This window comes from Capsicum annuum, chromosome 7 (genome assembly GCF_002878395.1).
Source record: "Capsicum annuum cultivar UCD-10X-F1 chromosome 7, UCD10Xv1.1, whole genome shotgun sequence".
Taxonomy (NCBI): domain Eukaryota; kingdom Viridiplantae; phylum Streptophyta; class Magnoliopsida; order Solanales; family Solanaceae; genus Capsicum; species Capsicum annuum.
Window position 1 is genome coordinate 204,486,580 of NC_061117.1, and position 117,947 is coordinate 204,604,526.

The 117,947-nt window shown below is 34.9% G+C and overlaps 5 protein-coding genes and 1 long non-coding RNA gene across 18 annotated transcripts; 2 read left to right on the forward strand and 4 right to left on the reverse strand.

Annotated features, from left to right (window-relative positions):
- Window positions 1-4,000: 4,000 nt before the first annotated feature.
- On the reverse strand, window positions 4,001-15,394 carry LOC107855032 (pentatricopeptide repeat-containing protein At2g20710, mitochondrial). 2 transcript variants are annotated; one of them, XM_016700015.2, is made up of 2 exons: window positions 14,960-15,394; window positions 4,001-5,474 (listed from the first exon to the last, which is right to left on the reverse strand). In XM_016700015.2, exons 1-2 carry the CDS (start codon window positions 15,293-15,295, stop codon window positions 4,287-4,289), a joined length of 1,524 nt encoding a protein of 507 aa, XP_016555501.1. In that variant the 5' UTR covers window positions 15,296-15,394; the 3' UTR covers window positions 4,001-4,286. The 2 variants fall into 2 exon arrangements, with proteins under 2 accessions (XP_016555501.1, XP_016555502.1); XM_016700016.2 differs by lacking the exon at window positions 14,960-15,394 and adding an exon at window positions 11,240-11,426 and having other exon boundaries at window positions 4,001-5,416.
- Window positions 15,395-18,065: 2,671 nt separating this feature from the next.
- LOC107855019 lies at window positions 18,066-22,951 on the reverse strand. Its single transcript, XR_001670153.2, has 3 exons — window positions 22,813-22,951; window positions 21,882-21,955; window positions 18,066-18,657 (listed from the first exon to the last, which is right to left on the reverse strand). It is a non-coding gene; the product is annotated as an uncharacterized LOC107855019 (long non-coding RNA).
- Window positions 22,952-25,492: 2,541 nt separating this feature from the next.
- LOC107855043 (receptor-like protein EIX1) lies at window positions 25,493-28,306 on the forward strand. Its single transcript, XM_016700033.2, has one exon. The coding sequence runs from the start codon at window positions 25,493-25,495 to the stop codon at window positions 28,304-28,306; it is 2,814 nt and encodes a 937-aa protein (XP_016555519.2).
- A 9,592-nt stretch (window positions 28,307-37,898) lies between these two features.
- On the forward strand, window positions 37,899-73,200 carry LOC124900091 (receptor-like protein EIX1). 12 transcript variants are annotated; one of them, XR_007057759.1, is made up of 5 exons: window positions 37,899-38,526; window positions 42,428-42,601; window positions 49,031-49,120; window positions 72,092-72,559; window positions 72,638-73,200. XR_007057759.1 is itself a non-coding variant. In XM_047415388.1 (3 exons), exons 1-3 carry the CDS (start codon window positions 38,091-38,093, stop codon window positions 49,063-49,065), a joined length of 645 nt encoding a protein of 214 aa, XP_047271344.1. In that variant the 5' UTR covers window positions 37,899-38,090; the 3' UTR covers window positions 49,066-49,121. The 12 variants fall into 12 exon arrangements, 4 of the variants coding, with proteins under 4 accessions (XP_047271344.1, XP_047271345.1, XP_047271342.1 ...); XR_007057756.1 differs by having other exon boundaries at window positions 37,909-38,526; window positions 42,428-42,666; XR_007057758.1 differs by lacking the exons at window positions 72,092-72,559; window positions 72,638-73,200 and adding an exon at window positions 51,730-51,911.
- LOC107854994 lies at window positions 52,904-54,271 on the reverse strand. Its single transcript, XM_016699975.2, has one exon. The coding sequence runs from the start codon at window positions 54,269-54,271 to the stop codon at window positions 52,904-52,906; it is 1,368 nt and encodes a 455-aa protein (XP_016555461.2).
- Window positions 71,752-72,890, reverse strand: LOC107855011 (syntaxin-31). Its single transcript, XM_016699987.2, has one exon. It carries the CDS (start codon window positions 72,888-72,890, stop codon window positions 71,895-71,897), a length of 996 nt encoding a protein of 331 aa, XP_016555473.2. The 3' UTR covers window positions 71,752-71,894.
- Window positions 73,201-117,947: the final 44,747 nt, after the last annotated feature.

Below are 117,947 nucleotides of genomic sequence, written 5' to 3' on the forward strand. Positions count from 1 at the left end.
CTTCCTATCAAGTCCTAATTGATCCAAAATTTTATTTTTCGACAATCAAAAGGGTTCAAGATTGATGAACAAGTTTTATTCTTGGCCAAGAATTTCATGTCATGCAATACCATCTATGACATTTCTGAATTTTGGGCTATTTATGCCATTTCTGTAGACATTTTTGAGTAACAAATTAAAAATTTTGGAGTTTTGGGATTATGGGTTTTGGTTAGTGTGAAAGAATTTGGATTTGAGATTTTGTGTATTAATGTGTTTTGTGATCATTGTTGAATTTTCTCAAGTTAATTTAAGTTAATTTTACATTTGATGAATAAAAAAATTCAGTGAAAAGCTTGCAACAATGGTGAAATAAAGAGAAAAAGGGGTGCTTTTATGTGAAAAAGAAGGAGGAGGAGGAAAGGGGAACCGGGGGGCTGCTGTATCGAAGAAGAAGGAATTGGGGTGGGGTGGGGTGGGGGGGATGGGGGTTGCTGTACTGAAGAAGAAGGAATTGGGGTGGCGTGGCGTGGGGTGAGGGGTGGGGGCTGTGAAGAAGAAGAAAGAAGGGGGTAGGGTCTATTTTATTTATATAAAATATATATTTTTATAAAAATAAATATATATAAAAAATATACTCTTTTAAAATTTAAAAATATATATATGAGTATATTATATATATATATATATATATATATATATATATATATATATTTTCTTTTTTTAAAAGAATATATAAAAAGTAAGTGTGTGGGATTTTTTTTTATGAAAAATTATAATTTATTACGTGACAATGACATGGCACTGATGTGGTAGTGATTTGGCAATGACGTGGCGCGTGTGTAGTGCACTCTTCGTGTGAGAGTGAGATTTTGATTTTGAGGGTGAATTTAATTCACTTGAAAGTTGTTAAGGGGGGTAAATAAACGAAAGTTAAGTTTAAGTGCTAAAGTGAGTTTGGAGGACAAGTTCAGGGGGGAAAAGATATCTTTTCTCCAAAATCTATTTGAAATTGGATATCACGCCTCACCAATGGGTCTTACGTGTAGAGACTCATGAAAAAAATAAGAGTGTTTTTGAGAGGCAATATCAATATGGTTCAGCTTTAAATTTTCTCAACTAATGAATAGGGTATTCATATGTATGAAAATCGTTGAAGCACGAAGGAAGCAACAACAACAACAACAACATACCCAGTGTATTCCCATCTAGTGGGGTCTGGGGAGGGTAGAGTGTACGCAGACCATACCACTACCTCAAGAGAAGTAGAGAGGTTGTTTCCGATAGACTCCCGGCTTAGGACCAATAACAGTATAAGACCAATAACAGTATAACCAATACAAAAAGTAAGCGCATATAAACTAGTATAGTGCACAAAACAAACTAACATTATAACAAACACAAAAGATAAGTGCATAATAAACTAGTACGGGATGCAAAAAAGCCAACACCACTAGCCCCAAAAACTACAGCCACAACACTACGAACCAGAAACTCCAGACCCAAAGGAGCACTCCCCTATTACCACCGTCGCGCTCCCACCCCCTACCCCTCTATCCTAATCTGTGTCCTACACACCTTCCTATCAAGGGTCATGTCCTCTGTAAGCTGTAATGGCTCCATATCATGCCTAATCACCTCCCTCCATTATTTCTTCGGTCTATCTCTAGCCCACCTAAAACTATCCATAGACAGAGTCTCATACCTCCGCACTGGAGCATCAGGGCCCCTCCTCATCATATGTCCGAACCAACGTAGCCTCACTTCTCGCAACTTATCCTCCACCGAGGCAACTCCCACCTTCTCCCGAATAATCTCATTCCTCACCCTATCTTTCTTGATATGTCCACACATCCATCGCAACATTTGCATCTCTGCCACCTTCACCTTTTAGACGTGGGAGTTCTTAACTGGCCAACACTCCGTTCCATACAACATAGCCGTTCGGACTACCACTCTGTAGAACTTACCTTTAAGCTTCGGGGGCACCTTCTTATCACAAAGGACTCCCGAAGTGAGCCTCCACTTCAACCACCCTTCCCTAATACGATGCGTGACATCCTCGTCAATCTCACCATTACCCTGAATTATGGACCCAAAATATTAAATGTGTCGACAAGTCTTGAAGTAGGAGACATTTGTGGGCGATGAAATTTTATTAAATTTAAATCTGGATGAAATTCGAATTATATTAAATTCAAAATATATTAGTTCTAAATAAATATTACGGATTAATATAATTGAATTAATTATTTAAGTCCAAACACATGGATTTAAATAAGGTCCAATATTTATTGGGCTAGTCCATTAATTTGGGTTACGAATGATGAGCCATTTTGCTAAGCCCAAAATGTTATCTTATTTTAGAGGTCCAAAATGAGTGCCACGTGTCTAATGACGTGGTATGCCAAGTCAAGTGAATGAACCAATAGGACCATGCCACATATCAAAATGATGCAACAGGCCTAGTGAAATCAAAAGCCCATAAAAGGCGTCACGTCACTTGAATATTATTGGTCAAAGAAAGTTCATTTTCATCATGAGTCATGACTCTTCCCTTTCCACAACTATAAATAGGGGTCTCATAATTCAAAAAATGAACCAAGAACTCCAACAAGAGGCAAGAGAAAGCTCGTGGATCAAACGCCGCAATTTCTCTACAAAGCTCAAGCATTCAAATCCAGTTCATCAAGATTAAAAATCAAGACGACAAGATTCAAGAACAAGCTCAAAAGCCCTTGAATTCAAGCACAAGTCAAGATCAAGACCGCTAGATTCAAGAACAAGCTCGAAATCCTTTGAATTCAAGCACAAGTCAAGATCACGTCCATCAAATCAACAAATCAAGTTCAAATTCAAGATCAAGCTTTAAGCCCTTAAATTTATATTTGAAAAGGCGAATCAGAAGATTCATAGAAATTGTAACACTCACATTGAAATCAATAAATTGATTGTTGCAGTATTTTTCTTGTTTTGATTATTTATTTTTTTGGTCTCGAGAATTTTACTGTCCAACAAATTTTTTGGAAAAAAGAAAACAATTTTCATGGTCAAACGACTACATAGTCACTATGTGAATATTGCTATTGTTAGGGCGTACTCACTCCATTAAATTTAGTTGTTTGCTTTAAGCTTTATATGTTTCTTAAGAAATATGATTGATATGAGAATTTATTTATCATGCCCATATTAATTAATATTTAGTATGCTTATTATGTCTTGAAGAATGACTTGAAAATAAGTAATTAATGTTAAGAATAAAATATGAAAAAGAGATATCTATTGATATATTAAAGTAAAAGTGAAAATTTAATTTTGACATAATGAATAAATAAAAATAAATGAAATGATTTTATTGCATCATGCTCCCTCCATCTACTTTTATTTGCTCTATATTAAAAATTGATGGCCAAATAGATAGCATTTCTCAATATTAAATGACTCATAATAATTAAGATTGATACTATAATAAGATTATCGTCCCATTTATTGCTTTTTAAGAAATAAGCACGATAAATAAACATGGAGAGAAGAAGTGTCATTTTTAATTTGGAGTCAAATCTACAAGCACAAGTCGAAGACAAATGTTATTCCCCGTAAAATGCAAAGTGCATTTTTGGTTTTAATATATCTAATATGCCTTGCAAAAATCATGCATCCCAAAGTCCCCACACATTTGCAGCCTTTTTTAGGGTTTCATTTATCGATACTGCCAATTCAAAAGGGAAAAAGGTAGTTTTTCCATCCAAGGGGTGAATGTAGTAGCGTGTTGATCGATCGATTCGATTAATTCAATAACAGATATCAACAAAATAGTAACATTCTTCTGATTAGATTTTTCAGTTAAGTCAATTTTTAGTAAAGTCCTATTATGTAGCATGAATCCACACCAAAAGAAAAATATTACATGTAAAAGCAACGAAGGGGACCTTTATAAGGTTGTTTGGGTCAAGATACACAGTGCCCAGGCCGTCAATTCGGGGTTAACTTAAAAGTTGTACTTAGCTGCAAGCCGGTAAAATTCGCAAATAGACCCCTTTCAGCCTATGTAATTGAAAAAAAAAACCATAGTCGTGGAGTTTCAAATTCTACAAGAGACTGAAAAATGGCTATTTTGAGACACAGGACCGAAAAATGACCACTAAACGCTATTTCTTACTACCACGTATGCCACTATATAAGAGAGTCAGAGATCACGATCCTCTTACTTAGCAAACCAAGAAAAGATGAAAACAAATGAAGACCCCAAAAAGGTTACGTCCATTTAGATTTAGCAATTGAAAACCCTGAACTTTAGTTTTTACCTACTATTGTGAGCTAGTCTCCTCAAGGTCTGTTTCATCAAGTGCCTTATACTTGTGATTTCCAACTTCAACATACTTATTCAAACTCCTCTCAACTCCTTCTGAGAAGAGACCTCGCACCCTAAGTAAATCTTTAAGCTCTTCTTCACCTTGAGTATCTCCTTTTGATTGCAAGTACTTCACACAGGAAGCCAAACAGTGGAAGTGTGGCTTCCACCCCGGCTTACTAGCCAAGATTGCTTTCTTCATCGTCTCCACTGCCTTCTTCATGTCATTTTGTACACAATAACCGAGTGCCAGACGACTCCATGTGCTCCCATTTGGATGCTTTCCACTCTCCACGAGTTTCTCTATGATTGATCTCGCCTTTTCCATATGACCCTTTTTGCAGTAAGCACTTATTAGCAAGTTCGGAATTCGAATATCAAAGCGTACCTTGCTTGCTTCCCAGTCAGCAAATATCTTCTCTGCACCGTCAAGATCATCCAACTTTTCTAGGCCCCTTATCATACAAAGATAACTTGAATTGTTATACTTAACTATTCTCTTATATTTTTCCCATATACGATAGAGATCATCTTTCTTTCCCATACTAGTATAGAGAGTAATAAGCATGTCAATAGCAAGTCTTGCTTTTCTCCCCTTGAGTAGATGTTCGCATTTCTTCAATGAGTCATGAGCCTTTTCTGTATCACCAGCTTTCAGGTAACCCTTGGCAGCAACTGTGTAAGGACTCCAACTAATCAGCAGAGGATCAGCTTCCATTTTCATTAGAACCTTCTCCATCTCCGTAACATCGGGAGCAGATGCATATGCATTTAAGAGGATATTGTAGGAAATCAAATTACCAGAAACTCCATTGTCTTCCATCTCTAGCAAAAGTGACTGCACCTTCTCAACATATCCCAATTTAGCATAAAGGGTCATCATAACATTGTAAGCCACTGTGCCAGCATAACCCAGCTCCTTCAGCTTTTGCATGGTATCTTCTGCTTTTTTTAAGATGTTTGCATCAGCATAGCAGTTCAAGAGAGCGCCATATACCTGGAAGGTTCTTAAATCATCTGGAATGCTACTGAAATATGACTCTGCGGCTTTCAGACCATGGGCTTTTGATACTAAATCCAGTTCGACTGCAAAATCTCTAGGCAATAAATCAAAATCCTTGGACTTCTTAATCCACTCATACATCTGTGATTTTATAAGAAGCAGAAATTGAAATTTTATAAGCCCACTCTTAATTTGCGCTTAAAGCCCCAATAGACCTTAAGACTTTCTTGCGCTTTTTGCTTTTGATAACACTCGGTAAAGGGAAAAAAAGAAAAGTCGTGTTGAATGGAGGGATAATAATTTGGTTCATGTATAGTTTCAAGATCCACTTCCAGACCTGGTTGACTAGCAAATTCACCCGTTACGCCAATATATGTAGGAAAATAGAGATATCACACTACAGGAAAAAAGAATCTGCTTATGCATAGAGAATAATATATATATTTCTGTTGACAGGTTTAAAACATAATAACCTTAAATTCCCAACTCTTTACTTCCCATAAAAGAAATATCAAGAGACAACTGTTAAGTTTTTTTGTAGTAACACACTTTACTAACAAACTTATATACACATATTTTACCCTTTAATTCTATGGCATGTCGACAATTTAAATGGGATAATCTTACCGAGGTTTCAATTAGGGATGGCAATGGGGCAGTGCAGGTTTTAGGCTATGTGGGGCGGCACGGGTTTTAGACTATGTGGGTGCGGGGTGGGTTTAAGTAAGGTTTTTTTTTAAAATGATACGATGCGGTGCGGGTTGCGAGTATATGCGGGTTTAAACTAAAACAAAGTTAAAAATTAGTATATTCTCGTGAATCTACCTAAAATTATATGTATTCTTCACATAAAATTTTATGATACTTAAAACAACATGTATAACACTACAAATAAACAATTTTATAACTTTTTAAATTTCTTTATTCATCTTAATGAAAATTTGATATTTGATCTGTAATTAATCTGAGATCGGTGCTTAACTCTGAAGCTATACACAGAGTATCCAGAAGTAGAAGAAGAAGAAGAACAGAAGAAGAAGAAGTTTAGGAAGAGTAAAATGTGAGAGTTTTCTGTGTATTCAACTTGTGATCATCAAGAGTACATTGTTAGTTATATATAGGAGAATCAGCTTAATCCTATTTCTAACTACTTCAACTAGCCGTTAACAATGAGTAACTAGCTGTTTCAAGAAAAACGTTATAACAGAATTCAACTTTCCCAGATGTAACAAACTCTTCTAGACTCTTCCTCAACTTGTGATTTTCCTTTGTACTCAACACTCCCCCTCAAGCTAGGAAGGTGAAAAGACGTCACACATTCCTAGCTTGTGATTTAGATGCACTTGTTGAGCCTTAGTGAGACCTTTGGTTAACATATCTGCAGGCTGATCTTATGTAGCAATGTAGTTTGTAGTGATCATCCCTTGGCTTATCTTTTCTCTTATGAAAAAACAATCAATGTCAATGTGTTTAGTTCCTTTATGATAAACTGATTTGGTAGCTATTTGAATAGCTGATTTGCTGTCACTGAACACCTCAACTGGCAGTTTTACTTCCATTCCAATCTCCTTTAGTAATCCTAATATCCAAACCAGCTCAACTGCTTGTTTCTTTGAATTCCAGCATACAACTGACTTCCCAATCTTTACAAAGTATCCAGCTATTGAGCTATTGATCTCCTAATTTGAGGACATGATGCCCAATCTGCATCACAATAAGCACTCACCTGATCACTTGGTTCACTAGATAGTAACACACCCTGACCAGGTTGATTTTTAACATATCTTACAACTCAGCATCCATATGAGACTTCTTTGGTTCTTGTAAAAACTGACTTGGTGTCTGTACACTAAATGCAATATCAAGTCTAGTCATGGTCAAGTTTTTTATATGCACCTTGATCTGCAGGAGGGTCATCAATAGGTTGTAACTGTTTGATATGATCATCAAATTGTTTTGAAGTCAGTTTGACATTATAGTCCATAAGAGTGACAATTGGTTTAGCTGCTTTTAGAGTGTACTTCCTCTGGTGCATTAGTATCCCTTTGCTTGACCTTGCAAATTCTATGCCAAGGAAGAACCTTAACTCACCTAGATTTTTCATTTTGAAGCTCTGTTGTAGAATAACCTTTGCATCTTCTATCAGTTTCAAGCCATCACCAATGATTAGCATGTCATCAACATACACAAGCACCAAAGTAATTCCTTCCGATGTCCTTCTTATACATAGAGATGGATCATATTGGCTTTGAACAAACTCGGACCTCAGAAGTTGTTGATAGCTTTGTGTTCCATTGTTTAGGTGATTGCTTTAGGCCATATAGGGATTTGGTTAGTCTGCATACTGAATTCTCCCCCCTGACTGGCAAATCCCTGAGGCAATTCCATGTATACTTCATCAGTGAGGTCACCATTTAGAAATAGATTATAGACATCTATTTGATGGATAAATAAGTTTTTCTTTGCAGCAGTAGCAAGAACAGTTCTTACTGTTTTCATCTTCACAACATGTGAGAATGTGTCTTTGTAATCAATCCCTTCTCTTTGTCCATAACTCTTTGCTACAAGTCTAGCTTTAAACCTCTCAATTTCACTTGAAGCCTCATATTTCACCTTATATATCCACCTGCAACCAATAGCGTTCTTTCCTTTAGGCAAGGGAACAATCTCCCAAGTGTGATTGGAATTCAAGGCGTCTATTTCATTCTTCATTGCTTCCACCTATCTAGAATCTTTGCACGCCTCAAAGTAGCTTGTAGGTTCAGTAATACATAAAGTTTTCAACACATAGCTCTTATAGGACTGAGACAATTTATCATATGACACATGCTTAGCAAGAGCAAGAGGTACCACCTTCTTTGTGTTTTTAGAAACAAAGTCATTCATCCATACTGGTGACTTTCCTTCTCTAGTTGACTTCCTTTGATCCTGAGATGCAGAAGGTTGAGTTACAGCTTGTGTAGTAGTAGGAACACAATGCAGTTGTTATTTTTGCTAAATAACCCCTTGACTTTTATCTGATCTTCTTTGATATACCTTGGTTATGGACTGTCTAGGAGTAGGCACACTAGCTTGTAGTTGCTCTTGCTGGTTATCTGAGTTAGGAACCTCTTGAGATGAGACATTTATAGGAACCTGCAGAGGTGTCATAGCATCACTTGCTACTGGATATTGTTCTTCTAATAGGAACACGTGATAGGGAGTCTAGTCATAAGTTGTTTCAAGCTTGAAAGGGAACACATTCTCCCTGAATGACACATCCCTACTAACAAAAAAAATATTAGTAGATATGTCATACAAGACATATCCCTTCTTAGAACTAGAATAGCCCATCAAAACAATTGCTCTTGACCTTGGCATGAGCTTGTCAGACTCATCTAATACCTTAGCATAACAAAGACACCCAATTACTCTCAAGTGCTCACAGGATGGCTTAGTACCATACAACTTCTCATAGGGAGTGTAATAGGCAATACTTGAGCTAGGCAACCTGTTTATGAGATAAACAACAGCTAGAACACAGTATCCCCAAAACTTAACAGGTATTGTTGCTTGAAACCTCAAGGCTTTTGTAACCTCCAAGATATGTCTGTGTTTTCTTTCAGCCACACCATTCTGTTGAGGTGAATAAGCACATGAGGTCTGATGTACAATACCTTTTTTTGCAAACAAACTACTGCATAATGAGTTCACAAATTCAGTTCCATTGCCAGTTCTAATCATTCTCACAATTTTGTCAAATTTAGTCTTAACATACTCAAGAAACTGTTGTATCTGAATGTACACATCTGATTGAAGTTTCAATAAGAACAACCAAGTGAATCTGGAACAATCATCAACCATTGTTAAGAAATATCTGTTACCATTCATAGTTGGAACCTTATAAGGACCCCATAAATCCATATGTATGAGATCAAAGCAACATGCAGACTGAGTATTACTGGTAGGAAAAGGAATTTTGGTTTGCTTGACACAAGGAAAGACAGTGCACTTCTTTACTCTATCTTCTACTACATGAGAATTATTAGGAAGTAATTTTTGAAGTATGTTAGAAGAAGCATGTCCAAATCTTCTATGCCACAAATCAACCTCAACTTGAACCTTATCCTCATCATATTAAGTAGAGACTTTTGTTGTTCCTGCAACCTTCTTTTCTTGAGAATTCAATAAGAGATACAGGCCTCCATCAAGCTTACCAATCCCCCTCACCTTTCCAGTACAGAGATTCTGGAAAACACAGAAATCAGGGAAGAAATTCACTGAGCATTTCCATTCCTTAGTCAGTTAAGACACTGAAAGCAAAACTATACAAATTGATGATGGTTTATCATCATCAGAACAAAGATCAGTCTAGGTCGAGATGAATGGAAAAACATTCATGTTTTTTCTCTTTCAAGAGATTCTATCTCGGAATCGTGCCTTGAGGGAGGATGCTGCCAATCCTACCGAGGACGCCCTAGATTCCTATTGAGATTATTTGTGCACTACGACCTAAGATTGAGCTCGACTGCACGTAAACTGAGGAATATAACACATTTGTAATGCCATTTTCAGCTGACAAACAACTAGATCCCGCATGTGTAACCTCAGTCATATCACCATTAGGTAAAAACACCTTCCTTGGTTTATCTAGTTGTGTTATTGACTCATCCATGACCATTAGTAAGTCTAACTTCCCAACCATGTGATTTGAGGCTCCAGTGTCAATTATCCAATTTTTTGACTCATATGAGGCTAGAATACAATATTACTTGCATTTGCAGCATTTGTTGTCACAGTAAAAGTGTTAGCAAAACTGTTTTTGTTGATCATCTTCAAGATTTAATCATATTGTTCCTTAGTAAAAGTTGTTGTCCCCATCTGGCCTAGTTGATCCAGTTGTAGCTCAGAATCTGCTTGATGATTTCCATCATTAAACCAGTTGCTTTGGACAGATCTTGAATGAGAGCCTTGCCTTGTAGTTACTTCTGCAGTGTCTTGAGAATCAGTAGTCACTTTGTATGTTGCATTAGCTCCTTCAGCCCTGAACTTCTTTTTGAAATTGTGATCTTGAGGACATCCAACTAATTTCCAACAGTTCTCTTTAGTGTGGCCTTTTAGCTTACAAAAATCACACTGCAGATTGTAGATTTTCTTGAACTTTTGTATCCCATTTCTTGTAAACATAGCTAAGTCAAGATTTCTACCAAGACTTGCAGGTCCAAACCCTAGCACACCTGCATACGTAGCTACAACTTTGTGACTTTCATCACTAATTATCATGGCATATGCTTGATTGACAGTAGGCAAGGGAGTCATAAGTAATATTTGGCTTCTAGCTTGTGTATATGTTTCATTAAGCCCCATAAAAAACTGAAAAAACTTCAGTTTTTGGAGATGCAAGACAAACTCTTTTTCACACTCCCACCCAGGAGCAGGCACAAGTGCCTCAAATTCCTCCCATAAGTCTTTCAATTTCAAGAAATAGCAGGACGCTTGAGAAAATGTTGCAATTTCCCTGTGCAGATTGAACGTTCTAGCACCATCCACTTTGCTGAACCTTTCAAACAACTCATTCAACACAACACTTGCAACTGATGCATACATGATTCCTAAGTTGCTCGGACTCTTCAAAAATGTCTAAGGGTGCATGTCGGATCCTCCAAAAATAGTGTATTTTTGAAGGATCCGACACGGGTGCGGCATCATTTTTGGAGAGTCCGAGCAACTTAGCATGATTCCACCTAATAACTCTTTAGATACAGAGTTCATAATCCATGATAACAAAACATCATTCACTCTTTCCCAGTGATCCAGTTCAGAAGAAAAATTTTCTTTAGTGCAAGAACCATCAACCAGTCCTAACTTATTCCTTCCAAACAGGGCTATATGCATAGATCAAAACTAGATAGAGAAATTTTCCACACCTGTCAACTGGAAAGAGATGATCTGTATACCGCTAACATTCGAGGGACTGCGGAAGAAGGGATGATTGTGATCCAGTGCAGTTACAGCTCCTGCACTTCTGGTTGATCCACCACCAATTTCTATACCACTAATATCATTTGTCATGACTTTGAACCTTCAAATCTTGACCCAAGAACTCCTTCAAGAATCTGAGAAATCCAGAATTGTGATTGAACATTGTTTTCAACTACAAAATCGATTTATGCAACTAGTTTAATCTAGCGTGCTATGACTCTGATACCATGTAATTAATCTGAGATCAGTGCTTAACTCTAAAGCTATGCACAGAGTATCCAGAAGTAGAAGAATAGAAGAAGAAGTTTAGAAAGAGTATCAGCTAATCCTATTTCTAACTACTTCAACTAGCCGTTAACAATGAGTAACTAATTGTTTCAAGAAAACAGTTACAATAGAATTTTAACTTTGCCAGATGTAACAAACTCTTCTAGACTCTTCCTCAGCTTGTGATTTTCCTTTGTACTCAACATGATTATTACTTGTACATGTGATAGTTTTCTAACAATTTCTTAGTGAAGAGTGATATAATAGAAATTGGTTGTTACTATTTCCTAGTATTGAAAATATTATGGTTTTCAATGGAGTTACAAGTTTTTTTAAAAAGAAAAAAAACAAAAATGTGGGGTGGTGCGGGTATACGCGGGTATGAGTATGGGATGGGTTTATGCGGGTTTAAAGGTGATGCGGGGCGGTTTTAAAATTCGCAGGTTTAGAAAAAACCCGCACCACACTGCACCATTGCCACCCCAAGTTTCAATGCAATATGCCTATAAGCCAAAAAATAGTATCTCAACACAAATATTCATTGAATTTACCAAAAGTATCGTACAATCTTTCATGTTTGGTAAGTTTTAATAAGTGTAGTAGTTGGGGCAAGGCATGCTCATGCATTCTCAAGTGGGCATCTTGGATAACACACATTTCTATGTTTGTTGCAACAAAACTTGTAACTATAATTGAAATAGGACCATGTTTTGAAGAATAACAACAACATACCCGATGTATTACCACAAAGTACGGTCAGGAGAGGTAGAGTGTATGCAGACATTATCTCTACCTCAAAGGTGAGGTAAAGAGGTCCTTTCCAATTGACCCTCGGCTCAATACAAAAATATTCTAGAGCAAGATGTAAATTAAATACAAGAGACAATAGATAATAAAAAACACTAGATAGTACCGGAACAGTACTATAACAAAATAATACTACAATCGAACCACATGAAACAATAGATATCACCAAATATCAAAGAACAAGAAACATAGAACTATGACTACTAGTAAGGGTAACAAGACAATGCACTCCTACCTTCTGCCTAATTCGCGTCCTCCACACCTTACTATCTAAGGTCATTGTCCTCAATAAACCGCAACTGCCCCATGTCCTGTCTAATCACCTCTCCGCATTACTTCTTCGATCTACTTCTACCGTTCCTAAATCCATCCATAAACAACCTCTCACAACTTCGCACTAGGGCATCCGTGCTCGTCACATGCCCAAATCATCTCAACCTCACTTCGCGCAACTTTTTTTCCACCAAAGTCACTCACACCTTGTCTCAAATATCCTTATTTTTAATCCTGTCTCTCCTAGTAAATCCACACATCTATTGCCACATCCTCATCTGTGCCACCTTGACCTTCTAATGTACAAGTTCTTGACTGGCCAACACCCAGCCTAAGCTGGTCAAACCACCACTATATCGAACTTGCCTTCAAGGTATCATATTTAGAAAGATATATGGGACGAAAATTTGCTCATTTTGATCCTCTTGTTGACCAAGCAAGGTCGCACTGAGACTGAGAACACCAATAATGTGGGCAGAAAATATGAAAATTCAGACGAAAACCCAATAACTGGTAATAAAGGGACAATTTTTGTTTTCATTTCACTTAACATAAGTCAACTCTCTTTAGTACTCTCAGCTCAGCACCATATATATATATATATATATATATATATATTTTTAGAATACCTCTGCTGGTTCCTACTCTTTAGGCCAATAACTATGAAGACCGAGCAAGTCATTCTTTTTAATATCAAGAATATATTAGTGCAGAATTGCTTATAATACAACAGAAGCGAATGATTATTATGTCGATATCAACTGTTGGAATTAAACCAGTTAACCATAGAAGGACAAGTCAGAAATCAAGATTATCTAATACACTAACAGATGCAATTTTTCAGCAACGAACTGAAATGAACTGGAGTAGAATGGATGAATCAAGGATCTACATAGCTGGTTGTCTGGTTGCAATTGATTTTGGAGTGACACATAATTTTTTGATTGATTGATTGATAGTTTTTCGGCTAAAGTGCTTCATAGAGATATGGAACACTCCACTCTTAGCTGTTAGTCTTAATATCATCACCACAACAAATTTATCATCAAATTATACATGAAAGCAACATTCTCTACCCAATCCCCCTACCCTATCCCATCCTAAATTTCTATCCTCAAAGAGAAGGATTAAAAGGGGTTTTACAACTCTAGTCATCCTCCTAAAGAAGGTAATAAAAGACAAGTCTCTACATCCCTATAACCATAGTTACAAACAATCACATCCGAAGTCCAAATAGTACTACATCAACAAATCAATGGTAATGCAAATTATTGCTGTACAATAAACTTCACCTAAGTAAGATTCACATTACAGCATCTTCCATCTTAAGCCTCGGATTAAGGAGAAAGTTCAATGAAGGTTGACAACCAACATGAAAATAGTCAAACTATAATGAGTTCTATGGATTCTTGGATATTTGGGATCGAAGCAAATTGATAGAAGGTAGTCCAACAACGAGGCGGGTTAACCAGAACATTACACTGCTAATGCTATATTGTGATTAACGATGGTTCAGTCCATATACAGTCCCCCCCAACCCCATTTACGATAATAGGACCATGAGATTGTTCTTAGCCTCTTTTGTGCTTAAGAGGCTAAACAAAAACCCAAAAGGGAAACCCTTTTTAATCTTTTAGGGATTCGAAGAGGTTGAAGCAATTCGGTTACCTTTCCTAAAAAGAAAAGAGATTTTCTGCATACCCCTATTAATATTATCTTTCAATGAAATTCTATCAGATGAGCCAGAACAACAGACCAAATTCAAAGCCGGCATTTGACCATATATTATGAAAATTTATCGTCAAATATCCGTTTGACCATGAAATTTGATCAGATTATCTTCAAATATTTTCAACTTCGCTAGGTTTTGGGAGAAATTTCACTTAGGAAAATTTTAGTAGCTCAGTTGGTTGGCTACCTAGACTTTCACCTCGATGGCGATAGTTCAATTCCTCACCTTATAATTCCCTCCCTCATTTCCCCTTCCCTTATCCCCAATTTTTTTTAAAAGGACGAAATTTCACTTGGACTTACAAAACTTCAAATTATTTTCCGAGTAAAATGCATTTCCAAACACAACTGCAAGTTCCAAAAATCACATCTTTAAAAGAAAATAAATCAAAGTTTGAAGTTTTAACTTCAAAAATCTATTGTCAAATTGAAACAAAAGACTCCCCCTTGCCCCCCACCCCCACCCCTCACCCACACACACACACACAAAGAAGCTCATATCAAGTACTACTATCATTTTTCACAAATTAATCATTAACATTATCTAAAATAAATAATCAAGATTTCACAAGTAAGAAAAAAAAGACCTGAAGAGCATGATTGTAGCGGCGGTAAGCTCTAAGTTGTTTCATTATAATCTGGAAGTCTTCATACTTAATGGGATTATCTTCGTTAACCCATTTATCCAATATTGGTATTATGGATTCCTTAGAGCGTGACAAATACAATAGCCTATTGTGCAAAGCAGCAGCAGCACCACCTTTTGCAGAAGAGGTTAAGGTGTTGGCAGCTTCACCATTTTTATTAGTCAAGAATAAGGAGTCTAGGGTTTGTTCAGATTTTGTACAATATGGAGAAATCCTAAGAAAACAATTGCTCAATTTCCACCATGATTTCACACTTTGTTCAACAAGTTTCACCATTCTCTACCAGAGATGTGAAGTAATGGCTCACTCCACTCCTTCACTCTTTTACTCTTCACTCTTCACTCTTCACTCTTAATAACCCTTTTGTACTGTTGCTTTTTCCCCTAAATAATTTTTTATTTTATTCGAAAAGTCAGTTTTATTTGAAAACAGTAGTATTTTAAAACTAGGCTCCAAGTGGTGGGATGTAAGTGGAACTTAATTTTTAATATTTTATAAATTAATAAAATTACATAAAATCATAAAAGTTCAAAAAAATAAGTGGAAATATACATAAAATTATTTCATCTAAATGTTAATCACATTCAATAATTGATCAAGAAAATTATCCAAATCGTTTATTTCAAAAGATTAGTTAGACTTTGTAAAAAAAAAAAAAATTGAATAGAAATTTATAACTTAACTTATAAAAAGAAATCGAAAGAAAGAACCTACAATTAGAGACATCGAATTTGAGCAAATGATGAAAAATAATGTATTTTTACTTTGTAGTCTATATAATCCCTCGTTGCATCCGGTGAAAGACAAAGAGAAAAAGAAAAATTAAAGCTAAGAATAAAAACATTTAGATTTTAAGCATTTTAACTTCTTAAAATTTAATAAAATATTAAATTTTATAGTTTTTTGCTATTCATTTAAATACTTATTTAGGAAAATTAATTGGGATAGTTTTTCTGGCTTACTCAAGAGAATTTAAAAAGTAGCAACATATTTTAAAAATAAATTTAATAATTTATTATGTGTATTAAAAATAAATATTCATGACGAGATAAGGTAGATAGTCTTGGGTTCTGCCAGACTTTTTAAGTGGTGCCCGGGAACCATAAAGGGTCGGTGTATAAGATTAATGCAAAATATAGTGTATTAATAATGTTTGTATTAATAATACTTGTATTAGTTATATTTGTATTACTTCTTATACATTGTTTGGTTTGATGTATAAGAAATAATACATCTTACATAATTTCTATAAAGGAAATATTTGTTTACAAAAATACCCTTCTTTGATTTTGTACATTTTTTTGCAATAAATTTTTTTTTGATATCTCAAATATAATTAGTATTGTTGAACTAGTATACAGAGTTTCGGATTAATTGCAAGACCTTCGTCTTTGCGCATGAAATATTCTGCCAACGGATTAACATAGTGAAAACAAAAATAAAATATAATTGTGAAATGTTTTGAAAAGATTCACTATTGTAAATTAAAATGACAGAAAAAAAAATGGGGAAATATTTTGAGAGAAAAATATAAGCCGTAAAGTTAAGAAATAGTCTTAATTTTTTTTATATCTTTTTAAAGACCCTTGAAGCAAAATAAAAATATGTTACAATTATTTAAATCAATTATTCATTGTTGTAGATTAAAATAGTGAAAAAAAATTGTGAAATGTTTTGAAAAGATTCACTATTGCAAATTAAAATGGCGGGGAAAAAAATGGTGAAATATTTTGAGAGAAAAATTGAGGGGTATTAAGGTCATTTAATAAGTTAATGCATGTATTAAAGATTTTGTATTACTAATACATAGAAAATGGGTGGTATTAGTAATACACACCTTAATACATACTAGAGTGTATAACTAATGCTTGCATTAGTTATACATTGACTAAGAATTATACCAAATAAGGTATTTATAATACACATTAATTAATACATGTATTATTTTTATCAATACACTCTACCAAACGACCCTGAGTGTTGATGGTCAATTATTGGTCATCCTCAAGGGCTATAATGGAAGATTATCGATATTTATTGAAAGTGATCATTGTTAGGGAGAATTTCAGAAATAGCAACTCTGTGGTCTTAATTATAACTTTTATAGCAACAGTTTCATAATTACGAAAAATAGCAAATTGTATTTGTATTTAAGTAAAATGTTGCTATATAAATACATATACAAATATATATGTATTACTCATAAATACATATGCACAACTGAAAAATACATATTCTTCTATTACTATGAAGTAGGTAAAATATTGCTATTTTTGCTATAATTTATAATTTTGAAAAAATATTGCTATCTATTGTAATTATAGTCTTAAGGATGCTAGTTTCAGTAATTTTTCCTTAAATTTATTCTCCTTGTTGACTTAAGTCATGTACTCCCTCCGTTTCAAAATAGTTGATCCTTTTTGACTTAATACTTCTCTTAAAAAAATATTTATTAGGTGTTTATTTTACCAAATTAGTCTTATTCATTATACTTTGAAAATATAAATTTGAGTAAATATACTTTGTTTAGTCATTTAATGTTGAGAATAGTATTGGAAGAACACAACAAATTACTCTTAATTTCATCAAAAGAGACAAGTTCGAACAAATATTTTTAGAAAGAGGATCAACTAAAACGAAACGGAGGGAGTAGCTTTTAAATGTTAATAAGAAATTTATTTAGTTCACCAATATACCAAAAACTAAAGAGCGCTAATTAATGATAAGAGGATTGTACAATAAGATAAGCATGATGGTCAATCTTTTTCAAATGGCTAAATACATATACAAGCCTCTCAACTATTCGACTTTTTTCGTATAGGTACCTCAATTAGAGCAGGTACCTATTGAACCCTTTACTCCTTCATAAAACATTTCAATTGAACACAATTACTGATGTGGCGTTGACATGGCGTGGCATGTGTAATACACTCTCCAGTAGGAGAGTGAGAGACGATAATTCATAAAAAAAAAAATTAAACATAAAAAATTCAACCAATTAAAAAAAGACATATTAAAGAATTAAAAGAAAAAAGAAAGCATCATCTTCTCCATAACTCTACCATTTTCCATTATTTTTACATCCAAAAAATAGCATCATCTTCTTCTCCATAACTCACTATTTTCCACTTTTTCTACAATTCTCAAAGCAAACATGTGAAAGATTCTTCCGTGATGTTTATCCGAAAATCCACTCTCAAAAATCTCCACTTGTAAATAGCTCCCTCACACCTCCATATTTTTTTTATTTTTTTTGGTGAACCACAATCTGACCGACTTCAACATTAATCAAGACAAATGTAATCCAAATCCATGGTCTTAGAGAAGCAACAATAGTTTGTTACCATCTATCAACATTCAATGTAAACTGAAATTGCAAATCAGGTTAACAGGAAATAACATACTCATTGGTAGCAAGAATTTTTGACTTGTAATTCGGAATCCTATAGAGGCCAAGAAAAAAAACAGGAAAAAAGCCTCACACCTCCATATCTTACATTCAATAAAGAAACCAACACATCAAAGAGCACCATGAAGAACAACACACCAAGGAAGCTAATACTAGCAACCTTCTTAGTTTTCACCTCACTCTTCTTTTTCTCCACTTTCTTGCTACTTTTTGGCACGGGCGCTGCTGCCTGAGATTTCCATTTCGAAATCAGAATCGATTCTTCCTCAACATTATTACAATTATCACTTAACAAAAAAGTAGTCGACTTTTGAATTTTACTTGTGTTATTCGAATCTTCACGACACTTTTTCCTCTTCAATATCGAGCTACATTTACTTATACCAGCATTAATACACCCAACTTTAAATTTGTGTTAAAAAACAACACCTTTCAACGAATTTTTATTTGAATTTGGAGAAGAATGTATCGATTTATTTGAATCAGATTGATAATTCAGCCCTTCTGAGAATTTGAATTGTTCAAAAAGAAATGTTGCCATATTTTTTTCTTGTCTGCTCAAAAATGAAGAAAGTAAGTTTGGAAGGGAAGAGGGAGGGGGGAGGAGAGAGGGAGGGAAGATCGGGGTAGGTTGAGTTTGTTTTGGGGGAGGGGTATTAATGATTTTGTTTAACAAAAATTTAGATTTAATTATATTAGAAATTTATTTTTATAATTATTTTAAATTAAAATGTCACGTGTAGTCATTTAATTCGTCACTTTACCACATCATCAGCGTGTGTATTACACGCATTTTACATTTTTTGTCACGTTAATAAATTGGGCTCAATTGAAAGCATTTGTGAAGGAGCAAATGATTCAATAGGTACCTAACTTAATTGAGGTGCCTATATGGGAAAAGTAAAATAGTTTAGGGGCATGCATATGTATTCCGTCTTTTCAAATATATAATATGAACTACTGAATTTGTCTACGCTTCACACAATAATAAAAGATGGTAAAATATCAATAATTTTGATGGTATAATCGATTTCATAACGGGAAATCATTTAGTCAGTAGTTAGCAGATTTTCAACAAAGTCATAAGTTACTATTTAAAATGAAAAAAAAATTATAAACTTAAACAATTAGAAATTCATATAAAACACAAAATAAAGAAACTTAATAAAGAGAACAAAAAATAAAATAATGCAACATCATTCTTATGACCTTAACCATTAGAAATAGAAAGAAAAAATATGAAATCAATGAACAATCTTCTCAGCTCTTGTCTCATTCACTCCCACAAGTTGATCACCATTCAATAATTTTCATCTTATTCTTTGAGTCAAAATAAAGCATGAATATAATAAGTATCGAAAGCATAACAACTTATAAGACTGATGATCATTTATACAGAGTCTTACAATGTCTCAATTTATAGGACTACAATGTGAATATCAATAATGTCATAAATAAAAATATAATTATTTTAGAGGTTATGATAATAAAAAATTGCGGCAGCAATGACAATAAAGACTATTATAATTTACATTAAAGAAATGTAAAGATATGACTTTTAGTTTGTCAAAGTTACATGTTTAATATAATGACCAATTTTTTTTTAACATAGCACATTAATGAAGAAAAAATTGAGAAAAACTTTAAAAGAAGAGAAAAGGATAATTGTATTTCCTGGCGGAAGAGAGTTGTGATGTAAAAGTTAGAGGAGATAATGTAATGTTTTTGACTAAATAATTTCCTTACTCTAGATAATTGTGTCGATCATTTATCAGTGTGGATGATCATTTAATGCAAATCGAGTACTTTCTCCGTCTCAAATTATTCGTTCCAAATTTTATTATTTGATGTTCCATTTTACTTGTCTTTTTTCATTAATCAAGACAAGACAATTTTTTTTTTCAAGTTTTACCCTTTGCATTAATTACTTTTTCTTCAAATTAAATTATAAGAATTATTTAATAGGGGTACTCTGATAAAATAGGCATGCTATTAATTATTTTTCTTAATTAATGTGTCATTTCAATTTGAGATGGATAATTTGAGACGGAGGAAGCATTTTAGATGTGGCTCCATTATAATCCGCATATTCATTGAGAGAAGGATAATTGTCTTTCCTGGGGAAAGAGAGTTGTGATATAAAAGTTAGAAGAGATAATGTAAGGCTTTTGACTAAATAATTTTCTTACTCTAGATAATTGTGTCAATTATTTATCGGTGTGAATGATCATTTAATGAAAATCAAGTATTTTAGATGTGGCTCCATTATAATTTGCATATTCATAAGTTATTTAAGGAATTCGCTTTTATAAAATTACAAATTAACTTGTATTCTAAATATGAACTCAAATTTTATTTTTACACACACACACAAAAAAAAATTAAAAGATACAACAAAAAGAAGAAGATAAATCAAAAATATGTGTTACCTCTTTTATTATTGCAAGAAAATTTTAGATTTAGATATTTCAAGTCGAACCGTGAGATTATCTTAACAAAATCAATTTTTTTCTCAAATCAAATAACTTTGTCGATTTATTGAACGCACAAACATACCAAAATAAAAGTCAAATGTGAAGAACTTGAAAGTTGATAGCGGCTTTTCAATTCTATATAAGTATTTCAGCTATTTCAAAATACTTGACCCCTTTGCACTTGGCACCCCTTAGATGTCAGTAATTGAAGGTGTATTCTTAGTATTTTACTCTTATACTCTAATAACTAAGTTATATTTATGAAGCAGAAATCAAGAAGTATTTAACTGATGGCATGAACTCTTTAATACATTAATAAATATGGCGGTTCATATTCACTTAAAATCCAATATAGAATTAACTATCTAGAGTAGTTCACTTCGTATTCCACTCCAATACATAATAGAATATCTCTATATTCACTTAATACTCCTACTACTCATTCTCATCGATTTAATTTTTTATCAAGATGCATATTTTAATAAAATTACCAAAAATTAGAAAGAGGGAGTATATTTTGGCGAGTCTTTAACTATAGATATGTCTTTGATATTTTTCTCCATCTATCAAATACTATGCACATATATTAGAATTTAGAGGGCGAGAAAAAAGACAGTAGTAAATACCCTATGTTTAATGACTCTGGTTGTGTGCTTACTTTCACTATTTTACATGGAGGTGTTATTATTATGAAAATCAAATAATTTCTTTTGTGAGTATAATTTTTTAAAAAATATTTTTGACCTGTATATATTTTCTTGTATCTTTCAAGTACAAAATTTTACTTAAAATATTTGAAAAATTATACCAGGACACACATATATATATAAAGAAAAAAGAATTGGTCGAATCCAATAGGAGCGGACATGTAGACACAAACATTCAAACTAACACATGAGTGCAAATAATATTTTCATTCTCACTATTTTTAATGTCTAAGAAACGGGAGTATCATGTCACCAAAAATTTAAACGTTTACCTGTATTTTGTTGAACGTTTCATCCTTCACTTCATGATGTTAATTTAGCTGAGCATTGTGGAAAAATTGTGTTCCTGAAATTCCAGAAAATAAATGTTGAAATAAGGGGTTAATTAAAAAAGAAAGAAGGAATGAAGTTTTTTTTTTTCTCTTCAAATCGGGTTAATTGGATTAGAGGAGTTGCAATATAAGCATTTAAATTTCAAGAGTTGTCATAATAATATGAAACGGTTAGTGATCCAACGTGCGGAGAATGAAAGATGACATTTTTCTTATTAAACCTTACGTTGATTATAGGAGAGGAAAATTGATTAACAAAAATAATTAGACAATAAAAAATTTTAAAAAATGGAGAAAAAGGAAAAATGCAAATAGAGGACATTGAGAAGTACCACATCAGCAGACTCTAATATTTCCTTTATTATTATATATAGATTTTGGCAATGTGGTTGGACTCTCATATCAATTCGAATCAATCATCCTTTCTACGGAGGTAAATCTTTACCGGCTAAACAAGAGGATAACAAGTTTCAAATTCTTGTTTTTGTAGGTTCTATACAGTCTATAATACAATTAAACTTTTAAATATCATGAAATTTAAGGCTAGAAAAAGTTTTAGTGAAGCATTTACGGAGTGCATTTTTTTTAAATTTTAGTAGGGGGACCGAGTTAGGTTAGTGATTTGTTAATTTTATGGAGAAAGTCATGAATCGTGACATACTATCTACAACTCAAATTAGTTCTACCTACACTTTTCTTTTTCGCTTTTTCTTTTAGTATCAAATCATTTTAAGGATTTCAAATATCAACAGCTGATTCTAAAGACCTTTATTATTTTTTCCCTTCTATAAATTAAGGAAATTAAATAATCTTAATCGACTAAGGAGGTCGATTATCGACAATAGACATTAGATTAAGTAGATTAATATACCTGCTGCTTAACTATTGTGGATTGTTTTTTCACGAAGGAGGTTGATTAGCGATCATGAATTGATAAATGAACAACAAGGTGGTTGATTATCAACCTACTTGAAGAAGGTTGATTTATCCACTATAGGTGATCGCGAAGGTAATTTATAATCGACCACAAAAAGGGTCGACTATTGACAATAAGCAGATAGATAATTGACTGGTAACGTGATTGATTGTCCGCCGAAAAAAATGGATGATTATTGACAATATGTTGATAATTGACCAAAATTGATTATCGACCATGAAAGATGTCAGTAAACAACCAATAAAGAAAGTCGGTTATAAATAGTAGGTTGATATTCATCAAGTTGATCAATCACCAATCGATTTTTAATCGAAACAATAGGAGAAGAAAATTAGACATCTTTTTAATTCTTTAACGTAATAACTGTATCATCCACTTAATCGAAAAACATATTCCCAATTGACAACTTATAAGGGGTATTTCAATCTACTCACCTTGTTTTCTTATTTCAGAGCCAGCAATTTCATATGAGGTTTTTGAGTTATTTTTTATCCTTTTTCACTCTTAGTCACTGCACTTTCTCACGATTTGGCTAGTTGGAACTAAAAAAAAAAAAAAGCTTGATGCACTAAAACTCCCGTTATATGAGGATTCAGGGAAAGGGATACTTAGAACTTGGAAATGAAATAAAAGTCCTAGAATTGGAGCTTCAACAGATGGCTGTTCAATTTTACCGTGTAACTTACATAAATCCCTGAATCTTTAAGTGATATTACAAAAAATCTCGACTATTTTGTTAATTACATTTTATCCCGATCTTTTGAAATGGTGATACATATAAAAAAGTGATATATTTGAAACTAACAAGATATTTATTTAAGAAAATTAATTGATTCTCTTTTATTCATTGTATTCTTTTATTTAAGGAAGGATATCTAATTTTTCTTTTTTTCTTTTTAGATTTAATTTAGGCGTTTTAATTATGTTTCTCTTTTTTCATTTTAATTATGAAAGATATGTTTTTCTGGGTCTTTTTTCTCCTTTTTCGTCTTGAGATTTAGTCTGTTTTTTTAAATTTAATTTTAATTATGTTTCAATTCTGCTTTAGTCTTTTTTTAAAAAATTATTATTAATTTTGTTTCCTACAATGCCTACAAAATTACATTTCATTAATAAAATATGAATTGCCCAATAATTGTATCTACCATATGAATCACCATATATATATATCACCCATTAATATATGAATCACCCAATAATTGAAATAAATAATTGTATCTACCATATGAATTACCATAATACCATATATATGAATTACCCAATAATTGAAATAAATAATTACATCTATCATATGAATCAACATAATACCATATATATGAATCACCAATAATTGAAATAAATAATTATATCTACCATATGAATCACCATAATACTATATATATCACCCATTAATATCATATGAATCACCTAATAATTGAAATAAATAATTATATCTACCATATGAATCACCATAATACAATATGTATCACCCGCTAAAATCATACAAAATGTATTTGTCGTATGAATCACCATAATACCCATATAATGATAATATATTTATCATTCATATGAATATCATTAAAAGAATAAACATGTATGAATAACTAAATGAATTTATATATGTATCAATATTTTTTTTTTTAAAAAAATGAGAGAGATTTTAGGAGAGGAAAAAAAAAGTTGCATGCATTAATGGAGGAGCAGAAACTAAGAAGAAAGATGATTTAAGCATTAATGGAAGAGAAAAAAATAAGGAAGGAAGATGATTTAATTATTGATAATTAGGGAGATATTTTAGGAAAGAAAATCTTAAATGAGTTAATGGTGGTGTAAAAATAGGACGTGGGGCTTCATGTATATATCAAGAGTAGAGTTGAAAAATGAGATTTTATGTAAATTTTAAAAAATAAGAAATATTAGGTAATATAATCTCTTATGTATAAGATTTGTATAATTTATCCTAAATTTTATTGTTGCAACGTTTTGACTACAACGAAACCAATATATTTAGATCTAGATTTGTTAACTAACAACAGGAACCTGAGAAAAATTGACAGCATAGGGTCCATCTCCTTAAAACCTCCCTAGTTTAATAATCTATCCATTTTTATTTGTTTGTCTTACTTTTATTTTTAATGGGTGTTTGAATTAACTTATTTTTAATTGCTTTTAGCTTTTAATCACTTTTTTAGTTTTACCGGTGTTTGACAAACTAGAAAAATGCTTTTAAGCACTTATTTTTAAGTCAAAATAAGTGGTATAAGCCACAAGCCAAAAATATTCTAGTTAAAACGAGACAAATAATTTCAAACACATGGAGTATATCTTGCTCTAGATTTGTTAGCTTACAAAAGGGACTTGAAGAAAATTGACAACAAAGAGGGTCCATCTCCTTAAAATATTAAAATGCCGTGCCAACTAAAAAGACTATTTGACTAATGCATGTCCCTAGAAGTCATCTGCTCATGTCCAAAAAAAGAAACAGTATTTTAGTCTCTGCTTGTTCTGTCTATATGAACGCGTTAGTTGTTAAAGATGATAAAATAATAAGTAGTTAATTAAAAGCAACAGATATCTAGTGGTTAGATTTTCAGATTTCATTTGATCTTGACGTATTTTTTTCAATATTCTGAAGATGAGTGTCGTTGAAAAATTCATTCAACAGCTTGTTGTCTTTGATATTTTTGTTATGCTGTCAGTCAACTGTGTTGTTGTGTTCAGTTCACGAGTTGGTGATGAGAATGTCAAGTGCCTCCATACAGAGAAAGAAGCTCTTCTTACATTCAAAAGGGAGCTGTTGGACGTGGATGGACGACTTTCTTCTTGGGGAAATGAAGGATTTAGTCAAGATTGTTGCTCATGGAGAGGTGTCAGTTGTGACAATCAAACTGGTAATGTCATTGGACTCGATCTTCGAGGCCCTTCCGGTCCCAATGCATCCGTTGCCATCGCGCCATTGACAGGTAAGATAAGTCCTGCCTTGCAAGAATTGAAGCAACTGAAGTATTTGGATATTAGTTACAACCGAATTTCAGGAGGCATACCCGACTTTTTTGCTTCTTTGAGTAAGTTGGAATACCTCAACTTATCTTGTGTTGGTGATGAATTTACAACAATTCCTATCAATCTTGGCAATCTTTCTAGCTTAAACACTCTTGATTTGAGCTATAATGGTTTCCTATCAGTGAATAACCTCGAGTGGATTTTGCATCTTCGTCAATTGAGATACCTTGCTATAGGTTATGTTAATAATCTGAATAATTCTGTGTATACCTGGCTGTTTAACTTGAGCAATCTGACTCACCTTGATCTCTCTGGTAATGCTTTATATGGTTCATTTCCTGATGCTTTTTGGAATATGAAATCCCTACAACACCTTGATCTGTCTCGGAATGCACTTGGAGGTGGCTTCCCTAGATGCCTTGGTAGCAGTAGTAATTTGAAGTTGTTCCGACTGTCAGCTAACAATCTAGACGGGCAGCTACCTGAGATAATGAGAAACTTGTCATGCGTGTCAGGTTCTCTGGAGTACCTGAACCTAGAAGAGAATCACATTGGTGGTTCACTAACTGATAATGTAGCAAACTTTGCATCTTTGAGAGAGCTGAGGCTCGGACGTAATAAGTTGAATGAATACTTCCCCGGAGTTGTTGGAAAACTTCCAAGTCTTGTTATATTGGATTTATCTTGGAACAGAATAGAGGGATCAGTCCCTGATCTTTCTCTATTATCGTCGTTGAGGGAACTATATCTTTCCCATAATCAGTTAACTGGCTTAACAGAGAGTTTTGGACGCCTTTCCAAACTTGAGAAGCTGTACCTTGACTTCAATCAGCTTGAAGGCACAATATCTGCAGCTCATCTGTTCAACCTCTCTCAATTACGTGAGTTGGACCTCTCGTATAATGCTCAACTACATATTCGTGTCAGTTCAGATTGGATCCCCCCTTTTCAACTGGATCTCATTCGTTTTGCCCACTGCAAGTTGGGTCCTGAATTCCCAAACTGGCTGCTGAATCAGAAAAATATTTCTGAGCTTGATTTTTCAGCCTCTGGAATTTTGGGCGACGTTCCTAGTTGGTTCTGGGATCAGTTGCCTCGAGTGAGCTTCTTAAACCTTTCTTACAATGATATTGCAGGAAATATACCAGATCTCTCGAACAAAATGAGTGATCTTCTTTGCATAGATTTGGCTACAAACAAATTCAGCGGTCCAGTACCGCAAATTCCTACTGGTGTTGTAACAATTGATCTCTCCAGTAATATGTTTTCTGGTACCATCTCCTTCATTTGTGACAATTTTGATTACTTGGGATATCTTGACCTCTCAGATAACAGGCTGTCTGGAGAGCTTCCTCAATGCTGGACGCTTAGAACTATAGTGCATCTTAATTTAGGGAACAATAACTTTTTCGGGAAGATTCCTAATTCAATAGGCTCATTGCAGACAATGGGAATGCTGCACCTTCAAAATAATCATTTGTCAGGAGAACTACCTCGGTCCCTGGCAAACTGCAAAAAGTTGAGGGTTATAGACGTTGGGTCTAACAATTTGTCTGGTAAAATTCCAGCATGGATTGGGAATAACATATCTGATATCATTATTATTATCTTAAGATCCAACAGGTTTAGTGGAAGCATACCTTCAAGCATATGCCAGTTAACGAAACTTCAAATCTTGGACTTATCTGACAATAAGATATCTGGGACCATACCAAAATGTATCAACAACCTGGCTGCAATGACTGAAGAAGAGAGCATAATGCAACAAATCAAGAGTTGGTATTTTCAGGTCAACGATGAAGGTGATGTCACAATAAATGCCTCATATGATGAGACGGCAGTTTTGACGTGGAAGGGAAGACAATTTGAATACAGCAGCATACTTGGTATGGTGAAGAGCATTGATCTTTCAAGCAACAACTTGGTTGGAGAAATCCCTATTGAAATTACATCTCTTGTTGGGTTGCATGGTTTGAACCTGTCGAGGAACAATTTAACCGGCAACATCCCTCTGAGGATTGGTCAAATGAGGGCACTAAATTTCCTAGACTTGAACAGAAATGATCTTACAGGAGAAATTCCTGCTGGCCTTTCACAGTTAAGTCACCTGGGAGTCTTGAACTTGTCATATAACAACTTGTCTGGCCGAATCCCTTTAGGCGAACAATTACTGACTTTCGATAACAGATCCTACATCGGGAATGATGGGCTTTGTGGCCGTCCACTAACAGAAGCTTGCTCTCTGGAGGAACTGCCTCAAGATCCATCGTTGATTGATGAGGACGAGTTTATAACTGAAGAATTTTACATCAGTATGGGAATCAGCTTTCTTTCTGCATTTTTGGTAGTCTCAGCTCTGATCTTAAATAAAAGGTGGACTTATGGACCACTCAGATACTTGGAAGTCAATAATGTAACATCACACAGCGCAATCTTGAGTTCCTGACACTTTGCACTTGCCTGGATTTTATTCCACGAGCATTGTACACCACAGGAATCAGAAAAAACTCAGATGTTTATACTGTACAAGCTGTTTTCTCTAACCTTTGTAGACTGTTTCAATTTTGTTTAACGCTAATAAATTGTAGGTGAGTCTTTTTATCCAATGAACTATTCATTTTAGGTAGCACCATAGATCATCTAAGTGCAAACAAGAGCAAATCTCATCCTCTGCCGCCCATTGTTAGTTGAGGGCATAGAGGAAATCTAGGATTTTGACCTAGTTGTACTTCATTTGCTTCGAATTCTCTGCTATTCTGTACCAATACAGTAAACTGAACTGCAGACACTGGGTTTTTTCGAGAAGCAAATTGATAATTCTGCTGTTACTAGGCTTCTCACTAAACATAGCCATAGTATATTCACAATATCCAAACTTCCCTATTTAGTAACCTCAAACTTAGTTTCAGTCACTTCCTCAATCACACTGAGCTTCAATAGTTTTGTATCTTCCTACAATGACCATGCGTCGATGAAGTTGTACATGTTGTTTTCCTTTTAAGAGTACTAGAATCTGTATTAATACAACAACAACTTCATAACAAGTTCATGTATGAACAAGAATAGTTTTGAAGTTCTTTAACACTTTCAACACAAGATTATTACTAATCTATCCAAGAAGTTAGATATCAGAAAATAGATGAAACAACAATTTTAGACGAAGTCCCCCGAGTTCACGGAGTGTCCTTAAGGAATAATTCCCCTCACTGTACCCAGGTTATGGAATTTTCCTCCCAGGATAAAATGACCTTCAATCCAATTATAGCTGTACCTCAAATAATTGGATTCCACGAACGCACTCAACGATTTGAATCATCACACAGAATATTTTTAAGAGAAGAGTTTCTTATTCTGAAATTTTTCGTATATATCAAACCTGTGGATCAAAGCAGGTTTATATAGTCATAACATGCCTCTTCTGAAAAGTGGCAATGGTTCACTTTAGAGGTGTACCTTTTTTTAAAAGTCATGTCTGTTCATCCAAAGACTGTGTCTTTCAGAACAGACATACCATTTCACCTGAAACAGTGTGTCATTTCGTTGAAGGGTTGCATCCCTTTCGAAACAACACTTCGTTTCTGCATGGTATTTCAAAACAATGCACCAGTTCAGAAAATAGTGCATCAGTTCACTGCATGCATGTATAAATGGAGTATCAAACACTGTTTTGGACTGAATTTCTTTAATTCTGTCAAATAAACTTTGTCCAAAAAGATAGATCTCATCGATCGATCCAAAGTCGAAGCCGAGCCAAAGCCGAAGCCGAGCGAGCGACGAGGACGGCGCGAGACATCTCTTATTTCTTGCCTCACTTAGCATGTGGAAATGTGTTTCACAATATAAATACTTTAAAGCTTCTTTCTCCCACCAATGTGAGAGAATTTTAGTAAGCTTTCCTATTTTGAGCACACTTTCCATTTGGTGTAAACTCAATTTTCTCTTCCACTTAATTCACTCCATTTTCCATTCAAAACACACACATAGAACCCAATAATCCCCACATGAATGGAGAATGACTATTTTTTCCAAAAAACTTTATGAACAAGTATGTGGTCATCAAGCAAAGACTGATTGCATCTGGATAAGTGGGTTTTCCTTTGAACTTTCCGTAGTGAACATGCATCGGATGCACTCGGTCAATTGGTAGATTTGATATCTTTGAACCGTCGAGCTTTACTGTACACCTAGACAACACATGTCACACAACCAGTCTTTTATCGTTTATGGTTCTCAAGGTTCTGTTCTTTTCAACCATGAACACGTCCCGATTTCATGAGAGCTTAGAGAATAGACCTTTACTAACATTCTCCTTGAAGCGGCTTCCACTTCGCCCTCACATAGGTGATTTCTAAATGTTCAATCCTATAGATTAAACTATTTGGTCAAATCTATCAAATTTAGATAATCATAAAAAGACTTTTCACCTTAAGTCTTATCCTAGTTTACGATACATTGTCTACATCATGAGAATGGATTGGGTAATTGATAATGTTGAACCTGTCAGACACAACTTTGTTTGATCTCCTTGAACCTAGCTCTTGGGATCTCCAGTCTGCTAGGTGGAGTTACCGCCATGCTGACTTGTCTTAGGCCTTAAACCCATTCCCTTAGATGTCCTTTCCACTCCTTCTCTAGATAGGCCTTTTGTAAGTGGATCCGACACATTATCTTTTGACTTTACATAGTCAACAGTGATAATTCCATTAGAGAAAAGTTTCCTAACGGTATTATGTCTCCGTCGTATGTGACGAGATTTACCATTGTACATTATGCTCCCTGCCCTACCTATTGCAGCTTGGCTATCACAGTGTATACATACTGGTGACACTGGCTTAGGCCAATAAGGAATATCTTTCAAGAAATTTCGAAGCCATTCTGCTTCTTCACCGGCTTTATCCAATGCGATAAATCTAAATTCCATTGTAGAGCGAGCAATACATATCTGTTTGGACGACTTTCAAGAGACTGCTCCTCCACCGATAGTAAATACATATCCACTTGTGGATTTTACTTCGTTCGATCTTGCGATCCAATTTGCATTACTATATCCTTCAAGTATCGTAGGATATTTATTATAATGCAAGGTATAGTCTTGAGTGTATTTAAGATACCCCAAAACTCTTTTCATTGCCATCCAATGAGTTTTGTTAGGATTACTCGTGTACCGACTCAATTTACTAATAGCGCATGCTATGTCTGATCGTGTACAATTCATTATATACATTAAACATCCCAATACTCTTGCGTACTCCAATTGTGAGTCACTTTTACCTTCATTCTTTCGAAGTGCAAAGCTCACATCTAATGGAGTATTGGCAATACCAAATTCCATAAAATTAAATTTGTCAAGTGCCTTTTCGATGTAATGAGACTGTGACAATGCCAACCCTTGTGGAGTTCTATGGATTCTTATCCCTAAGATCACATCCGCAACTCCAAGGTCTTTCATATCAAACTTGCTTTCGAGCATTCGTTTCATTGCATTTTTGTCTGAAATATCTCTACTGATGATTAACATATCATCCACATATAAACAAACAATGACTTGGTGATTCGGAGTGTCTTCAATATAAACACATTTATCACATTCATTTATCTTGAACCCATTTGCCAACATGATTTGGTAAAACTTCGCATGCCATTTTTTAGGTGCTAGCTTTAGTCTATACAATGACTTAATAAGTTTACACACCTTATTTTTCTTTCCCGGAACCACAAAACCCTCAGGCTGTTCCATGTATATTTCTTCCTTCAATTCTCCATTTGGGAAAACGGTTTTCACATTTATTTGATGGATTTCAAGGCCATATACCGGAGCCAAGGCAATTAACATTAGAATTGATGTTATCCTTGTTACTGGCGAGTATGTATCGAAGTAATCAATATGTATCGAAGTAATCAATGCCTTCTTTTTGTTTGAAGCCTTTTACTACAAGTCTTGCCTTTTATTTGTCAATAGTACCATCTGCTTTCATCGTCCTTTTGAAGATCCATTTAGAACCTAAATGTTTATTTCCAGGAGGAAGATCAACCAATTCCCATGTATGGTTGCTTAAGATTGAATCAATCTCACTATTGACTGCCTCTTTCCAAAAGGATGAGTCCGAAGATGCCATCGCTTCCTTAAATGTTTGAGGCTCATTTTCTAAGAGAAATGTTACAAAATTCAATCCAAATGAAGTAGACGTTCTTTGACGTGTACCACGTCTTGGATTTTCTTTATTATGTACATTCTCACTTGGTTCATCTCGAGGTCATTTAGACCCCCCACTAGACTGTTCATGTCTAGTTTTATACGGATAAATATTTTCAAAGAATTCAATATTGTCTGATTCAATTACTGTATTTTCATTAATATCCGGATGTTCGGATTTATGAATCAAAAATCAATATTCTTTACTACTTTTAGCATATCCTATGAATACGTAGTCTACCATTTTAGGTCCTATCTTAACACTTTTAGGCATAGGAATTTGGACCTTTGCTAGACACCCCCACACTTTAAAATATTTCAAGTTGGGTTTCCTTCCTTTTCATTTTTCATAAGGAATTGATTGTATCTTACTATGGGGAACTCTATTGAGTATACGATTGGCTGTAAGGATAGCCTTCTCCCATAAGTTTTGAGTAAACCGGAACTTATAAGCAAGGCATTCATCATTTCCTTCAAAGTTTGGTTTTTCCTTTCCGTAATTCCGTTAGATTGAGGTGAATACGGGGCCGTAGTTTGATGAACAATTCCATTCTCTACACATACTTCGGTGAAAAGGGATTTATATTCTCCACCCCTATTACTTCTTATCATTTTTATCTTTTTATCTAACTGATTTTCAACTTCAATTTTATATTGCCTAAACGCATCTATTGCTTCATCCTTACTATTTAGTAAATAGACATAACAATATCTAGAGCAATCATCAATAAAAGTTATGAAATACTTTTTTCACCATGTGATGGTGTTGACTTCATATAACAAATGTTAGTGTGTACTAAGTTTAAAGAATTGGAATTCCTTTCAACGGACTTATAAGGATGCTTTGCATACTTTGATTCCACACACGTTTGACACTTTGATTTATTGTACTCTAAGTTTGGCAAAACTTCTAAGTTAACCAGTTTTTGTAACATTTTGTAATTAACATGGCCTAAACGTTCATGCCTTAAATCATAAGACTCAAGAAAATAAGAAGAAATTGAACTTTTATTTATTTCAACATTACATTCATCTTATAATGGCCCTCGGTGAGATAGCCTTTTCCTACATACATTTCTCTTTTGCTAATTACAATTTTTCCAAAAATGGTTACACATTTGAATCCGTTCTTTTCTAGAAGTGAAACAGAAATTAAATTCCTACATAACTCCGGAACATACAAGATATTGTTAAGTGTCAAGACCTTTTCTGAAGTCATTTTTAAGCATATTTTTCCTGTTCCTTCTACCTTAGCAGTAGTGGAGTTAGCCATGTAGATCATTTCTTCTACTAGACCCAGAGCGAATGACGAAAATAACTCTTTGTTGGTACATACATGGCGGGTGGCACCATAATCCATCCACCACTCGCGAGGATTCCTCACCAAGTTGCATTCTGAGAACATAGCATACAGATCATCACATTATTTGTTGGATTCAATCATATTTGCTTGATCTTTTTTCTTGCCTTTCTTTGGGGCACGACAATTCGTGGACTTGTGGCCAATCTTGCCACAATTGAAGGATTTTCCCTTGAATTTCTTCTTGAGTTGATTGCTTCCTTGTTCAACTTTCTTCCTTTTCATAAAATTGTTTTGGTCATCTTCCACAATATGTGCTCCATTAATTACAGAATTCCCTTTTGACCTTCTCTCGACAACTTTATTGTCCTCTTTAATACGCAGTCAGACAATAAGATATTTGACAGTTATCTCGTTGCGTTTATGCTTCAAGTAGTTTTTGAAGTCTTTCCACATTGGTGGTAACTTCTCAATTATCGTTGCTACTTGGAAAGCATCATTCACAATCAAACCTACAAAACAGTTTATGTGAGTATTAAGAATCTTTTCAAGTTGTTCAACTAAGGTATTTTTCAAAGATATACCTTCCGTTAGGAGACCGTGGATGATTACTTGCAATTCCTGCACTTGAGAGACAACCGATTTGCTATCTATCATTTTAAAGTCCAGGAACCTTGCAACAAAGAATTTCTTAATTCTTGCATCCTCTGTCTTATATTTTCGTTCTAATGCCCCCCACAATTCCTTTGATGTCTTAGTTCCACTATAAACGTTATAGAGATCGTCTTGGAGGCTACTCAATATATAATTCCTGCAAAGGAAGTCTGAATGTTTCCAAGCCTCTACAATTTTGAAGCGCTCTTTGTCTGAGGTTCCCTCGGGTACCTCAGGAGCATCCTCACTAGTGAACTTTTGGAGACATAAAGTGGTGAGGTAAAAGAACATCTTTTGCTGCCATCTCTTAAAGTCGATGCCCGCAAACTTTTCAGGCTTCTCCGCATGTACCATATGTTGCGGAGCATTTGCGCGGCTTGTCGTAGCAATGCTAGTCGCCGCCACAGTCGTAGCATCATCATGCATTTGACTTTCAGTTGCCATATTTCTGTCACCACAAGACAGTAAATTTAATATATATAAATACTTATTAAAAAATTGCAGCAACTTTAAACACTTCTTGTTTCTAGTTAACAATGAAGTTTTTATTACTTCCAATTATCAACCGAGTGATCTTTAACTTATGATGAAGATTTTATGTCTTCAAATCACTAGTTAAGTTCAAACGAAGTAGAAAACTTATAGCTTTAATCTCCAAAAATAATTAATATAGATTCTGAAATAATAAAACTTATTCCTTAAGATTGTTATTTTCCTTCTACGAGTACTAGAATCTGTATTAATACAACAACAACTTCATAACAAGTTCATGTATTAACAAGAACAATTTTGAAGTTCTTTAACGCCTTCAATACAAGATTATTACTAATCTATCCAAGAAGTGTGTTAGATATCAAAAAATAGATGAAAATTTTTTTGAGACCAATTCCTCCGAGTTCATGGAGTGTCCTTAAGGAATAATTCCCCTTACTGTACCCGAGGTTATGAAATTTTTCTCCCAGGATAAAATGACCTTCAATCCAATTATAGCGGTACCTCAAATAATTGGATTTCACGAATGTACTCAATGATTTGAATAATCGTACAAAATATTTTTAAGAGAAGAAGAGTTTTTTATTCTGAAATTTTTCGTATATATCAAACCTGTAGATCAAAGCAGGTTTATATAGCCATAACATGCCTCTTCTGAAAAGTGGCAATGGTTCACTTTAGAGGTGTGCCTTTTTTGAAAATTCATGTCTGTTCATCCAAAGACTGTGTCTTTCAGAACAGATATACCATTTCACCTGAAATAGTATGTCATTTCATTGAAGGATTGCATCCCTTTCGAAACAGCACTTCGTTTCTGCATGGCATTTCAAAACAATGCACCAGTTCAGAAAATAGTGCATCGGTTCACTGCATGCATGTATAAATGGAGTATCAAACACTGTTTCGGACTGACTTTGTCCTACTTATAGTATCAGTCCTCCAACCTATACTTGTGTTTTTATTAACCAAGAACACATGAAGTTGTGCTAAATGAACGAGTTGTCCTAAAAGCCCTTTGTTAGCTGTCGCAGGAAGTGGTGAGGGCTCAGGAAGTAAAGCAAACTCGACCAAAGGACAAGTCTGTTACTGCTTCGTTTTCGATTTCTTTAATTCTGTCAAATAAACTTTGTCGAAAAAGATAGATCTCATCAATCTAAAGCCGAAGCCGAGCGAGCGACAACGACAACGCGAGGCATCTGTTATTTCTTGCCTCACTTAGCATGTGGAAATGTGTTTCACAATATAAACACTTTAAAGCTTCTTTCTCCCACCAATGTGGGAGAATTTTAGTAAGCTTTCCTATTTTGAGCATACTTTCCATTTTGGTGTAAACTCAATTTTCTCTTCCACTTATTTCCCTCCATTTTCCATTCAAAACACACACATAGAACCAACATTACACTTGTACTATGTTAGGATAAAATGTAAAGGAAGACATAAAATAACCTGAAAGATAGCAATGACTAGTCTGTAATTCTTGAGGATCTCAATTATAGTTCTAGCAATGCTCGAAATTTGACAATTAAACGCCTGCAATCTCCTGTAGAATTCTCTTTAACTGAGTGTCTGAGGATGAAGCTGCAACATGGAAAAAAACATTAAATACAATTCAATATACGCAGTCGAAAGACAATACAGGAAGATACAAGCGTTAGTAATTGACCAGGGGCGGACCCACATATATCGGTGGGGTGCACGTGCACCCGTTAACGTCGAAAAAAATTGTATAAATATGTGTATATACCTTGAAAAATTGGGATACATTTAATAGTGCACCCTTAAATGAATGGTGGTGCACATTGGTGCGCTGCGTGAAGCTATCCCTTCCATCCATGCAGCTAGGGATCGATCCCCGATTCATACAACACCTTAAGTTTTTATTTTCAATACTTCAAATTTAAGCTAGGGATCGATCCCTGATACATACAACACCTTTTTTTTATTTTCAATACTTCAAATTTAAAGGCTTATTACAAAATTACCGAGGCTTATTACAAAATTTATAACAACAAAATTGTTGGAATAGGGATTTGAACTTGCGACCAGTCCATAAGGAGAACCCTACCATTGAGCTACCACAACTAATTGTTTATAAATGTTAGAAGTAAACTTCATATTATATGAAAGTAAAGTTATTAGCTTAAAATTCTTATTTGTTCTATATATTTATTTTTTCAGTATTGTTCATGTCTTTAGTGACCAATTGAATATGATAATATTCCTAAATCGACACCGAATTTTTTTTTAATATCTTAAGATAATATTGGTGCCCTACAATATTATCAAAAACAATAAGCGTAAAAAAAACTTCAAGGTTTATTGTGTTTAAGCACAAAGTACAAATAAAGCGTGAGATTTAACGAAAAGAGGCATAAAGGTAGAAAAGATATAAATATATATCTAGTCCAATGCATGAATGACAAATATATGAACACAATTTTTTTTGTTTTTTTTGATAAAGTGAAATATCAATTGTTTAGTTTTCGTATCCTCAGAAAGTCTCACTGACAAGGGAAAATATGTATCAGAAATTAGAACCTAAGCTGCACATTAAGCGAGGCAAGCGCTCAACATATTTTGAGTCTTATTTCGAGGCTTATGTGCATTTCTGACAACACTGGTGCACCCACAGACTTCAAATCCTCGGTTTGCCTCTGAGTAATTCTTCTGTCAAATGGAAACATAGGCCGGCTATCTATTTAAAAATCAAATTATGTGATACAATAAGGTTTTAAGTTAAATAGGTTTACCAAAATATCAATTAATTAGTGAAAAAACCAAAGACAACTTATCGAGTTAAGAAGTTCATTATCTCTCATCAGTGTCTAATTAAGCTCAGTCTTAATTAGAATGACCAAATAACAAAACTTTCATCTAATGCTTGAAACCCTATTTTCACTTTCAAACAATCAAATACTATTCACAAAAACTATAACCAGACATAATTTCATCTTCAAAGAGAAAAAATATTTTGATTTCTACAGCGAAGCACAAACTTTATATAAGAGTGATTTATATTATAGTTAAAGTGAGGAGTAAATTTGAATATTTTTATTGAATAAATTGACAATTTTCACTAGTATAAGAGCAAATACGACAGAATTTTTTGAACTGGTTGATAGTCTCATCTAAAAATTTAAGTTGTTGAAAGAGCCCACTTTTATGTACTTATATTCTCAACACAACTCCCTCGTGTATATGCGGATTAACTATGATCAAGCGCGTGAAAATTCTTTTTAATTTTAGATGGCAGTGAAATTAGATTTAGGAACTCTGTTATAACCAATATGAGACTCCAACACAATTGACTTGAAATTAGTTAATGTCCCTTTCTAGAAATTAGTTTGACTTGAAAACAAATTGGGAAGTCTATGAAGCATAAAACAGCGAAGAGGTCTAGAAAATGGGAGCCTAGTAGACTTATGGTCTAGCAGAGAAGTCTTCTCATCATTGCAAAAAAGAAAAAAATATTACTTTAGTCTGCTCTATTGACTAAGTTAGCTATAATTCCCAGATTAGAAAATACAAGTGAGTTGTAAATTTATATTTTCATGTTACGTTTTTAGCCTTAGTAGTATTTTGCTCAATCTTATGAAGATGGTTGTAGCAGAAAAGTTCATTCAACGCCTCGTTGTGTTTGATATTTGTGTGACACTAATACTCATTTGTGGGGTTGTGTTCAGTTCAAGAATTGGTGATGGAAGAACCAAGTGCCTTGAGAGTGAGAAAGAAGCTCTTCTTAGTATCAAACGTGAGTTGTTGGACATCCATGGACGTATTTCTTCGTGGGGAAATGAAGGATTTGATCAAGATTGTTGCACATGGAGAGGTGTCAGTTGTGACAATCAAACGGGTCATGTCATCGGACTTGATCTCCGTGGCCCCTATGGGGCCTTTCCGAATTCTGCTCTTGAACCATTAGTTGGTAAAATAAGCTCTGCAATTCAAGAATTGAAGAATTTGAAGTATCTTGATCTTAGTCACAATCAATTTTCAGGAGGCATACCGGACTTTATCGGTTCTCTGAGTAAGTTGGAGTACTTAAACTTATCTTGTGTTGGTAATGATTTTACAACAATTCATCCTCATATTGGCAATCTTTCTAGTTTAAACACCCTTGATTTGAGCTATAATGATTTCCTATCTATGAATAGCTTCAAGTGGCTTTCTCGTCTTCGTCAATTGAGATGTCTTGCCATGAACTATATTGATCTAAGTAGCGCAAACGATTGGCTACAAACAGTATTTAAGCTTCCTTTCCTCCAAGTCTTGATCTTGCGTGGTTCTATGCTCCCTGTCCCTTCTGAGTTTCATTCCGGTACTCCTTTGACTTCCATTACAACCCTTGATCTTGCTTCTAATTCTCTGAATACTTCTATATACACCTGGCTCTTTGACATCACCAATCTGGTTGAACTTGATCTCTCATTTAATGCCTTAGATGGTTTTATACCAGACACATTCGGGAACATGTTATCCCTTGCTAGTCTAAATCTTTCCGACAACTTGTTCCAAGGTCCCATTCCTGATGTTTTATGGAATATGAAATCCCTGCAACACCTTGATCTTTCTGGCAATGCATTTGGTGGCGGTTTTTCGAGTTGCTTTGGAAAAATTAGTAATTTGAAGTCGTTGCGAGTATCTTTTTGTAGCTTGGATGGACAGCTACCTCAGATGATGAAAAACTTGTCATGCTTGACAGATTCGCTAGAGTACCTGAACCTAGAAAGGAATCATATTGGCGGTTCATTGCCTGATGTTTTAGCAAACTTTTCATCTCTGAGAATACTGAGGCTCGGGCTTAATGAATTGAATGGCTCCATTCCCCAAGCTGTTGGAAAACTTTCAAGCCTTACTATTCTGGATCTATCTTGGAATGGAATCGTGGGATCAGTCCCCGATCTTATGCTATTATCATCTTTAAAGGAATTACATCTTTCTCATAACAAGTTGAGTGGTTTAACTGAGAGTATTGGACACCTTTCCAAACTCGAGAAGTTATACCTCGACTCTAACCAGTTTGAAGGCACAGTATCTGAATCTCATCTTTTCAAACTCCCACGATTACGCGAGCTGGATCTCTCCTTTAACGCCCAACTACGTGTTCAGACTAGTTCAGATTGGATTGCCCCTTTTGAACTGGATATAGTTCGTCTGACCCACTGTAAATTGGGTCCTCACTTTCCAAACTGGCTGCGGAACCAGAATAACATTTCCGTGCTTGATTTGTCAGCCTCTGGAATTTCAGGTAACATTCCTAGTTGGTTCTGGGACCAGCTACCTGGTCTCAACTTCTTAAATCTTTCTTACAATGATATGGTTGGAACTATACCTGATCTCTCAAGAAAGAGTGCACTTCTTCGCATAGATTTGGCTTCAAACAAATTCAGTGGTCCAATACCACAACTTCCTGCCAACGTGACAACTGTTGATCTCTCCAGAAATACTTTTTCCGGGACTATCTCTTTTGTTTGTGACAATTTTGATTCTTTAGGATATCTTGACCTCTCAGATAACTTGTTATATGGAGAGCTTCCTAATTGCTGGATGCTTAAAAGTCTAACACATCTCAATTTAGCCAATAATAGTTTTTCGGGGAGGATACCTAATGCAATGAGATCATCGAAGATGCTGGAAATGCTGCACCTACGAAAAAATCATTTGACTGGAGAACTACCACAGTCCCTAGAAAACTGCCAAAGATTGGCTTTTATAGATGTTAGTGAAAACGCCTTGTCTGGTGAAATTCCAGCATGGATTGGTAATAGTTTGTCTGATATTATTGTTGTTATCTTAAGGTCCAACAATTTCAGCGGAAGCATACCTTCAAGCATATGCCGGCTAACTAAACTTCAAATCTTGGACTTATCTCAAAACAAGTTATCCGGGACCATACCAAAATGTATCAACAACCTAGCTGCAATGACTGAAGAAGAGAGCACAACGCAACAAATCAAGAGTTGGTACTTTCAAGTCGACGATGAAGGTGATGTCACAATGAATACCTCGTATGATGAGAGTGCATTTTTGATGTGGAAGGGAAGAGAATTTGAGTACAGCCGTATACTTGGATTGGTGAAAACCATAGATCTTTCGAGTAACAGCTTGGTGGGAGAAATCCCTGCAGAAATCACTTCTCTTGTCGGTTTGCTTGGTTTGAACCTGTCAAGAAACAATTTAACTGGCAACATCCCTATGAAGATTGGTCAATTGAGAGCAATAAATTTCCTTGACTTATCTATAAACGGACTTTCAGGGAAAATTCCAACTAGCTTTTCACAATTAAGTCACCTGGGAGTCTTGAACTTGTCCTATAACAACTTGTCAGGTAGAATCCCCTTAGACACTCAATTGCAGACCTTCAACTCCACATCCTACATCGGAAATACTGGACTATGTGGCTCTCCACTAACAGAAGTTTGCCCTGGTGACAAACGGCCTCAAGATCCAAAGTTGAATGCTGATAGTGACGAACAGGATGAGAATGAGTTCATTAGTGCTGGATTTTATATTAGTATGGGAACTGGCTTTGTTTTCGGATTTTGGGGTGTGTGTCTTCTTTTGATCCTTAATAGAACATGGAGATACGCCCTATTTAGATTCGTAGATAACATTTTCAAGAGTTAGTTTGTAACAGCACAAAATAAATGTAACAATTTTCTTTTTCCTTAGAAGATTTATCTAGATGTTAAAAAGACGTCATAAGGAGCTATTTTACGATACTGAAATTTCGTGCATACTTGAATTCATTTGATGTGCATTGAAGACCACAGGATCATGTCTGGAGCACAATCTTGAAATATTTCTACTGCGCAATTGATTTTATCTAACTTCTACTTGTGTGTTGATGGAATGTTAAATCGCAATGGGATCCTGGTTATCTGCAGTAGTGTGGTAACACATATGATCTGATTGTGCAAAAACTGCTAGTGGATAACTTTGTTCATCAGGAAGTGGATGGTCTTTTAGTGGAGAAAGCTCTTGTATCGGAGCTCTGCCATGGATTTTTCAATGGTTGATAACATGCAGATGGCCTGAGATATGCAAGTGTAATAGTCCGTAAGTTTATCAGTGCCTACCCTGGTCCTTGGGGTGGGGTGGGGTGGGGTGGGGCGGGGGGTAAGTTTAATGTTCAATTGAATCAGCTTCGTCGAAATATTACACTAGGCAAATAAGGTACAGTTACTCATTGTGGTATTCCATCTCTTGCTTGCTTTGGTCCACAGATGAAATTCTGAATGATAGTTTATTAGCCAATTTTCGGAATAGTAGCTAGGGCTGTGGCGGGATTAATTTTACATGTTTCACATCTATTACTGTACTTTGAAGGTGATTTAAACGTTAATTTTCAAATTATAGTGGAAAATAAAGAACTCCTTTCTATTCAATATCTCTATGGGGTAAAATCGGAGTTAAGGAAAGCTCTTGTTTATTAACAATGAGGCTACTTTTTTGTTACTAATTATCCCATTGAGAAAAATGGCAATGATGTGGTAAAATATTGTGCTAGGCCACAAGATTGAAACCCAGTATGATATTTAGTACTATTCCTTTTGATATATTCATTAGAATTTAGCATTATAACTCAGCAGCTGTCCCCACATTCCTTTTATTGTCAGCAGAACAAATTTCTTTTCCACAAGACGTGTGAATATTAATCCACCAAGGAAACTAACATGTATCTATCATGGAGACTTTTCAGCATAACTAGAGTTTTTTGGTCATGCCCAAAAAATGGGTTATTTAATCTTCTTCATTGACTTTGACTTCCTGTAAGACTAGAATAAGATTAGAATCAGATACTAGTGATTTATATTTGGATTTATTTTTGTGTTAGCTGTACCTTGCTCAATATCTGAAGATTATTATTGCTGAAAAGTTCATTCAACATATTGTTGTATTTGACATTTTCTTAACCATCTTTATAGGTAGTTCAGAAGTTGGAGATGGGAAAATCAAGTGTGTTGCGATAGAGAAAGAAGCTCTTCTCAGGTTGAAAGAGGAGTTTCTGGACATTCATGGTCGACTTTCTTCTTGCGGAAATGAAGCATATAACGAAGATTGTTGCGGATGGAGAGGCGTCCAGTGTGATAATCAAACGGGTAATGTCATCAGACTTGGCCCTCATCCAGTTACAGTTCATATATTTCTCCTGAGCCATTGCAAGGTAAGATAAGCCCTGCCTTGCAAGAATTAAAGCATTTGAAATATTTGGAATTTTGGATCTTAGTTACAATCAGATTTCAGGAGGCATACCAGACTTTGTTGCTTCTCTAAGTAAGTTGGAGTTCCTAAATTTATCTCGTTTTGGGTTTGATTTTACAACAATATTTCCTCATATTGGCAACTTTTCTAGCTTAAACACCCTTGATCTGAGCTATATTACTTTCCCGTATGTGAATAACCTCATATGGCTTTCTAATCTTCGTCAGTTGAGATAGCTCGCGATGGGTCATGTTCATCTACCTAACGCAACTGATTGGCTACAATCAGTGCTCAAGCTTCCCTTCCTTCAAGTCTTGATCTTGCCTGGTTGTAAGATCTCACTTCCCATCCCTTCCGTGGAACCATCCAGTAATTTGTTGATGTCTCTTACAACACTTGATTTCTCTTCTAATAATCTGAATAATTCTATATATACCTGGCTGTATAACTTCAGCAGTCTGTTGGGTCATGGGCCTTTGTCCCTTTCTGTGTGGATAAAATGAAGCCCAATTTATTGGACCAACCCACTTTGCCAATAGCCCAATTCTATGGGACATATATATTGACCTTTGCAGGTCTTATTCACCATTCACAAAATTAAGAGTTCAGCACACAGAAGGAGAGAGCAAATTTTCGCCCAAAACATTTCAGCCACAGCAGTCATCTTTAAACAGCGATTACCGCTTCGTTTCTTGTCCGATTGAGCTGATTTTTGGACTGCGTGTTCCTCTCATCTCGATCTTTGATTAGGAACTAACAGAGCTTGATTTGGTGTTCTGTAGCTCCTGTTTTTCAGTCCCGAACAGTAGCTGCAATTTTGGTGTTTTTATTCCTTTACTCTCTTCTTTTGTTGCTGTAGTGTATGTATTGTTGCTTGTTGTTTGACACTTGTTTGGTGGCCATTTTGGAGGACAATATTTTAACTCTTTGGTGATTATAGTGGAGGTTTAGGTCCCGTGGTTTTTGTCACACCCCTTTTTCGCCCGAGGGGGTCGAGGTCGAAGGGTTTTTCCAATTAAAGTGACGATATTGAATAGGAATTATTTTAATTTATAGAGTCGCCACTTGAAATTGAGTTATGGTGTTACAAGTCACCTTTTTAAATCCCTAGTCAAAAGGAAATGACTCTTTATTTTGGTCTGCGAAAACAGAAGAAAAGTAAGGAATTCTGTTGACCGAATGGAAGGTGTGAGGCACCCCTCGAGTTCCGTGGTTCTAGCACGATCGCTTTTATTGACTTATCTTGACTAAAACTATTTTATTAAATTATGTTAAGGTCTAGGTTCACTCATTTTTTATTATAGTGAAAATATTCGACTATTATCTTATATTAAATAAATCGATGAAACTTTAAACATATTTATCAAGATGTATTATTACATCCTTGAAATTTTAAATGTCTCAAGAAGATGCGTACGCCGTATTCTTAATTGAAACGAATATTTTAAACGTGTCTAAAATTTATTTAACGTTAAAACTTTGGTTTAATTTTGTAAACTCATACAATTTATCATTTCGAAATACTATTTAAACTTGACAATAAATTAAAGCAATATTCAATTATAGCAAATAATTAATTCAATAAGTAATTATTAAATTTTATTAAAAAAATAAAATATATATATATATATATATATATAAAATATGTAAAGCTTTATCATTTAAACTTTAAACAGCAAAAAAAGAATATGAATTAAATTAAACATAAACTTCATTTAACTAATCAAAATTATATATACAATCGTACATTAAATAATCTTAACAACATTTTTTTTTAACAGTAAACTAAAATAATATTAATTTAAATGATAAATTAACATAACTAATAATTTATTGAGTTTTATTAATTACAATAATAATAATACTAATAAATAAAATAAATAAATAAATAATAATTAAAAAAACTAAAGCAGTGATCTAAAATATAACAAAATAAACCATATGTGGGACTCCAACGACCATGCAAGTATTATTATGTGATTTGTAATATCTACTTTCACATTCTAGTAAATCATAAACTAAAGACTAACCTTTATATAATAGCATGATGTCTATTTCAAACTACTTTTAAACTAAACAAGTGAATTAGAAGTAATAAATACTAAAAAGAACACCATTAAGCCTTATTAGAGTTAAATCGTGAACTGGGAAGAAAAGGTCCCAACAAAATATTAATTTAAAGTCCCTTAACCAACAAAGGTTCTAACTTATTCACTTAACCTAGTTCACTGAGATTTGCCAAATACACGACTCCTATTTTTTTTTTTTGTTGTTAAATATAATTTTAGAGAGTAATATGATACTAGACTCTTAAACATTACAAACAGCAGTTAACATAGAAGTATATTTTGATTAAAATAAATCCTCCCTCATGACTCTTCTCCCCCACTTTATTCTAAGTATTTTGAAGTTAGTATTTAAGAAAAAAAAAAAAAGCTTACAATGTAGACCCGACACAAGAATATATTAAACTCTAAATCAACAAACAAATATATAAGTATTCAATAACTTAGTCGTACAACTCCCAGTAACGATAAAACTTGCATAATTAGTCAACCACATGCACTAAAAAAATATGCATGAAATTACATGAAACAAATTTGATCAATGCTTTGATACTTCATGAAACTTATAAAATAATAGTACAAAGATTGAACAAGAACCTGAATAATTTAGATTGAACAATGAGATTCGTCACCGAAAATTTCGAATGGAATTTCAACTTTTACTTCCTTCTTTTCTCCCTTTTGTCTATGTTTTTTTCTCCCCTTCTCATTAGTTTTCTTAGATTTTTTTTTTTTGATTTCTTGTCGCAGTATCTGATGATGTTTACTGTAAAGTACATAGAATCCTTTAAATACAGGTATTTGGGAGGGAGTAGTTATCTTTTTTTGGGGGAAGGGGGGGGGGGGGATGGTTATTATCTGATAGGGGGAAGGGGATTTTAAAATTTTCAAACTAAATCTCCTCCCTTTTTTATTTTATTTTTTTATTTTTTTTATATAGAAAATATAGAAAATAATAGTAATAATAATAATAAATAAATGAAATAAAATAAAAATAAATAAATAAAATACTAATAAATATAATAATTAATTAATTTTATATTTAACAAAATATAATAACAATTTATAAATAGTCAAATATAAATAAAATAATATTAAAACTATTAATTTATTTATTAAAATTTTATAAAATAAAAATTATTATTTTTTAAATTTCGTATTATTTTACAAATTAGAAGAAAAAGAAATATAAAAATAAAATAAAATAAAATATCTTAAAATTAACTTTATTTAGTTATTCATTATTTAAATTTTTTTTGTTAAAAATAAAAATAATAATCAAAATAATATATGATTAAATATAAATATAAATATTTAATATCGATAAGCAAGTTAAAATTTAGGGAGGATCAAAAATCACGTGTCTACATTTTTACCCCTCTTTGTGTGAAATCTCGAAGAGTTTTCGTACAAAAAAGTAGAAAATATATTATTTTTGACCCTCCAATTATTTGAAAGGTAAAAATAAAAATGAAAATAAAAAGAAAAATATAACCGAGTCCTGTTTTTTGACATCCTACCTATCCCGGGTTATAAGAGAGTCAGGTCACGAGTAGTTCAAAGGTAATTTGGTGAGAGAAAAAGTTAAAATCGAGTGAGATTCCGTCGAGTTTCCGATTGACGAATTCTGTCTTTTACATTCAAGTGACTACAAAAATAAAAAATGAAATAAAAATTGCAATCTCTAGAATCTTAATTCAAATCTTCATGACTTGAACTTGAAAATTTACCCTATTCTCTTCAGACGGGCTCCTAACTTGTTATTTCTTTCACCCTATTCTTCAAGCGGGCTTCTGGACTTCCTTCTTTTTCACCTTATTCTTCAGGCGGGCTCCTGAACTTACAATTTCTTCACCCTGTTCTTCAGGCGGGCTCCTGGACTTGCAATTTCTTCACCCTGTTCTTTAGGCAGGCTCCTAGACTTACAATTTCTTCACCCTGTTCTTCAGGCGGGCTCCTGGACTTGCAATTTCTTCACCCTTTCTTCAGGCGGGCTCCTAGACTTACAATTTCTTCACCCTATTCTTTAGGCGGGCTCTTGGATTTCCTTTTTCTTTACCCTGTTCTTCAGGCGGGCTACTGGACTTACAATTTCTTCACCTTGTTCTTCAAGCGGGCTCTTGGACTTACAATTTCTTCACCCTTTTCTTCAGTCGGGCTCCTGGATTTTCTTTTTCTTCACCCTGTTCTTCAGACGCGCTCCTAGACTTACAGTTTCTTTACCCTGTTCTTCAGGCGGGCTCCTGAATTTCCTTATTCTTCACCCTGTTCTTCAAGCGGGCTCTTGGACTTACAATTTCTTCACCCTGTTCTTCAGGCGGGCTCCTGGACTCAAAGTAAATAGTGAAACAAAAAAATAACATCCCATTTTCAGGAGGGCCCTGAGCATTAAAATAAATTTTCATTCTTCAGGAGGGTCCGAGATCCAACATCGTATGTTGTAATCATGATTCTTACATTGATAGAAGTGTGAGATTCCATCCTTTATTTGAAAACTTTCTATCTCTATTTCAAACAAAATAAAGAAAAATTGTGTTTTAAAAACACGTGGTGGTTGGTTTGTGGTATTCGGGTCTTGAAATGACAATTCTTGCATTTGTCATGCTCAACTCTTTTCCAATCCTTGATATATATCCTTTGAATTGTTATACTTTTGACCCAAAATTTTGACTACTGAGACTTTCAGCTCAAAATATATTTCCCTTGTATAATACCTCAGGGTTTAACTTTCCCTACATCTTTTATCTTTCTATGAGTCAAAAATTGTCAAATCATAATTATTCTGAGTACTTTATACTTTGAAATGCTGTCCTTGTGCGTCGACCCTTTGTCTTGCTTTGTACTGTTGAAGAAGTTGGTAGCAAGTTTGAAGTACTTTCTCATTTGACCTGATGTGAATTTGACTCAAAAAAGGATCAAAGACAACAAAATTTTTTCGTTTGATGGCAAGGACACAAAAACCAAAAATCAAAATAAAGCAAAAGGAAAAGATAATAGGCATCTCTTTTTCAAAAAAAGAAAAAAAAAAGAAAACTTATCTGAATGTGGAAACCAATTCTGGTGATTATGACATGCATTTTGAATCAAACAACCAGATCTACCCACACCAATCATTACAACTTTTATCCACTTATTGAGCTTGAAATTTAGCCAATCCTGGACTCATTCCTTCTGGATAACAACTCTCCTTCGACTAGTGACACCTCAATGGGTTTTTGCCAATGAGCCTATCTCATTTTTACTTCTTTCTCAGCTTACAGTCGCTTTATGGTGACCAACAGGGTTTTCACCAATAAGACTCTCTTTTTCATTCTTTTTTTTTTAAAATAAACACCCAAAATATGAAATATCATGCACCCATAACATGTTTAGCCTTGACATTCTCAAAGATTGATCTGAAGGTCTTTCTTTAGTTGTAAATTAACTTTTGGATAGGGTTAGAAAAAAAGGTCGGTATGAGGCTCAAAATTTACACAGCATTGGGTAAAACATTCAACTTTTGGAATCGATTATCTTAAGAAAATAAACTTTTGCCTCAGTTTTCTTTCATTCTGGATGATTTGAATTTTCTTTTGGTTGGACCAAACCCCAGAGTAGGGCTGCCTACGTATCTTATCATAGCAAGAATCAGGTCAAACGTAGTTCAGGCTCGTCATTCTTTTGCTTGATTTTGAATTTTTGATTAATTTTTTTTTTCAACTTTTTTTTTTCACTTTAATTTGATTCCAAAAGAGGGGTACGAAGAAAGACAAAAGCTCAAAAGGGGTAAGAAAAGGTTGATATATTATTCGGATAGTAGAACAAAATACCTTCATCATTTCAGTCTTTTTAAAATGCAAGTACAAAACATACATAATGTAATTGTACATGAATATCATACATAATATCTTTTAACTGCATCAACATTGACCGGCATTCATTTCATTTTTCCTTCTATTCCAGTTAGATATAATGCGCCATTAGGTAACACTTTCTTCACCATGAATGGTCTATGCCAATTAGGAGAAAATTTGCCTTTGGCTTTAATCTGATGGGGTAGTATGCGTCTTAGTACTAACTGACCAACTTCAAAATGTCTGTGACGCACTTTTTTATTATATGCTCATGCCATTCTCTTCTGATATAGTTGTCCATGACATACTGATGTTAATCTTTTCTCATCAATCAAGCTTAATTGCTCCAAACGATTCTTGACCCATTGGTCATCATCAATTTCAGCTTCTACAACTACTCAAAGAGATGGAATTTTAATCTCCGCAGGTATAAATACTTCAGTTCCGTACACCAACAAGTAAGGAGTTGCACCAATTGAAGTTCGAACTGTAGTACGATAACCCAACAAAGGAAAAGGTAACTTTTCATGCCATTTTCGGGAACCCTGCACCATCTTACAGAGTATTTTATTTAATTTCTTGTTGGCAGCTTCTACAGCTCCATTCACCTTTGGACGATAAGGAGTTGAATTTCGATGCATAATCTTAAATTGTTGACACACTTATTGCATCAAATGATTGTTGAGATTTGCAACATTATTCGTGATAATTATCTTTGAAATGCTAAACCGGCAAATAATGTTGGAGTGAATAAAATCAACCACTGCTTTCTTGGTCACTGATTTGAAAGTTGCTGCTTCCACCCACTTTGTGAAATAATCAATGGCTACCAAGATGAACCTATGCCTATTTGGGTCCTTTGGTTCAATTGGTCTAATTACGTCCATTCCCCAAGCCACAAAAGGCCATGGAGCAGTCATTGTATGCAACTCAGATGGAGGGGAATGTATCAAGTCCCCGTGTTCCTGACATTCATGACATTTCTGAATGAAATTGATGGAATCTCGCTCCATAGTGATCCAATAATAGCCTGCTCGAAGTATTTTCTTTGCCAAAACATACCCACTCATGTGTGGTCCACAAATCCCAGAATGTACTTCAATCACGATTTTTGAAGTTTCTTTAGCATCTATACACCTCAAAAGTCCCAAATCAGGAGTCCTCTTATACAAGATTCCTCCACTTAGGAAAAATCCACTAGACAAACGTCTAATAGTTCTCTTTTGATTACCGTCGGCATGTACAGGATATTTCCCAGTCTGAATATATTCTTTGATATCATGGAACCACGGCTCTCCATCAAGTTCTTCCTCAACAACATTATAATATGCATATTGATCATGAATCTGTATATGTAAATGATCAATATAAGTTTTGTCGGGATGTTAAAGCATCGAAGATAAGGTTGCTAAAACATCAGCAATCTCATTATGAGCTCTAGGAATGTATTTGAACTTCACTGATACAAATTGTTGACAAAGATCTTACAAACAACCTTTATATGGTAGGAGTTTCGAATCACGAGTCTCCCAATCTCCTTGGATTTGGTAGACTAATAAATATGAATCTCCCAATACTAACAGTTTTTGAATTCCCATGTTAATGGCTAATCTCAATCCCAAAATGTAAGCTTCATATTCTGCCATATTATTGGTATAATAGAATCGAAGTTAGGCTGTTATAAGATAATATTATCCTGATTCAGAAATAAGAACTGCTCCTATCCCCACTCCTTTTACATTAGCAGCTCCATCAAAGAACAAATTTCAGCCTGAATGACAATCATCAGAAATAACTTCATTAACATACAATAACTCTTCATCTGGAAAAAAAGTCTTCAATGGCTCATACTCCTCATCAATAGGATTGTCATACAAATGATCCGCCAAGGCTTGAACTTTCATTGCAGTTCGTGTCACATAAATAATATCAAACTCTGTGAGTAACATTTGCCATTTTGCGAGTCTGCCTGTGGTCATAGGCTTCTGAAAAATGTACTTTAAAGGATCCATATGAGAGATGTGGTAAGTAGTATAAGATGATAAGTAATGTTTCAGATTTTGGGCTACCCAAGTTGAGGCACAACACGTTTTCTCAAGAAGAGTGTACTTAGCCTCATAAGTGGTAAACTTTTTGCTGAGGTAGTAGATGGCTTTTTATTTTCTTCCCGTGACATCATGTTGACCTAATACACAGCCAAAATAATTTTCTAACACAAACATGTACAATATCAAGGGTCTGCCTGGCTCTGGAGGAATCAAAATAGGCGGATTCAACAAGTACCTCTTAATTATATCAAATGCCTCTTGACATTCTTTAGTCCATTCAACTTTAGCATTCTTCTTCAATAACCTGAATATTGGCTCACAGGTTGTTGTAAGCTGATCAATGAATCTACTGATATAATTCAACCTTCCAAGTAAGCTCATCACCTTTGTTTTATTTTTTGGTGGAGGCAGATCTTGAATAGCTTTTATTTTTGAAGGATCTAACTTAATGCCACATCGACTGACTATAAAACCCAAGATTTTTCCTGATGGAACTCCAAATACATATTTTGCTGGGTTAAGTTTGAGATCATACCTCTAAAGCCTTTCAAAGAATTTTCTCAAATCTTTGACATAGTCTGATTGCTCTCTCGACTTAATGATCATGTCATCCACATAAACTTCAATCTCTTTGTGCATCATGTCATGAAACATTGTGGTCATTTCCCTCATATAAGTTTCTCCAGTATTCTTTAGTCCAAAAGGCATGACTTGATAACAATATGTCCCCCATGGCGTAATAAATGATGTCTTTTCTGCATCTTCTGGATTCATAATGATCTGGTGATACCCCGCATAACAATCCACAAAAGACACAAGATCATGTTTGGCACAATTGTCCAACAAAATATGAATATTGGGAAGTGAAAAATTATCTTTCGGACTCGCCTTATTTAGATCACGATAATCAACACACATCCAAACTTTGTCATCCTTCTTTGGAACAGGGACAACATTTTTCCAACCAAGTAGGATATTGGGCCACTCGAATGACTTTAGCCTCAAGTTGTTTCGTGATTTTCTCTTTGATTTTTACACTTAATGTCAGTTTTGAACTTTCTTATCTTTTGCTTAACAGGAGAAAAAGCAGGATTTATTGGCAACTTTTGAACTACCAAATCGGTGCTCAAACCGGGCATATCATCATAAGACCACGCAAAGATGTCTTTATGCTCATGCAAAGCTTCAATTATAGCTTTTTTTTGTTGTGGTTGAACATGTACACTTATATTAGTCTCCCTAATATTTTCATGATCTCCTAAATTGATCGCCTCAGTTTCTTCCAAATTGGGATTTGTCTTATTCTCAAACTGTTTGAAATCTTTGCTTATATCCTCAAATGCTTCTCCTTCATCGTATTCAACTTCTTTATTTATTATTTCATAATTAGATTGGGTTATTAAATCTAGGTGACAATTCTTCATGCATATCATATCATTAGAATCGGCATAGAAAGAACTGTATGATAGAAAATAAATAAATAAAAATCAGACTCAAAATAAAACGAAAAGAAACTACGCTTTATTAAAAACATAGATAGAAAGATTTTTAACCTAAAATACCAAGTTTAAAGTTCTGAATTACAATACTAGAATGGTTCAAATTATAGGAGTAAAAATAAACAAACTACTAAGACTGTAAGAAAAATAAACAAATTACCAAGATTCCTTTATAATAGGGAGAGGAGTGGCCTCCCAATTGTTAAGCTGGACATCAGGGCCGACAAACTGCACCTCTGCATTGCTGGTACCTTCCTCAATTAGCTTCAATGAACATATTTTGAAAAAGGCCAATCAACTCTGTATCATCATCATTCATTCATTCTGCAGCAGGTAACTTGGAGGATACAATAACACTGAATTTGATGAAAGACTCGTGAAGTGGCGGTATCAGCTTGGTAAGTGAGCATGACTCTTTCTTATGCTTTTTAGCCTTCTTTATCTCTTCAACGGTAGGCTCGTATCCCAAACCAAAAGTACCAAAGTTCTCATAGGGGTTTACCGGATGAACTATGCCTTACAAAAACATCCCTAGAACTTTCCCTGGTTTGAAACCATACTTCAACATTTCATTCACTACCATAACAGATGCAGAGGATAATTGTGGTCTTGCGATAAGATTTCTCTCGAGGATATGCTCAACAACGACTACTTCAGAAGTTTGATGAATCAATACTCCGTTTATAGTATCTGCTTCGATGGAGGAAACAGAGTAGTCTTTATACATGGATAAGTATCCTTCACCATAAACGACTATCTCTTGCCTGTCTCATTCGAATTTAGCATTTGATGCAACGTTGATGCGACTGCTTTAGCCCTATGAATCCATGGCCTTACCAATAACATATTATATGAAGCATCAATGTTCAGCACTTGGTAATCCATAGCAAAATCCACAGGACCGATTGTCAATATGAATTCTATTTCACCAATGGCATCGATTTTTGATCCGTCAAAACCCTTAACGCATACATTATTAGGTCGGATTCTTTCTACATTAATATTCAACATTTGCAAAGTTGAAATAGGACAAATGTTAGCGCCTGATCCTCCATCAATTAACACTCGAGTGACGATAGAATGCTCACATTTCACAGTAATGTAGAGACCCTTATTATGTTCAGTACCTTCCACAGGCAATTCATCGTCTGAGAAAGTAATCTTATTTGCTTTAAGGATCCTTTCAACAACTTTTTCTAGTTGATTCACTTTAATTTCACTGGGAACACATGCTTCATTAAGAATCTTCATTATAGCCTTACGGTGTACTTCTGAATGCATCAATGAAGACAACAAAGAAATATGTGTTGGTGTCTTCTTCAACTGTTCTACAACAAAATGTTCTGGCAATTTCATTTTCTTTAAGAATTCTTCAGCTTCTTCATCAGTAACAGGCTTTTTGACCGTCATTCGTTCTTCATTGCCTTTTTTATTCTTTCTTAACTCTACTGGAGCATAATATCTTCCAAATTGAGTTAATCCCCCTACTTCATCTATATCTTCAGTCACTTCTTTCCCCTTGTGCATCACCACAACGTGATCATAATTCCAAGGGACTACCTTGGTATCAACCATAGGCAGCTGTGACACTGGTTTAATAACAATAGAAGCTATGGGAGCTCCTTTTATGATTAAAAAAGGCTTATTGGATCTTTCGGGAATAATGAGTTTTGGATTTATTTGACTTGACCCAATATTTTCTGAAATTTCTTTCCCTACCACCAAGGGAACATTCGATGATTCGGGTTTTGTTATCACCACCTCCGCTTCTGCAGGCTTTTCTTTTGTCAAATCCACAACATTTGCTGATTTTTCTGAATCAGTTTTAATTTTAATGATCGGTTTAAACAAAATCATAGCATCTTCACCACTGAGTATCACTTCAAGCATATTTGTTTTATTATGATCTGGCAGTGGATTTTGATTGACATTTGGAGCGTCTGAACTTTCTACCATGATCTGTTGGGTATTAATCAACTCTTGAATAGCTATTTTTAGATACCAATATTTCTTCGTGTTATGCCCTGGGGCATCAGAACAATATTCACATCTTCTAGAATAGTCCAAGTTCTTCGGAGGAGGATTTGGGATCCTTCTCTCAATTGGGTTTAGAACATTCATTTTTCTCAACCTATGAAATAAACTGGTGCACGATATTCCAATAGGAGTGAGATTATCTTTTACCATTTTATCCCTTTTGAAGTCTGCTCTAGGTCAGAAATTAGACGTAGGAGGGCCTCTTTGAACTTGCGGGGCCGGTGGATGATTTTGGATTGCTGGTGCACGCCATTTAGGTAAGAAGGAGCCTGAGCATATGATTGTGCATTGTAAATAGGATATTGGGGGGATGGAATGAAATAAAATGGATTTTATGCGTATGTTTGACACGCACCTCTCCAATTTTGTCGTGGACCTGTCACGACAGTTGCTACATCCTCTTTTTTTTTCTTTCCTCTAAAACTACCTACACCACTTTAAATTGCCTGTGTTGTTGCTTTTAAAGTGGCCTGGCTGATGATCTTTCCTGATTTTATTCCATTCTCTACCATTTCTCCAACTTTAATAACTTCAACAAATGTGCTTCCAATTATAGAAAGTAAGTGATGGAAATAATCAGGTTTTTGTGCTTGCAGAAAGAGATTAATTGTTTCAGATTCCTTTGTCGATGGTCTGACTCTTGAAGCTTGCTCTTTCCATCTGATAGCATATTCTCGAAAACTTTCAGTCATTTTTTTCTTATGTTGGCAAGTGTAGTGTGATCTGGCACTATCTCAATGTTATATAGAAATTGTTGAATGAAATCTCGAGCCATGTCATCCCATACGTGCCAATGGGAAATTTCTTGGTCAATGAACCATTCAGAAGCTATCCCTGTAAGGCTTTCTCCAAAGTAAGCCATCAATAATTCTTCTTTTCCTCCTGCCCCCCTTAATTGATTACAAAACTTGTTCAAATGAGCTACAGGATCGCCGTGTCCTTCATATTTGTCAAACTTTGGCATTTTGAATCCTATCGGCAAATGTACATCAGGAAACATACACAAATCCTTGTAGGAAACACTTTTTGGTCCACCTAATCCTTGCATATTTCTCTTACTCTACTCCAAGTTTCTAACTTTTCTAGCCATCTTCTCCTGTTCCTCATTCTTGGCAATCTTCTCAATCACGATAGGAGTATCGCATTGATAAACATGATAATATGGATTTTGAGATTTGAAAGTCATTTCAGAAGGATACAATATATCATGACTTGGTTTCTCCATATTCTTTGGTACTATCGGTTGAGTACCCGCGGTGGCTGGTGCTACAGAAGTAAAAAATGGGTTATTTGCGATAAGAGATTTGGTGGGTGCATGGTAAAAGTAACAGCTATGCCAGACATATTATCAAATGGGCCAAATCCTGGTGGGTAAAATAGATCACTAGTTTGAGCTGGGTCAGAATTTGGATCTTTCGAAGTCGAAAGTCCAGGGATTGAAGAAGGCGGGGCTTGTCCATTCAACCAAGCTTGGTACATCTCTGCCATTTATTTTTTCAATGACTTTATTTGTTCCATTAATGCTACTTCCTGGGAAATCAATTAATTTTGCTCTTCTTCACTGTCAGACTCTATACCTTCTCTGCGGGTCATTTTTCTTTTACCTTGTATCTGGTGTTATACGGATGTGATGCTAGTTTAAACCACAAACTAACCACCAATTACTTTATCTTTCTGTGACCAAGTAGCAAACGGGTGAGTGTTATATATTTAACACATTATAATGCCACGTTATATGTCATGCTTCTATATGCATTTTCCAACCTATCATGGAAGCTTTGTGTTTCATCCCGGCTTTTATAGGCATAATTTTTCAAAAGTTATGACGAACCCTTTGGAGGGTTGCCTATGTATCATGCTAGGACATGAATCAGATCTTGCGTAGCTCGGGAGGAATTTAACAAAATGATTATTTTGTCTCTTTTTTTTATTGAAGAAAATAAATAAAGTAAGTGAAGTAAAACATATGCAATATATATAGAAATAAACAGTCAACTTCATTACATTCTATAATATAAATACAACAAAATAACTAACCCAACTCCTGAAATAAAACCTACTAACTAACATTTGAAAACTAAAAGACATAACATCTAAACAAAAAGTTTTAAAACTGAAAATGAAAAACTATGACAAAGAAAAAAACTATCCATTCAAGGAGACTTTGGCTTAATATGTCCTCCCAAACTGAAGTATATGTCCTCCAATGAAGTAGTGAGACGCTGTGCGAAAGCTGGTACTTGTGCCAAAAAATCTTCACGATCTAATTACTGATCATCCAAACCCATTCTGGCAGTATGTTGTGCTACACGACGGACCTTTCCTCGAAGAGAACTAAAGGACTGATCCCATTCGTGGGCCTGTCGATTTCGAAAATCAACCATCTCTCTTGCACGCTGTTCGCGAGCCGAAGCAACCTCCAACTGTTCTCGCAATATTGTTCTTTCATGGATCCCCTGTGATCTCTCTCGATCAAGTTCTTCTTGCATGTTCTTTTCAACTTCTTGCAATTGCTGTATGCGAGATGCGGCAAGTTTTGCAACGTGTGACCCCCTAGTGGTAGCTAGTTTAATTTGTCCCCGAAGTGCAACCTCAATAGCTGCTGATTTTGCTTTCTCTTCAGCAAATTCCCTTTGTTGTTCGTCTATTTTTGCTCTGGCATGCTCTAATTCTGCTCTCAAGACTTGGTTGGCCTCATGATGTTCTCGCATAGCTCTCTCAATCCCTATCCTGATTGCATCTTCCTGATCTATAGGTTCCCTAACAGATCTTTCTGGTCTGACTGGTGGACTCGACTGTTCTTCAAACCATTTATAGTAATCTGGGTGAACTTCTCCTCTCTCACGCTCTATGACCACCGTTTAAATCCCCATGATACGATAACCCTCCCAAATCTGCTGGGCCAATTCCTCCGGAAGTGGGATCTCTAGTTTGATCTCAAATACAAACTCGATCATATTTTCCATAATGGGAATTATTTGACGTCTTCCAAGATGACGTAAAACTCTCAATGGAACATACTGTTGAACACCCCTAATACCCGTTAATAATAAGAATAGCCAAATGACAGAACTGTGTATGACTTGCCTCCAAGGGAACCAAGGGAGATTCCAAGTGATTTTATCTGCTGTTAGAGAACGTAAAAGCTTATCCCAATCTCTAACTCCTTATGGGCATTTATATTTCTCTAACCTCTCTTCGTAATCTTTGATGCGATTGAATCTTTCCGGATTAAATCTTGCCATTGTAGGACGTCGGTAGAGATGCTTCACAATCCACATCTGTAACAAGTTATTACATACCTCAAAAAAACTTTCCTTTATGATAAATAGTCAAAGCACGGTAAATATCTACCAGGATCATTGGCACCATAGTGTAATCTTTCTTAATTAGTAACTTTACCACTCCTGCTAAACGAATGTTAATTTTTTCTTCTCTTCTCGAAAAAACCATAGTGCCTAGAAAGGCTACCATGAATGCAAATCGTCTGTGAACCTTCCAGGCCTTAAAATTCCCCTTATTATAGAGCTGCTTACCGTACTTTTTGAACCCCTCTTGCCTCCCGTATCTATAGTACAAAAACTGCAAGGAAACCCAACCTTTTTTCATCGATTCTTCTTTTGAGTTCCTTATGTTCGTGAGTTTGCAGAATTTTTTTATTGAAATAAGTTTCGGAGCTATAAGTTTCTTCCAATGCATATCCCCATATCCAACATAGGCCGCTATCTCCTCTACAATAGGAGTCAACTCAAAATCTGAAAAATGAAACACATTATTCTTCGGGTCCCAGAAGGTTAGTAACGCATCAATCATCTCCCAATTAGGCTTTATTGTCATAATACTCGTCAAAAACCCAAATACTTATGTATCTCGTCATAATCAAATGTATCCATTTCGTTCCACCACAACCAAAGCTGCAAAGGGGTACAATCCATAACCTGAAGCGGTACACTCCCATCTCTCTTTCTCTTTGGACGCTTTCCATGAACAGGGGGAGACATTTTATACCTATTGACAAGGATATGAAATTAATAAATTTCTAGATTTAGGATAAACTTAATTCATTAATTTTGAAAAGAATTTTTTAACTTGACTTGTGAGAACTAATGCGACTCTTAAATTGAGACTTAGACGTAAAAAACAATTTTATCAAAAATCAAAGCGAGAGAAACAAGACTGATAATATTTTTAAGAAAAACACTTATTTAAATTGACTCTCTCAAAAACTTTGCAATAACAGACTTCTAGACAATTTTACCTATATGTTTGAAGACAATACTCCCTAAGTACATTTAAAAGAACAAAAATAAAATAAAAGGATTTAGAAATAAAGAAAAGAAGAATGATTGTTTTATGTATGAGGTTGTATAAGATTTTAGTCTCACGACCCCTAAAGGTTCAAAACTGTTAAAATATGTGTATGTATTTTATTATTTTAGAAAAATTTAGTTCACGACCCCTAAAGGTTCAGGCTATTATGATTTTTATGTTAAAATTAATTTTGAAAATAAAAATAAAAAGTAAAATAAAGATAATAATATTAATGAAAACAATCATTTTTCTAAAAATATCCTTCTATAAATCTGTGAATAAATATATTATTATTGTTTTTCAAATAAATGGTCGTATCCTAGGTAGAACTTCCTACGTATCTCATAAAAAGTGAGAATCAGACCCTCGTAGTTCATGAAAACCATAAAACTATGTTACTAAAATTTTTTCTCTTTTAAAAATTAAATTTTTCTTTCAAAATGATTCACTAACTGTGACGATAATTTAATCTCTTGCATTTTAATGTTGCCTAAAAACCGGTCAACACATAAATAGCCTTCCAAACAAATGTCAAAGAGCACGTAGGATGTGCATGTTGGTCTTTATAAAGTGGGTTACCTTTCCTAGACAGACCCGGCCCCTGTGCCGAGTCCCGCTAAGTCAAATGCATATGATGCAAATAAAGTGACACCTAATAGGGATAATCAAATTCTGAGTTTTTTGTTCTTCTAAGTTTAAGCCTAATAGGGATAGGTGACTAGACTGGCTTACTCGAGAGGACACTCGAGCCAGGGAGGGATAACTTGGTTGGTAGCAGGGCAACACCGCCTTCGTTGTTGATCCGAACCCTACCTAACATGTGTGACTGTATCCTTCACCAGGTGCCTTGACACTCCAGCTATCTCAAAAAGAAGGTGGGATGCATATGCTGCATTCCCTCTATCCTATTTCAGAGACTCAGAAGGAGTACGCGAGAGAAGACAATATATAATACAGTTCAAATAATATCAAAGCAATAAATGAGCAACAAGTACCATATATGGCCAAAAAACACAATATCAACAATAGTTAAAGAAAGTATAAGTCAATATAAAAAGCTCGAATTCTTATAATTCCCCAATGGAGTCGCCAGAGATGTCACACCCTTTTTTCGCCCGAGGCGGTCGAGGTCGAAGGATTTTTCCAATTAAAGTGACGATATTGAATAGGGATTATTTTAATTTATAGAGTCGCCACTTGGAATTGAGTTATGGTGTTCCAAGTCACCTTTTTAAATCCCTAGTCAAAAGGAAATGACTCTTTATTTTGGTCTGCAAAAACAGAAGACAGGTAAGAAATTCTATTGACCGAAGGGAAGGTGTGAGGCACCTCTCAGTCCCGTGGTTCTAGAACGGTCACTTTTATTGACTTATCTTGACAAACTATTTTATTAAATTATGTTAAGGCCTAGGTTCACTCATTTTTTATTATACTGAAAATATTCGACTATTATCTTATATTAAATAAATCGATGAAACTTTAAACATATTTATCAAGATGTATTATTACATTCTTGAAATTTTAAATGTCTCAAGAAGATGTGTACGCCGCATTCTTAATTGAGACGAATATTTTAAACGTGTCTAAAATTTCTGTAACGTCAAAACTTTGGTTTAATTTTGTAAACTCATACAATTTATCATTTCGAAATACTATTTAAACTTGACAATAAATTAAAGTAATATTCAATTATAGCAAATAATTAATTCAATAAGTAATTATTAAATTTTATTAAATATATATATATATATATATATATATATATATATATATGAAATATGTAAAGCTTTATCATTTAAACTTTAAACAGCAAAAATAGAAAATGAATTAAATTAAACATAAAATTCATTTAAATAATCAAAATTATATATACAATAGTACATTAAATAATCTTAACAATAATTTTTTAACAGTAAACTAAAATAATATTATTTAAATGATAAATTAACATAACTAATAATTTATTGAGTTTTATTAATTACAATAATAATAATAATAAATAAATAAATAAATAAATAATAATTAAAAAAATAAAGCAGTGATATAAAATATAACAAAATAAACCATATGTGGGACTCCAACGACCATGCAAATATTATTATGTGATTTGTAATATCTACTTTCACATTCCAGTAAACCATGAACTAAAGACTAACCTTTATATAATATCATGATGTCTATTTCAAACTACTTTTTAAACTAAACAAGTGACTTAGAAGTAATAAATACTAAAAAGAACACCATTAAGCCTCACTAGAGTTAAATCGTGAACTGGGAAGAAAAGGTCCCAACAAAATATTAATTTAAAGTCCCTTAACCAACAAAGGTTCTAACTTATTCACTTAACCTAGTTCACTGTGATTTGCCAAATACACGACTCCTATTTTTTTTTGTTGTTAAATATAATTTTAGAGAGTAATATGATACTAGACTCTTAAACATTACAAACAACAGTTAACATAGAAGTATATTTTGATTAAAATAAATCCTCCCTCACGACTCTTCTCCCCCACTTTATTCTAAGTATTTTGATGTTAGTATTTAAGAAAAAAAAAAAAAACTTACAATGTAGACCCGACACAAGAATATATTAAACTCTAAATCAACAAGCAAATATATAAGTATTCAATAACTTAGTCGTACAACTCCCAGTAACGATAAAACTTGCATAATTAGTCAACCACATGCACTAAAAAAATATGCATGAAATTACATGAAACAAATTTGATCAATTCTTTGATACTTCATGAAACTTATAAAATAATAGTACAAAGATTGAACAAGAACCTGAATAATTTAGACTGAACAATGAGATTCGTCACCGAAAATTTCGAATGGAGTTTCAACTTTTACTTCCTTCTTTTCTCCCTTTTGTCTGATGTTTTTCTCTCCTCTTCTCAGTAGTTTTCTTAGATTTTTTTTTGATTTCTTGTCGCAGTATCTGATGATGCTTTTTGTAAAGTACGTAGAAACCTTTAAATACAGGTATTTGGGAGGAAGTAGTTATCTTTTTTTGGGGGGGGGGGGGGGGCAATGGTTATTATCTGATAGGGGGAAGGGGATTTTAAAATTTTAAAACTAAAGCTCCTCTATTTTTTTTTATATAGAAAATAATAGTAATAATAATAATAATAAATAAATTATATAAAATAAAAATTAATAAATAAAATAATAATAATAACAAATATAATAATTAATTAATTTATATTTAACAAAACTTAATAACAATTTATAAATAGTCAAATATAAATAAAATAATATTAAAACTATTAATTAATTTATTAAAAATTTATAAAATAAAAATTATTATTTTTTAAATTTTGTATTATTTTACAAATTAGAAGAAAATAATAATAAATATAAAAATAAAATAAAATAAAATAAAATATCTTGAAATTAACTTTATTTAATTATTTATTATTTTAAAAAATTATTGAAAATAAAAATAATAATCAAAATAATATATGATTAAATATAAATATAAATATTTAATATCAATAAACAAGTTAAAATTTAGGGAGGATCAAAAATCACATGTCTACAGTTTTTACTCTTCACACTGAAGGATTTTTCACATAAATTTTGTGTCTCGTGTGATTGCCTTTATTCATGTCTTGTTTTATGTGGTTGATTTGTTTTCTGTATATTACTCTATGTTACTTGTGCTTGTTTGTCTCCTCTTGGTTCAAGTTGAAAGGAAAAGTTTAGTCTTAGGTATTTTCCGCTGCTACCCTATTCGGCTCTTTGATTGTGTGCCCGTCTTTCCTAACAAGTAGTATCATAGCGTTGATTGTTGTTTATTTTTGATTTGAATAATGGAGGCAAATATGAGCAAGATGGTGTGTTTGAATGGTAGTAACTATCATACTTGGAAAGGCAAGATAAAAGATCTTCTATTTGTCAAGAAAATGTATCTACCTATGTTTGCATCTATTAAACCTGAATCCATGATAGATGAGGAATGGGAATTTGAGCACTTACAGGTTTGTGGCTATATTAGACAATGGGTTGAAGATAATATTAGAAATCATATTATGAATGAGACACATGCTAGAAGTTTGTGGAACAAGCTCGAAATACTTTATGCTTTGAAGACTGGCAATAACAAGTTGTTCTTGATTAAGCAATTGATGAATATCAGGTATAAAGAGGATAGTCCTATTTCTGATCATATTAATAATTTTTAGGGTGCTTTGAACAGCTGTCCAGAATGGGTGTAAAGTTCGATAAAGAAATTCAGGGACTTTGGCTTTTTCATACTCTGCTTGACTCTTGGAAAACTCTCTGAGTTTCTTTGACTAATTCTGCTCTTGGTGGTATTGTAACTATGAAATATATTAAAAGTGGTGTCTTGAATGAAGAGATGAGAAGAAGATCTCTAGCCTCATCTTCTTCATCTTCACACTCTAATGTTTTGGTTATTGAAGAAAGGGGGAGAAACAAGTCCAGAGATTCAAATGATAGAGATAAAAGTAGAAGCAAGTCAAGGTACAAATTCAAGAATGTTACATGTGACTATTGCAACAAAAAGGGACATATCATGAAATATTGTTACTAACATAAGAGAGATATAAGACGGCAAAAGAAAGAAGACGATAATAAAAATTGTGTTGCTGTTGTTGCTAATGATGATCTTCTTGTTGCTTGTGGTGAGGATACCATCAATCTTGTTCGCGATGAGTCTAGCTGATTTGTGGATTTTGGTGCTACTTCTCATGTTATGCCTAAGAAGGAATTATTTTATTTTTATACTCCAGGTAATTTTGGGATGTTGAAAATAGGCAATAATGATGAAGTTAAAGTACTTGGCATTGGCACGGTTTGTTTGGAAAGTAATAATGGTTCCAAACTAGTTCTCAATAATGTCAAGGATGCTCCAGATGTTCGCCTGAATTTGATTTCTGTAGGAAGTCTTGATGATGAGGGTTATGTTAATACCCTTGGTGCGGGCCAGTGAAAGCTTACTAGAGGTTCGATGATTGTGGCTCGAGGTGACAAGTTGTCTAACTTGTATGTATTTCAGGGCTCTACTTCTAAAAGCTTGATAAACTTGGTAGAGAATGATACTTCATCAGATTTGTGGCATAGAAGGTTAAGTCATATGAGTGAGAAGAGGATTGATAGTTTGGCTAAGAAAAATTTTCTTTGTGAAGTAAAACAAGAAAAGTTGAAGAAGTGTGTTCATTGCTTAGCCGGTAAACAGAAAAGAGTTTATTTTCAGAGTCATCCGCCTTTAAGAAAGCTCGATTTGATGGAGTAGGTGCATTCTGATTTGTGCGGTCCTTTTAAAGTAAGGTCTCATGGTGGTACACTTTACTTTGTGACTTTTATTAATGATCATTCTCGCAAACTCTGGGTATTTCCTTTGAAGTCCAAGGATCAAGTACTTGATGTGTTCAAGAATTTTTAGTCTTTGGTTGAAAGACAGAGAGGGAAGAAATTGAAATGCATCCGTTTAGATAATGGTGGTGAGTATATTGGTCCTTTTGATAGATATTATAGAGAGTAGGGCATTCGGCATCAAAAAACTCCTCCAAAGACTTCTTATTTGAATGGCTTAGCAGAGAGGATGAATAATACACTAGTTGAGAGGGTTAGATGTATGCTTTCAGATGCTAAGCTGCTAGATTCCTTTTGGGTGGAAGCACTTAATACGACTGTTGATGTTATCAATTTATCTCCTACTGTTTCTTTGAATGGTGATGTCCCTGATAGAGTTTGGTCTGGTAAGAATGTTTTTTATGATCATCTTAGAGTCTTTGGGTGTAAATCTTTTGTGTATGTTACTAGGATGAAAGGTCAAAGTTGGATGTTAAAACTAGACAGTGTATCTTCATTGGTTATGGTCAAGGTGAATTTGGCTATCGTTTCTATGATCCAGTTGATAACAAACTTGTTCGAAGTCATGATGTTGTGTTCTTTAAAGACCAAACAATTAAAGATTTTGACAAAGCTGAGAAGGTTGATTCTCAGAGTAGTGAGAGCCTAGTTGATCTTGTCCAGTTTCTTTGACTACTGCTCCTGAAGAAAATCTTCATGGTGATAAAAATCAAGTTGATAATAAAGATGATGATCATGTTCAGAATGACTAGCAAGAAGTTGGTGATGCTCTAGTGCAAGTTGATATGGTTGATTAGTAACCAGTTATTGATGCTCCAGAGAGTTCTCTCAGACGATCTACAAGGGAGAGAATACCTTCATCTCATTATTCTCCCAGTGAGTATGTACTCTTGAATGACGGAGGAGAACCTGAGAGTCTTGATGAAGCCATGGAAAGTGAAGAAAAATAAAAGTGGTTTGATGCTATGAAAGATGAAATTAAATCTTTGCAAGATAACCATACCTTTGATTTGCTTAAGCTGCCTAAAGACAGAAAAGCTTTAAAAAATAGGTGGGTTTTTCGGGTGAAGCATGAAGATGCTAATCCAATTCCACGGTATAGAGCTAGATTGGTTTTGAAGGGATTTAACCATAAAAAGGGAGTTGATTTTAATGAGATATTTTCTCCGGTTATGAAGATGTCATCCATTCGTATGGTTCTAGGCTTAGCTGCAAGTCTAGATTTAGAGGTTGAGAAAATACATGTTAAAGCTACTTTTCTCCATGGTGACTTAGATGAAAAAATTTATATGGAGCAGCCCAAAGATTTTGAATTAAAGAAAAAAAAGAATTATGTTTGCAAATTGAAGAAGATATTGTATGGTTTGAAACAAGCTCCTAGGCAGTGGTACAGGAAGTTTGGTTCCTTTATAAGTCAGCAGGGCTTCAAGAAGACTACTTTAGACCATTGTGTTTTTGTGAAAAAAATTCTCTGATGGTGACTTTATTATTGTGTTCCTTTATGTTGATGACATGCTTGCTATTGGTCATAATACTTGCAGGATTCAAAAGTTGAAGCAAGAGTTGAGTAAGTCTTTTTCTATGAAAGACTTAGGACTAGCAATGCAGATTCTTGGCATGCAGATTGTACGTGACAGGAAGGCCAAGAAATTATGGTTACACAAGAAAAGTACATTCAGAAAGTACTTCAAAGATTCAACATGGATAAGGCTAAGGTTGTCAGTACACCTTTAGCTATGCACTTCAAATTGAGAACGAAGTAGTATCCTTCCAGTGATGATGAGAAGAAAGATTTGAAGAAAGTTCCTTATGCTTCAGTCATTGGTAGTTTGATGTATTCAATGGTTTGTACAAGATTAGTTATTGCTTATGCTATTGGTATTGTTAGCGGTTTTCTTTCTAATCCGAGAAGAGAACATTGGAATGTTGTAAGTGGATTATGAGATATCTTTGTGACACTTCTAGTCTGAGTTTGTGTTTTAGTATAGGGAAGCCTATTCTTTGTGGTTATACTGATTTAGACATGACTGGTGATGTTGATACTCGCAAGTCTACTTCAGGGTATTTGGTTACTTTTACAGGGGGAGCTGTGTCTTGGCAATCTAGGTTGAAAAAATGTGTTGCTCTTTCTACTACAGAAGCTGAGCTTATTGCTACCGTTGAAGCTTGTAAAGAATTGCTTTGGACGAAGAGATTCTTGGGGAAACTTGGTTATGCTTGTCACGACCCGAACTAGGGCCTGGCGACGACGGGCATCCCGAACCATGAAGGCCTGAAATGCCCTTCTTAATCTGGTAATCATCAATAACATTCATATAATAAAGAAGATGCAGAAACATAATCTGCTACGAGAACATGGTCAACTCTGAATTCAACATAGGTATGGAAACTGTAAATCAAATACATCTAAATAACATCTGACTCAGTTTGCGAAATCTCTACTACATGAAATCTGACAACTGTCTGAAACTGGAACAAGGCCCCCAGTAGACCAAAACTAAAATAAGTGACATAATCTGAGAAGACAGGCCTTTTGGAATAGAGAAGGCTCACCACTGCATAATCTGATCAGCTGTCTGAATTATCTACTACTTATCTGGACCCCTAGACTGAGTCTCAGAACCTGAGAGGTAGGGGGAAAGGTCAATACAGATGTACTGGTACGCAAAGAATATCCAAAATAATCATTTATAAATCAACATATATGAGAGCAATTTAAAACAGTTCATAAGTATATCATGTAGTAAGAATTCACATGGGTATTTTTAAAAACTCTGTAAAAATCATCTCAGCTCTGAGAAATCTGTGTTACTTTTGTGCTAGGTGGTATACCCTACAACTTTGAAAAATTCCATGGGCTATATGGAAACTGTCATTAACTCGGCAGTGAATCCCCCAACCCAAGTGTGCCGCAAGGGTCGGAGTCTCTGAATCTACTACGCCACACGGTCGTTGCCGACGTACAATAATAATCTACCCGTATCGACAAATACGGTTTAGGATAAGAGTTTCTTGAACTCGCGCCTTCTTTGGGTAACCACCTAACCCTCTTTAAGCCCTTTGTTAAAACTCTATCAAAGCATATAGTCTCTGAAAACATACTCTGAAAACATGCTCTGAAAACATACTTTGAAAATATGCTCTGAAAACATAATCTATTATGGCATAAATACATATGGTATATTATTAGTCTATCATAAATCTCTGTATTCAAAACACAAGTTTTGAGATCAACATTTCAATAATTCAATTCAATGAATCTTTCCTTTTTTCAAACCTCATGTAAACACATTCAATACTTTCTCATACACACAAGAACATATTGATGTCAATAAACACCCTCTCAACAATTCCAAATCATGTTCAAATGCTAGGATATTGCAAAAACATCTTTCAAATCACAAAACCATAATCTTTAATTCAATACAAGAGAGGGAGTTCATAATTTATGCTCTCAACAATCTTAAATCTCAAATTCATACATATACATATATATGTAAATCAATTTAAGGGAAAAGACTACAAGGCCAAAGCAATAGTAGCATTGAAACTTTTGAAATGCATAATCAGTAATATAGTTTTCAAAACCCCCATAAAATACATGTATCAAAACCTTTAAATTATGCTTTAACAATTACAAGCCCATGTAGTTTTTAGGATAAACCTCATGTACCTCGATTACGAAGAATAAGGGATTATCCTTGAAGCCTACGGTTTGAGGATTCCAAATCTTTAGTCAATTTTGAAAACCGACGGTTGAATCTTGAGTTTCTTGGAGGAGAAGTATATGAACTAGGATTTTTGTTTTGAGGAAAATCTTGAGAATGTCATATATTCTGCTTGTAGAGGTCTTAATCTACTATTTGGACGTTTTAAGAGGATTGAAAAAAATTCCAAATTACCCTTGTTACTTCTGAACAAAGCTGGAAAAAAATTAAACTGGGAACCCAATTTTATGGGCCATCGCGACGCGCCACTTTTGCGGTGGCTCACTGGAAATTGATGAATGGAAAATTGGGATCCTTAGCGATGCGCCACTATCGCGAGATCCCACTAAAATTTGAAAATTGCTAATTGAACCCTCTCCGCGACGCGCTAAACACCAGAATGACGATGTTTTACGACTAGCACATAAAATAGTCATAACTTCTTCACTGAGTGTCCGTTTTGGACGAATCTTATATCGACGAAAAGCTTATTCAATCATCTACATAATGAAAAATTAAAATCTAAGGGATTCCATAGATAAATAAGTATAAATCATTCTAGAAGCCAATGCTTTATATTTTAGGGATAAAATTTAGCTAAGAAAAACTTCGGGGCATTACAGTGCTCAAGAGAGGTATGTTATTTATTGAGAAAGTCAAAGTTCCATATATATTGGAAAAAATTATACATTTAATGGTCGGTCTAAACACATTGATGTGAGATATCATTGGATTCGGGATGTGTTGGATTCTAAATTGCTTTAACTTGAGAAGATTCACACAGATGAAAATGGTTCCAACATGATGACTAAAGCTTTGCCAAGAGGGAAGTTTGATGATTGTTGCATGATCTCCGGGATGGCGGTCTCCTCCACATAGTCGGGAGGGGGAGAATTATTGGGTCATGAGCCTTTGTCCCTTCTTATATGGATAAAATGAAGCCCAAGTTATTGGACTAACCCACTTTGACCATAGCCCAATTCTATGGGGCATATATATTGACCTTTTCAGGTATTATTCACCATTCACAAAATTAAGAGTTCAGAACACAAAAGGAGAGAGAGCAGATTTTCGTCCAAAATATTTTAGCCACAACTATCATCTTTAAACTGCGATTTCCGCTTCGTTTCTTATCCGATTGAGCTAATTTTTGGACTGCGTATTTCTCTCATCTCGATATTTTATTAGGAACTAATAGAGCTTGATTTGGTGTTCTGTAGATCATGTTTTTTAGTCCCAAACAATAGCTATAATTTTGGTGTTTGCATTTCTTTACTCTCTTGTTTTGTTGCTATGGTGTATGTATTGTTGCTTGTTATTTGGCACTTATTTGGTGGCCATTTCGGAGGACAATATTGTAACTAGTTGGTGATTATAGTGGAGGTTTTGATCCCGTGGTTTTTACTCTTCACACTGAAGGGTTTTCCACGTAAATCTTGTGTCTCGTGTGATTGCCTTTATTCTTGTCTTGTTTCATTTGGTTGATTTATTTACTGTATATTACTCTATTTTTCTTGGGTTTGTTTTTCTCCTCTTGGTTCAAGTTGAAAGGGAAAGTTTAGTCTTGGGTATTTTTCGCTGCTACCTTGTCGAGCTCTTTGATTGTGTGCCCGTCTTTCCTAACTGTCTGACTCACCTTGATCTCTCTAATAATGCTTTAGATGGTTATATTCCTTATGAATTTGGGAACATGTTCTCCATGGCTCATCTAGATCATTTTCAGAACTCTCTCCAGGGTTCGATTCCTGATTTCTTTTGGAATATGCAATCCCTGGAACATCTTAATCTTTCTGACAATGTGCTAGAATGTGGTTTCCTTAGATGCTTTGGGGACACTAGTAATCTGAAGTTGTTGCGAATGTCTTCTAATAGATTAGATGGGCAGCTACTTGACATAATGAAAAACTTGTCATGCATATCAGATTCTCTGGAGTACCTGAACCTAGAGGATGTTGAAAATTATTTTAAGTTACTGCACTAGTTTTTAGCAAAATAAGTTGTTTAGATTAAGATGAATTTGAATTTTGAATTTTAACTAGGTTTCTTGAGTAGTTGAGAAATTATAGGTTTTTCACTTTGAAATTATGCAGATTTTTGTTTCATGCTGACTATTTAAAGCCTCTCAATGCTTAATAAAATTATTGAAAGCTTATTGAAAGCTATTGAAAGTTATTCAATCCATTGAGAGCTATTTTAACCCCTTTTTCGCTGCCCCATCTTTGTTTTAAAAAATCAACAGTGGTATTAAGAGCTTTATTCTGTGAATTATTTCAAAGCGCTACCATATCATTTTTAACCCGCAAAGGCTACTTTTTTAACCCGTAAGGGCTCCATTTTAACTCGTCAGGGCTACCATTTTCAACCCGTGCTTATTTTCAATGCGTAGGGCTATTTTCAACCAAAAAGATGTCAAGCAGCAGTCTCTCATTAAATGCCCCAAAAATTTTCACCGGCGAAAACTACCAAATTTGGTCAGTGAAAATGAAATTATATCTTCAAGCCTATGATCTGTGGGAAGTTGTAGCGGATGATACACCATTACAACCACTCCCTGAAAATCCTACTGTTGCTCAAATTAAATCTCATTCAGATGAAAAGCTCAAAAAATTCAAAGCCAAAACTGTAATTCAAAATTCAGTTGTGGATTCGATTTTTTCTAAAATCATTGCTTGTGAGACAGCAAATGAAGCTTGGGAAAAGCTAAAAAAAGAATATCAAGAAAGTGATCGAGTTAGACAAATGTAAATTTTGAATTTGAAAAGGGATTTTGAATCTCTTAGAATGCAAGAGAATGAAATTATTGTTAAGTGTTCTGAAAAGATTTCTTTGCTTGTCAGCAAAATCAGGTTGTTTGGCGAGGATTTCAAAGATGACAGAATAGTAGAAAAAATTCTTGTGACAATTTCGGAGAGATTCAAGTCTAAAATCTCATCTCTGGAAGAGTCAAAAGATCTCTCTACTATCTCTATTGAAGAACTAATAAGTGCTCTTCAAGCACAAGAGCAAAGAAGAGCCTTTAGACAAGACAATGTTACTGAAAGTGCCTTAAATGTACAAAACAAAAAAGGAAAAGGTAATTATCCTCCTTGCAGACACTGCAAAATAAAAACACACTTGGAGAATTTTTGTTGGTGGAGACCTGATGCAATCTGTGGAAATTGCTAACAAGCAGGTCATGTTACAAAAGTGTGCAAGCTTAAAAATAATCCTCAAGTACAATTTGCGGAAGCAGACATTGAGGAGGAGCGACTTTTTTAAATTGCAGTAACTAAAGCAAATAAGGAGTGTTGAAAATTACTTTAAGTTACTGCACTAGTTTATAGCAAAATAATTTGTTTAGATTAAGATGAATTTGAATTTTGAATTTTAACTAGGTTGCTTGAGTAGTTGAGAAATTGTAGGCTTTTCAATTTGAAATTATGCAGATTTTTTGTTTCATGTTGACTATTTAAAGCCCCTCAATGCTTAATAAAATTATTGAAAGCTATTGAAAGCTTATTGAAAGCTATTGAAAGTTATTCAATCGATTGAGAACCATTTTAACCCTTTTTCGCTGCCCCATCTTTGTTTAAATAAACCAACAGAAGAGAATCACATTGGTGGTTCACTGACTGATATTGTAGCAGATTTCACATCTTTGAGAGAATTGAGGCTCCGACGTAACAAGTTGAATGAATCCACCCCAGAGTTATTGGAAAGCTTCCAAGTCTTGTTATTTTGGATTTATATTGGAATGAAATTGTGGGATCAGTCCCCGATTTTTATCTGTTCATTGTTGAGGGAATTGTATCTTTCACATAATCAGTTGAGTGGTTTAACTAAGTTCATTGGACACCTTCCCAAACTCGAGAAGTTGTACCTTGATTCCAATCAGTTTGAAGGCACAATAACTGAAGTTGATCTGTTCAAACTCCTTCAGTTGCACGAGCTGGACCTCTCTTTCAATGCTCAACTACATGTCCAAATCAGTTCAAATTGGATTCCCCCATTTCAACTGAATGTCATTCGTCTAGCACATTTAAAATTGGGTCCTCGCTTCCCAAACTGGCTGCGTATGCAGAGTAACATTTCGGAGCTTGATTTATCGGCCTCTGGAATTTCGGGTCACATTCCTAGTTGGTTTTGGGACCAACCTACTCTACAATGAGCTTACTGATAATTGAATTACTACTCGGGAAATTTGGTTCTGCCAACGCAACACCTATGTTACAAAGGACAGCTTAGTATTACACCTCTCAGAGCAAGCTATTGAGAGAAGTCGGCTTCTGATTACTACTTAGATAATCTAGTGGAGGAATACCGCCATATGTAACAATGACAGTGTATCTATCTACCTCTCATAATCGACATCAAGCCAGAAAAAATATAAATATACAGAGAAAAAGTATCACAATGAGAAAAATTTTGACCATGAGAGACCTGTTTGATGATAATTGGTTTAAGTACTTTAATAAAGCACCTTGTGCACCTTCAACATTTGTTAATGACTCGTCTATGTTATCATCAATCCTGATCGCAAGTTCCCCTTGTTGTGCAACCATTGTAGCTAGATGGGTGAAGATCCCACTCAATTCTGAAATAGTGGATTCAACATTTTGAAGAGCAGTTGCCCTATTTTGCGTGAAACTTTCTTGTCTTGGAACCACTTCTTGCAACATGGACGACGTTTCCATTTGATGAGATGGAGGATTGTCCGAAGCCAATCTCCGCCTTAATTGGCTGCTGCCTTGAACATCATTTGCCGGTGAAACTGATGAAGGAGTTGACCAAGGTGGTGGTTCTGCTGTAGTCTTTGGAGGCTGCTTCAAAGGATTTTCTCTTGCAAGATTCGTAGAAAATATTTGTCTCCGGTCCTCATGAGCTTTCATATTCTTTGTCCTTATAGTTAGCGCATCCTGGAAAGATTTTGTAGCTGTCATAAGCCTCGTCTTCAGATCATCACAAATAGCGGTACAATGCACAACTGTATCTTTTGAATGAGATCCATCAGCCACTGCCGTGTCTTGCAAGGCTTGTAAATCCGAAACTCCCACATTAAGTGTTCTAATATCTTTTTTAATCAAAGAAGTTAATTCTTGGATTTCTTTGCTAGGATCGTCAAAAATGGATGATCGTTTTGCCAATTTAGCGAGTCTATCAATTTTCTGGAAGATTTGGTGGATATTTAACCCAATTTTCGATGCCTTCTTGTTAAATTCAGATCGGTCAGGAGTAGACAGGGCAAAATTCAGTTGTGATTGATCATGTACAGGGCTTCCTGTTATCTTCTTCAATGTCTTGGACAAAGATGTGAATTCAGAAGTTCGATCTCGATATGTCCAAGCTCCAGAAGAGGCCATTGACATTTGATGCTATCTAATTGCAAATATTGGTCATGTGTCTACAAATCGCAGGGATATGGCGGGGACGTACGGGGAGCCTTGCTGGTCAGATGCCAATGTTTTGGGGTCCAAAGATGTTTCCTAATTTTTTGGCTAGAAACAAGGATGACTTATTAAAATTAGAGGCTTAAAATCAAATCTTAGTTATCATTTTTTTAAGCTAAATTATAGTAAGCCAAATTTTTTTTAGCCAAATTCTTTACATCGTACTACTATTCTTTGTATTATGAGAATGAATTTAAGTTAATAGAATGTTAGTCGTGCTTGCAATTCATTACTTTTGAATATTACTATAAAAAGTTAATTTACCAATATGAAGATTTAAGTAATTTGATTGAAAGATCTAAAATATGCTCGAAAGTGTTTTAACTTATTGGACTAAAATTATACAATGATATCATGTATCTAGGGCTGAGCTGTAGGTGATAAAAGAGTATTAAAATGAGATGTAGATGACACAAGTCTTAATAATTGAGTGGAGGTGACAATTACTTTATTATGGATTAAGAAAGTTGGGTAAGTTTAAGAATAGCCCGGAAGTTTTTAAATTTATACTTTGATCCAAATGTTTACCTAATATAATGAAAAACGGAGTAAAAAAAAGGTGTGTTTGTCTTTCTTCTCATTCATTGTTGTTTTTTCTCTCTTAGCGATTTTTGTTGTTTATTATTGCTGCTGCTTTATTCATCATCTTCTACTTCATTATCATCTTCATCTTCTTCTTATTAACCATTGTTGTTGTTGTTGTTACCGCTACTGTTGCTATTTGACTAATTTCTTAGGTCAAATTTTGTTTCGTACATCACTTTCCACTTTGGCATTACTTCATAGTAGACTTTGGTAAGTCAAATTATGAATTTTAGTTAAATTTGTCATCTGGGTAACTGCTATCGTGTTGTTTTTTCAACAATAGATAGCACGCGAACATGAATACAACATTAGAATCATCTGTTTAAACAGATCAATCATCTGTTGCGACAGATGAGACATTTGTTGCAACGAAAGACTCATATGATGGATTCATGTTTATGGTTTCATAGTGCCTTAACATGAATCGAACATATGGATCATCTGTTGCAACATATGACCCATTTGTTGCAACAGATTAGTTATCTAGTGCAACATGATAAATATCTATTGTAACAGATTAGTAACCTGCTGTAACAGAACCTGAACTCGATTCCAACAGACATGTTGTCTGTTGCAACAGGGTAAATATCTGTTGTAACATATTATTAACCTGTTGCAACAGTACCTGAACTCAATTCCAACAGACAGTAAATATCTGTTGCAACGTATTAGTAACCTTTTACGATAGAACCTGACCTCAATTCCAATAGATCATCGTCTGTTGCAATAGATAAGTCATCTGTCATAACAGGTTAATTATCTATTACAACATATCACTCATCTAATGGAATCATCTTCAAAAGTGCCTTAGTACTATAATATCTATCCCTATAAACATTTCATCTATTACAACGGATATATAGTCTGTTGCAACATATGATTCACCTGTTACAACAGATGACTTGTCTGTTGAAATTAGCTCCAGGAGCATAACATGAATCCCAACAGGTAAGTAATCTGTTGCAATTGATCACTTACCTGTTGCAATAGATTACACATCTTTTGGGATTCATTTACGGCACTATGAAATCACTATTAACTTTTTTTAACAAATGACTTTATTTAGGTACCATTAATGGAGAGATCAATAACAATAGGGGTGGATTGTCATGGTCAATAGATCGAGAAGAGCAATCGATATATATGACATTGTAAGGAGGGTGAAATACAAGAGATGATAGCTATGACAGTCCAATGTGATATTTCATATGATGTTTTTGTAAACTTAATCATCAGCTATTATGGATTGAATTGCCAACCGGAAGAACTCATCATCAGCTACATGCACAACTCCTTTGAAAATCAGAGGGTACTACCTTTCAAGATAACCGATCAGGTTCGGTTGCATGCTTATCTTAGTGATTCATCCAGGCCGGTGTTAAGGGTGTTCATGGTTGAAAAAATAAGAGAGAATGATAACTAGAACGTAGAAGAAGAAGAACAAAAGGACATCTTTGATGATAGGTTGGATGATCTAGACATGAATATTTTAAATGATGATCAAACAGCTACGCCCGTTGATGCGACCAATACGGTGGGAAGTTCTTCTCAATCGACACAACCTGACAATCTTCAAGACGACGGAACTGGCTTTTTCAATGGAATGTCATTCAAGGACAATAATGAACTATCTACCACTTTATTTATTTCTTGCTTGAAAAAAGATTTCAGAATAAAGAAGGTGATTAATTCGAGCAGTGTCTTTTGCTATAAATATGTTAATTTAAACTGCAAGTGGTGGTTGAGAGCGGTGAAGTACGTAAGTTTTGATAGATTCATCATTCATAAATATGAAAAGCATCACACATGTGGTTCGTAGCACATCTCGGGCCGAAATCCTCACGCCAAGACAAAGGTCCTCGGTGAATATTTCAAGAGTAGTTTCTCCGATGGCAAAGGCCTTTCTACAAGGGTTATAGCCAATTAAATCCTTACGGAATTGGGTGTTCTATCCATTTAGTGAAAGATATATACGACCATAAAAATTGTCAAGGACTTAGTTAGGGGGACACACGAGCATGGGTATGCAGTCGTGGATGCCTACCGTCATATGATTGAGTCCACAAATCCTGGAAGTAAGACGACATTGCATGTTGATGAAAATGGAAAGTTCAAGTATTTTTTTGTATCCTATGATGCTTGGATTCAAGGTTTTCGACATTTGAGGAAAGGCATAGCCATCAACGGTACTTTCTTGAGGAGCAGGTATAATGGAGTTCTGCTAGCGACGGTGGCGTAGGATGCGGAGAATCATATTTTTCCTGTTGCTTTTTGTGTAGCGAACAAGAAATCTGATGCCTCTTATGGATTTTTTCGAACAACTGTGAAGATGTGTTGAATATATCGAAGAGTTGTGTTTTGTTTTGGATAGGCATCCAAGTATTCCAAAGATGGGTTCAATTTTCTTTACTTCAGCTTACTTTGGTTGTTGCATCATGCATCTTGGAGAGAACATTCGGACCAATTATCACAACGAAAGGGTCATGACCCTTTTTTATGGAGCAGCTAAAGCATATAGTAGAGAGAAGTTTTTAGACCATTTCAATCAAATAACGGGTATGCATCCCAAGGTAGCAGAACTTCTCGTACGTGTCGGTTTCAAGAGATGGAGCTTGGCATTCTGTCCGGCATATAGGTATATTCTTATGAATTTAATGTCTTGTTTGAGTTACAAGTTAAGTATGATGTTGTACTAAGTGATTCTTTTGTATAGGTACAATATTATGACATCAAACAAAGCTGAATCGGTGAATTCATTGTTTGGTGATGAAAGAGAATTTCCCATCAAGGCTCTATTTGAAATAATAAACAAAGTATGGCTGCTTTTTTAACGAAAGGTGTATGCAGTTAGAGAGCCCAAAAAGAACCCCATTTGTTCTAGGAATCAAAAAAATAATATCAACGAACATCAGTTTGGGGAATAGGTTATTATCTCATTAAATAGCAAATTACAAATTCAGTATCACCGATCATGGTGATGTTGCCACGATTGATCTTTAAACAAGATCTTGTACGTACAGAGTTTTTGACTTGGACAAAATACCCTGTCCATATGATATGGCAGCTCTTCGAGCTCAATACCGTTCAAAATATGGACCTAAAATTTATGAGCACTCCTCTTAATATTATTTGGTGGAAAAATATAAAATGGCATATAGTGGGCATATTACTCCAGTGTCTCCTCAAGAATCTTGGGTTGTTCCTGCAGAGCTTTTGGGGAGATTAATACCTCCTCCATATATTCACCCAAGCAATATTAAATCGGGAAGAAAGCCATATAAGAGGAGGCGTGGAGTCAGAGAATTATTTTCATCAAGAAGAAACAAGTGCTCCATATGTAAGCGTGCTGGCCACAAAAGAACTATATGCTCGGATCATAATTCACCATGATCGTTGTAATTGCACAAACTTGTGTTGTTGTTTGTTGTGGACTTTTATATATTTAACTCATTGTTGTGAACGTAATGTTGTCATTTATTATATATAAAATATCTTTTTTAATAACTTATGCATCAATAAAAAGAGCAAAACATGAACTAAATAATACAGCAGACCACAATTATTTTCAACAGATTATCCATCTTTTACAATAGATGGACATTAGATGGAGGAACACAACACAGTTCCATCAAACTGGAATATTTTCCTCCAACAGATAACAAATCTTTTGCAACAGATGGATAATCTGTTGACAAAAACTCAACTGATGATCAATCTATTCCAATATATGGTCCATCTGTTGAAAGAACTCAAAGGCCAAAATTGCTATTGCTACTGAATTTAAAATTGCTCCTTACCTCCAATCGTCGACATGTTAACATGTATGTTTAGAAGAAATAGACATAATGAAAATTGAATAAGAATTAAAAACCCAAAGATGACTAAAAATAAATTTTTCATTAAATGAAAAATAAAATACATTAGGTATAGATCCGATATAGAAAAATTAAAATACATACGCTAAAAGAAAAAACACATTCTAATTATTATTATCATCATCATCATCATTAATGACAGCTGGCCAATCAACTCGTAGCAATAGGGCCCTCACCAACCTCTGCATCTCTCTAAACATTTTTGCTTTCATGGAGACCAACTCCCTTTGCAGGTCATTAACCTACCTCTAAAGTTTTCACACTATGTCGCACAGAATAACAATGTCCCAAATAGGATCAACCATATCTATAACAAACATGAATTGACAAATATAAAGAAAAGAGTCCAAATGTAATACAACATATACTACCAACTGATAGATTTACATAGAAAAAAAACTTACCTCAACGAGAAAGGAATATGATCTTTGAAGAGAAGTGATTGAAGATGTCATACGAAAAGAAAAAAGCAAGAAATGAATAAAGTGGAGTAGAATGAAGATTAAGGAGGGGCATATTTATAGAAGATTGAATCTGGATGTGTCAGGCCAAAAGACATGACTGTTCAACTCCATTGTAATAATTTATATTCAAACTGGTGGCATTTTATTTTCTATGTAAAGTTGTGACTTTTTCTTTTACATCAATGCTTCTCACCTTTTCAAAATAGTTTGAGACTTGATAACAGCCGTTATTATTGATTTGTGGCAACAGATCATCCATCTGTTGCAACAGATTTACCATCTGTTGCAACAGATGGTCTGTATGTGAAATAGATTATTTTTCAAAATAGATTTATCATCTGTTACAATAGATGGTTTGTATGTGCAACAGATGAGACATCTGTTACAACATATGTATTATCTGTTGCGATAGATGGACCATCTGTTAAAGAAGATGTTTTGATTTCTTCTAACAGTTGATTCATCAGTTGCAACAGATGGAGAATTTGATTCATCAGCTATTTTGAATGTGTTAGATTAAAAGTCACGACTCTTCACCTCTTTTTTAATAGTCATCATATGCATGAAGATGAATAAACATTGTCTGGTCTATCGCAACAAATTTATCATCTGTTGCAACATATGTACTATCTGTTGTGATAGATGAACCATCTGTTGGAGAAAATGTTTTTATTTCTTCTAACAGCTGATTCATTAGTTACAACAGATGGAGAATTCGATATGTCAATTATTTTAAATCTGTTAGATAAAAAGTCACGACTACCTCTTTTTTAATAGTCATCGCATGGGTACAGATAAATAAACACTGTCTGGTCTGTTGCAACAGATTTACCATCTATTGCACTATCTGTTGCAACATATGGATTATCTCTTACGACAGATGGACCATATATTGGAGGAGATATTTTGATTTCTTCTAACAACCGATTCATCAGTTACAATAGATAGAGAATTTGGTTTATCATCTATTTTGAATGTGTTAAATAAAAAGTCATGACTCTTCACCTCTTTTTTAATAGTCATCACATCTGTGCAGATGAGTAAATATTGTCTGATATGTCTTGATTGGGTAGGAAGAATAAGGTGTGTACAGATGAATGGATCTACTTTCACGCGCGTGAGTTATATATTATTGATCAGGACACCATGACAGACACACATAAAGTACAATGATTTTGTGAATCCAGTGTTTTACCGATTAGACATTGATCCTTCAAATAAGATCCTACATTTTACAATTTAGTTTGAGAGGTACAAATTGATAAGGCTGAAGGGTTCCAAGATGGTGGTGTCGATACATTATTACAATTTAATGATGGTTTATGCTCATATTTTTGTGTCAAGTTTGGGAAAGGGTTCAAGTTTTTGGTAGCAGTGTAAATATCCAATAGTAATTGGACCGATTTTAATGGAGAAATGGACTTCTTAAAAGCCTTCCGAAGCCTCACTCTACAGTAAACAATGGTGGAACTGATAGAAATTCCCATGGTTTAAATTTATATGAATGGGTTACTCGAGGAGATGATTATACAGCAAAAGGTGCTTAGGAGAATACCTATGTGGGAAGGGGGAGGTGGAGAAGACCATATATCATCTCAGACCTTATTTAAGAGGAAACACATGAAAGCAAGTAAGGAACTTCTAGCGAATTTGGGCAATGAAATTGACATGAGAAACGAAAAAACTGAATGAGCTTCAAATATGGAAATGTATCCAAATATAAAAATCCGTCAGTCATTAGAGAAAAAAAGAATGATCAAGAGGACTGGAGCTGGTCACTTTGATAGAGACTGCAACTACAGAGTATGGCCTCAATGAAAACTCACAAAGTGCAGGACCAGAACTCTAAGGAAGAAGCTTCGCGAGCATAGGAGATTGGTAAGATTTTCAATCAAGAATGAAACCTGAACCAACATCTCCAGAAGTAAAATAAGGGAAGCCAAGACGTAAATTTCAAAAGTCTAACTTGCATGTCATGCCTTCTATTCGTGGCTATGATCAGGTCAATGGCAGTAGAAATAAAAAGGTCTGAAGTTAGGCAGAAATCCCATGCCTTGTTGTTTCCACTGCCTTTGATCTGACCAGAGATATAAACAGGAGGCATAGGATACAAGTTTAACTTGAGAAATTGACACTTTGGCTTGATCCCTTATTTTTAATTCAGGAGTAGTTGGTTCAGGTTTCAATTCTGGCCGATAATCTTACTATCTTCCATGCTTGCAAAGCTATTTTCTTAGAGTTCTGGTCCTACATTTTGTGTGTCTTCGTTCAGGACACGCTAGCTAGTTGCAGCCCCCTAACAAAGTGCACAGGTTCAGTCTACTTGAGCATTTTTCTTTTTCAAGAACGGCTGATGGATTTTCATTTTTTGGATATTCTTTCACATTCGCAGCTCATTCAGTTTTTTTCATTTTTCATGTCAATTTCAACAGCCAGTTTTTATACACTTCCCTTCCTACCCTGTGTTTCTTATTTAATAAGGTATGATTTGATATATGGTCTTCTCCATCTCCCCTTTCCCACACAGGTATTCTTACAATAATCTTCTGCTGTATAATAGTCTCCTCGATTAACCCATCCATATAAATTTAGACCAGAGCAATTACTATATTTATTTCCATTCTTGTTTGTACCAGTGCGAGGCTTCGGAGGCCTTTCAAAAGTCCATTGAACCCTTAAAGTCAGTGCAATGGCTATTTGAATTTTACACTGCCACCAAAAGCCTTAACCCTTCTCCAAACTTGACATATAAACATTAGTAAAACCTTTATTAAACCATAATAGGGTATCGACACCACCTACTTGGTCCCTGAGCCTTACCAGTTCGAACCAAACAATCTTAACTGTAAAATGCCATATCTTGTTTGGAGGATTAATGCATAATAGGTAAAGAACCAAAATTCACAAAATCATTGTACTGGATGTGTGTTTTCACGATAGGTTGATCAGTAGTACATACCTCCCACATATGAAGTGGTTCCATCTGCAAACAACTTATTCCTCCGAACTCATCTTTACTCTGTCCTTTAATACTAGTCGGGCAAAAGTTGATCAAGTTTTACTTTGTTTTATCTGCAAACAAGAGAAATACATTTAATGTCAAATAGGAGAAGAACAAAAAGAACATTACAAAAGGGTAACACAAAATTGAATGAATCAACAGATGACCAATCTAATGCAACAGATTCCCCATCTGTTCAATTGATGAGGCATCTATTACAACAGATGGATGACATGTTGCAACAGATAGGTCATCTATTGGAATAAATCAAACTATCCTTGCTACTGGTTTGATTTCTTTAAATAGTTTCTCAGTCCGTTCTAATAGCTAATTCAGTGGTTGCAATAGTTGAGGAATCTGTTGCAACACCACCAAAAACATAATCAACAATAAAGAAACAACACCATATGTTCCAACACCATCAATAACGCAAACACGACATGTTCCAACACCACCACCACCCCCAACAACAACAATAACAAAGTAATAAATAAAAGACATAAAAAAGCTATACTGACAACAAGGCTTTTTAAGTTCTCACAACAGATGACATTTTTCCGCATATTTTAATAAAAACAATGGTTCATTCATTCAAGACTTAAAAGTTACCTTTCTTTAATTTTTCTCAATAATTAGGAAATTAGTAATGGGTAAATCATTAATAGCAATAGATGTAAATATCTAATTTAATTAACATACAATGAAGAAGACAAGAAGAAAAGAGCAATAGTGAACCATACCTGCAATGTCAAAAAAGTAAAGGGATTAGAACATCCAGTTTAGTCGAGAAAAGATATTGATAGGTTGAGATCCGAAAGGATACTATCCAAAAGAAGAGAGAAAAAGAGGAAAAAAGAGAAAGAAAGAGAATTGAGAATAAAGAAGAGAGAGAGAGATGAGTTGAGTTTCTCATCTCGATTTTATGGTTGGAGGAGAGAGTATTCTACTCCCTCCGTTTCATATTAGTTGAGTTGGCTCCTATAGACTTGGCAACTCAATTAAGAAAAATATATATTAGGGGTCTATTTTACCAAATTAACCTTATTAATTATACTTTGAAAATATAAATTTGAATATATACAACTTCTTTAGTCATTTAATGATAAGGGTATTATTGGAAGAACATAATAAAATCCTCTTGATTTTATCATTGGGACAACTAAATTGAAATAAATATTTTTAGAAAGAGGGTTAACTAAAATGAAATGGAGGAACTAGATATGGGTTTTAAATATTCATTAATAACTTTTGAGGGGCACGAGGAGATGGTGACATTGAAAAGATCAGATAAGACTACTCACTGAGGAGATTTTTTAGTTATCTAATTAATATTTTTTACTGTCTTAGTATTTTATATTTTTTATCTAAGACAGGAAATATCTAAATTGCTTTAAAAAATGATCTTAAAATATCAAAGTCACGCTTTGAAACAGATGACAATTTTTGTTTGAAATTTTCCAAAGCCCGGTCATCTTTAGTAACAGATGATTTACAACAGATGGGTAATCTGTTGCAACAGATGACTTAATCTGTTTGATTAATTCCAATAGATGGGTCATTTGTTGCAATAGGTTGAACATCTATTTTTATACAATTTCAATTGAGTTCATATGTCCAAATAATGCCTTAATTGATTAATATAGTACTAGGGGTGAGTTCTCATAAGGTCAACTATACTCGCTAGATAGGACTGATCTCAGACTAAGTCAAATCATCCTTATTATCAGTATACTCATGATCACCTGCTAGATAAGACTGATCTTAGATTTAGTTACTCCAAGTAGAACAGAACTCAGATAGTTCCATCAGAACTTAGACTGTAAGATACGTTCGCTCAGTATCAGTTATATTGGTTAGGCCTATCATCACAGTTATATCAGTTATATCAGTTTTCTAAACTCATGTATCAGTCATATCAGTTATCAAAATTCATGATATCAGTATTCAGCTTCAGGACTATCAAACACAGTCAACCAGACCAGTTCTTTATAATTTGAACTGTCAAAAATAGTCATTCATCTATTCAGTATCTCAGTATCAGTACACTCATGTTGTCAGTATTTAGACTCAGTAGTCAGTATCTCCACGAGTTCAGTTACAGTTATATATGCATGTATGTATTCTCACATTCATATTAGTCAGCATTGTTCATGCATATAACCTTTTGTATTTTGCCTACCTCACTCGTATACTCAGTACATTCAGACGTACTGACGCATTTGTGCTATGGTGCTTTCTCTTATGTTACACCATAGGTTCAGAGGCACGAGCTCTAGATCAGTAGTAGCATTCTAGTATTCAGAGTTTGCAGTGAGTCCTTCTCATTCGAGGATGATATGATTATTGCAATATTTACTATTTAGTTGCTAGATGAATTTAGTTGAAGACATGTTACTTCAAATCCTTATTTAGTTCAGTTTGAGGCTTTCAGACTAGATGTCAGATTAGATATTCAGATCTCATTATTTTTAGTATTTATGACTTGTTTTTGTATTGTTATACCTTTTTCAGACATTTTGTAATCAGACGTTTATTCAGTTCAAACCTTATGGCCTTTCATATTCATGTTTCTGTATTTTATGATATATTATGCAGTATATAGGTACAGATATTAGTCATGGATTAGCTTGTGGTCCTTCGGGGTCATGATCACCGTATAGCATTCTGGTTCTGAAAATTGGGGTGTTACAAACTTGATATCAGAGCCTAAGGTTCAATAGAGTCCTAGAAAGTCTAAAAGCTGCATCTAGTAGAGTTTTGTACATGCGTGTGTTGTGCACCACACTTATGTGCAGGAGGCTATAAGATGTTTTACGAACAGTTTCCCTTCTTTCATATCTCAGATCGTGATATAGCAAGGTTCTCTTAGGAACCTATGTAGTTTCACATCATGCTCCCTTCATGTTATCTTTACCTTACTTTCAAGGTAACAGAAGTAGTGAAGCTCAAGTCCTACAGATAGGGCTTTCTCAAATAGTCCCTACAGATAGCTATGGGATTTCCCTTATGCTCAACAGTATCCCATCAGTTCAGTTATGTCCCAAAGTTGTACAGATCTCATTCATGATCATAAGAACAGATCACTTCTCAAATTCCTATGATAACATATGACTAGAGTTAGAAGTATGAACCCAGGAGTTTAGCAGTAGTAGAGTTGGGATACGATATACAAATTGAATAGATTATGTATTCATGGGGATAGTTGTGCTATAATGAATCAGTAGGATTGAACAGTGTGAGTTAGAAATTTAAGTTTATTGACTTGAAATTAAGAATGAAGGTGTGAATGTGATATTAGTAGTATGTGAGAAAACAGAGGAAGATGATATGTTTAGTAAGGCAAGCATATGTTAATCAGAGTGTAAGTATGTGATGATGATTGTCGTTCAGTTCAGAGTTTAGATTAGTGCTTACAGAATTATGATGATGGATTAAATCCAAGTGGGGATGGTAGATCAAGAACCTAAGTCAGGTTCTCAGATTCCATTAGTAGTGCCAGTATATACAGAAAAGCAGTTAGGGAAGATGATTCCCGACCCATCCTTATCTCAGCGTAAAGCTTCATACTTTAGTTGGCATAATGCCTATGTATGATTCATGTCTCAGATTCCATAAATACTGCTTACATTCACACACATTCCATAGAATTGTGTACACTTTTAGTTCCTAGTATAGGGAGTTCAGTTCTAGATCACTCAGTGTTACAAATCATGTTCCATGAACTCAGAAAAATCCAGACTCAGGTCATGCAGCTTATGACTCATGTACACGTATCGTGGTCCCTAGTATACTCAATTAATCAGATAAGTCAGTATGTCTATACATTCATGCATCATGCTTCAGTTTTAGATCTCAGATAATCAGTCATGATTTTGTACCTAGGTGCCTTGAGCATCGCCTCAGTATCTCTGTAAATTTTAGCATTCTTCAAGTGATATAGTGTCCCAAGGGGAAGATACACTATAGCCCCTAAACTTTCATGATTTAAACATGCCGTTTTCTTTGATGAATCTATCTTGGAGGAAGTGTCACTTATAAGCCAACCCTCTAGCTCTAAAACTCAGCATAAGCCATGTATTCAATAGCTCAGTCTAGTCCACGATACGATACTCTATCCATGTCATGCATTACAGGCTCAGTTCAGTTCATGAATCAAGTTCCAAATTCAGTTATGTTCTTATGTTTCCGCTCATACATATTGAGTAATCAATCTCAGACTCATAGTATTTTCAGTTCATGGTAGTAGTTTTCTTTGAGCTTACTCATTCTCATGTTTAGATTTCAGTACCAAACTTGGTATTCAGTTCCATTCTTAGTTTTCAGTTCAAACTTGGTATCTTTACCATTGCATGTTCAGTCGCATGTTTGTGAGTTAGTTCAGTCATGTATTCACGCATCAGATATGCGTGGTCAGCTTATCAGTACTTTCAGTCATGCATTCATATATCATGTCAGTCATATAATCATGCATCAGATATATATATGGATTCAAATTATCAGTTAAGCATCAAATATGAATTCTCAATTTATGAAACTCAGTTTATCAGAACACTCAGTCCTACATTCATAAATCAGCTACCCATGCATCAGATATGCATGTACAGTATGATATGCTCAGTTTTCAATCATGTCAGCCATGAAATCATGATCATTCATTCATGCTATATATGAATCATTTTATCTTTTCTCCCCTCTCAAGCAGTCATCATTCGAGGACGAATGTTTCCAAGGGGGAGATATTGTAATACCCGAAAAATCCAAACTAATATTAAAGACATGTACCAAGATCATGCATAGTACATCATGGTTCTTTTATAGTTTTATGAGTAATTTAGATGTATATTAAGGCTTCAAATAACTCCCATCTATCAAACGAATCAAAACATTCCTTACCGATTGAATTCTTGAGAAGGATATTGGTATAGTCAACTTCAAATGAGCATATCTCTAATTATACTTAGAATTTTTAAGCTCATGACTATCAACAGATAGATAATTGAATTATCTTTCCAACTATACCAATTTTGCCTAAATTTGATATCGGAGCAAAGAGTTATTCCTATTTTACTCCAACCTGTCAGGCTAGAAACTGTGTGACAACATTCGTGGTAGCTTACCACATTTGTGATGCCCTACCACGAAGGTCGTCAACCTTAGTCAGAAACCAGCTCCTGTGTGACAACATTCGTAGTAGCTTACCATATTTGTGATGCCCTACCACGAAGGTCGTCATCCTTAGGCAGAAACCAGCTCCTGTGTGACGACATTTGTAGTAGCTTACCATATTTGTGACGCCCTACTATGAAGGTCATCAGCCTTAGGTAGAAACCATCTCCTAAGTGACGACATTCATGGTAGATTACCATATTTGTGACGCCTTACTACGAAGGTCATCAGAAATAGGCAGAAACCATCAATTCTAGCTCATGTGTGATGATATTTTTTATGGCTTACCACACTTTCGATGCCTTGTCACAAATGTCATCAGCTATGATTTTCAGAACTGGGAATTTATTTCATAAGGGTATTTTGGTCTTTTTCTTCACCTTCCACGACTTATAAACCTAAAGAGGCATAACTTTTCCCATTTTTCTTCAGTTAAGCATCTCAAAAGCCCTCTTTTACGCTTTCAACCACAAGATTAGGGTTTTCTCTCAAGATCATCTCCTCAGGAACAAGAACTTTCTTTCCCAAAGGGGTTAAACTCTAGTCAAGAAAAATCAAGGGCAAGCCTAAGGATTTCTTCAGGAACCTTCAGAAATATTAGATCTCTTTCAAGATCAAGCTTTAAGGTGTGTGTAGTGTTCATCTATGGATCCAATCCGTTCATAGAGCTTAAGAACCATGTTTTAAATATTATTTTGTAAACTTTTTGTGGTGATATGAGTATGTACATGTTGAAGATTGTTGTTTAAGTTTCAATGTGACGTCTAAAGGTGTTTTCATGGAATATATATGTTTGTTAATTGAAAACCATGAACTTTAGGTGGTTTAATATGGTACAAGTATGAAACCCACCTATGCCTTAAATAATGCATGCAAGGTGTTTGATAAAATACCTAAGAGACTAGGAATCATGCATTATAGCTAAATTGTGACTAAGGGATGGATTCATGATAGGCCTCTATGATTCAATGTCATCCATGTTGATAATGTGTCTTGTGAACACTGTTGGATTACTCATGAACTAGTCTTATAGAATTATGCTATGCTTACTTGCAAAATCCACTCATGTACAAGATGCAGAATAACTATCTTCTTCATGAAATTCCCCAAGTTATGATACTATGGATTATGGTTGTAATATGTAATGAGCATGATATTGAAAGCTATGCAAGTATATACATGCTTAGTATGAAATCCCTTATTATATGATGAATTATGGACCCTATTCTTATGATCAAGTCAGTCATGTGTGTCAGTTCCTTCCATCGAGTCCTGGGGCTACTTGTACCAAAAAAATATAGTTGTGTGCCTAGAGCCATGTCATGTTATCACGATACTCTCAGTTAAGCCATGATCTATAGAATTCAGTCAGTCATGTGACTCAGGAAAACTCAGAAATCTCAATAGTCTCAGTAGTTCAGTAATCTCAGTGATCTCAGTGCTCAGTCGGTAACTTTAGTATTCACAGTCAATCTTAGTAACTTCAGTACTCTCAATCAGTCCTCTGAACTCAGTACATTTTGTTAGTCATCGAAATTCAGTAAATTTAGTTTAGCTTCGCTAAAGAATACCACTAGTATCAGTCTAGTTAACCAGTATCAGTTCAACTAATTAGTTCAGTTCAGTTATTTAGTTCAGCCCAGTTATTCAGTTCAGTGTCTTTCAGATGGGAGTAGGATTCAGCACCGAGTGAGCCTAGGGATGGGGACATGGGAAAAAAAACCCAATTACCCCTAAAGACATGGCTTTTTAATGATTGAAAATTAAACCATCGATACGCAGGCCAACGTGCCGCATTGAGTCTACATCGGTTCACTGGAAATTACCATTTGAAGCCAAGAAAAATATTAATCGACGTGATGGCCGCCGCGCCGCGCCGAGATTGTGTCGATACACTAGTTTGGATTCCCAAACGTGGTTCAAACGAGGTCCAAAAAATTTAAAACTCATCCAGAAATACCTACTGACATTCCTGATCATGAATCAACCTAAAGATTGACATTTTAAGGTCATAGAGGTTGTAAAATAGAGTAGCTAGCTTACGAAGGCCACAATAATACTAAGTCTGAATACTTAGTTAAAATTTTCTAAGTCTGGGACCCCTTAGCAAGATTTTAGGGACTAAGTTAAGCTTAGAATTTTGCGGGTCTTACATTTATCCTTTTACTAAACTTTGGCTTAAGGTTACTACTTTTATTAAGACGTCTTAATTTAGGATGCTAATATTGATAGACTTCGAATTTCATAAGTTCTTGAGGTTTGGCTTCTATTGGTGCAAAGGAGTCGATAAATTGTATAAATTCTATTAAGTCTAGTTTTTGTCCGTTTGGTGTTAGTGCCTCCTTTAGGATCGAAACACGGGCATAAAGTGTGAAACAAGTGAAATTTCTAGCCGAAATGAAAATTGAATATAAAAGACATTGTTAGAGTACTTGCCCTATGGATTACCTTATTTTAGCCTAGCTGTTGCCTATGGATGGAACGGGTTGCCTAGCGTGTTTCAGTGAAAATAGTAAAGACAATAAGTAGAGAACACAATATTTTTTACATGGAAAATACCCGGCTCAAAAGGTGTAAAAAAATATGACCTGTACCTCTATAGGATTTAACCCCAACTTCACTAAATAACTCTGACCCTCAACAATGACTGATTACAGAACTCTTGTAACCTAGGAATTATAAAATCTAATTCCTATAACTCAAAAACTAGGAATATAAACTCTAATTCCAATACCTCAATAACTAGGAATTATAAACTCTAATTCCTATAACTCAACAATCACCCTTGACTGTTGAACCCACTTCGAGTTATCCCAACTTAAAGTTAACTCAGCTCAGTATTGTTCCTAAGCAATCAATCTAGGATAGTAATAAATTACAACTCAATAAGAACAATATATTTAAACTGACTCATAACGGTAAAGCTTAATCCTGTGAAACAGGTTCGTCAATCTATTTCTTTGTACTGGCAGCACTTGAATCTTCAGTCAGAATTCTCTCAACTATAAACTTCATCAATTTGATTATGTTTAGCATTTTCTCTCTCTATAAGTGCACAAGTTACTCTGAATGATACATCTTTTATTTAAGCATTGCCCTCCATAAAGTCATTCTTTATTTCAAAAAAGAGTAATTCTTTATTTCAAACTCCCCCTTAAATCAGAACTCTCATTATATAAAGTTCTATTTCAAGTGAAACTCTTTCATCAATTCCAACTCTTGTCTCCTTAGTGTTGTAGTCAAACTCTAACTCTTTAAATCAGCACATCTTTATTTCCTTGAGTTATTAGAAATAACCATCCATCTGGTCCGTGATTCTTATATCGTTATTTTTAATCATCGATGATTTTACTATAAGTTCAGCTATATGTGATAATATGTCTTTGAACCAGCTTGACTGGTATGTTTTATATCACGTTTTCAATCATAAAAACTACATAGTACCCAACAAATTTCCCCTTTTTAATGATGACAAACCTCTTGTCTTTATGAATTCAAACATCTTTAGCTGTAGGCACTGAAGTATGAATCACTAGAATGAAATAGGTTAGTCAATGAGTTATAAACACTACACAACCCATATCTTTCCCCTTTTGGTATCATCAAAAAACTACTTCGCTATAATAGGATACTAGCCAAAGTGATTAGTTATGATATTCATGGCCACTAGAGCTATCACTAAAACAATCAGACAAGGACTCTAGCCAACATAGTAATGTACTAAAAAAAGCAAGAACATGAGTCAATTAAGCAAAAAATAACCATTCCATTAATCATCCAGAACATGTTCCATATTAAATCTAAGCTAGTATTGAACAAAGTAAAATAATTGAGCATTAATAAAAAAGTATGCGGTATAAAAGTGGGACATAGCTAAGAATACGCATAGTGAGGAGTAGATGAGAAACGTGAAATAGGTGATATCAACTGTGTCAATTGATGAATGACTTCAACATTTTCCGCCCTCTATCGATAAAGGTCAAACTCCAAAGTCATGATCCTAGTCTGAAGGACCTCTTTTTTCCACTTTATGAGTGTTTTGTGCAGCTTCTAGTTCAGAAGTTTTCCCAGCTAAAGCATTTCTTAGTTTTTTTTTAAAAAAGTGTTAGAAATCCTTATTTAAATAAGTAGAGTTACATGATTCATTTGTTCAAGAACATCCTTTGTTGTTTGAAAAGTCAAACCTGAACTAGGACTGAGAAGTCCTCAAAAATCTGAGTCAATCAGAAACCAAAAGGGAGAGCATGTCTCTTTCCATCCTTCAGAAACATATGTTGCATGTGCTTGATGATCAATCTTGGAAAATTTATGATGCAAAATCTAATATTTTGGTTGAGAGAGATGAAGAAATTTCTATTGTAGGATTAACACATTTGTGCACAACCATTTGGAGAGAATCAAAGAAAGTTTGGTTAAATGATGGTTTGATGGGAGAAAAAGATGAGGATGCATGTCTTTGATAGAGTGTAAGGATGTTTTGTAAGAGTGAATATAGAGAGAGAATTATGAAAAAAATTCATGTGCCAATTCTTCAACTTTATAGGACAAGGGAAGGATGAAGTGTGAGGAATTGAACAGGTGTGCTCAACTCAACTTAGACAGCCTATGCTTATGTCAATGTAGAACATACCTGATAAGAAGAACTTTATGGTCATAATAGCTTGCTTGTACCTATTTTTCTGCATAATCTAATATAAGATTAGGTTAGAAGAGTCAAAAATCTGGAATTGGAACGCATAACTAAATGTGCAAGACTGAACTGAATAACATTTTAGCTAATAATATTAAAAAGAAAATAGTTATTCTAGTCAATAATTGATGGGAGTTCATGCAGTTTTAATAATCCCCAACTCTAATCTATTCTTTTCAAAATGCTCTCTACTTAGTGCCTGTGGTGCTTTTTCAGTCAATTAAGTAATTTGCATGGTCAACATCTTTATAGGCCACAAGAGTGAAATTTCTTTCCTTTGGATACCATAGTCCCAAGTCATTTATTCCCTTGAGATATCTCAAGATTCTTTTGACAGCTTTAAGGTGAGATTCTTTAGGCTTAGCTTGAAATCTTGCACATAATCCCACACTCTATGTAGTTTCTCCTCCATAGAACACAAATGCTTGACACTTGTATTTTTTTCAACACCAATATTTGTGAACTTCCAACAAAATTATCAACGACTTGTGTTGGTGTTATTGATAAAACAATTTCTTGATTTGTTGTTCCCCCTATCAATATACCCTTAATTTTTACAATATTTAGACCAGGTGGTACAACCTGTTTCTGTGCATGCTCATCAGTTTCACTGTCATCCTCTTACCTTCTCTGCTTCCTACCTTAGTCCACAAATATTTATACAAATCAGGTCCAAGCATTGGATTGTACTTATCTAATTTTTTAAAAGAAAATATCTCTTGCTTCCCTTTTACACGAGTACTACAAATATGACCATCTTTAAAAAGGCTTTTATTTTAGTTCTCTCAATCTTGGTGCTCTTTTTGCCATCTCCAAAAAATCCATCCCCCCTTTAAATATCATGAGTGAAAGAAACTTTATTTTCTTCCAGTCTTATTCCTTGAGTAAGCATTATCGATGTACTAATTTTGCTTGCCTCCTTTCACTGTCACCTGCAAAACAACTTAGGTGTTAACTTTAGGTACCCAGATAAGCTTGGGTTCTTTCTTATGAGAAAAAGAATGAATCAGGTTTCTTCTGGCCCAATGAGACAACAGGTTATGAGACCTATTTCTATGACTGATTTTATTATTTATTTTATTTGTTTGGGCTTTCATGAAATTAGATATCTTTGCCATACTTGTACTCTTGGACCTGGTTTTATTAGCAATTGGACATTCGGTAGTTGGATGTCCAAGATTGCCACAAATATAGCATAAATCCTTAGAAAAATTGTAGCACTTATAAAATCCTAATCAAGCCTGTTAAATATGAGACCTTTCACCTAATTGATGAACAATTCTTGAGGAGTTTGTCTATCTATTATCCCTTTCAATATGAAGTTTCAGCTTAGAAATTTCTTGGCTTAACCTATCTACCTTTTGCTTTTCATTACTATGTTATTTTTTACCTTGGTCAACTCGAGCTTAAATTCTTCCTATTTATCATTTTTCACCTTTTTCCTTTTTTTTAGAAAGAGTTTGTTTTAAGATCTCATATTTTAGATTCAAATTAAAAGAATCAAGTTGACTAACTTGTTCCTTGAGAGTGTTGTTTTCCATTTCAACAGTGTTTTTGCAATTTTCCATATCAATAAGGTCAAAATTAAGACTTGCAAGACTGTTGAATAACTCATCCCTATCAGAAGTTAATTTTTGAAAATCATCTATTAAAGTGCTCATCATAGAAACAAACTTTTCTGTAGAAAATAAATGTAATTTCATTTTAAGTTCAGGAACACTTACCTCAGAGGTGTCATCCTCTTTTTCCATGTCTAAATCTCTAATTTCCATGTAAGACCTCGTAAGATCCTAGCTCATTTCAGCTTACTATTGCATGTTAAAGGGGTTCAAGAATTAGAAAATTTCATTAAGTGTTAAGGCTTAGTCTTCTCCAAAGCCCCTTAAACTTTGATGATTTTATTTTCGACCTTCCTCGCCTCGGAACGTTAGTTTCTAAGTTGATTCATGATGGGGTTGTCGATAGTTCAACTTGGGTAAGTATTGGACTTTTCAGATGACGTTTGAGACCTGTTTGGATGGTCAAAACAGTGAGGCTTCATGATAGAGATGCGGCACGTTGCATTTTGCGTTGGTGGGGAGCCCCACGGCGTGATGCATATCATGCAATAGATCCCCGCGGCACACTGCATTTCTCATCAGTCAGTCTGGTTCAATTTGATGAGTTTGGATCCATGGGGGTAATCGAGTCATTTCCCTCACCCTATCCAAGTCGTAACACGAGATTTAGAGTCTAAAAAGCATTATTTATCATTTTTTACATAAAATCTCTCAAAATAAAGCAATTCTCTCTCAAGAACAAACCCTAGCCTCTTCAAAATTCAAGCTTAAGCTTCAAGAAATCACCAAGAACTTTAACTAATTCATCAATTAAGGTATGTGTGATGTTTATTTATGGACCCTTTTCACCCATGGAGTTCAAGAATCCATCTTTATGTTTTAAATTATGAAATTACATGTTTATGAAGAATTATCTCCATGAAGTTTTATGAATTTTGGTTATACATTATGTTTGCAATTGCTTTTCGAGAGAATTAGCCCTTACACATTGGAATGATGATATTTGTATGTTAAATCCTTGATTTGTAGTTTTTAGTATTGAAGCTATGTTATTATTACATGTTTTAAACCATTCCCATGCTTTAATTCATAACCCACATGTGTTTGATGAAATGTCTCAATGACTTAAATTTTGAACAATGATCCTTTATTATGGTTTTAAGGCTCCATATGTCCTTATGGATGTAGTCATTCAGTGTTGGGGGTTATAAATACTTGAAACTTAGCTGTTTACTTAGTCTTATTATTTTTAGAATGGTTTTCCAATATGTATGAGCATTATCAGTTCACTCAGTTATCATATCAATCAAACTTAGATCAGTTTAGTAATTCGTGTCAGTTCAGTTGAGAGTAGGATTTAGCACTGAGTGAACCCAGGGATGGGGGTTCACCTGCTAGTTGAGGGTGTGACTCTTAGTAGCAATACCTACGTTTCTAAACTACGTAGCCATCATAAGTTGATATATCCATCATTGTTAGTACCCATGGAACGGTACTGACACCCTTCCAACAAGGGTCACAGGTTGGAATTAGCTCATATTGGGACATGTCAGTTAGATAATAGCTCCCACAGTCTCAGTCCAGTATCCAGTATGGAATTTATTTTTAGGTTTGTTTGACCATAGCATACAACTATCAGTTATTAGTATTTCAGTACTTCAGTTTACAGACTAATTCAAAATCAGGTTATATTCTTAGTCATGCATTCTCAGATTTTACAGCTTTCATATATTTACACTTAACCATCTCATGTGTTTCATTCAGTCATTATCTCATGCACATAAGCCTATGTATTTCAGCCTAACCTCATCTCACATACCAGTACATTCAAAGTACTGATCACATATATTTTCTTTGCACTATGATGTCTTATATCATAGGTTTGGACGCTTAGTTTCCTGACTGCGCTTAGACAGATCCACCTATTAGAAGCAGTAGTCGTGGTAATTCCTCATCTATTGAGGACATGGATATTTATTTTAGTTATTTTAGTAGTTCAGCTTTTTATTTCAGTTAGACAGTTGGAGTTAGTTAGGCCTGTCCCATCAACTCTTTTTAGTTAGTTAGAGGCTTTCAGATAACAACAAATAGTTAGTTTATTAGTGTTTTTATTTGACTTTCAGTATGTCTTCATACTCATGATTCAGTAATAATCTCAGTGTTTAAGCCTTTGGCATTATTTTAGTTATTTCTGCACATATGTATTTTGTTACTATATTACTCAGTGCTCACAACAAGTACCAGTCATGGGTTAGCTTGTGGTCCTTTGGGATTGTAAGAACTGTATGGCTTCCAAGGTGTATTTTTGGGGTATTACAAACTTTTTATTAGAGACTAAGGTTTTGAAGGGTCCTAGGGAGTCTAAAATCCATTTTGAGTAGAGTCTTGTACATGGTTGTGAAGCGCGCCACACTTATGGACAAGAGGCTACAAGATGTTTAAGGAAAAATGTCCTTTCTTTCAGTGTTCATGTCAAGTGAAAGAGCATGGGCTCTATTTAAACTCTCTTTATAATTCTATCTTCCTTCTATTTATATAATATTTCTCCTATAAAGAACAACTAAAGAAGAAACGAAAATCAGCCTGCACCTCTGCCTGTTCAAGAAGATACCCTGAATAAGCATATCTCTCATGCCGAGTTCAGAGCTGCCTTTAATACTTTAGCCCATCTAATGGCAGCTCAGAATAATCAGCAGGCTACTATCCCAGCCAATCCAGTGGCTAATACTGCAGCATCCAGGATTCAATACTTCACCCGAATGAATCCTCCTTTATTTTTGGGATCCAAGTCTAATGAGGATCTACAGGAGTTACTTGACATGGTTCAAAAGGTAATGGATATTATGGGTTTCATGTCTAGTGAGAGTTCAAATTTGGATACTTACCAGTTGTAGGATGTATCTCACACCTGGTGTAAGCAGTGAAAAGGGGATAGAGAAGCAGATGCAGGGCCTGTAGAATGGGAGGAGTTTGCTACAACTTTTTTAGATAGATTATTCCCTTTAGAGTTGAGAAAAACTAAGGTACTGGAGTTTATTAATTTGAAGTAGGGTAATATGATTTTAAATAAGTATTTTCTTAAGTTTACTCAGTTGGTCAATTATGTTTCTCATGTGGTATCTGATAGCAGGTCTAGAATGAGTAAGTTTGTGTCTGGTGTATTTGATAGTATAGTCAAGGAGTGTAGGACTGCAATGTTTATTAAGGAAATAAACTTGTCTAGTCTTATGGTCCATGATAAGTAGATTGGAGAGAAGAAGGTTAAGGGAAAAGAAGGAAAGAATAAGAGAGCTAAGATAGGTAGTTTCAACTTTACTCAGCCAAGATTGGAGGGTGGTAACCATCCTCAATTCCATTAGAAATCTTTAGCTCCATCTCCATCTTCAGCTAGTGTACTAGTGCCAAAGTTCAGAAATGATAATCGGGATAGGGTGCCAGGCTCTAAATCCCAGGGCAGTATAAGCAGTGGCCGCACTAATTTTCTTTGCCAGAAATATAGTAAAAATCATCAGGGTGTGTGTAGAGCTGGCAGTAAAATATGTTTTGGGTATGGAAAGTCAGGTCACAGGATCAGGGATTGCCCAAAGAGTGGTCAGAAGGGTCAGTCCAGCCAACTCTCTAGTTCCGTTCGGTCGCCCAACTCAGCAGGGTGCCACTTCCAGTGCAACTAGTGGTCAGCGCCCGAATAGAATGTATACACTCTAATCCTGATAGGATCAGGAAAGTTCTTCTAACGTGGTTATGGGTATGTTATATGTCTTCCATTTATATATTTATGCTTTGTTAGATCCCGGAGCTTCTCTTTCTTTTGCAACCCCCTTATAGCTATTAATTTCAGCGTCAGTCATGAAACTTTAGTAGAAACCTTCTTAGTGTCTACTCCAGTAGGTGTTTCTATTGTAGCTAGGCAATATAGGAACTATCTGGTCACAATATCCCAGAAAGTCACTTTAGTAGATCTTGTGGAGTTAGAGATGACCGATTTTGATGTCATTCTTGTCATGGATTGGCTCTACTCATGCTATGTTTTAGTTGACTATAGAAAAAGTCATTCAATTTTAGTTCCCAGATGAACCAGTTATTAAATGGAAGGGTAGTACTTCAACACTTAGGGGTCAGCTTGTTTCGTACCTTAGAGCAGGAAAAATGATATCCCAGGGGTGTGTTTACCATCTTGTTTGAGTTAAAGACTCTAATTTTTAGAATCCCAATCTCGAGTCAGTTTCAGTAGTGATTGAATTTCCAGATGTAATCCCTGAAGATCTTTCTTGAGTTTCTCCCAAATGGGAAATTGACTTCAAAATAAACCTTCTTTTAGATACCCAGCCTATCTTAATTTTGCCCTACAGAATGGCTCCAGCTGAGCTTAGAGAGTTAAAAAAATAGTTAAAAGATCTCTTAGATAAGGGATTCATTAGACCCGGTGTTTCACCAATGAAAGAAAGACAATTCTCTTAGAATATATATTGATTACCGTTAGTTGAACAAAGACACAGTCAAGAGTAAATACCAACTTCATAGAATTGATGACTTGTTCGATCAACTTTAGGGTGCCAATTATTTCTCTAAGATAGACCTCAGATCGGGCTATCATCAGCTCAGAGTCAGAGAATATGACATTCTAAAAATAGCTTTTAAAACTCGGTATGGTTACTTCGAGTTTCTAGTTATGTCCTTTGGTCTAACAAATGCCCCAGTATCTTTTATGGACTTGATGAATAGAGTGTTCAAGAAGTACTTGGACATGTTTGTCATTATCTTCATTGATGATATTCTTGCTTATTCCCATAGTGAAAATGATCATGCAGACTACCTCAGAATTGTATTGCAGACTCTTAGAGCCCATCAGTTATTTGCCAAATTCAGTAAGTGCGAGTTCTGGCTAAAATCAGTAGTTTTTATTAGACATATTATTTCTAGTGATGGCATTAGAGTTGACTCTTAAAAGATCAAAGCAGTGAGAAACTGGCCCAGACTCATCTCTCCATCATATATCAGGAGTTTCTTGAGTTTCGCTGGCTATTACTGATGGTTTGTTGAAGGGTTTTTGTTTATTACATCCCTTATGTCCAGATTGACCTAGAACAAAGTCAAGTTTCAGTGTTCAGATTCTTGTAAGAAGAGTTTTCAGGAGTTGAAGACTCAACTCACTTAGTGTAATACCTCGTATTTCTCAAGCTTAACTTAACTCTCAGTTCATGAGTAATCCAATATGAAATTTTTGAAACACTCAGTAGCTTTCAGTTTAGAGCCTGCTATTGCATAGGAAATTGAATTAGCTTTCCAACGATATAAAATTCACCTAAATTTGATAATCGAGTAAGAAGTTATGAATATTTTAAGTTTCAGTCGTTAAACACCATCATTCAGGCCAGTAGCGCATCGCGGAGTATGTGAAAATGGAAATTGTTAGTTTCTAGTGAAGTACCATGATACCGGCGCATCGTGCCATAACTTATTTTCATAATTGTCCATTTATAGTGTACCAACACAATTCCACCGTGTTGCGGTGAACTTCTAGATCCCAACCAAAGTGGCAACGCGATGCCACCACGTCGCGCCACCATGTATTTTCCGAGTTGACAATTTTTAGAGACACGGCGTGATAATGCCGCATCGTACCAGGTGCCTATTTCAAAAAATTTCAAAGGAAATTAAATGTTTCATTCAGGGTTAAATAATCTTTTCCCGTGATTTTAACATGCCCAGATATGGGATTTAATCTCTAAAAACTTTTTAAGTCATTACTCACTCAATTTATCCCCAAATTAAAAGCATTCTCTCTCTAAACTACAAATCCTAGCTTCAAGAAACCAAGAGCAAACTCAAAGGATTCACCAAGAACTTCAAGAAACTTACAAATTAAGGTATGTTAGGTGTTCATCTATGGGTTTCTTTTACCCATAGAGTCTACAAATCCATTTTCAAAATACAAGATTGTTGAATTATGAACTTCCATGCTTGAATTGAATTAATTCATGTTCATGTTATTGTTGGGTTTTAGTCCATGATTAAATTACATGATTTTATGAAATTAATCATTGTATGTGTTGAATTACATGATCTTCATGATAAACCCTTCAATTTGTATGTTGATTGTTGTAGCCATGATAACTATATATTTTGATTATTGTATAACCTAAGCATGCTCCTCATGTGTTTGATAAAATGACTGTGAATGAAATAGTGCCATTATAACATGATAGCATGTATTCCCCATTCATGTATAAGTAGATGCATTACAAGTGTTTGATTAAATGCCTCTATGAGTGAACTATGGACAAGTATACATTGTTATGATTTTCAAGAGTATATTATGCTATATTTTTCATGCTATTGAGTTCTGAGAGTATTTAATACCTGACAATTTAGTTGTGTACCTAGAGCCAGTGTCAGTTATAGAATCTCAGTCATGTCACGATCAGTAGTACTCTCAGTCAGTTACAGAACTCAGTAGAACCCATCCAGTTACCAAACTCAGGAAAATTCAATAAGCTCAGTATCAGTCCATTCCAGTTCAGTATACTCATTTCAGTATCTTTCAATTGGAAGTAGGATTCAGCACCGAGTGAACCCAAGGATGGGAGCTCACCTGCCAGTAGAGGGTGTGATCTCTAGAAGCAATCCTTGTGTTCTAGAACTATATAGCCAGCAAACCTACTAGTTGAGGTTTGATGAGGTGTTTTAACCTATCAGATGAGGGTTCCACCATTCTCATTAAAGTACCTACCAGATGAGGGTAACTCTTCAGTGTATTTACCCATGACACGGTACTGACACCCTTCCAACTGGGGTCACAGGTTAGTCCCCAACTCAATTATCTTATTTGGGGCATATCGGTTAGATGATTACCTCCCACAGTCTCAGTCTCATTCTTCTTAATAAAACTCAGTTCAGTTCTACAGAATCAGGACTATCAGATACAGTCAATCAGTATTAGTAACTCAATTATCAGTAACTTCAGATATCAGTTACTTAGTATTAGAACTCAGGACTTAGCTTCAGACAAGCTTAGTCACAGTATTTATTTATATATACATTAGTGCATACTCAGTTTTTACAGTAGGATTAGTTATCCATATACTCTCATATTCAGTTACTCTATATTATCCAGTCAGTTATTGTTCATGTATATGAACCCTTGCATTCAGCCTTACCTCATCTAGTATAACAGTATATTCCACATATTGATGCATACTCTTTCTTTGCGCTATGATATCTTATATCATAGGTTTGGATGCTCAAGTTCTCGACCGCGCATAGATAGACTCAGATTCAGCCAGCAGCAGTAGATTAGTACTGAGTTCTCATCATTCAAGGATATTCTTTTTATTATTATTTTAGTAGACTCAGTATTTCAGTAGATGGATTTAGTTGGGGGATTATCCTATCAACTCCACTTTCAGATAGTTTCAAATTAGAGGTTTTTCAGACTAGTTTTTAGATAGTGTTTAGCTTTATAAATTGTTATTTTAGATGATATAATTTATCAGTATTTTATATGTTTTGAACCTTATGGTATTTCAGCCTATTATAATGCATTTATTATAGTATCATGTGTCAGTGCTCACAGCAGATATCAGTCATGGGTTAGCTTGTGGTCTTTCGTGGTCGTAAGCATCGTGTAGCGTCCAGGGTACAAACTCGGGGCGTTACACTCAACCTCATTTTTTATATTGCCAGATGGTTCAAATGGGTTTGTTGTTTACTGTAATACTTCCAGAGTTGGTTTGGGTTGTGTTTTGATGTAGAGAGGTAAGGTCATAGCCTATTCCTCTAAACAACTTAAACCCTATAAAAAGAATTATCCTCCGTATAATCTTGAGTTAGCAGTTGTTGAGTTTGTGTTAAAGATTTGTAAGCATTATTTGTATGGGTTCATGTTGATGTGTTCACGGATCACAAAAGTTTACAGTATGTATTTTCACAGAAAAATTTAAATCTTTATTAGAGAAGGTGGTTACAATTGTCAAAAGATTATTATATAAGTTTTTTGTATCATCTAGTCAAGGACAATGTAGTGGCAGATGCCCTTGGTAGATTGTCTATGGGTAGTGTTGCTCATATAAAGGATGATAAGAAACAGTTATTCAGGGAGGTTCATCATCTTTCTAGATTAGGTGGGCAGTTGGTGGATCTAGATGAGGGTAGTGTATGGGTTCAAAATAGCTCAAAGTCTTCATTGGTTACCGAAGTAAAGGAGAAGCAGGATAGGGATTCCAGTTTAGCTAAGTTGAAAGAGTTAGTAAGAAGTTAGAAAGTAGAAGCTTTCTCCCAAGGGGGAGATGGTATGTTGTGGTGTCAGGGTAGGTTGTGTGTGTCGTGTTTTGATAGGTTAAGATAGCAAATTTTTCCAGAAGCACATGGTGCGCGTTATTTTATTCACTCGGGAGCCACTAAGATATATCGTGATTTGCCAAAAATCTATTGGTAGAGTGGTATGAAGAGGTCTATTGCAGAGTTTGTAGCAAAGTGCTCTAATTGTCAGTAGGTTAAGGTAGAGCACCAGAGGCCTAGTGGCATAATGCAGGAGTTTAGTATTCCCATTTGGAAGTGGGAAGAGGTGAACATGGATTTTCTGATAGGTTTCCCTGTACGCGTCGTCATCATGATTCGATATGGATTATTATAGACAGAATGACAGAGTCAACTCATTTCTTGCCAATTCACACTTCTTATTCAGTTCAGGATTACGCCAAACTTTATATTAGAGAGTTGGTTAGGTTGCATAGAGTCCCATTATCTATCATTCCAGATAGAGGTACTCAGTTTACCTCTCACTTTTGGAAGGTTTTTCAGAAGGGTCTCGGTACCCAAGTTTGTCTTAGTACAGCCTTTCACCTTCAGACTAATGGTTAGGTAGAGAGGACCATTCATACCTTAAAGGAAATTTTAAAATCATGTGTTATCGACTTTAAGGGTAGTTGGGATAATTACTTGCCTTTGATCGAGTTTGCCTATAATAATAGTTAGCATTTCAGTATTCAGGTGGCTTCGTTTGAGGCTCTCTATGGGAAGAGATGTAGATCTCCCATCGGTTGGTTTGAAGTAGGTGAGGATGCTTTAGTAAGGCTAGATTCAGTGTTTGATGTGATAGAGAAGGTTTAGTTGATCAGGGAGAGGCTTAAGATAGCCCAAAGCCGTCAAAAATCTTATACAGATGTGCATAGAAGAGATATCGAGTTTGCAATTGGAGACTTAGTCTATTTGAAAATCTCTTCCATGAAGGTAGTGAAAAGATTTGGCAAGAAAGGGAAACTCAGTCCCCGATATGTTGGCCCATATAGGATCTTAAGTCGTTATGGGAAGGTAGTGTATGAGCTTGAGTTGCCCACAGATTTGGCATCTGTTCACCCAACATTCTATGTTTCTTTATTAAAGAAGTGTATTATATATCGTGTTTTAGACTTAATCATGTAACCATGTTTTCAATTATGCATATTCAGCATGTACTCTCAGTACCTCAGTATTCTCAGCTTAATCAATCTCATTCGAGCATGAATATTTCCAAGGGGGAGATATCGTAAGACCCCGTAAGATCCTAGCTCATTTCAGCTTACTATTGCATGATAAAGAGGTCCAAAACTTAGAAAATTTCACTAAGTGTTAAGTCTTAGTCTTCTCCAAATACTCTTAAACTTTGATATTTTTATTTTTGACCTCACCGACCTCGGAATATTAGTTTCTAAGTTGATTTAAGATCGGGGTTGTCGATAGTTCAACTTAGGTGAGTTTCAGACTTTTTGAGTGACGTTTGAGACCTGTTTGGATGGTCAAAATAGTAAGGCTCCGCGACAGGGACGCGACGCATTACATTTTGCATTAGTGGGGAGACCCACGATGCATCATATATTGCATCGATAGAGCCCCGTGGTGCACCACATTTCTCATCGGTCATTCCGGTTCAGTTTAATAAGTTCGGGTCCATCAGAGTAATCAAGTCATTTTCCTCACCCTATCACAGCTATAACACGAGATTTAGAGTCCGAAAAGCATTATTTTTCATCCTTTACACAAAATTCTATAAAAAAAAAGCAATTCTATCTCAAGAACAAACCTTAGCCTCTTCAAAATTCAATCTCAAGCTTCAAGAAATCAACAAGAACTTTCATTAATTCATCAATTAAGGTATGTGTGATGTTCATCCATGGGCCCTTTTAACCCACGGAGTCCAAGAATCCATATTTATGTTTTAAATTATGAAATTACATGTTTATGAAGAATTATCTCTATGAAGTTTTATAAATTTTGGCTATACATTATGTTTGCAATCGCTTTTCGAGGGAATTAGCCCTTACACGTTGGAATGATGATATTTATATGTTAAATCCTTGATTTATGGTTTTAGTATTGAAGCTATGTTATTATTACATATTTTAAACCATTCCCATGCTTTAATTCATAACCCACATGTGTTTGATGAAATGTCTCAATGACTTGGATTTTGAACAATGATCCTTTATTATGGTTTTAAAGCTTTATGTGTCCTTATTGATGTAGTCATTCAGTGTTGGGGGTTATGAATACCCAAAACTTAGTTGTTTACTTAGTCTCAGTATTTTCAGAATGGTTTTTAAATATGTATGAGCATTATCAGTTCAGTCAGTTATCATATCAGTCAAACTTAGATCAGTTCAGTAATCTGTGTCAGTTCAGTTGGAAATAGAATTTAGCACCGAGAGAACCTAGGGATGGGGGCTTACTTGCCAGTTGAGGGTATGACTCTTAGTAACAATCCCTGCATTTCATAACAACGTAGCCAACGTAGGTTGAGATGTCCACCTACCAGTTGAGGGTTGAGACGTATCTCATTAGAGCACCTGCCAGTTGAAGGTGACTCATCAGTCCTTTGGGACATCAGTTTGGTGGATCCACACAACCATTGTTAGTACCCGTGGTACGGTACTAACACACTTTCAACTGGGGATATAGGTTGGACCTCAATTAGCTCATATTGGGGCATGTTGGTTAAATAATAGCTCCCACGGTCTCAGTCCAGTATTCAATATGGAATTCAGTTTCAGGTTTGTTTGACCATAGCATACAATTATAAGTTATTTAGTTTTTCAGTTATCAGTACCTCAGTTTACAGGCTAAGGCAACATTTTTTTTAAGATTCAAATGTCTGAATCTGAATGCGCATCTGAATAATTAAGATGTTATCTCTAAATTTGAAACTGAATAATTAAGACTGCTTGTTTTTCAATATCTGAATTGCAAAAAGTTTTTATTTGTATATATAATAAAATAAAAAATACAATTCAAGTAAAAAACTAACTATATATCAGAAAAGTATGTAATTTAATACAATAAAATTATTATTTAATTGAAAAAATATTTATGTTTGTTAGTGATGGTGGAGATGGTTTATAATGGTGGTTACGGTGATAATGATTGATGTTAATGATTAGTAATGTTGGTGGTGATAGTTGTGATAGTTGGTATTGTATTGACTATTATGATGATGGCGGTTGATAGTAGTGGTGGTGGTTGTGATGTGACATTTATTGATGTTAGTATTTGGAGGTGTCGATTGTGATGGCTGATAAATGAATGCATGAAGATTGACGATGTGTTGGTGCTAGTTGGAGATGTTGTTAGTTGTGATAGTGGAGATGGTTGTTAGTAGAGATAAATTGTAGCGATGAAAGTGGTTGAAGTGGTGGTAGAGGTGGCGTTACTAGTAATAATGGTAGTGGCGGCCAAAGAATGTATAGAGTTTGTGATGTATTAGTGGTAGTTAGTGGTGGTGCTAGTTGTGATAGATGAGTTGGTCGATAGTATGGATTGGTCAGTAGTGGTTGATGATGGTGGTGGTGTCAACGATGCTGACAGCGTTGAATAAAATTAGAATAATAGAAGTAGTAGGTGTGGTAGCGGTTGACAATAGTAGTTGGTAGCGATATTTGTTGTCGATAGTGGAGGTGGTTGGTGGTAGGTGGGTGGTGGTTGACAATGTTTGCGGTGGCAGAGGTGGTTAGTGGTCTGAATGATTTAAACCTATTCAGACCTATTAAGAGCTAAAATCTTAATAAAAAACAAATGCACTTAATGGTTTGAAGTCTGAACCATTCAGATTCAGACCTCCATTAAGTGCAAACAAATGAGCCCTAATTCAGAATCAGGTTATATGCTTAGTCATGCATTCTCAGATTTTATAGCTTTCATATATTTACACTCAGCCATCTCATGCTTTTTATTCAGTCATTATCTCATGGACATAAGCCTATGCATTTCAGCCTAACCTCATCTGGCATACCAGTACATTCAAATCCCCAAGTAGCCACCATAGCATATTTTTCCTTCTCCTTTTGCATAACCTTTTCTTTTAATTCTTTCTCAGATCTTTCTTTTCTCCATTCAATTTCCTAAACTGGACAATCTCGAATTTGATGATCAGTTTTAACAAACTTATAAAACCCATTGGGATTATCGTTGGAACATTTTTTGCTACTTGTTCTATTTTTCTTTTTGAAGACTTTGCTGAAATTTTTAGTTATAAATGCCACCTGTTCTTAAGTCATTTCAGCTTCTTCATCACTGTCTGAAGCCTTTAAGGCCAAGGTTTTTTCAGGAGCTGCCATTTTCTTCTTAACTTCATCAATCTACATATCGTAAGTCTTTAGATTTCTCACTAGTTCATCCAGAGTCATCCTAGCTAGATCATTTACCTCCCTAATCGCAGTAACCTTGACATCCCATTTAGAATTAGGCAAGACCCTCAATGCTTTCTCAACTTGTTCCTCAGGAGTGATGACTTTTCCTAAAGAAGTCAATTCATTAGTTAAAGTTATGAGTCTTGACATCATCTGGTGAAGAGATTCATTATTCTTCGTCTTAAAAGCCTCATATTTAGTAAAGAGGTGAGCAATTCTGAATTTTCTCACGTGAGTAGTGCCCTTTTGAGCATTAACAAAGGCATCCCAAATTTACTTGGCAGTGGTACAAGTATACACTCTGTTGTATCAGCAGTAAATTCACTTCTCACTTTCTTAACTTGTTCTCCATCAACAAACTTCATTAGGATAGTTGGACCTTCAGTAATTCTATCCCACAACTCATAGTCTTCTCCTTGAATGAACATTTTCATTCTAGCTTTTCACCAACTGAAGTGAGATTTATCAAAGAGTTGAGGTCTAGTAGTGGATTAACCTTCACTGTGACCAGCAGGTGGTGCGGAATTCATCATATTGATCTTTGTCTTAGGTGCTAACCCTTTTTAAGACAACCCTGCGCTGATGCCACTTGTCAGAGCACGTGCCCTATTGATTATCTTATTTTAACCTAGTTGTTGCCTATGGATGGAACAGGTTGCCTAGCATGTTCTAATGAAAATAGTAAAGATAGTAAGTAGAGAACACAATTATTTTTACGTGGAAAAAAACCGTCTTAAAAAGTGTAAAAAAACCACGACTATACCTCTACAGGATTTAACCCCAACTTCACCAAATAACTCTGAGCCTTAAAAACGACTAATTACTAAAATCTTGTAACCTAGTGTAACACCCCAATTTTCTGAATTGGAATGCTACACGGTGCTCATGACCCCGAAGGACCACAAGCTAACCCATGACTGGTATATGTACCTGTATACTGCATAATATATCATAAAATGCGGAAACATGAACATGAAAGGCCATAAGGTTCGAACTGAATAAACGCCTGATAACAAAATATCTGAAAAAGGTATAATGATACCAAAACAAGTCATAATACTGAAAATAATGAGATATGAATATCTAATCTGACATCTAGTCTGGAAGCCTCTAACTGAACTGAATAAGGAGTTGAAGGAACATGTCTCCAACTAACTCCATCTAGTAATTGAATAGTAAATATAGCAATAATCATATCGTCCTCGAATAAGAAGGACTCACTGCAAACTCTGAACACTGGAATGCTACTGCTGATCTGGAGCTCGTGCCTCTCAACCTATGGTGTAACATAAGAGAAAGCACCATAGCACAAATGCGTCAGTATGTCTGAATGTACTGAGTATACGAGTGAGGCAGGCTAAATGCAAAGGGTTATATGCATGAACAATACTGACTAATACGAACGTGAAAATACATACATGCATACATAACTGTAACTGAACTCGTGGAGATACTGACTACTGAGTCTGAATACTGACAATATGAGTGTACTAATACTGAGATACTGAATAGATGAACAACTATTTTTGACAGTTTGAATTATGAAGAACTGGTCTGATTGACTGTGTCTAACAGTTCAAAAACTGAGTACTGATAGTATAAGTTCTGAGAACTGGTAATACTAATAACATGAGTGACTTTAGCTGACAATCCTGAATCGGATGGAACTATCTGAGTCCTGTATTGTATCTGAGTTGACTGTATCTGACAGTCCTGATATACTAAAATCTGAAGAACTATCTGAGTTCTTTACTGAAACTGGGTGACTATAGCTAACAATCCTGAAATCTGTAACTAAAACTGTGGGAAGTATTCATCTAACCAACATACCCCAAGCTAAGCTGACTGGGGTCCGATCTCTGCCCTGACTGGAAGAGTGTCAATACCGCGCCACTGGTAAGGACAACATGTGAGCAAGCCTCATATAAAAGGTAACTCTAGTGAGAACAGTGGGAACTGTCATATAATAGGTTAAGCCACCTCATCTACCCTCATATAATAGGCTGCAATGTCTCAACCTATGCTGGCTACATAGTTTTGGAACTTAGGGATTGCTTCTAAGGATCTCAGTCCTAATCTAGCGAGTGAGTCCCCATCCCTAGGATCACTCGGTGTTGAATCCTACTCCCATGTGAAAGGCACTGAACTAAATAACTAGGCTGAACTGAATAACTGAACTAAACTAATTAGCTAAACTGATACTGATTAACTAGATTGATACTAGTGGTATTGTTTAGCGGAGCTAAACTAAGTTTACTGGATTCCGATGACTGACGGAATGTACTGAGTTCTGCAGATTGGTTGAGAGTACTGAAGTTACTGAGATTGACTTTGAATGCTGAGGTTACAGATATTATTGAGTACTGAGATCACTAAGATTAATGAACTACTGAGATTACTGAGGTTACAAAGCACTAAAATTACTGAGAATACTGAACTACTGAGATTACTGAGTTTTCCTGAGTCACATGACTGACTGAATTCTACTGAATCATGGCTTGATTTTGTATATTGTGAAACATGACATGGCTCTAGGCACACAGCTATATTTTTAGGTACGAATACCCCCAGGACTCAATGGAAGGAAACAGACACAACATGACTGACTTGATCATAAGATTGGAGTCCACAATTCACATTGTCATAAGTAGGGGATATTATACTTCATGTATTTATTCAAAATCTCAAACATGGTAGGGGAAACCATGGATATATTTCATGTACATAATTCATATCTCCATTATTATACATACTTCATACTACAACAATAACAACACATAAATAGCATGGAAATCCATATTGAAGTGTATAGCTAACATGGACTTGTCATTTAGATATCATGGAATCATGTAAATATGAATTTCTAGCATTCTAGGCATTTTATCAAACACCTTGCATGTATTCTTTAAGGCATAGATGGATTTCATACTTGTATCATATCAAACCACCCAAAGTTAGTGTTTTCTAACTAACAACCACATATATTCCATGAAAACACCTTTAGATATTATCTTGAAACTTAAACAACAATCATCAACAAGTACATGGTCATATCACCACAAAAAGTTTACAAAATAACATTTAAAAGCATGATTCTTGAGCTCTATGAACGAATTGAATCCATAGATGAACACTACGCATACCTTAGATTAAGAATTCGTGAAGATTGGCGGCGAAATTTCCTTGAAACAGACTCTTCTATGAAAACCCTAGGGCTTGTTCTTCAAAGTTTTGATCTTGAGAGGAAACCCTAATCTTGTGGTAGAGAGTGTATGAGAGAGATTTTTGAGATATTTAACTAAAGAGAATGAAAGATAATACGCTCCTTGAGGGCTATAAGTCATGGGAAGTGAAGTAAAAATACCAAAATACCCTTACTAAAATAAATTTCCAGTTGCTGAAAATCATAGCTGACGACATTTTTGACAAGGCGTCACAAATATGGTAAGCTACCACGAATGTCGTCACTTAGGAGCTGGTTTCAGCCTAAGGCTGACGACCTTCGTGATAGGGCATCACAAATGTGGTAAGATACCATGAATGTCATTACTTAGGATCTGGTTTCTGCCTAAGGCTGACGACCTTCGTGATAGGGCGTCACAAATGTGGTAAGCTACCACGAATGTCGTCACACTGTTTCCATCCTGACATGCTGGAGTAAAATAGGAATAATTCTTTGCTCCGATATCAGATTTAGGCTAAATTGGTTTCATTGGAAATCTAATTCAAAGAGATTTCATTTGATATATAGTAAACCACCCAGTTCATCATATACAACGAGTTATGGTTGATTAAAGTTGACCCAAGTTTTGACGCTCACTAAAACTTGAACGATAGGAAAGCTTTCAACTTGTACTTGAGTTAGGGGACCTCTATGATCTAAATTCATGTTCAAATATATCCCCACACTACATAATTGATTAACACACTAAATTTACATAGGGTTTGAGGCTTTTGAAACATCTACGCATAGGAATGACAAACTTTCATTCTAGTCCAAAATATGGGATATTACACCTAGGAATTATAAACTCTAATTCTTATAACTCAACTACTAGGAATTATAAACTCTAATTCTTATACCTCAATAACTAGGATTTATAAACTCTAATTTCTATAACTCAACAATCATCCTTGGCTGTTGAACCCACTTAGAGTTATCCCAACTTGAAGTTAACTCAGCTCAGTATTGTTCCTAAGCAATTAATCTAGGAAAGCAATAAATTACAACTCAATAAGAACAATACTAACTCATGAACTATAAAGCTTAATCCTGTGAAACAGGTTTGTCAATCTATTTCTTTGTACTGGCAACACTTGAATCCTCAGTCAAAATTCTCTCAATTATGAACTTTCTCAATTTGATTATGTTTAGCCTTTTCTCTCTCTGTAAGTGTGCAAGTTACTCTGAATGATTCATCTTCTATTTAAGCACAACTCTCTAAAGAGTTATTCTTTATTTCAAACTCCCCCTTCAATCAGATCTATCACTACATAGAGTTCTACTTCAAGTGAGTCTCCTTCTTTAATTCTAACTCTTATCTCCTTAGTGTTGTAGTCAAACTCCAACTCTTTAAATCAGCACATGTTTATTTCCTTAAGATTAGTAACCACCTATCTGGTCTGTGATTCTTGCATCCTTGTCTTTAATCATCGATGATTTTACTATAAGTTTAGCTATATGAGATAGTGTGTCTTTGAACCATCTTGACTGACATGTTTCATATCAAGTTGTCAATCATCAAAACTATATAGTACCCAACAAACGCATCTAAGGATTGAAAATAAATGTTAAATAGAAAAACAAATTATAAGGGGAATATGAATGAAGTTTGAAGCAACTGAAACAAACACAAGACAAATGATTATCCTTGTTCCAATAGATCTAGTGCTACAGGCGAGTTTTTCAGAATGCTTGTTGAAAAGAGTTCTGACATCACTACCAAGAATCACCTTTTCCTTGCAAATATCTCACAAATTATGACAAAGGTCATCCAATTATGTCCTCGAATCACCTTTCATAATACGTTAGATACTTACCCAATACGTGAGATAAAGTAAAAGTTATGATTCCAAAATTGTATTCTTCAACATTAGAAATTTCTTCCTTTTTCCTTGCACCAACTTTTATTTACTCTCTTTCCTTTGAAATTCTTCTTACCATAATCTAAGAAATGTGTTGGTGACCCTTCTCTTGTGGTCCCTGTACAGAATATTGGTTTAAAACATTCTTTGTCATCATACGACAAAATGCCTATAGAGATTTTAGATATGAAAGTTCAAAAGTTGTGAATCAAGGAAATAGCTTTGATTAAGGTGTTGTGGAAGAATCAAAAGGTACAAGAAGCTACTTGAAAATTGAAAGATTATACGAAGGCTAGATATCTTTTTTTTTTGTGCCTCCGAACAACATCATGAAAGTTATTAATCTTAAGCTTACTCCTAATCTTTAGTATGTATTCCGTAATGTTTTATACTAATCCTTATATCATGTTAAAGTTGTACTTAATCATCATTCAGGGACAAATGATCCCAAGGGGGGGATAATGTTACACTTTGTATGTTTATATGTCCATTTGGAGTGTAAAAATGAGCCTATATGACCTTTAGAATGAGTAGAAATCGTTTGAGCTGAGTTAGATGACACTAGGAAAGTTTAGAACGTGATTTCAGAATCATGCATCACACTGAGGGAGCCCCATACTTGAGGTTCGTGCCGCTCCCCAAGTTGGGAGGAGCTACTGGAATTGCTCCGCCCTAAGTAGCGTGCCCCGCAGCCCCCGGGCCTGATAGGACTCATTTTTATTTCATAATTCATGGGAATTAGGGTTCTTTTCTTGATCAAAATCCACCCCCACCTATACTAAACGACCCAAAGCGCTAAATACGATTCTTATTAGTTAAAAAAAAAAACACAATCTACCCTTTCTCATTATTCTTAGAAGCAAAAATAACTAGAATTCAAGATTCAAGGCTCAAATATCAAGTATTCTTGAAAACTCTTTCCCCGAAGACATATGTAGAAAGATCCTATTTCTATTGAGTTTGAAGATATATTTTTCTAAACTCTTAATTGTGTATAAATTATAGGTTTTAATCCAATTTCAAGACCATGTCCCAAATTCCCATTTATGTCAAAAACTATAGATTTAGCTAAGGTTGTGGGTTATTTTATGATTGACGGAAAGGTTGAGTTTTTGATTGTTTTATTTATCAAATTATTCATTACTTATGCAAATGATTTTGGAGAGTATTACTTGTATTATAAATTTGTTCTTGTTTCCATGGTAAATTATATGAATACTTGAAAGAGATGATTACACCTTAAAGCTTTAGAGAAATCTTGAATGAGAGATATTTTGTCTAAACCCTTGCACTAATTTTGAAAGAGAATTCTAATTTGGTCCTTAAATTATTTTTTTTGGCCAATGATATACTGTTTGAAAAGGGCTAAAAATAAGATAATAGATGGCTTTTGTGACTTGCAAGTCTTAGTATGATGATACTAAACAAGAGAATGCCCTTAAGAGAAAGAAATGACTATCGAAAATGACTAATGTTTTAAAGAAGTCAAATTATAAGCTTAAAGAGAGTTAGATGGTTAACCAAGAATGCATGAATTTGAAAGGCTCATTGCCTGAAACCATGTTTTACCAATGCGGGATTGATTATGTCCTGAAATATGGATAATCATTGTATACTTGCTTCGTGCTTTGGTATAGTAGAGAAGAGGGACTCCGATCCTTACGGCCAACTTGGATTGGAAGCTTGATCGATGATTAAGGTCAGACTCATATAGCCTATGGTATTTATAGAGATGTCGGGTATACCATCTAGTTTAGGACTAAAGAAAAGACTTGAGCCTATGTTTCAAGTTGTTATTTAAAGTCTTTATTTATATCTCAGTGATTCGACCTTTATTCTTATGATTATTTTGTATAAAGCATATCTTTTCATTGGTTGTACATGTTAATATATTTCATGTAGTGACTGTCCTCGGACAATTACATAATTTCATGATGTAGGTTCAGAAGCACTCTCTTGTGGGTCGATGTAGATAACGTAGGATTATCAAAACAGCATCAGAGTTGGTGAACCCTTCAGCTTTTGAAAGATAGTTTATTTTAGAGACTCCATATTTTGAAGTTGATGGTATCGCCAGGGCCTTGTCCCTGCTTAAATAATTTTCTTATGTTAGAGGCTTCATAAGCTGGTTTAGTTGGATAATTTTGTCATATTTTTAGAGTTTCGGATTATTATTTTTATCTAAATTGAACAACTTCTTTTGGGTCTATTTTTTCGCAAATTTATAAATAATTATGCTTATGATGAAATGTTAATGGGTTTTCTTGGGCCTCCATTGATCTGCGATCAGGGACTGAGCTCGGATCATAACATACACATAGGTGTTATGGACCTTAAGATCATCCACAATTATATTCTTATTTATATCAGAATATAATTTGTGGTATATTACACCTAACATTTTTTTTTAATGGAAAGAGACTTTCCATCCAACTATAGGCAGCTAAAGACACAAGTACCTTTCCACAAAGTCCCCTAACTTCACATCCTTTCAAACATTTTCTTGTGATATCACAAAAAAAATAAGAGAATTTATTGTGTTTCATGTTAGCAACGAACATAATTCCCTCATCATATGTATGTATGGAACTTTGTATGGCATTTAACGGGTGGAAACCCGCTAATGATATGTCTCTACCATCTATAGATCATGTTCTAAAATCCACAAATTAATTTCTTCATTAATATCCGTAGCCTTAAGACAGCTAATTTTCCTTTCACGCCTATTAACTCATAGTTATGTGAAGCTTTGCACAGGTGAATAGTTGTCAAACTTTCAGCTTTTTGAATAATTTCAAGTTTATTATGGTCTTTACCATTCACTATATATGTTATGAACCAATTGTCCTACATTGAAAAAATAGAGAAATGCTAAGGGGTTTATAGGCCAAATGGGTTCTCCTACCCATCAGGCTAGTCTTTTGGGTTGGGCTCTCCCGTTTGATTTATAACATTGGTGCTTTCATTGAGAGTCCCACGCGTTGGGCCGTGACTCAGAGTGGTGGCATGGACCCAAGAGGAGGGGTGTCAACCGTGACCAACTGGGCGTAGCCGTGACCAACGAGGATCGATCCACGTATGGAGTCGCGCGTTGGGCCGTGACCAACGAGGTCGCTGGTTCTCAAGCGGAGGCGATTGTTATGAACCAATTGTCCCACATTAGACCCAAGAGGAGGGGTGCCAGCCGTGACCAACGAGGATCGATCCATGTGTGGAGCCGCGCGTTGGGACATGACTCGGAGTGGTGGCCTGGACCTAAGAGGGGTGCCAGCCGTGACTAACGAGGTCATTGGTTCTCAAGCGGAGGCAATTGTTATGAACCAATTGTCCCACATTGGAAAAATAAAGAAATGCTAAGGGGTTTATAAGCCAAATGAGTTCTCCTACCTATCAAGCTAGTCTTTAGGGTTAGGCTCTCCTGTTTGGTTTATAACATTGGTGCTTTCGTTGAGAGTCCCACGTGTTGGGCCATGACTTGGAGTGGTGGCCTGTGTGCCACGAGTGGTGGCATGGACCCAAAAGGAGGGGTGCCATCCATGACCAGCCGTGACCAACGAGGTTGTTGGTTCTCAAGCGGAGGCGATTGTTATGAATTAATTGTCCCATATTGGAAAAATAGAGAAACTTTAAAGGGTTTATAGGCCAAATGGGTTCTCCCACCTATCAGGGGCTAGTCTTTTGGGTTGGGTTCTCCTATTTGGTTTATAACATTCTCCCATATTATAAACCAAACGGGAAAGCCCAACCGTTATAAACCAAACGGGAAAATGTTATAAACCAGACGGGGGGCCCAACCCAACAGACTAGTCCGATAGGTGGGAGAACCCATTTGGCCTATTAACCACTTAGCATTTCTCTATTTTGTTAATGTGGGACAATTGGTTCATAACAATTGCCTCCGTTGTAATAAACCAGACGGGGGAGCCCAACCCAAAAGATTGACCTGATAGGTGGGAGAACTCATTTGGCCTATAAACCCCTTAGCATTTCTCTATTTTTCCATGTGGGATAATTGGTTCATAACAATCGACTCCGCTTGAGAACCAACGATCTCGTTGGTCACGACTAAGCCTAGTTGGTCACGGCTGGCACCCCTCTTAGGTCCAGGCCACCACTCCGAGTCGTGGCTCCACGCGTGGATCGATCCTCGTTGGTCACAGCTGGCACCCCTCTTGGGTCCAGGCCACCACTCCTGGCATGTAGGCTACCACTCCGAGTCACGGTCCAACGCGCGGCTCCACACATGGATCGATCCTCGTTGGTCACGGCTGGCACCCCTCTTGGGTCCAGAACACCACTCTGAGTCACGGCTCAACGCGTGGGACTCTCAATGAAAGTACTAATGTTATAAATCAAACAGGAGATCTCAACCCAAAAGACTAGCTTGATAGGTGGGAGAACCCATTTGGCCTATAAACCCCTTTGCATTTCTCTATTTTTCCAATGTGGGACAATTGGTTCATTATATATATATATATATATATATATATATATATATATTAATGCAAACACTATTAATGCGATAAAATTCGAGAATTTCCTTCTACGATTCCTCTTGCGTGTCTAAAGTGAAAATCCAATTTCTTACTATTTTTGTGAAAAGAACTTTATAAATCTTTGCCATAAGGACCCTTTGTGGGCAAGCAATTTGGTTTAGATTCCTAGAGTGACATTTTGGTGAATATACATGAAATCTGATTTCGATGTGAGGGTATTAAAAAAATTGTACATACATCTCGGCACGCAGTATGAACTTGACAGGAAACAATAAAAATATATCAAAGATTGTTTCCTAGGGAATTAACAAGATTTTCAAATATCTTAAATTCACGCGATGTTTCGTTTAGTATATTCAACTATTATGTTTCTAATTTATATTTTATATTAAAAAAGAATTAAAGTAAAGTGATGGGAGTAATAATCAATTTAGAATATAAAAGATTTTTAAAAAGAACTTTAAGAACAAATTGGCCCAACTATTAATCGACTAACCAAAGGAAGAAATGCAAATATGAATTTCGTAAAGAGTATTAAATTGCAAACCTACATTAATCTTTTAAGGAGCAAAAAACAAAAGAGAATAAATCTAGTTTGGCCAAATTTGGAAAAATAAATAAGTGAATAAAGCTAAAATAGAAGAAAAAAATATGGGGAGCAAGGAATGAGATAAACGAGGCGGTAAAAAGGGAAAGAAAAAGTACATCCGTTCATGTTTATTTGTCAAACATTGTCTTAAAATCAATAAATAAAATGGTAAAGGATCAAAATTATTTTGAGAATTGAAGCAAAATATTCTTTATGTTATAAAACAAGAAAGAATATAGAAGAAGAGTAGAGAGAATAGAGAGTAATTATTATTTCTCTTCTTGAGGGATGAGAGATCATAAGATTGTCAATACAATGAACAAAACCCCTCTATTTATAGGAGAAATTTACTCCTAGTTTGAGTAAAAGACGGATGCTTTAAATCCTATTAGATATCAAAGTAGATCTTGATAGACATTCACTATAATGTAAATACATTTATAACACTCCTCCTTGAATGTCTAATTGGTAGATAATGTGCCTCGTTAAAACCTTACTAGAAAAAACGCAGTAGAAAAAAAAATCTATTGAAGGAAAAAGAGTACACATTTTTAACAATACGCATATCGTTTTACTCATTAAAAACCTTACAAGGAAAACCTAGTGGGACAAAACCTCGTAAGGGAAAAAGAGTACAATACGTATTAACTCCCCCTAATAAGAACATCCTTGAACCTTTGCATCCCGATCTTGTGCACCATCTTCTTAAAAGTTGTAATTGGAGAAGACTTGGTGAATAAATCAGCCATATTTTCACTTGAACGAATCTGTTGCACGTTGATATCACCATTCTTTTGTAGCTCATGTATGTAGAAAAGCTTTGAGAAAGTGTACCTTGTTCTATCTCCTTTTATGAATCCTCCATTAAGATGTGCTATGCATGATGCATTATCTCCGTATAAAATTATGGGTAGATTGTCATATTTCACACCACATTTTTCTCGAATGAGATGTATCATGGACCTCAACCATACACATTTTCGGCTTGCTTCATGAATAGCTATTATCTCAGCATGATTCGAGGAAGTGGATACAATAGACTGCTTTGTATATCTCTAAGATATTGCAGTACCACCACATATGAACACATAGCCTATTTGAGACTGAGCTTTATACGGGTCAGATAAGTACCCAGTATCAGCATAACCAACAAGATTAAGACTGCAGGCTTTAGAATAAAATTATGTGTTTGATCTCATTTCAATGTCTCCTAATAGGAGCGGAACTATATCTTGCTAACAAATTAACCGAAAAGGCTATATCAGGCCTTATAGTATTTGCAAGATACATTAGTACACCAATTGAACTAAGATATGGTACTTCAGGACCAATCTAATTCTGTATGTTTCGCATTTCAGCAAATAATCTTATTGCTTTTCAAAACTCTCCAAGAGTTTTAATGATTTCAAGCTATAAGCTTATACAATATAAGGATTCTAAATAAGTTTCCCAGAAACTTGTATATGCTTCAAACATTTTGAATCCTTAGAAAGTTTCATATGAATTTTGTCAAGTGACAATATTCAACATGTCATATGTGACATCTTCAAGTGTCTGGACTGCAAATTAAATAAGTTTTCCACTTACCAAGATGCATAATTTCACGTCACTTGATAAATATTTCTACGTCAGCAAGCTTAAATAAACGTAGAATTCAGATCCTCGTAATCTTTTACAATATTACGCCAATATCGTATCAAAGATATCATTAATGATATATCATTTTGTGTTGGTTCATAATGCGACATAACATTTTGAGATCTCATCACTTCATTATTTTCAGGTACCTGAACCTCTCATAAGGTTTCATGAAGTGTTATGTCGTAGGATCTTTAAGAGCACATTGACTTCTTATTATGATTATTTGCTCCTTGTTTCATTTAGAACCGATTAGTCTACCGTACTTTATGCATGCATAGACTTTGTCTTTCAAGGATACAAAATAGGAGCACTTGCAGCTTGAATATGAGATGTTTTCGGCATTTGAATTGAATTATCTTATGAATGAGGATCTTATGATAATTCTTAAAATATTTCATAGCTGCTTATAATCTCCCCCTTATGTTAGGAAAACTAACATTCATCCTCATCTTCTTTGAAGAATCCATTTTTGTGCATCATGGTATATTCATTAATCGTATACCGCACATCAAAACTATTAGATGAAATAGTTGGTTCATGATCTTGAACCAATTGAGGGGGAAGAAATAATCATAATTTATTGGTCTAATGCATATAAGTATTATTGTATGCAACATATCATATTTCAGACCAACACATGAAGCTTTGTTATCATTAACGATGGTTTAGATATTTATGAAAAACATTCAATGCTAAACCATCATCATCAAGATGAATTATCTTGATTACACAATCTGAAAGTTATGCTTTTAACTCAAATTTATTGAGCAAGAAACTTTATGAATGTCAAACGTAGGTTGACAATGAATATACATGTGATCATCTTATTAATGCATCTTTTCAACATATCACATGATAGGTGAACGGGCCATATTCACCTTTTATACTTTTCAAATTTTAAGGGATCCAATCCCAAAATTAGTTGGTCCAACCAACGTATCATGAGAACAAACAACATTAAAGTTCATGAAGAATTTTTGAACTCTTAAATATATGTTTAATACTTAATATGCACATCTTTAAGATGTCGCAATCGTTCATGTCAACTTATGAACTTTTATGCTAGTAAACTCCAAGTTTACCATAACATGTACTTTTTTCTTTAGTAAATTTCAGATTTATTATTACATGAATAAATTTCAGATTTACTATTACATGAATAAATTTCA

What these genes read in the sequence shown, in the direction of transcription:
- LOC107855011 (XM_016699987.2), bottom strand. Translation starts at nt 72,890, where the DNA reads ATGTCAATGGCCTCTTCTGGAGCTTGGACATATCGAGATCGAACTTCT.
- LOC124900091 (XM_047415386.1), top strand. Translation starts at nt 38,091, where the DNA reads ATGAAGATGGTTGTAGCAGAAAAGTTCATTCAACGCCTCGTTGTGTTT. An exon ending in GGACTTTATCGGTTCTCTGA is followed by an intron (nt 38,527 to 42,427) that starts GTAAGTTGGAGT and finishes CCATCTTTATAG; the next exon opens with GTAGTTCAGAAGTTGGAGAT. An exon ending in TTCTCCTGAGCCATTGCAAG is followed by an intron (nt 42,667 to 51,729) that starts GTAAGATAAGCC and finishes TTTGCTTAACAG; the next exon opens with GAGAAAAAGCAGGATTTATT.
- LOC107855043 (XM_016700033.2), top strand. Translation starts at nt 25,493, where the DNA reads ATGAGTGTCGTTGAAAAATTCATTCAACAGCTTGTTGTCTTTGATATT.
- LOC107855032 (XM_016700015.2), bottom strand. Translation starts at nt 15,295, where the DNA reads ATGGTGAAACTTGTTGAACAAAGTGTGAAATCATGGTGGAAATTGAGC. An exon ending in GCTACAATCATGCTCTTCAG is followed by an intron (nt 5,475 to 14,959) that starts GTCTTTTTTTTC and finishes ATAAAATCACAG; the next exon opens with ATGTATGAGTGGATTAAGAA.
- LOC107854994 (XM_016699975.2), bottom strand. Translation starts at nt 54,271, where the DNA reads ATGAATGTTCTAAACCCAATTGAGAGAAGGATCCCAAATCCTCCTCCG.